This window comes from Heterocephalus glaber, unplaced genomic scaffold (genome assembly GCF_053883595.1).
Source record: "Heterocephalus glaber isolate CG9 unplaced genomic scaffold, H.glaber_assembly_v1.0 deba00000470, whole genome shotgun sequence".
Classification (NCBI taxonomy): Eukaryota; Metazoa; Chordata; class Mammalia; order Rodentia; family Bathyergidae; genus Heterocephalus; species Heterocephalus glaber.
This window is the reverse complement of record NW_028258145.1, coordinates 13,337,146-13,481,324: the sequence shown is the minus strand read 5'-3', so window position 1 is coordinate 13,481,324 and position 144,179 is coordinate 13,337,146. Positions and strand designations below refer to the sequence as shown.

General features: G+C 42.7%; 1 long non-coding RNA gene across 3 annotated transcripts; it reads right to left on the bottom strand.

The window, feature by feature from the left end:
- Positions 1-34,287: 34,287 nt before the first annotated feature.
- Positions 34,288-140,565, bottom strand: LOC110349079 (uncharacterized). 3 transcript variants are annotated; one of them, XR_015448507.1, is made up of 3 exons: positions 139,847-140,565; positions 37,047-37,109; positions 34,288-36,293 (listed from the first exon to the last, which is right to left on the bottom strand). It is a non-coding gene; the product is annotated as an uncharacterized LOC110349079 (long non-coding RNA). The 3 variants fall into 3 exon arrangements; XR_015448508.1 differs by lacking the exon at positions 139,847-140,565 and adding an exon at positions 58,549-61,058; XR_015448509.1 differs by lacking the exon at positions 139,847-140,565 and adding an exon at positions 52,813-54,122.
- Between the last annotated feature and the right edge of the window lie 3,614 nt (positions 140,566-144,179).

The window sequence follows — 144,179 nt, the reverse complement described above, 5'->3', positions numbered from 1 at the left end:
AGCATTGTAAGAATTTGAAGAGGGCAATATTCAGTTAGGCTCATGAGTGTAGGTCGGTGGACAGCGACAGCTGCACACATGAGCAGCACTGGGCCTTGCCTCCTTCCCTGTACTGATACCAATTTCCTGGAGACAGACAACAGGACTTTCCCTATGGATCAATGAATGTCAGACGAAGGCACCAAAAACACACAATGGAAAAAGAAAAATATTTTCAATAAATAGTGTTGGGAAAAATGGACATATGCGAGCAAAATGATCAATAAACACTTGCCCCATATTATCTATAAAAATTAACTCAAAGTTTATTAAAGACTCACATGTAAGATCTGAAAATATACCATCTAAAAGAAAATGCTCCTTGACATTTGTCTTGGCAGAGCTTTTACAATATAACACAATATTCCAGGCAACAAAAATAAAACTAAGCAAGTGGGACAAAAAGTTTTCTGCAAAACAAAGGAAATACTTGACTAAATGAAAAGCAAAAAGAAAATCTACAGAATGGGAGAAAATACTTGCAAATCAAAAATCCAATAGATAGTTAATGTCCAAGACATATAATCCACACAACTGAATTGCAAAAACAAAAAGTAAAAATGGAACAAAACAGACAACACAACTTCAAAATGGGCTAGAATAGAACATTTTTCCAAAGGAGGAACACAAAAGATGAACGGATATTTAAAAAGGTACTCAGTGGTGCTAATCATCTTGGAAACATAAACAAAAACTGAAATGAGTATCACCTTGTGCTTATTTGAATGATTATTTTCCATAAAATAAGAGATACCAACTGTTGTTGAGGATGTAGAGACTGAGGATATGGGACACTGTTTGTGGAAATGTAAATTGCTACAACCATTATGGAAAGCAGTTATGGAGGATTCTCAAAAATTTAAGAATAGAGCCACCATACAATCCACAATCACACCTCTGGGAGTATTTCCAAAGGTAATGAAATCAGAATCTTGAAGAGACGTCTGCACTGTCATGGTCAGTAAGCATTATTCACAGTAGCCAAGATGTGGAAGCAGAATATACAGTTGAATATTATTCAGCCATAAAATAAAATGGAAATCATACCATTCATGACAACATGGATGAACTTACTGGATATCATCCTAAGTGAAATGAGTCAGGCACAAATAGTGAAGTACTGTGTGATCTCACTTATGTGTAGATTCTAAAAAGTCATACAGAAGAGAAACCTGGGGAACTCCCACCCCAAACAGAAATATGAACTAGGGAAGAAATTCATTTCACTCTTCTCTTTTCCTCTTCCTTCTGAAGTGGGTACATTTTATGGTTCTGTTGCCTGTGGATATCACAATCTATACTTTCAGCCTTTGGATGTGGATTTGCACCAGTGAACCTCTCAGAGCTTTCAGAATTTTGCTATGGAAGAGTGTGGTGTACTGGTCTCCTTCATTCTGAGGTTTCCAGTTCCTTGGACAGAATGGATATGAACTTTCCTGGCTCTCCAGCTTGCAGACAGCCATTGTGGAACATTTCAACTTCTGTGACCATGTGAACCAATCTAACAAATCCCTTTTTATTATCGAGATAAATGATAGACGATAAACAGATAATTCTACTATTCCTATCTTTCTGGGGAACCCTAATCAATAAACTGACAAAAATTTATTTCTAGATATATAAAACTACCCAATAAAGTAGAAAATTATATATAATTTGTGTGTTATTTTATCAGATCACAAGTCGTCCCCTCCAAATAATATCCAAATGGCTAACGAAAAAGCATCTGAAAAGTTAATCAAAATACTCATCAAAGAACTGTGAATTTTAACCACAATACCACTTCTAGGTCGACACACATAGTTATAATTTTTTAAAGTCAAACAATACCAAGTATTAGAAAGACTTTAGAACAACAGACATCTTTGTGCATGGCTGGTAGAGTGTAAATTTGTTTTCAATTTTAGCAAACTGTTTTCCAAAAGCTATACCAAGCAACTTTTTAACTCAGCACTTCCAGTCCAAAGAATATAGTCAAGAATGCAGAAGTCTATAAAAAACATTTGCAAAAAACCCTAAAACTTAGTTAATAACAACCTCAAACCTAAAACGACTCATAAATTCAAAGATGAATACATTAATTGGCATGGTCATGTAATAGAGAACTATTCTAAAATAAAAAGAACAATTATTACTGAGTCAAACACATAGATAAACAACTTCAAAAAGCATGTTGATCAAAAGAAGCAAGAAACCAAAAATATACTAGGATTCTATTGATATGGAGTTCAAGAAAATGTGGTTCTCATTGGTAGAAAATGGAACCATGGAAACCTCAGGTGAAGGTGAGTGAGACAGGACATCACTGGGATGGAATATAAGGTGAGATGCTAGAGAGGAGCTTTATCTTGTGCTGAGTAGTGGTAAAAGGCAAAGTGTATACAAGGTTACCAACTATACACCTTAATATTAAATTTATTCACAATAAGTATACTTTATTGTATTTAGTCATATCTAATTTTATGAATGAGTTAATTAATGGATAGAAGTTGTGGGTTCAGAGGATCAGAATGTGTTTCCATCTTCTGACCTGAAAGCACTGTACTTTCAGCAAGCAATGCTACAAGAACTTTGATTTCTTATTTGTAGAGGATTCATGTGGGAGTGAGTGGACCAGATGAGTATGGACTTAGTGCAATGTTCAACACATAGCAAGCCTTCGAGACTGCAGCAATTGGCACAAGGTAGTTTTGCTCTTTGTTATTAGTGCTAGAGTTGTAGTACTAGAAGTATCTCCTATATTTCCTTGGAGATGGTTCCTATTCTGCATCAGTTCTCTGTCTTTAAAGAATATTTTTCAGAATTTGTCTTAGAAAGGATTCAAAGACCATGTGGCAGAGAAATCCTTTGCAGGCCTGAAATAGAGATCTCATTTTTTGAATTTATTGAAGGTTCAGGAAGGTTATGTTGTCAAGAAAACATATTTTAAAAGATTGAAGTCCTTTGTAGCCTTTACCATTGAGCTCTGCAGCACACACATACACACACACACACACACATACGCACACACACACACACACACACACACCATCATAGATGCTGCAGTTGTGAATATGCCATGGGAGAGATGGCAGCTGCTGAAACCACAGACCCTCCCTACACAGCCAGCCTGGGAGGACAGATTATGCACGGGGCTGTAACACTGTGAGAGGGACTGAGTAGTCCTGCTGGCAGAAATAAGTTCCAGCATCATCACCCTCTACACTGCTGATTTTGAAAATGAATTCTGTCCCAGACTGTATGCCAGTGAAGCGGTCAGAGACACCGGAATATTGGTTATCAGCATCATAGATGAGAATCCTAGGAGCCTGGCCTGGCTTCTGCTGATACCAGGTTACATAATCACTGACACTCTCACTGGCCCTACAGGTGATGGAGATGCTCTCTCCTGGAGTCACAGACAGGAAGGCTGGAGACTGAGTCAGCACAGTGTTCCCACTGGTGACTGAGAAGGAAGAAAAACACACAGTCACTGTTATCAAGTAGGCCCCACTCTATTTTCCTCTAGCAGATCTTGTCTCTTCTGATCCCTTAACCTAAGAGCACCTGGCTCACTGGGAAAGGACCATGAGCCAGAGATTCCAAGAGACCCTGAGAGGATCTCACCCCTAGGAAAAGGGAAGTTCCATCATCTCAGGTGTATTCCCCACAGCCTGCCTCCCTCACCTGGGCACCAGAGCAGTAGAAGACAGAAAAGCAGAGTCAGGACACCCATGCTCAGTCTAAGCCCTGCTGAGGCTCTTTGTGCCCAGATGCACTGAGAAGCTTTTCATGAAGACTCTGAGAAGCAGAAATGGCCTCTAAAGAAAACATGCAAATCAGTGAGCCATTGGGCAGGTCTGCCCGGGGCTGGGGACCCTGTAGGGTTCAGTTCCTTCTGTGTCCACATTCAGTCCCAGAGCAGTGTCTTCTTGGTGTTTGTAAGATAAAACCATCTACATTTCCTGATCTTCATTTGTGCTCAGGGTCTAGGCCTGTGCAGATAGAATAAGACATTCTTCTTCTAAGAATGAGGAAACAAAGAATTGGGGTGATTTCCTACCTGGCCCCCAAAGACTTAATCTTTATTATGAGTATGTCATTGTCCTTCTAGAATTTCATAAAACATGATCTTCTGGAGATGAAATCATGGTTCTGTGTTGAAATGTTGCTGACATTAGATACTCTGAGCCATGATGGGTCACAGAGAAGAAAATGTCTTTGAGCAAATCTATGTCACACCACTTGGAATGCTGTGCAGTAGAGAAGGACCACAGTTTATTAGAGCACATTTGCATGGCCAGAGTAACTTTATTTTGGAGATTAATGCATTTGTTTATTAAGTTTTTTATTTTTCATAGTAAACTTATTCTTACCAATGTCCTCTCATTACCTCAACCTTGTCAGGTAGGAGGATAACTATGTCTCCCTTCTTTGCCTGGTAGAGTTCCAGCATGATCATTAATAACCTTCTCTTTTTATTTTCACAAATGACCCAATTTTCCTGGAAACTTTATGATCACCCTATATTCTGGTATTTTTCTTCCTAGTACACTGAGGTATTTAAATAAAAAATAAAAAAATTTTAACATATAAAAATGTAGGAAACTACAAATATTTAAAATCATCTGTCAATGAAGTGGATCTTGTCTCCTTCTGTAACCCATCTAATAATATTTTCAGTTACATTACAATGATAATATTTTCAGTTACATTACAATCACTGAGGCCTTTGGGTGTCATCTTTCTTACTGTGAACACACACAGCCCTGCCACTACCCTTCCTAAAAAACAGTCTGCAAAGGTGCTCCCTATGCAGGGAACAAATTCATGGTAGGTCACCTTCTACTCCACTCCAACTACCACACATTTTAATGTCTTACTTGTGCCCTGTTAGTAAAACCTGTTGATTTTTTGTTTTTCAATTTCTTTGTTGTTTGATGGGGCAGGGATGAGTTTTCCCCTTATTCCTTAGGTAAAAATCTATAGTACTTTATATGTATCCTCTCTCTAATGGCAATCTCAAAGGATGCCCTATAGCTACCATACAATTTCTCAGTAGGTGGCTGCCACTCTTCAAGCCATCCTGCCACAGCTGCTAAGGGGAATTTCCATCACATCACACAATTGGTACCTTAAAACAGACCTGTGAGCTGAAAAAGACCAGCTCTCTGAAATGCTGTCTGATATAGTTTATCTTGATTTTTCACTTGATTGGACTGAGAAATCCCTAGACAATTAGTACAGCTTAATTCTGAGTGTGTCTGTAAAAGAGTTTACAGAGATGATTTGGCACATGGGCCAGCAAAACGGGAGGAGATGCACATTGAATGTGGGTGACACTGTCTAATAGACCTGGTGCCTGCTGCTTGGATCAAAAGATAAAAATATTAAAATTACAGAGGCAATTCTTTGTTAAATGGTACCAAATATAAAAGGTAGGAAATTATTGACATCAAAAGGATAGAATATGGGGAGCAAAAGATTTAAAAAACTGTTCAGTTTTTGCATGTGATCAAAATTAAGTAGTTATCACTTTAACATAGCCTGTTTTATAACTATGGATGTTTTATATAAGTTCCAAGAGAGATATAAAGCAAAAACCTGTTGTAGATATACAAAAGATAAAGAGATGGAATCAAGCCATACCATCACCAAAAATCATCAAATCACAGAGGAATATAGCAGAAAAGAGTAAAGAAAGGGATAAGCAATTGAAAAAACAAGACAATTAACACAATGACAATAGCCAAGTCTTTATCTATTAATAGTTATCTTTAATATAAATGGATTAAAATCTCTAATCAAAGCACATGGAATAGAGTAGCCTGAATGGGTTAAAAAAAACAAGAACAAACCATGTCCTGCCTACAAAGACTTACCTCAGATATGAGGGCACACATAGACTGCAAATGAAGAATGGAAAAAGATATTCCATGCAAATGGGAACCAAAAGAAGGCATGCATTGCTACAAGTATAATAGGAAAAATAAACTTTAAGACAAAAACTGAAAAAAGACATCACAAAGGTCATTGAAAAATGATGAAGGGATCAGTTCAATAAGAAGACAGAAGAATTATACATATATATGTACCCAATATTGGCACACTACATATATAAAGCAAAGACTGTATGAAGAGTTCTGAAGGGAAATATAGAAACAAAAACACAATAATAGTAGCAGATCATCCAGACAGAAAATCTATAAGGAGATATTGGACTTAAACTATGCCTTAGATCAAATGGACTGAACATACATATGCAGAACTTTCCTTTCAATAGCAGCAGAATAAATTCCTTCCCAAGAACACATAGACTAATGTAAGAAAGGTCATATGTTAGGCTACAAAAACAAATACTGAAATGTTAAGGAGACTGAAATCATACTTAGTATCTTCTCAAACCACAATGGTATGAAACTATAACTCTGCAACAGAAGAAACTTTAGGAAATTCACAATATATGGAAATTTCAAAATGTGCTCCTGAACTAACAAAGTGTCATACAAAACATTCAAAAGAAAATTATCAGCTGTTCCACCACTCCCAGCCCAGATGTAGGGGCTTCCCGGCCACCATTCCACCACTTGCAGATCAGAGGAAGTGAGCCACATGGGCACCAACAGCACACCTCCCACCCCATCAAAATGAGAAGACATGTAAACAAGTCTCAAAACCAGACTTCCTGATCATCTACAGCAACCCCAAAGGGAAATGAGATGGAAAACTCTGATACTTAACCACTTGGACTCCCTGAACTGGCAACAAAAGAAAATCTGGAAAAAATGAAATCAGAAATAATTTCTCTGATAACAGCAGAGATTGTGCCCATAGTACAAGACATGATTAATAAATCTAGAGAAGACACAGATAAAAAATAGAGGAGCTGAGGAACACAATGGAATCCCAACATAGGAAACAAATGGTATCCATAAAACAGATACAAATAGTTTTCCAGGAGCTTAAAAACTCCAATGAAAGTCTATACAGCAGATGAGCCAATGTGAGGACAGAATTTGAGATATAGAAAATAAGATTGCAATTAGTGATGAGGAAAAGAAAAATTGCTTCAAAATTGTAAGGGACCACAATAAATCAATCCAGCAGCTGCTAGATGATGCAAAGAAGAATAACATAACTCTGGAGTCAACGAAGAAACAGGAGAGAGTGCAGATGACATTAAAAAACCTGTTCAAAGAAGTGATGGCAGAAAACTTCCCAAGCAGGGGAGAAGAACTTGACATACAGATACCTGAGGTATATAGGACTCCAAATAGCCTTGATCAAAAGCAATCTACACATAGGCATATAATTGTTAAGATTCCAGAAACCCAACAGAAGAACAAAGTTCTATAAGCAGTTAGAGAAAAGAAACAAATCACATACAAAGGAAAGCCCACCAAAATCACAGCAGACTTCTCAACACAAACCATCAAGGCAAGAAGAGCTTGGAGTGATGTGTTCCAAGCCCTAAAGGAAAACAGCCTCCAACCCAGATTGATGTACCCTGCAAAACTATCTTTCAAAATTGATGGAGAAATAAGATACTTTCATGACAAAGAGCACCTTAGAAACTTCATGAATACCAAACCACCACTCCACAAAATTTTAGATGATATCCTAGGAACAGAAAATGAGGATCACAACCCCAGGAAGCACAGCAAAATAAATCCATTGAGCACAACAAGAAATTAAATGTAAAGGGGGAGAGGGGAGAATCCAACAAAAAGAAAGTCATGAACTTCATCTCCCTAATGAGTGTAAAATTCAATCTTGTTATTGTACTGATTAGTACTTTTCTGATTCTAGTGTTGCACACCTTTCCTTGTGCTGTACAGTCTACTTATTATCTTCTTGTGTCTACTTTTTATTTGGGTTGTCTATTAATGAGCTGTAAGAGTTCTTTATATATTCCGGTCATAGGTTATATGCATTATAAATATGATCTGTTTAAGGACTACTTTTCATTTTCTTTTTTTTATTTCATTAAATTATTTTATTGGTACATTTTAGGTATACAACACAATTACATTTCACATTGGAAATTGTACCTTTACATAATGCATTTTGGTTCTTATTTTTTCCCCATTCTTAGACTTCCCTTCACCCCCTCCACCCTTCCCTATTTACAAAGACTTTATTTCCATTTTTTCCATTTCTCAGCATTTTTCCTTTCCCTTCTTTCCTTTCCCCTGCCCCTCCCATTACCCCTACCCCTTTGGATCTATTCTTCCTATTTTGCATTATCAATTATTCATTCTAATCATTGGTACATTTTAGGTATAAAATATAATGACATTCATCATTGGAAATTTGCATCTTTACATAATCTCTCTTGGTTCTTATTTTTCACCCTTGCCCACCAACCCCTCAATTCCTCCCTATTTACAAAGATTTTGTTCCTATTTTTCCATTTTCTCATATTAATCCCATTCCCTTCTATCCTTTCCCCTACCCCTCCCACCTCCTTCCCCTTTGCCACTTTCCTTCCTATTTCACATTACCTAGTATGCATTTTAGTCCTTATTTACAGTTTCAGTTTCTCACGCCAGACAAACTATTCAGTATTTATACATGTGTGTCCTATTTATTTCACTTAAGAGTATTGCCTCAATGTGCATCCACTTAGCTATATATGTCTCTAATTTCTCATTTTTTATGGCTGAGTAGTACTCCATTTTATTTTAAAAAACCACATTTTCTTTATCCAGAATCCAATTGATGGGCATTTGGGCTGTTTCCAAGTTTTAGCTATTACAAACTGTGATGCTATGAACATGGGCACACATATATCACTGTGGTATGATTCTTTTAATTCTTTGGGGAAGATCCCCAGCAGTGGAATAGCGGGTTCAAATGGGACTTCCAGTCCTAGCTCTTTGAGGTATCACCATACTGATTTCCACAGTGCTTGCACCAGTCTACACTCCCACCAGCAGTGGAGCAGGGTTCCTCTTTCCCCACAGCCCCACCAGCATTGGTTATTGGTTGATTTCATGATAGCAGCCATTCTTTCTGGAGTGAAGTGGAATCTCAGCATTGTTTTCATTTGCATCTCTCGAATGACCAGTGATGTTGAACATTTTTTCATGTATTTATTTGCTATTTCTACTTTTTTGTCTGAGAAATGTCTGTTCATTTCAGATGCCCATTTTTGGATTGGGTCTTTAAATTTGGGAGGTCTGATCTTTTTAAGTTCTTTATAGATTTGAGACAGTAGACTTTTGTCTGAGGAAAAGCAGGTGAAGATATTTTCCCACATTGTGGGTTGTCTCTTCACACTGATGGTGGTTTCTCTTGCTGTGCAGAAGCTTTTTAATAAGAGATCCCACTTGTTGATTGTTGTGCTAGTTCACAGGCAACTGAGGTTTTGTTCATAAAATCTTTTCCTACACTGATGTCTTCAAGAGTTCTACCTAACCTCTGTTCCAACTGGTTCAGAGTTTCTATTTTAATATTTAGATCTTTAATCCATTTTGATTTTAGTTTAGTGCATGGTGAGAGATATAGGTCTAGTTTTAATCTTTGGCAAGTTGAAGCCCAATTTTTCCAGCACCATTTATTATAGAGGCTATCTTTCCTCCAATGAGGGTGTTTGGCTCCTTTATCGGAGATGAGATGGCTGAATGTGTCTGGCATTGTTTCTGCATCTTCTAATTTGTTCCACTGGTCCTCAGGTCTGTTTCTTTGCCAGTACCATACTGTTTTTATCATGGTAGCTTTGTAGTACAGTTGCAGGTTGGGGATTGTGATACCCCCGGCCATGTCTTTGTTACCTAGAATTGCTTTTGTTGTTCTGGGTCTCTTCTTGTTCCAAATGAATTTTTGGATTGTTTTCTCAAGGTCTATGAAGTATGCTTCTGGGATCTCAATTGGAATTGCATTGAATCTATATAGCAGTTTTGGAAGTATGGCCATTTTCACTGTATTAATCCTTCCTACCCAGGAGCAGGGGATATCTGTCCATTTTCTGATATCATCTTCAATCTCTCTTTTCAGAGTGCTATGGTTTTCAGAGAAGAGGTCTTTGATTTCTTTTGTTAGGTTAATTCCTAGGTATTTCAGTTTTTTTGGATGCTATCGTGAAAGGAATTATTTGCCCTATTGCTCTCTCAGTGAGTTTGTCATTGGTGTAGAGGAAAGCTATTGATTTTTGTGTGTTGACCTTGTAACCAGCTACTTGACTGAATTTGGTTATTAAGTCTAGAAGACTTTGGGTGGAGTTCTGTGGGTCTTCTATATAGAGAATCATGTCAACTGCAAATAATGTCAATTTGACTTCTTCATTACCTATCTTTACTCCTTTTGTTTCTTTCTCTTGTCTAATTGCTGTGGCTAATGTTTCCAGAACTATATTGAACAAGAGCAGTGATAGTGAACATCCTTGTTTTGTTCCTGATTTTAATGTGAAGGATTTCAGGTTTTGACCATTTAGTATGATACTGGCTGTTGGTTTTTCATAGATGGCTTTTATCAGTTTGAGCTAGAGACAGTGTATTCCAATTATTTGTAGGGTTTTATCATAAATGCATGTTGGATTTTGTCAAATGCTTTTTCTGCATCTATGGAGATAATCATATGGATTTGTCCTTGGCTCTATTGATATAGTGTATTACATTGATTAATTTGCATATGTTGACCCATCACTGCATCCCTGGGATGAATCCCACTTGATCAGGGTCTATGATCTTCTTGATGATCTTCTGCATTCTATTTGCCAGTGTCTTACTAAGGATTTTTGCATCTATGTTCATTAGTGAGATTGGCCTATAGTTCTCTTTTTCAGTTGGGTCTTTCTCTGCTTTAAGGATCAAAGTGATGCTTGCTTCCAGGAATGAATTTGGGGAGTATTGCATCCCTTTCAATTTCATTGAAGTGTTTAAACAGTAGTGGCAACAGTTCCTCTCTAAATGTCTTGTAGAATTCAGCAGTGAAGCCATCAGGGCCTGGGCTTTTCTTAGTTGATAAATTTTTAATTATGTTTTCAATTTCATTGGTTGATATTGAATTTTTAGGTCTTCTTTGTTCAACTTTGGTAATTCATATGTATCTAGGAATCTGTCCATTTCTTCTGTGTTTTCCATCTAATTGGTATATAGGTTCTCGAAGTAGGTATTGGTGATCCTCAGGATTTCTGCTGGGTCTGTTGTAATTTCATCCATTTCATTCCTAATTGCATGGATTTGGGCCTTTTCTTTCCTTTTTCTGAAAAGGTTCGCTAAGCATTTGTCAATTTTGTTGATTCTTTTGAAGAACCAACTCTTCGCTTCATTGATTTTTTGTTTATCATTCTCTTAGTCTCCATTGCATTGATTTCTCCTCTGATCTTTATAATTTCCTCCCTTGTGTGAGCTCTGGGGTTATCCTGCTCTTCTTTTACTAGAAGCTTGAGGTTCAGCATCAGGTTGTTTAATTGGGCTCGTTCTGTTTTCCTAATATGCATATTCACTGCTATGTATTTCCCTCATAAGACTGCTTTCATTGTGTCCCATAGATTCCGATACGTTGTATTGTCATTGTCATTTAATTGAAGGAACTGTCTGATTTCTTCTTTAATTTCCTCTGTGATCCATTGTTTATTCAGAAGTGTGTTGTTCAATTTCCACATGTTCATGAAATTTTTTGAGTTTCTTTTGCTATGGATCTCCAATTTCATCGCACTATGGTCTGATAATATACAGGGGATAACTTCAATTCCTTTGCACTTACTTAAACATGTTCTATGTGAGAGTATGTGGTCTATTTTGGAGAATGACCCATGTGCAGCTGAGAAGAATATGTATTCTGATTTTGTGGGGTGGAAGACTCTGTAAACATCTGTTAAGTTCATTTGTTCAAGAGTTTGACTGAGTTCTAGTATTTCATTACTTATTTTTTGTCTAGTTGATCCATCTATTTGTGACAGTGGTGTTGAAGTCCCCCACTACAATTGTATTAGTGCATATATGACTTTTCATGTCTGTATTTGTTTTATATAGCTGGGTGCACTAGTGTTTGGTGCATAGATATTTATGATTGTTATCTCTTCCTCTTGGATTGTTCCCTTTACGTGGATGTAGTGTCCTTCTTCATCTCTCTTAATCAGTGTTGGTTTGAAATCTACTTGATCTGCAAAGAGGATAGCTACTCCTGCTTTTTTTCGGGTTCCTGTCACATGGAGTATTGTTTTCCACCCTTTCACTTTCAGTCTATGAGTTTCCTTTTGAATTAACTGTGTTTCTTGTATGCAGCATATTGTTGGATTTTGCTTCTTGACCCATTCTGCCAGTCTATTTCTTTTGATTGGTGAATTGAGACCATTAACGTTGATGGTTATTACTGAAACGTATTGACTTGTCATTGTCATGACTTTTTCTTTTTTGGGGGTTCTCCTTTACATTTAATTTCTTGTCATGCCAGATGGGTTCATTCTGCTGTGCTTCCTGGGGTTGTGATCCTCATCATCTGTTCCTAGGATAATGTGTAAAATTTTTTAGAGTGCTGGTTTGGTATTCACAAAGTTCCTAAGGTGCTCTTTGTCATGAAAGTATCTTATTTCTCCATCAATTTTGAAAGATAGTTTTGCAGGGTCCATCAATCTGGGTTGGTGGCTGTTTTCCTTTAGGGCTTGAAATACATCACTCCAAGCACTTCTTGCCTTGAGGGTTTGCATTGAGAAGTCTGCTGTGATTCTGATGGGCCTTCCTTTGCATGTGATTTGTTTCTTTTCTCTAACTGCTTGTAGAACTTTGTTCTTTTGTTGAGTTTCTTGAATCTGAACAATTATATGCCTATGTGTAGATTTTTTTTGATCAAGGCTATTTGGAGTCCTATATGCCTCACTTATCTATATGTCAAGTTCTTTCCCCCTGCTTGGGAAGTTTTCTGCCATTACTTCTGTGAAGTTTTTTTATGTCATCTGCACTCTCTCCTGTTTCTTCATTGACTCCAATTAGTCTTATGTTATTCTTCTTTGCATCATCTAGCAGCTGCTGGATTGATTTCTCATGTTCCCTTATCATTTTGAAGCAATTTTTCTTTTCCTTGTCATTAATTGCAATCTTATCTTCTATATCTGATATTCTGTCCTCACATTGGCTAATTCTGCTGTGTAGACTATCAATGGAGTTTTTCATCTCCTGGAAATCTATTTGCATCTGTTTTATGGATTCCATTTTTTTCCTATGTTGGGATTCCATCATGTTCCTCAGCTCCTCTCTAGATTTATTAATCATGTATTAATACAATATATGTATTAATCATGTATTGCACTAGGAGCACAGTTTCTCCTGTTATTTGAGAAATTATTTCTGATTTCATTTTTTCCAGATCCCCTTTTGTTGCCAGTTCAGTGGGTCCAGGTGGTTGAGTATCAGAGTGTTCCACCTCTTTTCCTTTTGGGGTTGCTGTGGGTGATCTGGAAGTCTGGTTTTGAGATTTATTTACATGTTTTCTCATTTCAACTGGGGGGCAGAGGGGTGCTGTTGGCACCCACATGGATCACCTCCTCTGAGCTAGGAGAGGTGGGACAGGTGATGGGAGCAGCAGTAGGGATGGTGGCCTGGAAGCCCCTTCCTCTGGGTGGGCCCTACTTTTCATTTTCTTAGCGATGTCATTTAAAGTTCTAAATTTTGATGGAATCTCATTTATCAATTTCTTTCTTTTATACGTCATGTTTTTTATATCCTAGGAAATTCTTGCTTACCTTAAATTCATAAACATTTTCCCTTATAATTTCTTCTTAAAGTTTTATAGTTTTAGTCTTTCATATTTAGGTTCACATATCCTTTCAAGTTATTTTTGTGTATGGAAATAAAGGGTTGAGGTTACCTTTTTATATATGGATACCAGGTGTTCTAGTGCCATTTGCTGAAAACACTATTTTTTCCTCTGCTCTTGAATTGAGTTTATGTTCTATAAAATGTTAATATTAAATAATCTTTCAAAACTCAGTGGACCATATATGTGTGGTTCTATTTCTAGATTCTCTGTTTTATTCCAACAATCTATATGTATTTCCTTATACCAACACTGCCTTGATTACTGTAGCTTTAGAGGAAGTCTTAAAATTAGGTATTAAATGTCTTCCAACACTGTTTTTCTTTTCTTTTTACTTTTCTAGGTCCTTTGTACTCCTACATAACTTTTAAATTTCAATATCCAATTCTTCATTTATAGCAAATATACATAGACCTGAATTTTTATATATACCTTGTGTTTTCTAATCCTGCTAAATTCAAATACAAGTTCTAGGGGCTCCTAGAGATTTCTTAGTATTTTCTGTGTAGATGATCATTTCATCTACATATAAAGATTTTACTTCTACCTTGACAATCCTATCCTAATTGTGTCATTTTATTGCCAGACTATTTTGGTTTGGGCTACATTTCAAAGTTTAATGGACAGGTGAAGAGTAGGCATATCTGTCTTGTTCCCAAGCATTGTATTTTCTCCATTCATATAAGGCATTTTTGCAGAAAGTATGGAGTACATGTCTTTGATCTGTTGAGAAGTTTCTGTTCTACTTCTAGTCTCTTGATAGCTTTTACCATGAACAGCTGTAGAATTTAGTCCAATACTTTTTCTCCAACTAGTGATAGGATCATATGGCTTTTTCTTTCTGCTTTAGATGTTTGATATAATTTATCAGTTAAAACGTATATGAGCCTGTTGTTGTCATATAGGTAAGTTTTCAAGCTAGGAATATACTTTCTTTAATAGGTATTATTCAAATTTTATATTTCCTCCAGAGTCAGTTTCATTAATTTGTCTTCCAAGGTATTTCTTAGAAATTGTCCTATTTATTTTTAAAAAGATTTTTGTAATATATTTCTATATCCTTTTAAATTCTTTAAAATCTGTGGTAATGTCTTCTAGATCCTAATTTTAAAAATGTATCACTGATATTGTGTAATAGGAAGAAAAGGTTTATAGGAGTAAGAGAAGTGGAAGGGGTAGGGGAAAGGAATGAAGGGAAAAGAAAAAATATGAGAAAAGGAAAAAATGGAAACAAAGTCTTTGCAAATAGGGAAGGGTGGAGGGGGTGAAGGGAGGGCTGGGAAGGGGGAAAAAATTAGAAGCAAGATACTCATGTGAAGGTACAAGATCCCAATGATGAACGTAACTGTATTTTATACCTAAAATGTACCAATAAACTTAATGGAAAAAAATTATCTCATTTTGAGACAAATTAAATTGGAAACACAAAATATCAAAACTTGTGAGAAGGGGCCAAAAATGTTCTGAGGACTTTATAGAAACATATGTTTATATTTAAAAAAACATAGATTTCACATAAATAATATTACACCTAAAGAGACTAGAAAAACAGAAGAAAATGAAACAGTATGCAGTGGACAATGGGCATGGTCATGCCTATGGAATGGGATATTTTATCTCTGTTAGTGTTTAGAATTGCTAGTGAAATTTATTCAGAATTGCTAGTGCTAGTTTGTTCTTAAACAACAAAAAATCAGTTTCACCAATTTTTAAGTGTATACAAGAAATTTACACTTAGATGCCTGAGTCTGAGGGGAAATGTTCCCAACACCCCTCCAACTAGCCTGTCAGTAAGAGGAGAACCAAGGAATCCCAGCTGATAGCCAACCCCAGCTGTCAGAGGGCAGATGACACAGGTGACCCAACTGCCTGCAGCTGCAAGAGGCAGCTCAGGCAAAGCAGCAGAGAAGCTACTCAGACAATTCACAAAAATCTTGAGAAACAATAAATCATTGTTTTAATCTTCTAAGGTTTGAGGTGATGCATTACGCTGCAATAGATAATGGAAGTGTCAATAAATGAATCAATTTAAAGCACCTGTCTAAACCACAACATGGCTCTAATCCCCATCCACCTTTTCCTCTGTCTAGATCTGGTTTACATGGGAGGCAACAACTTTTCCACCTGCCCCTGCTCCACCAGATCACAAAACACAAGCTCTGAGAACATGGATACCTAAGATATGGGCCATTAACACCTTTCATGTTGCACCTCCACCAAGGAAAGGTCTACAGCCCAGAAAGGATATTTTTGTTTGGGGAGCTGTCACTGTGTGAGGCTGGCTGTAATGCTGCTCACAGTAAAACATGACAATGTTTTCATCTTCCACCCTTAGGTTATGAGGTGGAAGCCATAGCCAGAGCTACTTCCCCAGAACCAAGAAGGGGCTCCCAAAGAAGCTCTTTGGTGCAGAAGCCCCACAGATGAGCAGCCTGGGAGACTCCTTGGGTTTCTGTTTGTACTAGGACATGGAGACTCCTACCGCCATGCTGCTTCTACAAGTGATGGAAGCAAAGTCCCCTTGAGATGCTGCCAGGATCTCTGAAGGCTGAGTCAGGGTAACCTGTCCTCTGCAGCCTGCAAGGTCACCACATCTAGGCAGCACAGTGTATTGCTTCACTGAAACTATTAGAAGAGAAACAGCACCCATGGTCCTTGTGAGGGCAGAGAACAGCTGTTTGCACCTCATCATTTGCCTTGGACTCTGTCCCTCAAATTCCTAATAAGGGTTAAGAAAAACAGCTCTCCATATTACACTGCCATTTCCAAAGTATGTTTAAAGCACCTTATCTCTGTATCAAGGGCTAAACTTCCAGCTTGAGATTTTCAGAGAAAATGTGCTTATCCTGAATAGCCATCACCAGGAGGCAGAGAAGCTGGACCAGGAATCTCACCCTGAAGAGTCCACTGAATGCTCTGCTTCTGGACACAAGGACAAGGAGAGTGAAGCTGGGCAGCTGGTTATCTGTCAGGACTGCCTGGCATCTGGGCACATCTTCAGGGAGTTAAATAAGCACTGTTTTGGAGACTGTCTGCCTGTCTTATGGCGCCAACCAGGGCTCTTCTCTAAGGGTCCTGAGGGCTGGCAGGCTCACTTCACTGCAGCTCCAGAAGGTGGTAAAGGTGATGGCGATGCCCAGATCCCACAGAGCCTGGGTTGAGAGAGACAATGATGCTGCCCCATCACAGGCTCCTCTTAAGAAGAGAGAAATGGGGTCTCCCTGTAGCCAGCCAGGTGTCAGCAGAGAGGTAACTGTGCATTCTGCTCACAGAGATGAAGAGTGGCTCTACTTCTTCTGCTAGAAGCCAAGTTAGTTATTGGTCAGGCGATAGATATCACAGGAGAAACCAAATAACCCGTGAGTCTAAGGAGCCTTCTGGGCCCCTCAGGTGTTTTCATCACTAGATTCAGCTAGGATACAACTCCATGGATCCTAAAACTTTCCCTGAAGAGAACAATGCAAGAAGCAGGTGGGAAAGCAATCCAGCAATCCAGCAATCCCCAGCAATATCAGGCCAATCAAGAGACAGATAGGCAAACAGTTTTCTTGGCTCTAAATCATAGAGACAATTGGGGATTTTTATTCCTAAATTAGAGTTTTCTTTCTTTTACTGAGTCAAGTCAGTACTAAAAAATTGATTCTCATACAATATTTTGCAAAACATTTCAAACTGCCTCATGAACTTAACTAAGAAAAATACAACCAAAATTAAACTCATCTCTATACTTTAATAAATTCATCGCTACAATCAGCCCACAGTGAGAGGAAAGGAGAGGCGGAAATGGATCCTCTTGAGCCAGTGCCACCCATATGCTCCAAGAAGGTGGAAGGTCAAGGGTCCCTGAAAACAATCTGATTCAGAGACAAACAGCTCCAGACTCTCTGTGGAGGCAGCTTCTCCCCAGATGAACAAAGGCCTTCTGTATCCTTCCTTGTGCATAATTGGGGACAGAGCAGGTCTTTAGAAAAACCCAAGCAACTTCTCCCTGTGTGAGCCTCTCTGGGAAGCTGAATACATTTAAAAAAGCAAAGTGATTTATGATGGTGAAGGGAGATAAAGAGAAGAAAGGAAGAGAGACAGAAAGATTATGGTATGTGTGTACACTGGGAGAGTTGATACTTTAATGTTTAGTAAACCAAGTATGGCCACCATAATACCAGGTCCTATTCTGTGGAGGGTGAGAATTACCTTTATGCGGGATTGCAGATGTAAATTAAGGATACTTAGAAGGGGAGGTTCTAAATGTGATCTCAAGTGATCTGAATGTGATCCTTATGATGGGGGAAGGAAAAGCCATGTGAACACAGAAAAGAGGCTAGTGTGATTCGGCCACTGCCAAGGAGAGAGCAGCCACCAGAACCTGGGAAAGACAAGGAGCAGAGTCTCCCATAAAACTTCTGCACCCCATCCTCCCTGCCAGCACCCTGATCTTCAGGTCACTGAAGCTTATTCCAAACTTCTCTACCCCCAAACTGCTGCAGAATAAATTTCTGTTATTTTTGGTAATTTTTCACAACAGCATAGAAAGCTAGCACAAATGGGGCTCAAGAGAAGTCCAGAATAAAGGTGCAATGGGCATTTGCAGTCTCCTTGTTTGTGCTTGCTTTGGCAGCACATATACTTGTTCATCTTCCTAATACTACAAATAAATGGGTTGATGGAGTGCTTCATAGTGGAAAAAATGTACAGACAACCCCACAATGTGTGATCGTGAGCAACCTGACACACAGTAACCAATACTATGGCACCAGCTTTTTTGCAAAAAGAAAGAACTCTATTGGACGTTTATTGACAAGAGGCCTCAAATTTGGGTCCCTAATCAGCCGGGCCAGTGAAGAAGGATTTGAAAGGATTTGGAGAGTTGGCCGGTCTGCTAATGTCTTGGGTCTTGACTGCATCCAGTTGTATCTTTCAAGGTTTTCACTCTTTTCTGTCCTCTGTTGTAAGTTCATGGTCAGCACCCTCACTCTTGACTGTGTTCTATGTAGTTCCGTCCTCAGCCTTCTGCAGATTTGAGGTTTTTAGCTCTCTCCAACTTGAGTCTTTCTTGGGTCAGAATTCAAGACAACTCCCAGGACACATTCTGTAAAACATCATACATGACAGTTAGGAATAAAATTATTTTTTAAATGCCAAGAAGTACAGAAGGAGTTAGATCCATTCCAATCTGGGTGGTTTTGCAGTAGGAGGCTAGGACATGGCTAGAGCAGCTGGGCACGACCTACCAGCTGAGGAGACTCATCAACCACAGGTGCAGAACAGCAGCACCCAAGCCTGACAGGATCAAGCTGAGCCCTGCACCAGTACCAATCTTCTGATCTGAGAACCTGCCAAACCTGGCACCTGATATCAATCTTCCAGAATAAGATCAAGTGGGACCACCTGGATCCACTATAAAAGAAGACAGCAGCAACTGACTTCAGGGCCACTGTCCTTTTGTCCTTGCAGAGGTCCATTCTGCTTTCAGGATATATCTTTGATTTTCCCTCAAAGCACCCTTATCTCCTTGAGCACTTCTTTGGAGCTTCTTTCCTTTTTCTCTTCACTTTTCTTATTTCTTCCATAAAATAACAGTAATCTTTCATATTCACCAATTGCCCTGACCAATTCACTGAACTGGACAATAAGAACCTGGAAAACACTGTTGGTCCCCGCTCCATCACATAATAGTTTAGAGCAGGAGGGAGGGTGGATATGAGGGTTCCATAGAGTCAAAGGAGTGAGAAGCACAGGGATCAGTTAGTGGACATGACATGGGGCCAGCCATGTTTGTGGCTGCTCATTGCCAAACTCAGAAGACTCTGTCCTCTCCTGGAGTCTTGGAGATAGGGATCTCATTTTTTTAACATTTCACTCTTGGAAATGGCTCTCAGGTCCATAAGAGCTGTTCTGAATTAAAAGAGATACATATTTACAACTCCTAGCCCATTTTAGTAAATGCTTAGTAAGAAGAAGTTCTGGCCTATTCAGCAAGAGCTCAGTTGCATATAGTGAGGAACCATTCATTGTACAATAATTATTGGCGATTTTTAGTTTATAATGACATCTGGCTAGTCATTCTTTACACAGCCTCTTCATTCTAAGATATTCAAAGCTGCGTAAAGCAGAGCACAGGGGACTCTTCTCTTTCACAGAGGAGAGAAGCTTTCATAGCATAGGTAGTCTGGCCAAGATCACATGTCAGTGAGTGCTTGGGCTGGTATTTGAGCCCAGGTCTGTCTGATATCAACTGTTTCTTCCAAGTAGACATATTCACTCTAGAGACAAGCACAGAAGAAAAGAAATCAGAAGGATGGTGTGAAAATCTCAGACCCCTGCTGCCTCTCCTCTATACCATGATGGCCCTAAAGTTAAACTGAGTCCTTTTGAATCCAAACTCCGCATTTTCTAATCCAAATGACTGTAATTTGGGTTTCTTGCATTCTCCTGGCTTTTTCTTCCTCTCTTCTATCTATTCTTGTGTCTCTAACTTACTCCATCCTCTCAGATTGTGCCTCTCAAACTAACTGCCCTCCTATTGTGAATCCCATGCTCCTCTCCCATGCTGTGAGCTCTGAGCCCTGGGATCTCAGACATCCACCACATGATGAACTGAAAGTGCTTCACCAGGAGATTCTCCCTAAGAGGAATCCTGTTCTTTTTCCAGTAACTGTCTTTTGTCAGAACTGGCCAAATGATCACAGTGTGGAAAGGGTTAGAGCAACCATCCACTCAGGGAGGGAAAAGACATTCTCTCCCCTTGTATGGATTTCCTGTAACTATTCTAACAAAGCACACACCTCACTGGCTGAAGCCACATTACCAAATTACTTTACAATTCTGGGAGTGAGAAGTTTGACATTGGGCTAACATCGAGGCTTCCTTAAGAAAGCTGCAGGGGAGAACTGGTTTCCTTGCCTTTTCCAGCTTTCACACACCACCATCTGCCTTCCTGGGCCCATCACTCTTCCCTTGCACCACCCCAACCTCCTCTTCCATTGTCGTGTCACATCTCTAAATCTGACCGATGTGCTTCCCTATCCTAAGGACCCCTGTGATTAGATGGGGCCACCCAGAGAATCCAAGATCATCTTCCAACTCAAGATCCTCAACTTAACCACGTCTGCTGAGTTTCTTTTGCCATATAAGGTAACATGGGCTGTAGAGAATAGCATATGGATATCTTTTGGGAGAGTGGTGTTGATCAACTTTCAACCCCTCTTGTCACCCCTACCTGCCCTCCCCTAAAGAAGAATCCAAAATCACATGTCTGAGAGAAAGAGAGGACATGGAAAAGTAAACAGATTCATGAAGCAAGAGCTGGGTAGAATCTGAGGCTCGGGGGCCTCTGGCCTGCAGGCTTCAGGGACCGGAGAACTCTTCTTCTACCACTGCCCCTAATCTGGATTCCACAGGGCATAGCTATCTGTGTGGAGGTTCCTTGACTTTGTGACCCAGAAAAAAGAAAACACTGCTTAAACTTAATCCAAGAGAGACTGGTAAAGGAAATTAAGAGAAACAGTCATGAGGTGAATGCAGAAGGCTGGTTGTAGTAGGTTGAAGACTGAGAGGACAGCAAGGAAGGGGTGACTACAAGTGTAGGCAACTCTTTGAAAGCAAAATGTGAAGGGAGAAAAGTGTGGTGGCCAGAATGAACTGCAAGCCAAAGAAAGGAGGGCTGATATCTGATGGGTGAAATCAATGGGTAGGCATTGAAGATGCTGCAGGAAAGGAAATTAAATGTTTCTTAAATTTTCTGAATTTTCCTACCTTAAATTTTCTCTAAATAAAGAATTGCAAAAATTCAGATAAGAATTACCCTCCAAGAATGAATATTTGTTTACTGTCTTATGTTGGGTCCCCCAGTAACAAGGATTCCCATGCAGGCAGCATGTTTATGAGCTGCAGGGAACCCTGGGAGGGAAGAGGGTATATGAAATGGGTAGAAAAGATGGATAGTAAAAGGCATTTCCACAGATGAACTAAAAATGAGAATGACCGGAGTTCAAGCTTCTCTGGAAACACAGAAAAAATGCCTCTGCTTACCCCAGCTGAAGCCAGAGAACTGGGTTATGTGTTCACCTCCTCCTGCCATCATCCACTGAGGCTGACATGGGAGGCACCCAGGCCAGGCTCTGTGATCTTCCAAGTTTGCAGGCAAAGCTGCCATCCACAGCTCTAGAGAGCCTGGCACAGTACAGCCATGGCCATTGGAATTCAACAGAAATACAGTGAGGTAGAAATGCCCAGAGCAAAAACAGACTGCTAATGTCTACTTTAAAAAGAGGAGTTCCTACATATGGTGTATATCTTTGAAAGAGGATCTAGGTCAGTCAGCTGCAGACTGGCACCAAGAAATTCAGTCTCTGTGATGCACAGCAGAAGTTTTGTGCACAGGTGACACCACTGTGGACTGGCCACCCATAGTCATGCATGCAGTAATACTCCCCAGAGTCCCCAGGCTCCACGGGGCTGATGCTGAAGACATAGCTGGTTCCACTTCCACTGCTGCTGTACCTGGCTGGGACACCCGAGGCCAAAGTGGTGATGTGTGATATAAGGGGTTCAAGTCTTTGGCCAAGTTTTATCCGGATCCAAGACATCTCTCTGTTTACATCAGCACTGGCTTGACAGGAGATAGAGACTGTCTCCCCCGGAGATGCAGACAAGGAGGCTGGTGTCTGAGTCAGGATGATATCCCCACTCACTGCTAAAGGAGAAAAAATAAAAGTGGCATTTACAGTGTATGGCATTGTCACGCATCAAGCAGCAGGTGTCTAGTATACAGGGTTTGCTGAACTGGCCTCTACCCTGGGGCTCCCTCCTCACCTGCTCTCCAGAAAGCCAGGCTCCAAAGAAGCCAAACCTGAGCCACTGGGAACATGCTAGCAGAGAGTGTTCAAAGCCTGGGTAGTGCACAAGGCATCAGATCTTTATAGGGATGGCCTGGGGGTTGTGTGAGGAGGAGACATGCAAAACAGAGGCACCAAGGGAAGGGCTGACTAGTCCTATGAGTCCTCGTCCAGTGTGGTCCATTCAACCTCCACCAAGGAACCAGACAGCTATTGCTTTGGAGACTATGTGGAGCCATCCTCAAAGGTGAGTACTAATTTGTATGGCAGACAAGGGTGGCTGCTGATGACATAGGACTTCCTGAGAATCCAGTGCAGGTTCCCATGACTCTGATACTCAGGATCCTAAGACAGCAGCCCTGTGTGAACCAAGGGTGAATTTTCCCCTGAATTCAGAGTAAGAGGGAGACAGAACCCACTGACAGTGCCATTCAGAGATCAATGCACGTGTTGAAATATCACTATATCACATAAACATATGCAATTAAAACATGTTAACAAAACCTAATTTAAAAGAATAAATTTTCAGTCTTTTTTTACCTTTCTGGAGCTCACCAAAGCTGGCACAGGATCAGTCTGAGAGAGATCAGAGAATCCAATGAGCACCCTGTATCCTGATGGTCCTGCCAGGAAGGAGACTGGGGAATCCAGGAGATGCGGATGTGTCTGCTGCCACTCACACCTACCATTTTCCTGTCGCAGAAGACTATCTCTCCTCACTTCTACCCTACCCATCATCCCTTCCCTGCAGCATCTTCAATGCCTACCCATTCATTTCACCTATCAAATATCAGTCTTCCTTCCTTTGGCTTGAGATTCCTTTTGGCCACCACACTGTTCTCTTTCTCTCCCTTCCATTTTGCTTTCAAAGAGTTGCCTACACTTGCAGCCACCCCTTCCTTGTGTCCTTTACTCTTCAACCCACTACAACCAGCCTTCTGCCTTCACCACCTAATAGAAATGGTAAATCATCAGAGCCAAATCAACCTGACAAAGCAGTCACCAGCTCCAGCATCTTAACCTTCTCTTAAGGACCAGACATTGTTGTTTACTTCCTTCCTAAAACGCTCCCCTTTTACTTGTGTGAGTCTGTTCTCTCTCAGTTCTTCTACCTACTCAATTGCTCTTTCTTTCTTATACTATCTAGGCTTTTTGTCTGTCCTGTAAATGTTGGAGAAGTCCCAGGAATCTCACTTCAGTACTCTTCTCAGTTCTACTTCGTTCCAAGTAGCTGACTTATATGAAAGAGTCACTGGCTGGCGATCACGGTTCTGAGCTAGACAAGAGTCTACTATGAGGAGCTCTGTATGGGAACCTGAGTCTGTGATCCTTGGATAATAATCTCAACCCAGCCATTCCAAAGGGAACTGTGGCCTGGGAAAGTCTCCCATTGTGATTCATTAACATCCAATGGATATACAGATGCTTCTTGACTTCCATCTCAATAAATTCATTGTGCTTTGAAAATATCATAAGTGGAAAAAGGCATAGAATCTTGTACATCTAACCTACTGAACATCATAACTTAGCCTAACCTGTCTTAAATATGCTCAGAACACCTACATCAGCCTACAGTTGAGAAAAGTCATCTAACACAAACCTGTTTTACAATGAAGTGTTGAGTATCCCAGGTACATGCACTGATGGGGTTTATAGATGTGACAGGATGAAAGCACAAAACACAATGTCCAAAAAATGCAGGCAACTCTGTGGTTATTTTTCCCCTCTTGATCATTTGGTTCACTGGTAGCTACTGTTCCCCAGAAAAGGAGAGAGACTCACACCGAACAGTGCCTGCCCAGGAAAAGACCAAAAGCCAAAATCCAAAGTTCAGTTTCTACTAATGCATACTGCTTTCACACCAGGATACAGTCAAAAATCATAATCTGACCCACTGAAGCTGGGGACTCTGTAATCTTCAAGAACAAGGTCATAGGGTGAACTGCTGCTTCAGTTTGATGGCATCTAAGAAGAAGTACACTCAGAGCCGAGGCCAGAGGTCCAAGGAGCAAATGCAACCCTCCTCCTGAGGGTCCTGCCTCTCAGAGCCTCTCTGGTGGAGACAGGATGGCAGGAAAGGCCCGCGGAGCAACCTCCATGACACTCAGGGTCACTGTCCACAGGAGAAAGTGGAGGACTCTGGCAACAGTCGCAGCCAGATTGTAAGGGTGACAGACCCAGGAAAACATCAAGAAGAGAAACAGTCTGGGACATGTTGAGGAGCAAGTGTAGGAAGGAAAACTGTAGTTTGCTCCCATGATGCTGGGAGGTTAGAGAGGAAGGACTCCTATTTACACACACACACACACACACACACACACACACACACACACACACACACACACACTGGGTCCAAGGACAGCGGGAAGGGAAAGCAGAGACATAGTTAGAATAGTTGCATCTTCCAGGGTGGAGCTGAGCCAGCAGGAAACATTAATCAGGTCTGCAGGAAATCAGAAACCTATTCTAAGCTCAGTTTGTAACGTCTTTGGCAAGTCACTTCCCTATTCTGACTTTAGTTTTTTTCTTTGAAAATGAGGAAATTGAACTACTTGCTCTCTGAGTCTCCTCCCACTTTCTCATCTCCTGAAACTGTAAATTAAGCAACATCCGCTGATGGGAAACGCTGCATGTACCCATTTTAGCCAAAAGGGGGAGATAGGTGATCGCTACATGGCTGAGATTTTAATTTAGTTCTTTATTTTAGATTGGTCGCTAGAGGGCACTCCAGTCCTGCATTTGCGCCAGACTAAGGCAGGCCAAAGGAATGCTTGGATTTCTAGATCTTCACCACTTGTGATTATTAGAGAACGTCAAAGGTAAGCCCCTCTTTCCAATTTAACAGTAACTCATTAAAAACTTTAAGAGTAAAATATGCATATCGTACTTCCTATAGAACATATACTGAATAAGAAAGAGTGCTTAAAAAATCTCTAATTTTTGTATTGGCTAATTATGACTAACATTTTTGTTAGTATTACTTATATGATTGATAGTCATTATTATGTCTACATATTTTGTTCATCTAGGCTTATTCAGACTACAGAAAAATTAGATAGAACCAACAACCCAAAACAGGGAATAGTAGGAGGAAAGGATTTGGTTCTTTTAAATGATAAGTCACTAAAAATAAATAACTTAATTACATTAAAGGTGGTTGTATAGTGCTCAGTGAAAAAAGATAAATTTGAGCCCGCTGCAGACAGGCAGGTCTGTGCACGCCCTACCGAGGTCCTGAGTCGCGCGGAAGACGCTGAATCCCCCCGCTGCAGACAGGTAGCCACCTGGTTCCACACTACAAAGACGGAGAGGACACCAGACCACCAGATCAAGGTACTGAGTCCCGCTGCTCCAGGCCCAGAGGTATGGGCTTCTGAGCCGCCGTCCCACTGCTCCTGGTCCAGAGGAAGGGACTTCCCGGTCATCATCCCTCCCGCTGCTCCCAGCCCACAGGAAAGGCTTTTGGGTCACCATCCCTACCGCTGCTCCCGGCCCCTGTCCCACCTCTCCCAGCTCAGAGGAGGTAATCTGTGCAGGCGCTAACAGCCCGCCGCCCCAGTCGAAATGAGAAAACACGTAAATAAGTCTCAAAACCAGACTTCCAGATCACCTACAGCAACCCCAAAGGGAAATGAGATGGAACACTCTGATACCCAACCACCTACACCCACTGAACTGGCAACAAAAGGGGATCTGGAAAAAATGAAATCAGAAATAATTTCTCATATAACAGGAGAAAATGTGCCCCTAGTGCAAGACATGATTAATAAATCTAGAGAGGAGTTCAGGAACATGATGGAATCCCAACATAAGAAACAAATGGAACCCATAAAACAGATGCAAATAGATTTCCAGGAGATGAAAAACTCCACTGATAGTCTACACAGCAGAATGAGCCAATGTGAGGACAGAATTTCAGATATAGAAGACAAGATTGCAATTAGTGACCAGGAAAAGAAAAATTGCTTCAAAATTATAAGGGAACATGAGAAATCAATCCAGCAGCTGCTAGATGATGCAAAGAAGAATAACATAACACTGATTGGGCTCAATGAAGAAACAGGAAAGAGTGGAGATGAAATAAAAAATCTCTTCACAGAAATAATGGCAGAAAACTTCCCAAGCAGGGGAAAAGAGCTTGACATACAGATAAGTGAGGCATATAGGACTCCAAATAGCCTTGATCAAAAAAATCTACACATAGGCATATAATTGTTAAGATTCCAGAAACACAACAGAAGAATAAAGTTCTCCAAGCAGTCAGAGAAAAGAAACAAATCACATATAAAGGAAAGCCCATCAGAATCACAGCAGACTTCTCAACACAAACCATCAAGGCAAGAAGAGCTTGGAGTGACATACTCCAAGCCCTAAAAGAGAACAGCCTCCAACCCAGATTGATGTACCCTGAAAAACTATCTTTCAAAATTGATGGAGAAATAAGATACTTTCATGACAAAGAGCACCTTAGGAACTTTGTGAATACCAAACCAGCACTCTAAAAAATTTTACACATTATCCTAGGAACAGATGATGAGGATCACAACCCCAGGAAGTGAAGCAGAATGAACCCATCTGGCATGACAAGAAATTAAATGTAAAGGAGAACCCCCAAAAAAGAAAAAGTCATGACAATGACAAGTCAATACGTTTCAGTAATAACCATCAACGTTAATGGTCTCAATTCACCAATCAAAAGAAATAGACTGGCAGAATGGGTCAAGAAGCAAAATCCAACAATATGCTGCATACAAGAAACACAGTTAATTCAAAAGGAAACTCATAGACTGAAAGTGAAAGGGTGGAAAACAATACTCCATGTGACAGGAACCCGAAAAAAAGCAGGAGTAGCTATCCTCTTTGCAGATCAAGTAGATTTCAAACCAACACTGATTAAGAGAGATGAAGAAGGACACTACATCCACGTAAAGGGAACAATCCAAGAGGAAGAGATAACAATCATAAATATCTATGCACCAAACACTAGTGCCCAACTATATAAAACAAATACAGACATGAAAAGTCATATATGCACTAATACAATTGTAGTGGGGGACCTCAACACCCCACTGTCACAAATAGATAGATAAACTAGACAAAAAATAAACAATGAAATACTAGAACTCAATCGAACTCTTGAACAAATGAACTTAACAGATGTTTAAAGAGTCTTCCACCCCACAAAATCAGAATACATATTCTTCTTAGCTGCACATGGGTCATTCTCCAAAATAGACCACATACTCTCACATAGAACATGTTTAAGTAAGTGCAAAGGAATTGAAGTTATCCCCTGTATATTATCAGACCATAGTGTGATGAAATTGGAGATCCATAGCAAAAGAAACTCAAAAAATTTCATAAACACGTGGAAATTCAACAACACACTTCTGAATAACCAATGGGTCACAGAGGAAATTAAAGAAGAAATCAGACAGTTCCTTCAATTAAATGACAATGACAATACAACGTATCGGAATCTATGGGACACAATGAAAGCAGTCTTATGAGGGAAATACATAGCAGTGAATATGCATATTAGGAAAACAGAACGAGCCCAATTAAACAACCTGATGATGAACCTCAAGCTTCTAGAAAAAGAAGAACAGGACAACCCCAAAGCTTATACACGATAGGAAATTATAAAGATCAGAGGAGAAATCAATGCAATGGAGACTAAGAGAACGATTCAAAAAATCAATGAAGCCAAGAGTTGGTTCATCAAAAGAATCAACAAAATTGACTAACCCTTAGCCAACCTTATCAGAAAAAGGAAAGAAAAGGCCCAAATCCATGCAATTAGGAATGAAAAGGGTGAAATTACAACGGACCCAGCAGAAATCCAGAGGATCATCAATACCTACTTCCAGAACCTATACTCCAATAAGATGGACAACACAGAAGAAATGGACAGATTCCTAGATACATATGAATTACCAAAGTTGAACGAAGAAGACCTAAAAACTCTGAACAACCCAATATCAACCAATGAAATTGAAAATGTAATTAAAAACTTATCAACTAAGAAAAGCCCAGGCCCTGATGGCTTCACTGCTGAATTCTACAAGACATTTAGAGAGGAACTACTGCCACTACTGTTTAAACTCTTCAATGAAATTGAAAGGGAAGCAATACTCCCAAATTCATTCCTGGAAGCAAGCATCGCCTTGATTCCCAAAGCAGAGAAAGACCCAACTGAAAAAGATAACTATAGGCCAATCTCACTAATGAACATAGATGCAAAAATCCTTAATAAGATACTGGCAAACAGAATGCAGAAGATCATCAAGAAGATCATACACCATGACCAAGTGGGATTCATCCCAGGGATGCAGGGATGGTTCAATATACAAAAATCAATCAATGTAATGTACTATATCAATAGAGCCAAGGACAAAAACCATATGATTATCTCCATAGATGCAGAAAAAGCATTTGACAAAATCCAACATGCATTTATGATAAAACCGTACAAAATATTGGAATAGATGGTCTCTACTTCAAACTGATAGAAGCCATCTATGAAAAACCAACAGCCAATATCATACTAAATGGTCAAAAACTGAAATCCTTCACACTAAAATCAGGAACAAGACAAGGATGTCCACTATCACCACTCTTGTTCAATATAGTTCTGGAAACATTAGCCATGGCAATTAGACAAGAGAAAGAAATAAAAGTAATAAAGATAGGTAATGAAGAAGTCAAATTGTCATTATTTGCTCATGACATGATACTCTATATAGAAGACCCCAAGAACTCCACCAAAAGTCTTCTAGACTTAATAACCAAATTCAGTCAAGTAGCTGGTTACAAGGTTAACACACAAAAATCAATAGCTTTCCTCTACACCAATGACAGACTCACTGAGAGAGAAATAGGGCAAATAATTACTTTCACAATAGCATCCAAAAAATTGAAATACCTAGGAATCATCCTAATAAAAGAAATCAAAGACCTCTTCTCTAAAAAGTATGGCACTCTGAAAACTATGGCACTCTGAAAAGAGAGATTGAAGATGGTATCAGAAAATGGACAGACATCCCCCTGCTCTTGGGTAGGAAGGATTAATATAGTGAAAATGGCCATACTTTCAAAACTGCTATATAGATTTAATGCAATTCCAATTGAGATCCCAGAAGCATACTTCATGGACCTTGAGAAAACAATCCAAAAATTCATTTGGAACAAGAGACCCAGAACAGCAAAAGCAATTCTAGGTAACAGAGACATAGCAGGGGGTATCACAATCCCCAACCTGCAACTCTACTACAAAGCTACTGTGATAAAAACAGCATGGTACTGGCAAAGAAACAGACTTGAGGACCAGTGGAACAGATTAGAAGATGCAGAAACAATGCCAGACACACTCAGCCATCTCGTCTTCGATAAAGGAGCCAAACACCCTCACTGGAGGGTGTTAATAAATGGTGCTGGAAAAATTGGGCTTCAACTTGCCAAAGATTAAACCTAGACCTATATCTCTCACCATGCACTAAACTAAAATCAAAATGGATTAAAGATGTAAATATTAAAATAGAAACTCTGAACCAGTTGGAACAGAGGTTAGGTAGAACCCTTGAAGACATCAGTGTAGGAAAAGATTTTATGAACAAAACCTCAGTTGCCCGTGAACTAGCACAAACAATCAACAAGTGGGATCTCTTCTTATTAAAAGGCTTCTGCACAGCAAGAGAAACCACCAGCAGTGTGAAGGGACAACCCACAATGTGGGAAAAAATCTTCACCTGCTCTTCCTCAGACAAAGGTCTACTATCTCAAATCTATAAAGAACTTAAAAGAATCAGACCTCCCAAATTTAAAGACCCAATCGAAAAATGAGCATCTGAAATGAACAGACATTTCTCACACAAAGAAGTAGAAATAGCAAATAAATACATGAAAAAATGTTCAACATCACTGGTCATTCGAGAGATGCAAATGAAAACAATGCTGAGATTCCACTTCACTCCAGAAAGAATGGCTGCTATCATGAAATCAACCAATAACAAATGCTGGCGGGGCTGTGGGGAAAGAGGAACCCTGCTCCACTCCTGGTGGGAGTGTAGACTGTTGCAAGCACTGTGGAAATCAGTATGGAGATAGCTAAAAGAACTAGGACTGGAAGTCCCATTTGACCCCACTATTCCACTGCTGGGGATCTTTCCCAAAGAATTAAAGGAATCATACCACAGTGATGTATGTGTACCCATGTTCATAGCAGCATAGTTTGTAATAGCTAAAACTTGGAAACAGCCCAAATGCCCATCAACTGGAGACTAGATAAAGAAAATGTGGTTTTTTAATAAAATGGAGTACCACTCAGCCATAAAAAATGAGAAAGTAGAGACATTTAAAGCTAAGTGGATGCACATTGAGGCAATACTCTTAAGTGAAATAAATAGGACACACATGAATAAATTCTGAATAGTTTCTCTGGTGTGAGAAACTGAAAGTGTAAATAAGGACTAAAATGTGTAATAGGTAATGTGAAATAGGAAGAAAAGGGGCAAAGGGGAAGGAAGTGGGAAGGCTAGAGGAAAGGATAGAAGGGAATGGGATTAATATGAGAATATGGAAAAATAGGAACAAAATCTTTGTAAATAGGGAGGAATGGAGGGGTTGAAGGGAGGGCTTGGCAAGGGTGAAAAATAAGAACTAAGAGAGACTATGTAAAGGTGCAAATTTCCAATGATGAATCTCGTTATATTTTATACCTAAAATGTACCAATGATTAGAATGAATAATCGAAAATGTAAAATAGGAAGAAAAGGTCCAAAGGGGTAGGGGTAGTGGGAGGGTCAGGGGAAAGGAAAGAAGGGAAAGAAAAATGATGAGAAATGGAAAAAATGGAAATAAAGTCTTTGTAAATAGGGAAGGGTGGAGGGTGTGAAGGGAGGGCTAGGAATGGGGAAAAAATAAGAACCAAGATGCATTATGTAAAGGTACAATTCCCAATGAGAAATGTAACTGTGTTGTATACCTACAATGTACCAATAAAAGAATTTAATTTTAAAAATTTTTAAATTTTTATATTTTAAGCTTGACTATATACATTAAAAAGGCAAGAAATGAAACAAAAATTAGTTTATTTTTATTCATAGGATTATCGATTGTTACTTTTCTCTTTTAAATTTTCCTCAAGAACTGATGTTACTTTTGTGTTTTTAAATTTTTTATTGACATGCATGAATTATACATAGTCATGGGTTTTGGTGTGTTATTTCTATATGTGCATGCAGTGTGTACAGGTCAAATCCAATCACCCTTTATCCTAATTTTACACACACACACACATATCCTTCCCAATCCTACTTTTGAATTTAAGAAATCAATAAGAAGAGAGAATCATGCTATGAATTTTCTAGTTAACTTTACTGACCAATCATCTCTGAATTTATGGCGTCAGCAATGAAAGCACACAGGGTTCCATTTGTTTCTCAAAACTTCAGTGAGAAAGACCTTCTCCCTCACACCACCTCTTATGTGTTGGCTGCTTCTGGTTTTGACAGTATGTCTGGTGCAAAGCCAAAGTCTGCTCTCCTGAGTCCACCCATCCGCCCAGTCCTGCCTCTGACACAGAGTCCCTGAGAGACTTCTACAAGTTTTGTCATCTCTGTCCTGCTGAGTTCTCTTCTTAGCAGGTGTATTGCCTATATTTCCAGCACTCGGGAGGGTGAAGCAGGAAGGTCACAAGTTCAAAGTCAACTTGGGCTACATAGTAAAATCCTGTCTCAAAAAAAAAAAGAGCACTCTTCTCCAGGCTGAACAGCCACCATGGAGTCATTCATTCAGCTGATATTTGGGGGCCACATCTTCCACTGTGTCCTGAGCTTTAGCAATGAGCAGAGCTCATAGTCTATTAACAGAACAAACACATAGGCAAGGCATTTGTGTATCCAGTGTTATGTGCTCTGACAAGAGCCACCAGGGCCTGAGAAGTCACTCAACAGGATTGGAGAGGGAACTCTGAAGAATCAGCTACTAAACTGAGGGCTGAGAAGAGCCAGAGGGAACAGGCGGGTTCCAGGGAAGAAAGCAGGGAGAAAATGCACTTCACATCCTCCCATTGAGAAGTCTTGTCAGGGCCACCCCACCCTGTGCCCGTGAGGACAAAGACTGTTTCATTCAAAATGTTTCCTTCCTCACTCTGTCTACCCTAAAGACCTAGCCCAGGGCGTGGGACACAGTACACCATGGCAGAGTTGTGTTGGGTAAGAAAGTAAATGAAACCCACACAATCTGATGAGTGCTGAGTAGAGAAGAAACACTGTTCAGCCTCATATAAATGTGAGTCTTCACTTTTCTTTCAGCCTTAGCCAAGAAGCCAAGACTCGGTGATTCTTCCATCTTCAAGGTGCCATGAAAGCTACAACCATCCTCATGTATTTGGACATCCTCTTCACCACCCATTACATCATCATTGGCATCATTGGCCCATGATGCAATTCTCCAGCTACCTTTCTTTTCTTCGGTTTTACTTAATTCATTGATTTGCATAGGGAATGGAACATGTGATGTAAAATCCACAGGTCTTCCCAGACCCCCAGCCTCTTTCTCTGACATTAGATGCTCAATTTGATGAGTATTACGAATATCTACTGTGGGGTGAATGTGTCCCTTCCCAAGTTCACCAAGGTGTTGGTGACGTGGTGGTACTAAGAGGTGTGGCCTTTAGGAAATGATTAGGCCAGGAGGACTCTGCCTTCAAAATGGGATTAGGAGCCCTCATATATGGCCCTGGCAGATACAGCTGAGCCCCTTTTTCCCTTCCACCTTCTGCTGCATGAGGACACAGCATTCTTCCCTGCTGGAAGATGTACAAATCATCATCTTAGAAAAAGAGAACAGACCCTCCAGACACCAAGCCTGCCTGTGCCTTACCCTTGGACTTCTCAGCCTCCAGAACTGTAAGAAATCAATTCTGCTCTTTACAAAGTGCACAGTTAATGGTATTGTGTTATAGCTGCATAGATGAACAGGACAGTATCCTCCGGAGATGCTCTAACCAGTGCAAAAGTGTCCAGCACACTTTCTTCTACACCTAGGAGCAGAGTGGGCATGGGCGTCACCCAAGAATCATAACAGTCAGGAGGAAAGAGACAGACTTTGAGTTGTGAGCACACGGGGCAGTTCTCGCACCAGAGAGCTCTGTGCACAGGGGAATGGACACAGCCTGTAACAGGCAGTGAGGTGCATCTCGGCGTGACCCTCACAACTGTGGGAGAGACACGTTTGCCATCTTGATGGGCACTGCAGGTTCTGCTTCTATGCATAGCACAGGTGGTCTGTTCAGCTTCTCAGGTGTTTTTCACAAACTAGGAGCAAGAGGGTAAGGAAAAACGACACAGGGTATCTCTCATAAATTATTCCTAGTATGACTGCAGGTGCTAAGTGGCACAGTGACTGCAGAGAACGTACCACAAGTGACCTGGGAGAGACGAATGGAAACATCCTATATTTAATTTCAAAAATTAAAATGCATATTAATATAAATAAGGAAAAACCCATAAAATATTTTATCTTACAATGAACTTGATACATAACCATGGTATGGTGTGGTTGTAGGCTAAATTCATAAACATTTAATAAGAAACATTAGCTAATCCCTTTAACTCTGAGTGATGCATTCCAAACCACAAGTTTTTATATACACTGTGTTTTCAGGAGGGTAAATATTTGTTTTCCTTGTCAAGTAAATGTCAATATTATTAGCTGCATATGTTTAATCAAAAGAAGACTAAGCTAAAAGAGAAAAATGACATTGGGCTTCAGCTTGCTGGAAGGTCACTTGAGAGGATACATGACTTATTTGACATTGTCCCAAATAATGGAACTAGTTTAAAGGATGAAATTTACTAGGCACTATGGCTTGAATGTCTTCCCCAAAATCCATGTGTTGGCAACTTAATCCCTAATCAGCAGTCTTAGGAGGTGGGGCTTTGGGGGACAGGTCTAGGCCATGTGGACTCTGTCTTTATAAATGAATTAATGCTACTACCTTTCTTCAGGCTTTTTAGGATTTGTGGGAGTGGGTTCACTCCCTCAGTTCTGCCACGTGAAAAGCAATGTTCTTCTCTTCCAGAGGGCTCAGTGTTCATGGCGCCATCTTGGAAAAAGAGTCTGATCTACATCAGACCCCAAACCTACCATCTCCCTGATCTGAGACTTCCAGCCCCCAGAACTGTGAGACATAAATTTCAATTCATAAATTATTCAGTCTATAGTATTTGTGTTATAACAATACTAAACAGACAAAGATCCTGGTGACCAAATTTTTATTCCACACACTGATAAAATTCCTTATAAGTAGAACCATCCAGTCACTAAAGAGAGGCCCCATAAGCATGGGACCATGAGCAGGCAGCTTGAGGAACAGACTATGATGTGGGATATACAGTCCTACTGAGAGAAGATAATAATTACATAACCAGATGTCAGGAAGATATTTGCATTATGAGTTTCTCATTATGTTTCTCCTTTTCCCTTCCTTTATTAAATCAAGAATCTGACTGTTTTGATACCTGGAGAAGGCATGCACTAAGACAAAACTCACTTTTGTTTTCAAAAGCACAAACTGTAAGAAAGGAGAACTTGCAGGACTTCAGAAAAGGTAAAGAAAAAAAAAAGGTGTCCCAATAGAGAGACAAGCTTATTTATTGGGTTAGCTGGGGAGAGAGGAGACACCTTCAGTAATAAAAGAAGCAACATTGCAGAACTTCTCTCCCCCAGTACTAACAAAATTAGTAGCAAATGAAAATTTAAAACCAATACAAAATGACTGACAGCAATCAAACAAGGAAAGGGCTGTAACCCCATACACGAGAGCCAAAAACAAAAACAAAAGAAAACAAAAAACTGGTGGCCCAAGGTGAAAAAATAAAATTCAGGGTAAAAAAAGAGAGAGGGGCAACAGTGCTCAGTAAATAATTCACTTCCAGACCCACCATCAACACTACCTCCAAATCCTGAGTGTTCTCCCTGATATAGTGAAATGCATATCACAGCAAACTAGCAAGGAGGTCTCTTCACACGCTCTTCTCCTGGCTGACATCTGTGGAAATGGGTGCTGGTGAGGAACAGGAGGAACAAGGCAGTGTGGACGTTGGGATGGGCTTTCTCTGCCACAGTCATGGCTACACATGGAATCAAGAAGGTGAGCCAAAGCCAGGGAGGCCTTGTGGTACTCACACCTACAGGAGTGAGGTGCACGCAAGACTTCCCCTGAGCTGGCCTTGCTGTCTGTAGACTACCCATCCCACTAAGCAACCAGCAAAAAAGGATGATGTCAATGTGCTCCAGTCAAAGCCCACCAGGGAGGCATCTACAGTTGAGCAAGGTGGGTGTATTACTAGTGAGCAAGGGAGACCAGACACTACAGCTAACCAAGAGAATGACAGAAAGGATTTAAAAGATTCAAGGTTGAGTTAGGTGATGATTTCAAAAGGTTTAAGGAAATGAGATTTATTCTGGATTGGATGTTATGATAAGTCTAGGATTGAGTATCTTAAATAAATCTTATCTAGAAGGACATAACACTATACTAAAGTTGTAATGGATTGAAGCTGTGATTGGTGATGAAGAGGAAAGCTGTCATTGGTCAAGAAGCAGAGGTCAGGGCCGGGGATTTAGCTCAGTGGTTCCGGCACCTGGCTCACAAGTCCAAGATCCTGAGTTCAATCCCTGGAACCAAAAAAAGAAGAAGCAGAGGTCACTCATTAGCCAGATGGGGAGACACATGGTCCCCCTAGGGATCTGAGCAACGTTCTTCCTTTTTTGTGCTCAGGCATGACCGGGGAGTGGTCTTCTGTCCTGACAGAAATGGCCACAAAGTGCCCTTGTCCAATGTCGATGTTCTGTGAAACTGTTTGTGTCCAACAGGAGGACATTGTGGTCCAACTATGGGTGGCAGTAAGCTCCTGTCCACATCACGGCCCAGTGGACAGAGCCAGGCCAGCTCTGGCTGTCAGCTCTTCTGTTTCTCAGGGGAATACAAACAATGCTCAGTCCAACATACCGCAGAAGGAGAACAAACAGTTCTCAGGTGTGCTGGGAAACAGTCAAGATATCACCCATCTAATGATGCAAAATCCAGAAGCAATTTTAAAAGACTGATAAATCTAACTGCACTAGAGAAAAAAAGGAACAAAACCAAAAAGCTCTTTGCATGTTGGCAAAAATGACTACAATCACTGTCAAAAGACAGATGAGATGGTGGGAAAATATATTTGCAGCTTATATTACAGAAAAGGCTACTATCTCTAGGATACAAATAGCTCACAAATTTAGGAGCAAATAAATGAACCCACATTGAAAGTAAATTGTTTTAATGCACAAGGAGTTCATTGAAATGATTTTAAACATAAGAAAATTGCTCAGTGTAGCTCAAATTAAGACCAGTGCAGATTAAAACTATACCTAGATGCCACTCCTTACCTTTTACTGTTCGGCAATATAGTGTTCGTGAGTCCACTGGGAGACAAGACATCATGTAGATTCCTAGAAGTAATATACAAGGTGAAAGCCTTGTGTGGGGGAAATTTGCCAGTGTCTGAAAATGTGCACATTTATTTTTTTATTCTTAGTTTCTGTTCTTCTGCCCCATCTCTCTCTCCCTCTCTCCCTCCTTCTCTCTCTCTCTCTCTCTCTCTCTCTCTCTCTCTCTGTCTCTCCCTTCCTACCACCCTCTCTACAGTAAGCTCATAGATTTCACATAGTCAATTTGTTTTAATCAGTTGTTTTTATTATTCTTTTTGGTGTTCATGTTGTCCTATTGTTGGCCAATAAGTGCCTCTGTGTCCTCTTGGCTCAGGCCATCATTCTTTGACAGCTTTCTAGCTTCTTGGTATGAAAAAGTATTCCAGGATCACCATGTTTCCTGCTCAGACCTGGAATCAGCAATTATTTCATTGATTTCTTAGCCTTAAAAATACTTTGATTTCTTTTTTTGGAGACCAGAATGAAGCAGACCATGTGCTGGTTCTGAACACGTTTGCTGTTACTAATGGATTATTACTGCTTCTGAGCTTTACAACAGAGAGAAGAACAAGGAAGCAACTCATTGGATATCAATGAGAGCAATCAGTACACTAATGGGTTGCTATGAAAATTGATGGTTTAAAGAGGAAAAAAAGCATTGATTCCAACTTTTCTGTGTAGACTGTGAGAACAAAATAGTTCTAGATGTTGAGGAGAACAAAACAAGAATGGGCAAATAAGAAAAAACTCACTACTTTTAAAGTCTAACAAAGTATTTTTCAGACAACAATATTAAGTATGTAATCATTATCTATCACCACCAGACTGTAGTTGCTAATTTTAGAATCAATCAAATTGCAAAACAGACATTGGGAATCTCTTTAGTAATGAAACACAGCACGATTTCCATAAAGCACCCTTCCCATAGAAGCTAAGCTTGAATTTATCAAGTCTGTACAGATAATAAGCTGACTTCCTTTACAAAAAAACATATAAAATGGAGAAAGAAGCTAATGACATTACAGAGAAACAAACAGATAAATCTCAGTAGTAAAACAACCAACCTGGTTAGGACAATTGACCTGATGTCTGTACAGAGTCAGTAGTGTAGGGGCTAAGAGGCTTAGAGGCTCAGTAGTTGTGATGGCCAAATTTACGTCTTTAAGCTCACAAACCAGCTATAACAATATTTTTTATACAGCTGATAGAGTTTGATTATGATCAAGTTAATAAATGCTACCAAGGAATTAATGTTAATTTTGTTAAGCAAGGTCGCATTATGACTTGTGCGGTCTCTAGAAATTTTTGCCTTTGCAGGACCCTTTCTCTATAAAAACAGTACTAAAAATGTATATTTTATGACCACATTGACATAATAATTAATATAATCTAGTGTGAATTTAATAGTATATATTCAATATTATTTATTTTTCTGACTTTAAAAGTGGTAGAAATTTGAAATACAGTGAACCCTTGAATTACAACCAGCCTGATATACGAACAACTTGGGTTATAACTGGAATTTTAGTTTTAACTGATGAACAAAGTGGTGAGTTATGACCCAAATGCGGGCCACTTGTGCTTCCAGATGGTCTTAGATACAAATTTAGCCCTTAAAGAGTTCAGGAAGGAACATTACAACATCCTTTCCTGTGTGGCGTTCATTGAGAAATCCAGGGCCGATGTCTTTCTAAGGACACTGAGATCTGCCTGTATACAGAAAAGAGACTTTGAAGGCTGAGTAGAGGAGCCTGGGCCTTCAACTGACTGGCTTGAGTTATAACCAGCCCTTGTGAATGAACTGAGTTCATAAGTAAAGGATCCACTGTACTTTCTCCAGGCTCCTAATTCTATTATGGGGCCTAGGGACTATGTCTACACATGTGTGAATCAGCCCTGATGATACAGTCACAAAAAACTGAAGGAAATCCTTCATAATTGTTCTACACTCCAGAGTAAATTTAAAAGAATTTAGTGCACAAAGATGAGAGTTCAAAGATAAGAACATAAAACAGAATAAGACTGATGGCCAATCTAAGGGACCATTGAGAACCCACATAACTTATATAAGTTATATAAGAAAGAAAATAAGCATCACTAGAAATATTTTTCTAACAGAATAAACATGGTAACAATCACAATGAACTTATAAAACAAAGGCTAAGATGAAAGAAATTAGTCTAAATATCTACAGTTCTATTTACTGATCCACAATAAAGTGGAGGACCTACAGGATCTGAGCCACTTTCCTCTGGGTGAACTCTGGATGGTCTGTTTCTCGCATACCATCAGACCAACAGGCAGTAGCACCCTGATAGTACTTGCTCTAATTAGCATAAGCCAATGGTGATAACTGGTATATCTGGGTCAATGAAGGAACAGACTCCAGCTGGGAATCTCAAAGGAGACCTTGCTATTTGGGCATTCTGCTGATAGTATGGTGGCTGAAAAAGCAGTACCAAGTGCATATTCTTGCACAATAGCATTTGCATAAAGATGAAAATCAGGTACTATTTATACTGTACACATATTTTCCAATAGAATTAAACCTCATCCAAGCTTCTCTACTCATTCACATTACTTAACTTCTCTAAAAGGTAAACAAGTAAAATTCTTATCCAAGGGGTAAAATTAGCAATCTTTATGAAAACATCTGTAAACATGTGACAAAAGAAGCAAGCCAGTCATAGTGTAGTAAAAGGTATCAAATATACCCTCCTATTCTAATAAATTACAAAACTGAATGACCCACATAAAACAAATATTTTTCAGGCAATGGTTAACAGATAAGTAGTGCTTTGATTCATGAAAGAAAGAAGAAAAACATTCAATGTAAATCCTAAATCCACCCCAGCTTCCTGAGTAGGATAATTTTCCAAATGCAAGTCACAGAAGTAAAGCCCAGAGAACAGCACTACAACTGGGTAGAGGAAGTAGAGATCAGAGGTGAGAGCAGTTAAAGTGGCTGGAGTTTGAGAATCAGAATAACAGAAAGAAGGAAGAAAAGGAGCCCTGGAAATCTGTATCAGGTTACCTTTGGCCAAATACTAAAAGCTACACAGAGAATAACCACTGGGGTTAAGGGAGGAGGTATTGTGAACTGAATAGCGACACCAGAGAAGACAAGTATTGTGAGACTTTGGTGTTCTGACCATCTAGAATGAAAATATGTTAAGAATAGGTTTTCTCTAATAATACACTAAGGAAAATTCCAGGCTCACCCTAAGGAAGTTTAAGCCAAGTCTTAATCTCATCAAGCCTGTGAGTGTCCACCAGTAAATTAGTAAAGTTCATTTCTCTTTAAAAGGAAACAATAACAATCCAGGCTCCCAAACAGAGTGCTACAGTTTGTATGAGTGTCCCCTAAAAGCCATGTATTAAAGGTTTAGTCGCCAAGGTAGTGCTATTGAGAGGTGGTTGAACCTTTGGGAGGTGGAGCTAAAGTGGAAGCTCTTAGGTTATTGGAGGCATGTCCTTGAAGGGGATGAAAGGACCTCAGTCTTTTCCTCTTCCTTGCTCTGTTTCCTGGCCTGTGAGGTAAGCAGTGTGCTCTGCCACACTTTTCTGCCATAATGTGTTCCCTTACCAGAAGCCCAATGTAGTCATTCAACCTTGGACTAGAACCTCCATAACTGTGAGCCAAAATAAACCCTTTTCTATATAAGCTAATTACCTCCACTACTTCACTGTATGGGGCACATAGTGTTTACAGTGTCCAGCATACAACATAAAATTACTAGACATGTGAGGAACCAGGTGGATGTGGCCCATAACCAAGAAAAAAGATGATCAATAGAAACAGATCCAAAGATGATGTTAGAAATAAAAAGCAAGAGTTTTAAAACAGCATAATCAATGTGATTGAGGCTTTGAAAGGAAAAGAAATTGTAATGATTAAATGTCTGAATAAATCTCTACAGAGATACGGTAACTCTAAAAAAGAATCAAGTAGAATTGTGGTTTTTTTGTACCAGGGATCAATCTAACTCAGGACCTTGAGCTTTTGAGGTAAGCAGTGACACCACTGAGTTAAATCCCTGGTCCTCAAATGGAAATTTTATAGCTGAAAAACACAGTACCCAAAATGTAAATTTATTGACTATTAGTTTATTTTTGACTGTTTACTTGTCCGATTATTTGTCAAAATCCACTAACCAAAAAGTAGCTGAAGTCAAAACAGTGAGACAAAAATGAAGGCCTAAATGAACCTTACCTGTTTCCCTCCTCCCTCCAAGAAACCTTCACTGAAGACAAATGGTCTAGCAATGCTCTGGATTTTTTTTTTCAGCTTCAGCATAAGGGGCTGAGACCTCAGGAACCCAGGAGGGACCACAGATGGAAAGTAACACTGTGAAAGTGGAGTCACCACTGAGCCACCCTCCCTCAGAGAATGGAACCTGGGCTGGCAGCTATGGGACAGGAAGGGAAGGTAATCAACAGCACCGTCTGTGGCAAGTGGGAGAGGATGGCAATAAAGGCACCATGGTTTCCTGGACCCCAGGGCCCTGGCCTTACGTGACTGCCAAGTCTGGACAGCATAAGTCTTCCTTATAACCAAAGGGCTGGACTTTCTGAAAGTCTGGATTCTCAAGTGGTTTAATTTAATTTGCACAGTAATTAATAGCAGTTACAGCTACATGCATGGGTATATAGCATTGAGAAAAATGTGTTTTTCTATGATATAATTACCTTTTTAAATGATGATAATTACCTTTTTAAAACAAGTTAATATCTTCATAATATTCTTTCTCTTTTGTTGGTTGGTCAAGCCAGACTATATAAGTCGTATTTTAAATAAAGAATCACATCTTGCTTCCCATTCTTGGGCTAATATTTCTGTATGTTTCAATTTTTCTGATTTTTTTTACAGTTGCAATTACTTTTTGCAAGGGCTGACTGATTTGTTGATTTCCTAGCTCTTTTTAATTACTTGGTTAGGTGTTCCATGTAAGATTTTATTTTTCTTTTTGGATTAATGCTATGTATGTTAAACTTGTAACTGTTTTTCTTGCATCCTCTCTGGTTACTGGTTTTATCTCTGGTCAGTCTTTCATCTCTAGATAGCTGAGTTCCTTATTCTAATTATTTGTGATGAAGTTATAGAATATCCACGTGCTTCATCTGTATGTTCATTTTTTGCACTAACATTTTATATTGCATTATGACCACATCAAAAACAAACAAGCAAATCAACAAAAGCTGTCATCCCAGCTTCTGCCTGCAGAAATTCTCACTAGAGATTCTCAGTAGGAGGTAGGACAGACTGTTTCTCAGTGCACCAGAATGAGATACCTTTTCAGTATAACACGGGAAAGGGTCATATGTCAAAGAGATACCTGTACTCCCATATTTAGGGCAGCACCATTCATAATAGCCAAGATATGGAATTGACCTAGGCAACCACTGACAGATGAACAGACAAAGGAATCTTTTGTGATAAAGAGAAAAAAGATCCTGTCATTTCATCCAGCATATGGATAAAACTGAAGAACATTATGTTAAGTATGTTAGGTACAGAAAGACAAATCCTACATGCTCTCACTTACATGTAGAAACAAAAAGGCCACTATCCAAGAAGGAAAGATGAGAATAGTGATTATAAGACCCTAGGGAGGATTGGGGGGTGCAAGTAGGTACAGGAGTGGAACATGCAGCCATAGGTGGAATAACTTGTAACTCACTATAGCACTATAGCACAAGTAGAATGACTATGGTTGACAACCACTAATCAAATATTTCCAAATAGCTAGTAAAGAGTTTAAATGTCCCCAACATAAAAAAATGATAAATGTCTGAGGTTATAGATATGCTAATTACCCTGAGTCATTACATATTATGTACATGTATTGAAAGGTCATACTGTACCCTATAAATTGTATATAACTGCTATGTGTCAGTTAAGAATAAAAATGTACTTTTTAAAAATAGAAAAGGAAAGTATTTTAACAAAGCCCTCAAAAGAAAAATGCACCTATGTTCCTGAACTTTATTGACAGTGACTTATAAAGATTAAACCCCTCAGGGCATCAGAGAAGGTCTAATCCTCAGTGCACATCAGAATTACCTGTGAGCTTTAGGAAGGTCAGCACCTGGGGTCTATTATGGAAGAAATCTCGGGCGGGGGGGCGGTGATGCCAGCTTTCCAGGTGATTCTACTCAGCTGCAAGGCTTGGGCATCAACAGGCTAGGCAAAGCAAAGGTCAACTTAGGACCAAAACTTGCTAGTGAAATCCTTTCCAACACCTGAGACCATGGGGCAGGTAGGGTTGGCACCAACAGAAAATAAAGGAGGAATCTCTGAAAGAATAGGCACGACAGCCACAGAGAACCTTGTAGAAGAATAGGAAGAATGGTTAAGGACAACCACAGAGAACCTTCTGGAAGAATAGGAAGAGTGGGGAGGGTGTGAGGCCAAATGTTAATGTCCACTGGTCAGGTTGCTATGGCTCTGCTTTATTACACTTCTTATTAAAGAAGGAACACAGAACAATTTGTCACACATACATGCGACAAACTGGCAATGACAATAGATTTATGAACCTGATTATTTTGAAAGAGGTACTGGTTATTTTCCAAAAACAAAAATTTTTTTCTCATTCTGCCCATTTTTCTTTGCTTTAGGAGTTCTTACAACTTGGAGGTTATTTCTCCTTGACAAACTTTCAAGGCTGTCAATATGATTGCTAATTGCACTACTCTCTGAATTATCCAAATTAAGTTATCTGCTTTCTACTTGTCTGTTTTCCCTAATTCCCCAAATCTGTTTGCTGTTACCTTCATTCAGCTGTTAATGACTCCTAATTTGTGTTTGAGGTTCTAACTGTATCATATCCAAAAAGCTTTAGAACAAAAAGCTTTAGGACTCTTTAAAGTTTTTAGGTGGAACAGGCACAAATGCCCTGAGCTCACTGTGTGATCTTGGTCAAATTCCCTTCTCTATGGGCCTCTATCCTTCCTCAGGCAGCAGGTTGGGTGTAAAAGGTGACACTAGGCCAGTGCAGGGCAGGGAGAAGGATCCTAAGTCTCCTGTTATGTATGGCTTCTTCCATTTAATTCTGTTTTTCTGCAGTGTTGGGGATGGAACCCAGGGCCTCACACAAGTTAGGCAGGTGCTCCTCCACTGAGCTGCTCTCCACTCACTTTCTTCAGTTTTAAACCAGACACTTTTGTATGCAGAAAATCTGCAGTAACAACTTCTCTTCATTTCCTGTTTCTTTGCTTGCTTATTTTCCTCCCTTTCTCTTTTCTCTTTTTCACTTTCTTTCCACTCAGCTTTCTTTCTCTTTTTGTCTTTTTCTGCCTTCTGTATTGAGTTTGAAACACTGAGGTAAGGAATCTGGCTGCTTGTTTGAGCCACTGTCTGGTCCAGTGAAAATCTCTTAATGTTCTCTCTCTCTCTCTCTCTCTCTCTCTCTCTCTCTCTCTCTCTCTCGATCTCCGACAACATTTCTGGATTCACAAACATTATCAGGAGAAAAATCTAGGAATTTTCTTTCTTCTTTCCCCTGGGCCAAAGCATTTCAGAGAGATTCCAGCAATAAGGAAAAAATAAGAACCAAGAGAGATTATGTAAAGGTGCAAATTTCCAATGATGAATGTCATTATATGGTATACCTAAAATGTATCAACAAAAATTAATTTTAAAAAAATACAAGGACTCCATCAGTAATGACAGCTTACGCCCCTACTGTGAAACAAGCCTATCTCAGTGTTCTGCATTAATCCAGGTCCTGCCCCAGGCCATATGCACAATGCTGCCACCTCCAAAAGCTATTTCCTGCTCATGACCTTGAGAACACTCTTTAAATCTAAATGATTGTAATTGCTGGTATTAAACTAAGCCTTGCTACCTCTTCTCATTAGCTCTGCATAACACCTCACCATTACCAAATCCAGTCCCAGGGTGCTCAGTCTGTTTCCATCATACCCTGCTGCTCTAGTCCTAGTAGCAAAGATTTATAGTATTTCAGGGCCAAAGAAAAGGCATTCCAATATTCAATTTACGTCAAGAGATATAAGTTGTGTTGTACACATGAAGATTATGAGGAAACAAGCCATAGACTGGGAGGAAATGTTTGCAAAAAAAGAAAAAAAATCTATAATGAAGGACTGTTACCTAAAATACACAAAGAATTTCTTTAATTAGTAAGAAAACAATTTGACTATAAAAACCAGCCAAAGATCTGAATAGATATCTCACTAAAGATAGTAAATAAGCATATTAAAAGATTCTTCACATCATATATCACCAGAGAATTCCAAATGAAAACAACAATGAGAAATTAATATATACTTATTAAAATGACTTAAACCCAGGAATATAAAATAATGACAAGGATAGAGAGCAACAAGAACTCTCATTCCTCAATAGACAGGAGGCAAACTGGTATAGACAAATTAGTAGGTGGTTTGGCAGTTTCATACACAACCAAATACACTCTTGCTGTACAATCCAGCAGTTGTGCTCCTTGGTGCTTTCATAAAGGGGTTTAAAAAGTATGTCAACACAAAACCTTTCACATGATATTTGTAGCAGTTTTATTCATAATTGTCAAAATTTGAAAGTAATCAAGATGTCATTCAGTAGGTGAATGAATAAATAAATCATGTCATATCCAGGAAATAGAATACAACTTAGCATTAAAAATCTGTTATCAATCCATGAAAAGAGATGGAGGAAGCTTAAGTGTATATTATCAAATGAAAGAAGCTAATCTTAAAAGACTATATACTGTATGGTCCCAGCTAAAAGACAGGACTATGGAGACAATCAAAAAGGATCAGCAGTTGCCGGAGGGAGGAGGAACTAGGATGAATGGTGGAACACAGAGGATGATTAGGGTAGTGAAGGTACTCTTATGACACTGCAATGGTGATGTCTGTCACTATATATGTGCCCAAACTCACAAAATGGACAACACCAAGAATGAACTCCAATGCAAACAACGGAATTTAAGTGACAATGATGGACAATGTCAATGTAGGTTCATCACTGTGTCACACGTACCACTCTGGTGGGTTGTGTTGATAGTTGAGGAGGTTGTGGGGCAGAGATAGGAAGTACATGAGAATCTGCTGCTTAATTTTGCTGTGAATGTAAAACTACTCTTTTAAAATGAAGTATTTTTTTTCTTAAATTCTTTCATTGGTACATTTTAGGTATACAACACATTTACATTTCTCATTGGGAACTTGTACCTTACAAGATGCATGTTGGTTCTTATTTTTTCCCCATTCTTAGCCCACCTTTCCCTATTTATAAAGACTTTATTTCCATTTTTTCCATTTCTCATCATTTTTCCTTTCCCTTCTTTCCTTTCCCCTGCCCCTCCCACTACCCCTTTGGACCTTTTCTTCTTATATTACATTATCGATTATTCATTCTAATCATTGGTACATTTTAGGTACACAATATAATGACATTCATCATTGGAAATTTGCACCTTTACATAGTCTCTCTTGGTTCTTATTTTTCACCCTTGCCCAGCCCTCCCTTCAACCCCTCCATTCCTCCCTATTTACAAAGATTTTGTTCCTATTTTTCCATTTTCTCATATTAATTCCATTCCCTTCTTTCCTTTCCCCTACCCCTCCCACTTCCTTCCCCTTTGGCCCCTTTCTTCCTATTTCACATTACCTATTATACGTTTTAGTCCTTATTTACACTTTCAGTTTCTCACACCAGAGAAACTATTCGGTATTTACACATGTGTGTCCTATTTATTTCACTTAAGAGTATTGCCTCAATGTGCATCCACTTAGCTATAAATGTCTCTAATTTCTCATTTTTTATGGCTGAGTAGTACTCCTAAAATGAAGTATATTTAAGCTGGGCATAGTGGCACACACCGTGATCCCAGCAGTCAGGAGGTTGAAGCAGGAGGATCACCATGAGTTTGAGGCCAGCCTGAGCTGCCTAGTGAGTCCAAGGCCAGGGTGAACAACATAGTGAGACCCTGTCTCAAAAAACAAAACAATAAAAAAATGAAGTATATTTAAAAGGGGTAAAAAGTACCTACAGGTCACCCTAACCATGGGGTGGGGGTAGGGGGCTAACCATTCTTCTGTCCACTCCTTGCCACCATAGATGAGTATATCTTTCCCCCAGGGAATCATTCTGTTTAGGGAATAGAGATTACATGGGGAAGGCAAGCAAGAAAGTCATTCTCCAGTATTCCTCTGTCACTGGAGAACAGTCAGGTCTTCTGGTGCTTGGACAAGTATCATTCACCATCCCTCAACCAACATGAGGTTATAGCCTCAGTGCTCCTCAAAATGTTCAAACTCAGCCAACAGCTATACACACTGATCAACCTGACAAGGAACGTTACAAACTTCATATTCTTCCTCCATATTATAGAGCCACCACAGGAATGTTGGTTGGTTTGGGATACACCAGTACCCTTTGGCCATCAGGTGCTATAAAAGCACCTGATGATTTTCCTTTATTGAACTGCTCTTGGCTCTCAGCCAGCACTGACTCCACCCACTGCTCCCATTGGTCTAGTACAACTCAGGCTTGACCAATGAGAGCCTTGTATTCCCTCACCACAGTGATTGGTTCCAGGAACCAAACAGCTGAAACTACAGCCTTAAATTCTTCTGTCATTTGAGCCTCTAAATTGCCTCTTTCCTTAAGCAGCTTTGGGTTAGGCTTGGTGTCACCTGCAATCGTAAGAGGACTGAAGATTCATCCATGTGGTACTTTGACGGCAAGCTTCTGGGAAAAGAATAGGTAGGTAATTAACAAGGTAGAGTGGAGACAAGTCAGGTCCACAAGTGGCCACCATGGTGAGCCCCAGAGCCACCTGTCTGCCTCTGCAGAACTTTGCCCTGACTCCCTTCCAATCTGGGCCTTTTCTGGACCTCTTTTTCCTCTATTACAATAAAAAAAACAATCATGTCAGCATGTGTATCACTTTCACATCCAGCCTGGACTCAAGCCTGAGTCTTTCTCATCGTCCTCTGGGCTCTGCAATCTGCTTTCTCCTTTGCCCTTCACAGACCATGAGGGCGATGGTCAGCCCACTGGCACCCCAGTCTACTGCCCTAGAACCCCACAGGCCTCTAGAGCCCTCACCCTCACAGCCAGGTTCTCACTGGCCACCCTGGGCTGAGGCCAAGGTACCTGCTGCATGGGAGTTCTCAGCTCTAGCAGTGGACTAGAACCATGCACAACTATTGGACATCTGCGCCTACCTGCAGCTCTTCTGATTTAGTTGCTCATGAATAGGGCCCAGGCATTGGCATTCTGTAAAATCCTAAAGTGCAGCTGTCCAGGGTGAGTCACTGTTTATGGTTTCAGGAGGTTCGACCAGTATGGCTGTTTATATCCGCTTCTTGAGCTTAATAGAAAGTCCAGGCAGAAATGCAAAGAGCCTCAGGGGGAATTTCAGACAAACTCAGCCTTTTTCTTAAAACCTTTCAGTGGTTTTCACCGTGCATGGGATGTTCTAGAAAGCTCTGGGTGATGTGACCCCTGCCTGTCTCTCAACCATCATCTGCAGCTTCCTCCCACTGCAGCCTCTGACACTTGCAGTCTCTATTCTACTCCTCTCCTCTCTAAGAAGACAAAAAACACCCGGTGCCTGGGAGCACAACTGGTACTGAACCCTTACATTTCCCCCTAGTGGAAAAAGATACTAAGTTTCACCTCAAGAGGGCAGCATACGCACAGTCAATGGAGAGCTCTGGGCCTCTCATTTAGAACAGGTGGAGAAATTACTAGCGGTAGTTTGGCTTGTAAGTGTAAAGTCCTTTGGTTTATTTTATAGACTTGTCCTATGTGTTTTGGGAAAAAGAAATGAATGCTTGAAACATGCAAAAGTCGAGTGCTAAATTTGGTGGTTTGCATGGAGGGCTGGGAGTGTAGCTTGGGGCCTCAGTTAGCTGTTTAACCTGAGGACCTGGTTTGGGTGCCCACTACCTGGCCCCACACAGACATAACTTTCACTGATTTAGCACTATCAGCTCTGTACAAGTTTTTCCAATAAATGAATCTATGGGGGAAATGATAATAATAATAATGCTCTGTGGTTGGAAGGGTTATAGGACATAATGAATTCAAACAGGCTTAGCAATTCATAAAATGCTGTGGTATAGCATGTACCTGTTAAAGGCTAATTGTGTGACTGACAGCAAGAGAGCTGAGGTCAGAATGAAGGATCACTTTCCACTGGAGACCCCTGGAAGGCTTCTCAGAGGTGGAAGATGGGAAGGGGACACAAGTGTCAAAGCATCCTTCTCTATCACCACATCTAGTAGACACACCGAGGCAGCAGGTGCCTACCTTGCCTTTCACCTTGCCTTGTGGGGACATGTGTACTTATCTGAGAACACAGCCATGCTTGAAAGGCCGGAAACACATCGCTCTTGGCAAGGTCCGCTCCACACCACAAGTGTTGTTTCGAAGCCAATTGGACCCTATCCTGTTTCTGCTGGGGCCCCTCCCACCCCGACCTCTCATGTGTTAGTATCTACGGAAAAAAGGCTTTTGATCCATTTAGAGTCATATTACTGACACTATAATTATTATAGTTATGACTATGACCGTCATTAGGAGGAAAATAATCCAAATGTAGAAAAGCAGAGGAAGGTGGGAATTCTACGGCTCTGTGCAAAGTTAATAGGCCAATATACAGAAGGACCAGCACCCCTCCTGCCAGGTTGTCTCTGCATGGGGGGGGCTGGGTGTGTGGGCAGTCGGTGGGCCGACGAGGCCATTGTCAGAGGAATCCTTTCCCATCTCCCACTGCCCATGACTTGTCCGTTCCCCTCTCCTGATGTTGCTAGTGTCCCACGCTTCCTCTCCATCCCCTCTCCCAGTGCCCTGAGCCAGGCTGTCCTCACCTGGCACCTGGATTATTACAACACCCCATTACCACTCTGGGCTCACCCGATCCCTCCAGGGAACCCTGCAAGGATCGTCCCCAAATAGGTGGCCTCATGCCACTTCCCCACTCAAAACCAGCAGGGGCTTCTGGTTGCCCAGAGAACATGTTGAAGTCTTCCTCATGGCTCAAAAGCCCGCAAAGACCAGTGCTATGGTCTGAATGTCTGTGCTGCCTTCACACACACAAACACACACTAACACGTTGAAATCTGATTCCCCGAGTTGATGGTATTAGAAGATAGTGTCCTCAGGAGGTGATTTAGGTCCTAGAGGTGGAGCCTCTGTGATTGGAATTAGTGACCTTAGAAAAAAGGCCCCAGAAAGACCCAATCCTTCCACTGTGTGGGGACACAGAAAGAAGGTGCTGAACCAGAAAGCAGGTCCTCACCAGACATTCTGGAGGCTTTCTCGTCTACCTCCACAACTGTGAGAAACACATTGGTTGCCTATAACCTTTCACTCTAAAATATTTTAAGATAGTAGCCCAAACAGACTAAGTCATCTGGCTACCTCTTCTTCCAATACAGCCCCCAGACAGACAGACAGACTCCGGCACCTGCACCACACCACACATTAGGTCCATAGTCAGGTTATTCTCATAACCTGATCATCTAGTGGGACCTCACCACCCTACCATCTGACTTTCAAAGTTTTCCCAAGCCAGGCTCATGCCTTCTCCTCCAAATATTTCCCTGTGTTAGAATTATTTTCTCCTTCACCTCTCCTGAGTATTCGCATCCAGGATCTCCTCTCTCAGCTTTGGGCTACTCAGTTGACACTGCTAGTTCCCTGAGTCTACAACCCCTGGAAGTCAAGATCTGTACTTGATCACTGTTCCCTCCAATGTGCAGCATCAGAAAACGGTTGGGGCTGAATGACTGTCCTTTGATTTGTTCTTGCAATGGCCCTGCAAGGTGAGAACATCCCTGAAGTGGCCACATGAACAAGGCCAAGCACTGAGGAGACAGAAGCATGTACAGAGTCTAAATCCATACAAAAAACCCAAGAGTGGGCCCACCCAGGATGACATGCTGTATGCTGAAAACATGCCTAGTGCCATTCCATGAGTCATGTAGGGTAACATAGTAAGATTCCAGATCTTGTAACTGGATCCTGGTTTTATCATTTCCACCTGTGCAATCCTGGGAAGATTTCTTCACTTCTCAATTGTAAAATGAAGGTAATAAACTTCCTCATAGGATAGCAAAGGGTAAATTAGATACTATGGAATATTAACATTGAATCGAGTACATACTGATACAGAGATAGAGCTCTGTGTGATGAAATTGGCACTAAGCATTGAAAAACAAGATTTCGATTTCTTTTTAGTGCCTGGGAATAGTCGTGCAGTCCAAAGTAACATCCTAGGAATGGGGAGGAGAAGAAGAGGTTGGAAAAACATCCCCTGGTCATTTTAGCACATTCCCAAGATACCAGGCCACCCATCAGCATTTCCTAAGCAACAAGTCACTGTCCTTTCCTCCCCCATGCCCTGGGAAAGTGTACAAATTGAGCTCATTCCACAGGCCACTCTCTCCTTTTCTCAGGCCCAGTCGTGACCCTCACTTGCTATTTGATACTCAAAGAGCCAGGTATTGGCCATGTTGGATGTGGCCTGTGAACATCTTTAGGCACCCAGGAAGTGAAAGCAGCTTGCCTGAGGGAGTAAAAATCATGTGTGGAAGATGTCACTGTACTTCTTTGTACCCAGAGAAGTGTTACCTAAAGGGGAATCTAGTCTTCCTTGTACAATGCTGAAGACAGTGAAAACAAAAATAGAAGCAAAGGCAACTGAGAAGGATAGACCAAGTAGTAGTAAGGCAATCTGAAGAGTTCATATCTGGAATCAGCCTGCTGGGTCCAAATGTCTGCCTCATTATTGGCCACCTGGGAAAGTTATTTGAGAATTCTCCAATTCATTTCTTTACCTACAAGTCACAAGTATCACTAACATCTATATCACAGAAGAATTTTGAGGACTCAATAGGATACTTCAGGTAAAATACTTAGCACACTGTACAGGATAAATGCCCACTTGGTGAAGAGGATTAGCAGTGATGATGGTGGTGGTGGTTCTGATGCAGACTAGATGAGTATTTTTATCCCCATTTCATGGTTGAATAAAATCAGGTTCAAGAAGTTAAGTGTCTTTTTCAAGGTCACATAGTCACAGGGCACATTAAACTCAAGTTCCATTTTGTCGCTACCAAAAATGCAATGAGCAATCCAGAAGCCCAAAGGAGAAGAAAGAGCTGGTACCACAATGGACATTCTTTTGAGGAATCAACACACAAGGACTATCCAAACTAAAACCATGTTGTTCCTAACTTAATTTCAAATCATTACATGGCACTTGATAAAGAATATACTGAGACAGTCTCGCCTCTACTTCTCTGAGGTTGCCAACCTTGGCAGTATTTTATCATTCTTCCCCAGTCCCAATATCTGTCTACATCTGGGGTCATTTAATTCACAGGGAGTCTTATTACAAGTGGAATGTAAAAAGAGTCTCTTAGAAGGAAACTAAGTCAGCGAGTTACAGCAGCAAATGCAGAGAGGCCCCAATTTTGTCGTAAGGCTATTTCAAGAGGCCCTGGGCTGCAGGAAAGCCCATTTGTCTAGCACCCCTCCTATGGCCTGTTATGTCACTGCAAGTGAAACCTGCTCAACAGCAGCATTTAAGACCAACTTACTCAAGGACCAAAGTTCAGAACTGCAGCTAGTGTTTGGACTAAAAGGATGAAAGACCCCAAGAGTAACAAATAACCCAGGGCATTATGATCTGTGGCACTCCTCACTCTGGTTATTGTTGTGATATTGCTAGGATCTCACCTTTGGCTTGTCTTGCTGAGACACACACACATCCTGCCCCCACATCTGTGTGATGGTATGGCATGTGCTTTATAGATACCTGGTGAATGAATAAATAGACGTCACTATTGTTTGCATGGGGCACACTGACCCCCACTCCCATGCCCAGTAGCCATCCTCCTGGCATCTGTGAGAGTTAACCTCAGCAGGTACCCATACACACCAGGGCCCTTGAGGGCATCTCAATAACAAGCAGCAGCCAGAGGGGTCCTGAGTCCATATGCTGTGAGTTTCCCCTGATGCCCCACTGAGAGGTGCAGGATATACTGCCTAGTGTGTTCTGAGACAAGGGCCAGCCCTCTACTTCCTTCATCCCTTTCCCCTGCATCAGCTTCAGGGGGTACTAGATATTTGGGCTCCCTGTGGCCTCCTGCCTTATATTGTTCTGCCTGCCACCTCTCTAACCTCTCTGAGCACCAAGAACCTAAGGAGACATTTTTTTAAACAGTACTAGCTTTTAAGTGCACAGATCTTGACTCTAGGACCAACTCAGCTCCTTGCTGTCCATGGGTCCTGGCAAGTCTCAAAACACTTAGTTTTTGCTCCTCAGCTTCCACATCTGTCCTCCAGGCTGTGATGAGGTGGACTAAGTGAAATGGAAATGTGAAAAGACTGAGATGGTTCCTGGCACGTTACAGGTTTTGGAAAAATTGTTAGGAGGGACAGATGGGAAAGTACTTGCCAAACTAGCATCACAGACCTGGGTTCAATACCCAAGGCAAGTACAGTCACTGATTCTGATCAGCTTTGGTCCTTAAGGCGATGTCTGTCTAGCATCGTCACACCAGGGGCTGACCCCCGACCACCTCCTCCCCAGCTCCCTGATGACCACCTACTTGCTTCCTGCCCTCACCAGACTCCCTGACCTCTCTGAGCCTCCCATTACCCAGGGAACCAGGCTTGGGCCTTGTCTGGCTGGATCTTAGGGTCAGGCCCCCCAAACATCCCCACTGGCCTACGGCAGCCCCTGTATCTTCCAGTTCCATCCAGTTTATGGCAAAGCCCTGTGTCAGCCAAAGTCTGACTCATTTCACATCCATTTGGACACTCCCTCCCCAGTTGTCCAAAAGCTTGCCCAGCCTTCTGGAGCCTGATTCCATGCTCGCCTTCCTCTTCAGCAGGTGACTGGGCATCCTTGTCCTGATAACCCAGGCCCTGGGCATGAACCCCCACATAGCACATCTGTGTGGGGGGCTATGGAGAGAGTGTAGGAGAAATGAGAAGGGTGAAGGCACATGATGTCACATGAGGGGAAGTGTGCCCTACAGTGATCCTAGTGACTCACTGGCCATGACCCTTGAGGGCAGAGGCGAGGCCTGGCCCTGAGTTTGGCACATTGCAGCTACTCAGTAAATATCCAATTACGCAGGCCCAGGGTTGACACATAATAAATATTTTTTATTGTTTCAAAACTATCCCACAAATGTTAGTATCCAGGATCAAGTTGCCCACACCTCTGCCTTTGTTTTGTTTTGTTTTTCGGCTGCATGTTTAAACAGGAATCAGAGAGAAGCAAGCCTGTCCAACTCCGACACCCCCAGGTAACAGTTTGGGAATGAGCCACAGCACCCTGGTGAGGCTGCTGGTCTACTTGGTGCAAGGGAGACTCTGGGCTCACCCCTTTGCACGAATTTGTCCCGGAGAGGGAAGATCAGGGGCACAGGCAGGGTTCAGGTGGAAGGGTGTGTTCTCATTTTCAGCCACCACGTGTCCTCAGAGGATTGTGACTCCAAAAACCGCAGGTCGGCCAGGACATGTAGGTCACCAACCAGCAAGCAAGAGCCCCAGCTGCTGTGGGGGACACTGGCCATGGGCTGGACTCATCTCCTGCAGACTCACACATGGAGTGGACAGCAGAGACGGAGTCCAGAAGTCAGCAGAGGGAGCATGGAGACAGAAGGCACTCAGGACAGGAGCCTGGGAACTGACTTGGCCTCTGTGGCTGCACCTCAGTTTGAAATTTGGACGTTGGCCTGGATCATTGGTTCTCAAACTCAGGTGTGGATCAGAATCACCTGCATGGTCTGTTGGAGCATGGATGGCTGGACCCAGCCCCAAAGCCTCTCCATCAGCCAGACAGGGGTGGGGCCTGAGACTTTCTAACAAGTTCCAGGACGCCAACCCAGGGGCCACACTTTGAGAACCTCTGGCCTAACTGATGACTTGAGCTTCTTCTGGTTCTGAGATTTTAGAATTTCATTTCCAAGAAGCAGCACAATGAAGGGAGAAGCAACTTTATAAAATAGAGGGGAAATTTCAGAAGCAGCAAGAGAAGTTTCCAAACCCTTCACCTTGGGTTGGCAACAAGCAGATACCTAATCACTACCCAGCCTGGCAGAAATGGGGCCAGGGACTTAATGGAACTGCTCTCTCCTCCCTTCTGCTCTCAGGGTTTCTTTTCATTTGATTTTCATAGATTCTACATCTGAGACCACATTTTATGACAGCAGCTGCTTGAGTCTGTAATGAAATACTTTATGTGAAAGCACGTTAAAAATATGAACTACAAGGCAGGGGGTTTATTTTTTAACGTATGTTTCTGTTTTGTGCTTTACCTCCTTCAAAAAAAGCAAATGATGATTGCAATAAAAGACGGAGATGTAGTTGATAGGAGACAGTTGAGCAGGAGGGAATTGAACTGATTTGAATTAAATAAGAGTTTCATTATCTCTCATAGTAACCAAATACTGAAAGAGTGTGGAGGAGAAGCCGTGGGGGCTCCTACAATGAACAAGACACCATCTCCCCTAGAACTGGGAAGGGGACAGTGATAGAAATGAGCACATGGATGTGTGGGTGCTGTGGGACCTGGTTTCAGAGGTCCTGGGGGCCACATGGGGGCATATTCTTTCACACCTATGACCTTGAACTCTAGCTGGCCAAAATGCCTTGAGGCCCATGGTCCGAACATTGAGTGGCCAGGTCCCAGAATGAGAATTCAGGCACTCTGGCCTCTGGCCAATGTCTTCCCTCCCATCTCAACATCTTTCTAGGCCTTGAGATTTCTTGCCTTTGGGTACAGCAGAGCACTCAGACTTGGACACAACCCCTTCCTTCTTAGGCAGGTTTTCTGTCTATGAGGGTTCAGCTGCTCCTTCCAGACATCTGCCCTCACTTCTGCCCCCCTCCTCACAAAAACTTAGATATCTACAGAGAACGAAGGGCTGATTACTCAGTTTGACCACGAGCAATGCCACCTTAGAACCTAGGACACTCAGGCTCCTTTCCCTGGGCCATGTGCCTTCAAAGGCTCTGCTCTGGCTTCTGGTTGCCTCTTTGTCCACGATTCTTCCCACGAGGTGAGGAGTTTAGGGAACAAGGGGACAAGCCCACCCAGAACCTCACTCCATCAAGTATGCTCCTATATACACGCCTATACCTTGGGGTGCCCAAGGGTGGCTGTTGGGGCAAGCATCTGTGAAAGGGGAAGAGATATCCATACATCTGTGCACAAAACCTCTCAGAGTTAAGATCTGGGGCTGAGGGCTCGGGGTAGGCCTCAAGCCTCAATTTATACTCTTGCCACAGGTCCTGTTAATACTCAGACTTGCCTATAAAACTGAGTTAAGTGCCAGCTTCACAAAAGAACTGCCTTCTATTTGTATAGGGAAGAGAGGCAGAGCAAGCCAGAGTCCTGGCTGTCTCCAGACCCTGCCTCCATGTCTGGCTCAGGAGCCAGGGGGTGGAGACATAGTCTGCACAGTCAGAGCCCCCACATGCTGGGGGATTGTCCAGCGTCACATGAGAGTCCTTCTCAGAGGGTTCAGCCACATTCTTCTCCAGAGTTGTTTCAAGCCAAGATCCCAGTTACTCCTGAGAACATCTGTAAGTGGATGGACAGCCAAGGTGGCGCCAGGCTGCCCCAGCCTCAACAACCCTGTAACCTTCTCCCAACCTCTCCCCAGGGGCAGGTTGGGCCAAAGCCCCAGGTTGAGACCACCAGACAGTGTGTGGGGTAACACCTGAGGCACCAAAGACTGGTTTTCAGGGGGCATTACTGACATTTAGACAACCTGGGGAGCCCTTTATGGTGGTGCACATCTGTAATCCCAGCACTCTGGGAAGCTGACACAGGAGGATCACATGTTTGAGCCCCACCCAGGCAATTTAAGGACTTAGCAAGACCCTGTCTCAAAATAAGAGAGAAAAAAAGGCCCTGGGTTCAATCCCTAGTATTACCTCTCCTACTCCAAAATGGGGTCAACCTCAAAAACTCAGCCACATAAGTACCAGATAGAAGAAACTCTAATTAACCAGAGTACAAGACCTCAGAATGTCAGCACATCACAAGCTTATCTGACCCCTGGCTGCTAAAACCAAAGCAGAAAACTCATGTAATCTTAGATTGCATTTACAGAAGTCTAGGATTCAAAATAAGGGAGGCAAAAATGGTCAGACCACGTTTGGTATGCTGCACTTTGTTCTAAGTAGCACATTTTTAAAACCATAATTATAAACCAGAATATTCTCTAATGCTAGTATAGCAAGGACCTTGGAAAGTAGACTTTGGAGAATTTTAAAGAAATGGCTGTAGAGCCAACAGTGGTGGTATGCACCTGTAATCCCAGCACTTGGGAGGCAGGAAGATTGCCATGAGTTTGAGATCAGTCTCCACTACATAGTGACTCAAGGCCAGCCTGAAGTAGCCTGAAGTACATAGTAAGACCCTTTCTCAAAAACAAAACAAAACATACAAACATACAAATGGCTGCTTAACCTGGGGGTGGGGTGAGACCTGGGACATTTGAGAGCCACCTTCTAATACTTGATGGGTTATATGTGAGACTACTTGCTTATCTCAACCTGAGTGTTACAAAGGGGTACAGAGAAACATAACCCATCCATAGACACTCCAGAGAAAACATGGCCATAGATATGGGGGCCCACAAAAATCCTCACACCCTTGGGCCAGAGGTTCTATTTTTAGGAACTTATCTCAAAGAAGTAATTAGAATGTGGCAAAGATTTTCCTACAATGATGTTTCTGCAGTGTTCTTTCTAATACTGAAGCATTCGAAATGACCTAAGTATCCAGTACAAAGCATAAGATCACATGTTGTGATACATCCATGTCACAGAAAATTTGGCAACCATTAAAAATGTCTTTAAAGATGATTTTATGATAAGAGAAGTGTTCACAATCTCAGTAAAAAGAATAAACTACATACAAAATCTATAGCCAATGTGATTCAAATTTTGAAAAATGCATGCTTGCCTGTATATGAATAAAGAGGAAGAAATATATTAAATACTAATGGTATGCTTAGCACTACAAATTATGATTATCAGTGATTCCTTCCATAGCAATTTTTGTATGCTTCTAAAATTTTCTGCAATGCACATGTATCATCTTTATCATCATAAAAACATATTAGTGATATTTAAAGAGTGGTTATACAGTATATGGATTAGGTGGTCAATTCTGAGATTTAGCTGCTGAGTAACAGCATCCAGTGAGGTGTCATCACCCCAGTATGAGGTCCAGATTTGCACAGAGTGGGAGGTTGAACATGAGAAGGCTTCCAGGTCTGAGCATTGACAGGATGAAAAGGAAAATAACATCTACTGTACACCTACTGTGGATTAGTCTCTGTGCTCCAAATTTGAGATTTAGAGTCAAATAACTTCTACAATGAACTAAACCTGGTAAGAGTTGGAGTGAGGTCAGAATCCAGCACTTTTGAATCTTAAACTCACTTTGAAGTAGCCTTTTCTCACTGCAGCAGTTGGACTTGTTTCTGTTTCCAGCAGCCTGCAAAGCCTCTTGGGGTCAGGACAGATGTAGGAGATCTTCAATCTCTCTAGAAGAATTATCTCCTGATGGATTCAAATGGCTTTCAGGTGACAACCTCTCTGGGCAAGGAGCTGCTCAGGGAATAGAACACAGCTGACTTTTGAGAGTCCACTGTCCATTTTTACCAAGCTTCCTCAGGGTCAGCTGTTACATGGATCAAACTCCAGCTGGTGGATTCCTTTTTAAGTCTGTAGAACACAGTCCCTTCTATCTCTGAAGCAAGAAGGTACATCCAGCAGCAAATCTCCCTCCCCAGTTTAAAATTCCCTGAGCTCTCCCCTCTCACCTTTTCTATCTGCCCACCTGCAGCCATTTATAAGGTGTCAAAGAACAGACAGCACAGCTCCCTTTCACAGATGAGACTACTGAGTCTGCCCAGGACACGGAGAGCCAGGAGGCGAGCCAGGAGGCGAACCAGGGGTACCATCGAGAGCTGCAGACACCAAACATGGAATAATACTGTGTTGGATTTCTTGAGAGTTGTTTGAGTGAGTTCTTATTTTCATGAAGGATCTTCACTGGATGCCAACAACAACAAAAGAGCCACAGACGTAATAATTCTTAGAATTTCTGAAGTATATAAACATTCTTAAACTCCTCTCCCCACCACCACTAACTACATACACAAAGACAAACATCACACACACAAATCTCCCCCCATAAGGGCTCTGAACACCAGAGAATAGCTCTGATTTGAGCTATTCTTGGCTTTGGCCAGTATAGTAGAGGAGGCAGGTGTAGTTTTCAGCAGAATCTTGCTCAAATATAGGAGATGAATATTCCCACAGGATGGGCCCCACCAGGTCGCACCTCCTTGCCTGAGAGAGGTAGACGTACAACCTACATTTGCAGATTCCAGGATATCAAAGGACTCAGCTCTCACTATCAAAGTTACTCACACAGGCTATCGAGATAGAAAGTTTTCTCCTCTCTCAAAATGAGAGATCGAGGTGAGAAGGCTTGAGGGAGTGCGATTTTTTCTTGTCTTCTAATTTCCGAGGCATTTTAAATATCCCTTAGTTTTCTTAAAGTAAGCTATATTTCCAAATCCCCCCTACACGAAATATTTTGTAAGAGAAGGAAGTCTTTGACAGTCAATATATATTTAAAAGTCAGAATGCCCAGCATGGGAACACTTCATTGCCATTCCCCATAACCGACTTCTGAGGAACTAAATGTACCCCCTTACAACTTCAACAACCCAGTATAGGTCTGCAGCTGTGTGACCTTAGCAAGCGGATTTGATGTCTCTGGATGTCACTGTCCTCTATAAAATGAGGGTACAATCACCAAGATGCCTCCCACTTTTACATAATATGATTCAACATGACCCTGACTGGAAAACTACAGCTTGCTGGTCACATATGCCACTCTCTGCAAGTTTTTCTTATAAATAGTTTTATTGGAACACAACCATCCATATGTTCACACTGAAGCAGCAAAGTTGAGTGGAGGCAAGAGCTGGCCCACAGAGTCAAAAGCATTTACTGCCTGAGCTTTTACAGAAAAAGTTTGCTGATTCTTAGTTTTGACCATTAGAAACTGAAAGAGATTGAATTAGACAATAAGAAACCAGACATTCTGTAGGAAGCACACAGTGAAGCATTCATATGCTGAGAATCTATTTATATTTTCAGCCTGTGTCACCTCTTTGGGATCACACAGCAGGCAGCAAACTTATGGAACGTGTTAAGTAGAACTTTCTTGTCATTGTCCTGAAACGGCTGCTTCTAAGCTTCAGTAGGTGCCCCCTTGGTAGTCACATGGTCTCTCCCTCCTCTGGTGCCTCCCCAAGCCCTAGACTTCTATCAAGTCCTGCTCACCCAGCCTCTTCCAGACTTTACTGCTGTTTATTTTTAAGTCTGTCCTCAAACAGAAGTCTCTCCCTCCCCTCAAGTGTTTTAAATTGCTCTTCTCTGGACCATGTCCAGGTTCATTATGTCTTCACAAGTGCCTATGACCAGAACTGCACATTTTCAGGAGCAGATAGAGTGTGATTTCAAGCAAAGAGAGCAATTCTGGTGATGAGGCTCAGGGATGGAGCCCAGGCTTTATGATCAGACATGAGTTGGAAGCCTGACTTTCTCACCTTCTGGTTATATGACCTTTGTTGGTGACTGCCACAGCCAAGGTGGTTGTGCCCAGTGGATGGGGGGGGTTGGTGAGACTCGGTGTTCAACTAGCACCTGCGCACACACACACACATACCACCCCAGATGAAAAGTTTGCTGCTGTTGATGCTCTGTGTGAGACTCCTGCCCATAGAGATGCCAATTGTGAGTTCACTGTGTATGTATGTGTGTGTGTGCATCTGTGTACAGACATATACACAGCTAAATAAAGGCAGGAGTCCACAAATGTCTATATCTATATGCACATACATACATATAGTCATATAAATATGCAGTTGTATGGTATGTGTATATATAAGCATGCCTTTTACATATACATACATACATATATACATTTATTTTATATATTTATGTAACATTTTAAAAACTAATAAAATATATCTTCCCAAATGAGCATTAAGCTCCTGGAAGAGACTGAAACCTACCATCTTTCTGCATATCCAGTAGCCAACATGGTGTGTGCCACATCAGTATGCCCGAGTGAAGGGACACTAAAGGCCACCTTGTAGACCAGGGGATATAATCAAAAGCTATAGCAAGGAGCTATAATTGTTCAACAAATACTTGTGTGTTCACATTTTATTTAATGGCGCACAGAACCCTTGCTTAAAAAATTATTTAGTAAACACCTAGTGAACACCTAATGTGAACCAGACCTCTCAGAAGGGTGTGTCCTCTGCATTCCTTAGTATCAATTTACAGCTCTTCAGCCACTTGACAGAGCAGCTGGAAGGGCAGGGGTTGAAGAGAAAGGTAACCTCAAGTGTCCCTAGTCATTGTCACCTGGAGATAATGCACCTCTGGGATGTTAGGGGAAGCCCTGTGAATGTGAGTTTCCATTCACAAGCCCCTAATGAATACTATACCATTTAGGAAATACAAAATATCCCAACCCTTTCTGGGTCCTCCCTGGATGCTGAGCACCTATGAGGACATTTTTGTGTGTGTGATTTTTTTTTCCCTAAACAGGTTACCTGAGACAGGTTCTCAAGGTAGCTTCCTTGCCCCTTGGCTCTTAAGCAAGTGACACTGTGGCTTGGGGGCCATCACAACAGAACATGTGAGGCTCCTTCCCTAATCTAAGAGTTGACAATCTCACATGTAGACAGTCCAAAGAGCAGCATTTGAGGGCCAAGGGGAGCCCCACATCTCCCTGCCTCAACTGGGATTTGCCCTGGGGAATTCCTGGTGTTTTTGAAAAGCAAAAAAGTTGCCAAAGGCCTTTGCTTGTGGCTCCCATTACCCCTGAGCAGACCCCTATCTCTAATCAGGGATCATGCATTAATGACAGAGACAAGTCCTCCAGAAGATTAAAGGCCTTGTATAATTAAAAAGATAAGAGCCGGCCAGGGAGAAGGAAATTGGGATTCAATTAACAGGAGGCTTCTCCCCCAGCTACTCACTCCTCTCCCCTCTCTGCTATCAAGTGTTCCACTCAGAAGTGCTCTCTCCACTCACAGAGAGTGAAAGGCTGAAGGGCTCTTATTTATGGCCTGTTTGGAGTTGGGCCTGAGGCCTCCCTTGGCTGGGCGTTTGTTTACTTAGAGCCCAGGGTGGGGGGGACAAGCAACACAAACCCTGCTGGAGGAGGCCACAAGGTGCTTTTGACTCCTTTTCTTTCCTGGCTCAGTTCCTCTGATCTTCATGACAGGGGAAGAAAAATACTCAATAGAAGGTCTATTTCCTTCCTCCCTCAGCCTGAGGCTGACACAGCAGGCTAAGGGTCAGTGCTGAGAAAGCTCTGAGGGGTTATTTGTGTTGGGAAACCATGCCACTTCCCCCTTTCCGTCTTTCTCAGGTTTCTGTGGAGGCAGAGGAAGATAAGGTTGGAGAGGCAGCTGTCCAAATGGCCAATGAGACCGGATGTGTAGGGTGACCAGCCCTGAGGGAACCCCACTTCTGGGGATCTCCCAAAGGGTTGTAAAGCTGGGGCCACAGGCCACATGGGGCTGTGGGCTAAGCTGGCATCAGCAGGATAGGGGCAGCATGGTGGACTCCAGCAAACATTAGGTCTGTTGGGTTGGCTCCAAGCAGCCTTTCCTGTCAACCATATTACTTTACAACTTGCTAGTAAAGGCGGGCTTCCCTTTACAAATAGAATGTGGAAGGCTCTTTCGATGGAAAGGCTGTGTCCTAAGACTCTGCTCTTTCTACAAGATGTTGAAGTTGACTCTGCTGCAGTTTTCCCAGCCTCTCCTTACAGGCTCACAGAAGGTGTCAGAATCTACCCTGCTAGACAGCAGCTCCCAATCCCTTTGTGGGCACTAGAAGATGCTGAAGAAGTTGCAAGACTAAGGAGGACAGCCTTGAGGAAACCAACCCAGGATATCTGGAACCAGAGGGCAAAACACAATACAACAGCTGGAAGCAGCAGAGAAATGCACAGATAAAAAAATAGTCTAGGTACTAGATCTTGCTCTATGCTCACCTAATCATCTGGAAGCTGTATTCAAGGCTGCACAGGAACTTCACTTAATATACCATAGACATTTCAAGCTCATAAGGGTTTAAACCAAACTCTGTATTTTAACCACTCAATATCTTTTCTTTCTATGTCCCCTACTCCAGCAAATAAATGCCTCAATTATGACTTGCTAAGCATTCATTTTTCAATCCACACAATGAAGGGAACAATGCCAACTCTTTCTACCTCAGGTGACAAAATCAAATGTGAGCCCAGACACAGATGCATGTTGGGAAATATCAAATGCGAAACAGATCGCAAAGGCCGGAGGCCACAAGTGCTGCCCCCAACCCTCCTCACCCCCCCAGCAGTGACCTCCCAATTGACTGGAAGTGGAGGCTCTGTCCCATATGACATGAGCACTGATGGCTGTGTAAACCACAGTGGGCTGCACCTGCAAGAGGACGGCCAGCCTGTGCAGCTTGCACAGAGACCTCCCTCTGTGCACTGCACAGCCACTTCTGCAGGACCCTGTCACAGTCTAAGCCAAATTGTTGCCATAGATCAAGAGATTGACAATGATAGCAGGAATTTTCAGCTAGATGGAAGACTGGAGCAGGTTTGAGAGGGAGCTATTTGGAGCAAACAGTGATGTAGTTACAGAGTAAAGACTTCAGAGATAAACAGCTGTATCCCCAATTTCCTGGAGGAGTTCTTTAAAAATAAAGGGTATAGGGCCAGAGATTTAGCTCAGTGGTTCCGCTGCCTGTCTTGCAAGTGCAAGGACCCGAGTTTGATCCCTGGTACCAAAAAAAAAGAAGGGTGTGGCTGTCAACCTTCACCAAGACTTCCAATGACTCCCACTTCCTGGAATTCACACCCTTGTGTAGTCAATCCCCCCACCCCAGACTGAGTAGGGATGACCTGTGGAACCAATGGATATTGAAGGTATCTCAGTGTATGACTTCTGAGCCTATGTCATAAAGCCCACGGGGACTTCTGCCTTGAATTACTTACTCTATGGAAGGCCAGATGCCATGGCATGATGACACTCAAGCAATTGTATAGAAAGGGTCACACAGTGAGTGCCGTAGCACCTGACAACAACCAGCAAGAAACAAAATCCTCCTGCCAACAGCCACGTGAATGAGCCAACTTGAAAGAAGATTCTCCAGTCTGGTCTAGCTGTCAGATGAGAGCAGCCCCAGCCAATGACTGAGAGCATATGATCAGAACCTTCCAATCATGACCCCATAAAACTGTGAGATCATAAATGCTGTTGTTTCAGTTCACCAAGGTTGGGAGTTATTTGCTGTATAGCAACAGGTGACAGATACAAGGTTATATACTACTAATAGTGGGGAACCAATGGCACATATGTTATATCTTTTTCTTTTAAGACAAAAAAAGTGAATGTATGAGTTGATTTTTTCTAAACTAAAACCCCAGTATTCAAGTTTAATTGCAGTGTTGGCACTTTGTAATAAATAAGTGGGTTTTGAGTTGGAGTTTGGCCACTTGTCTCTAAAAGGTTCACCAGCACTGGATACCATTTCCAGTTATGTGCTGAATTTTCACAATGTAGTCACATTGCTATCTCATTTTATTTATTTGGTTATCTATTGTCTCTGGCTGAAAGTTAAGAAGCTATGGTTTGGAGAGTTCAAAGTGCCTTCTCATGTTCAAATGATGTGAGGTGACAAAGAAACCAAGCATTCTGGCTTCTGCAATATTCTCTTCACACACAATCCAACTGCCAAAATCACCCCCTGTGGTGCTTTTCATCCTTAGCTATTATCTAGGGTTTGCTGTACTCCCTGCTAGATGCTGCAGGACACAGATGGGGCCAGGTGGATTAAGGAATTACCTCATTTTCAGCACCATCTACTAAACTACCCTGCATATACCCAGCTACCACCTGACAAGCCACAATTGAGTGCTGCTGTATGACAAGTGTCAAAGAAGCCATATCTACAGGATGCATTTCCTAGAGGCATAGTTCAATAATGAGCCAAGGGGCAAAAAAAAAAGAGAAAAGAAAAAGTAAGAAAGCTATAACATTTGAGCTTGAAATGTCACAGAGAGCCAAGGAAGTTGTCTGATGGATTGCCCTGTCATCTCCAAGCCAAAAGAAAAAAATTTCAGATCCATCAATTTGTTCCTGCCCTTTTAATCCAAACAATATTTTACAGCATCAGAACACAAAGAAATTATTTTCTTGGATGTTCAACTCTATATGTGTATTGCTGAGCACTTAACCAGGAAGTAGCAAGTAAGAACTGTAGGTTGCTAAAGTTGGCATGATTAATTGATCCAGGTTTTGTGTGTAATATACTATAACATATATGAGAGCCTACATGGTGACACATGTTCTTTCACTCTGATTCATTCATTCATTCATTCATGGGGAAGCTGCTGTTTATATAGCTCTGCCCCGGACAATGAACACAAGGGTTACCTATGTGCATGTATTCAAATTTCCCAGACTGAAGCCTGCACCTGCCCTCTCTGGACCTGCTTCTCCCTCTAGCTGACTTCCTGGTCAGTAGACATGTTCTCCAGCTCTCTTAGTCTCTTCTCAACACACTCTAAGCCTCCACCATCATTCTTTCCCCCTCAGATCAAATTACTGATTCTTGGGTTCAGACTCTGTGAGGAAACAGCTTTATTGCAGAGTAAGCTGAAAGACCCTCTCCCCAGCAAGATGCCCATCAGCGTGAAATGTGCACTGCAGAATTCTCAAGGAGACAAAACACTGATGATAGTTTCAGAGGAAAGATCCCCACATAAGACAGAATTGATGTGGGAATGTACCAGTCCTCAAGTCCTGCCTTTTTCCATCCCCAGGTCTTTATTCACCCTGCATCTGCCTCTTCCAAGCAACCCCTCCTGATCCCCAGAGTCAGTGTGATCTCTTCCTTTCTCATCTTACTTGGTTCCTCTAGGTCAGTTATCTGATTTGTATTTCAATTACCCACGTATACATCTAATCCCTCAGATTAGATTATACTCTCCATTGGACATGACTATGTCCATATTCCTATACAATGTCTAGCTTAGGAAATAATACATCTCTATTAGCATGACTTAAATGGGAAGAGTGGGAATTTCCTGGGTCAGTTGTGGAATGAATATAGTCATAGAGATGAGAAATCATGAAGCATGAGCAGGGGACAGTAAAGGGGCCAGCTTGGCTGATATAAGCCAAGATAAGAGAAGGAAGTGAAGTGAAAATGGGGTTACATAGTTCCTTCAAAAGTTAAATATTTTCCACATCAGACAACAATTTCACTTCTAGTTACCTACCTATAATAAATGAAAATATGGAGCTGTGAGTGGTGGCACAAGCCTACAATCCTAGCACTTGGGAGGCTCAGACAGGAGGATTGCTGTGAGTTCAAGGCCAGCCTGAACCACATAGCAAGACACTGTCTAAAAAATATTTTTTAATGTTTTAAATTAAAAATAAATAAATGAAAACATGTTCATACATAGTTATATAGGTGAATATTCATGGAAGCCTTATTTATAATAGCTTCAAAATGCAAACAACACAATGTCCACATCAATACAAAGGAATACTGTTCAACAACAAAAAAGAATGAACTACTTTCACATGCGAATTCATGAATGAATCTCAAAGACATTGTGCTAAAGCAAAAGAAGCCAGTTGTAAATGACTGTATAGTCTGATTCTATTTGTATGAAATTCTAGAAAATGAAAAACTATAGAGACAAATCAGATTAGTGGTTGCATGAAACCACAGGTTGGTAAGGGATAGGTTGAAGGTCAGGAATATCTTAGGAAGAAAAGAGAACTTTGTTAAGTAATATAAATGTACTCACCTCGATTGTGGTAACTGTTGCACAGCTACATACATATATTCTAAAATTCACCAACAGTATATTTAAGGTGGATAAATGCTGTTGTATGGAATAATACCTCAAGAAAATGTAAGAAGAAAATTGACCCAAATATGGAGGACTTTGGGGTGCCACTTAGGGTGTTTGGGCTTTCTATTATTGTCTGTGAAATTACTAGAGGATGTTTGCAAAAAGGGGGAGATAGTATCGGAGAGAAGAAACTGGGTATAGGTGTTTTCTTTAAGGAGTTATGTAATGAAGGTGTGGTTATGGCATGGGTGGGGGTGGTAAAAAAGGAAAGAGAAATCATCCTATGGATGCAAGAGATTCAGTGAAGAAAGAATCACAGATTCTGATGCTGGTGACTAAACTCACAGCCTAGTTTAGTAATCTTGGTGAGAAACGTAGGTACTGGTTAAAGTCAAAACAAGGCATGAGGGCTGGGGATTTAGTTCAGTGGTTTCACCACCTGCTGCAAAAGTGCAAGGACCCGAGTTCGATTCCAGTGTACAAAAAAAACAAAACAAAACCAGGCCCTGAGTTGGGGTCAGCTTGAGGCAAAAGTGATTGGAACCAAGGACTCAAATTCTACCATGGGAGGATAGTTAGAAATTTGATTAATACTCTATGTCAAGATGATTCTACAAGCCATGCTAAATCTTAGGACAAAAGACAAAGAAGATTCTGGCATTAGTGATGAAAGGGGGCATTAGTGATGAGAGGGGGCATAAGGCCCAGTGAGAGAATGAAGGCTTTTGGGCACTGATTTCCAAGGGCCTGGCCTCAGAAAGCCTCTGTGTTTGCAGTGTACTGTATATAAGAGGGAGCCACAGAACTGGGGGAATGACTTAGGCCTGAGTGTCAGGGAGGACTAAGCCACCATTATGGCCCCAGGAACCCAGAAGGGGAACTGGTCAGGCACTGTGAAGTTGAAGAGTGAACACAAAAAAGTACCTCTGATTTCATCTAGTCCTATGACCTCACAATGACAGAAATTTCTGCCATCTCCCCAAAACAATGTGGCTTGAATAGCCCTCTAGAAACTGGAAGACCACTGTTCTGTAAAAAGGTGCTTCTATTGCTGAACAGCTTTAAACGATAATGGTGATTACAATAATGGCGATGATGATGATGATAATGGTGATGATGGAGGAGGAGGAGGGACAGCTAATATGTATTGAGCAGTCTTTTTGTGCTGGGAATTCTGCAAGGCACTCTAAATACATTAATTATCTCATTTAATCTTCAAAAGAACATTATGAGATGGGCACTATCATTATCCACCCTCATTTTACACATGATGAAACCAAGGCACAGAAAAATGAAATAGCTTGCTTAGGATCATGCAGCTAAAAAGTTGCAGAGCCAGGTTTGAACCCATGTTATCTAGCTGGACATCCTTCACTAGACTAGAAGTTGTTATTTACTAGTGATTCCATATCTCCTTACTTGTAATTTCTACCAAATTTTCCTTTAGGGGACATGTAGTTGGAAATGTTTTTACATCATTTCAAGTGTTTTGACACAGCAAAGATTATATTTCTTCTGAATTTTCTCCCCTGTAGGTTAAATATATCTATTCTCTGAAGTGTTCCATAACATACTTTTAGTTCCCTCTTAGTCACCCTTTACTGAATATCCTTGGGTTTGTAATAATTCTCATTGAAAGCAAAACCTATAAGTAAACACAATACTTCAGGTATGGTTCAAGTAGCATGAGTAAAATGAGATGATGTTTCTAGTCTGAGCTGGAGCAGACAGCAGAGGACTGAGCCTGGGAAAAGGCCCACAAATAAGGGAATGAGAGTGATACTGGGTCAGAAAAGGGACAGGAGACAATGCAATTATTAGAGTCAGAGAGACTATAGGAAGGGTACACCACAGTAACGGTGTGAGTATTGTGAAAACTGAGAGAAGGAGTTTAAGAAGCAAGAGGGAGTGGTTTGCAGAGTTGGGTTTTGCATAGGGGTTAAGGAAGATATGAATTGGGAAGGTGGAAATATCTCTGGCTTGGGAAGAGCAGCTGAGAAGTGCAGGAGTTATGGAAAGAGTAGGCAGTGAGCCAGCTGGGGTGATCACTTGCTGCCCTCTCCGGTTACAAAAGGAAAGGGAGGAGGATAGTGGCTGGGGGAGATGAAGCAGGCATCAGGGTTAAGTAAAATGTTGATCCACTGTGGGGGTGGAGGTGTCAATAGAGAGGAAAGAATGAAGTTGCTGCCACCAGGGGAAAATGGAGAGAACAGGTGAGATGCAACATAGAGAAAGCACTTTAGGGCTAAAGACAAATATCTGAGTGTCTGATGGTGCAGAGAAGGGGTCTGATGATAAAACTCACTTTCTGCTTTATGGTTTGAAAGGAATTTTTTATATTCATTATCTCATTGGATCACTTACTAAAAGGAAGGTATTACTATTTCTAGCTTACATATGAGATAATCTCACAGAGTGTATGAAAAGGTAAATGACTTTCCCAAGGCTATAAATGGCTATAAAGATTTTCTGACTTCTAGTTCCTTTTTCCCAAATGTATGGCAGAAGCTAATTTTGCTATTTACTGGAGAGTTCAATAAAGTGTGAACTGAGGCTATGTCCCAAAAGAGAACCAAGAGGAGTGGATTATTGAGAGGGGTTAGGAGCTAAGGAGAGCTGGAAAGATAAAGCCTATAGTTGTGAAAAAGAGGTGAATTGAAAGTTTGTCTGGCAGCATTGAGCACATCAAGGAAAATAGCCTAAGATTGCATTGACCCAAAAGAGCCCAGTGTTAACCTTCTTCTGCACTCTGAGAAGCACCAATCCATCTATCAATTCCACTAAATGTAGTGTCATTATGTGTCAAAGAAACAGTAGATGACTCAAAGCAGGGGTTTTATTGTGGCCAGAGCCAGGAAAGAAGGTACAAAATACACATAAATTGGGGCAGTGGCTATGCAAGACAGATGCAATCAAAGAGTGAAATGGCTGGATAGAAACCCATAGAAAATGGAAGAAACTCCATGGGTAGGTGTTCTGAGAAGGTCTCCAGGGAAGGTTATGGTCAGAATTTCACATGTATATAAACACAGTGGTAAAAGTCACTGCAGAGACTCAGAAATCTTAGTGTTAATGATCGTGTTTGGATAATGTCAAACCCCATCACTAGAAAGGCAGGAAAACTCTTCCAGAGTAACAGAAGAGGAAGGTTTTCTAAAGTCTGACATGAGGAAGAGGAATGGCTGAGTTTAGAACCTTGAAATTACCCATAGGAGAGTAAGTCAGAAGGCTACCGGAACATAGTTTCAGAAGCCTAGGCCAGCACTCTGGCAATAAAGATAGAAAGAGATGTGAAAGGGAAGAATGGATATGATCTTTAAGATATAAGACTTTAAGAATGAGGGAGCCAGGGATTTAGCTCAGTGGGTCCGGCGCCTGCCTCGAAAGCACAAGGTTCCGAGTTCGATCCCCGGTACCAAAAAGAATGAGGGAAAGGAGAGATGTCAAAGATAACTCCTGATTACCAGTGAAACACATTCAAGTAGAGTCATGTTTGTGTAGAAAAAAAAGAGATTTTGAGTTCCCCAACTTGAGTCTTAGTCCCAATACCATTTAGTCTCTTGCTCTGCAAACTTGAGTCTGTCTCAGTCTCCTGGAGCTGACCTCTGATTTCAGATAACCTCATAGAGTGAAGAGAATAAAATGGATCAATCTATTAAAGTGGGCCAAACACTGACAGATAAAGAAAAATTGGAAGCATCACAGTTTATGAGGCCAGGTGAGTTTAGGAGAGCACAGGAAGCTCTGCTAAAGTATTTGGAGAAGAAAACAAGTTCTCAATAGTCAGGGCTAAGTAACGAGAACTCAGAGGTTATCTACAAGGAGATGTATATCACTCCTTGAGTGTGAGTTACAAGGGACAAAAGCATGAGGCCTATGTCTTAAGACGCAGGGAGAGCATGGTAAACCAGAGGACTGTCTTCTAGGCTGGTACAAAGAAGCATTTCAATTAAAAAATGGGACAATAATGAGAGATGCTGAAGAGGCTGAAGGTACTGACACTTCAAGATGGTAAGAAAGTCCTTGGCATCCTGGGGCCAGTGCCTGTTATTTGGACATAAAGAGCAGTGTGTGTGTGTGTGTGTGTGTGTGTGTGTGTGTGTGTGTGTTAGTTTGGGGCAGGTAGGAGGGCCTAGAAACAGAATCCTTTTAAGAAACTGCCAAATTCTCTTTGCTCCCAATATTGCATCTCTCACTACATTCCCAAGACAGGACCAAATGCTCAGGCCACATCTTTGAGGTCATTATACCCAGCCTGGATTTTCTGGTGCCATATTGACATGTAAGCAAGTTTCTTACTAGTCTTTCCATTGTCTTAAGACTGGCATGCCACCAGAGCGCCATGGTGCTAACTGGAAATTTCCAGCAAATACATGAGAGGAAACCCAATCAAAAGCATTTCCATTGGTGTACAAACAATATTTAAAGACCTGCTTACATTTCAGGGAGCTCAGAATTTGGCAGTGGCCTGGGAAATTGCCCAACCCCAGCTCTACTAGAAATCTTGGCTCGGTTACTGACAGTGTTTTCTGAACCTCAACCTGAACTGAGCAATCTGATCTACAAAAATACATAAGAGAATGACGAGATAACATATTTGAAACTATCCCAGCACATCCAAGTAGAGTCGTGTTTGTGTAGTAAAAAGAGATTTTGAGTTACCCAACCTGAGTCTTAGTCCCAATACCATTTAGTCTCTTACTCTGCAAACATGAGTATGTCTCAGTCTCCTGGAGCTGACCTCTGATTTCAGATGACTTCATAGAATGAAGAGAATAAAATGGATCAATCTATTAAAGCAGACCAAATTACATAGAAACACATTATCAACTATAAAACACTGTGTTTGTATTGCTTTGCCAATACATGAAGAGACCTTTTCTTTCAATTGGACTTCACAGCCTGGAGTTGAAGTTGTGATGATGACTTTCCTTGCATAATTTCTTCTTCATCTGCCATTCCCAACTCTGTAGTGCATAGCAAGTTTCCCTTTACTAATTATCCTCAATCATTTTTAGCAGTGAACATCACAGCCCCATCAGTCCTATCCCCTCTAAAATGAGTTTGAAACTAAGGAAATACAGGAAGAGTTTTGTGAGCTGAAATAAGTTATTCACTTGGGGTCTATGTCTCATTTTCTTGTGGGGTAATTTCAAGACCAAGACTGCTTTAGACTAGAGCTATTAGAAAACTTTCATGTGGTTTTGGGTTGAGAATGTCACAAAAAGCATCTTTATACTAATTCTAATGCTGGGCACTTTCACATCCTTGGAAATACAAAATTTAACGTAATCCTCCATGTAGCCTTTGGGGTTGAAGTCACTGAACAGAAGAAGAGATTAGGGGCTCAGAAATATTGAAAAAAATGTGGACAAAGTTACATAAAGTAGCTGGGATCTTAATCTTTTCCTTTAAGTGCAGTATTCTTTCCAATGGTAAAATGACCCTATAAAGAAAAACCACTATGATCCAAAAGAATTATATTGGCTTCTATACAATATTTTGACTCAAGAGCTTCCCTGCGTCTGCTGGTCTGCTGGCCCATTAACAGAGATAAGACAGATGAGTTATCCAGTGGAATGGATTAGAGAATCCAGACCCACATGTGTAGGGTCACCACTTAATAAAAACACAAGGAACACTGCAGATCAATGAGGAAAGAATAGACTATTCAACAAATCTTGCTGGAACAACTGTTTAACCATAAAGAAAAACTAAATTGGAATTCTATTTCACAGCATGCACAAAATCAATTCTAGATGCCTTACTAACTTAAATGTAAAGGATGAAATGTAAAACTTTAGAAGAAAATATGGGGGAACATCTTTATGATCTTGAGATAGGAAATATATTTATTTTAAAATATAATGAATAAAATAAAACTCATAAAGAAAGTTATGTCAAAGTTAACTTTGACTATGTTGAAATTAAGAATATGAATTCATCAAAAAATAGTATAAAGGGGGCCAGGGATTTAGCTCAGGGGTTCCAGTGCCTGCCTTGCAAGTGCAAGGTCCCGAGCTTGATCCTCAGTACTGAAACAAAAATACTATAAAGAAAATGAAAAGACAATCCACACAAATTAGGAAAAAATATTTGCAACCCATATAATCACCACATATTTTCAAAACAGAATTTCTGCAAATAAACAAGAAAAAGATAAACAATTTAACAAGAGTCAAAAAAAAGTCATTTTAGTTATCTCATGGAAGAGGAAACATGAGTTACCAATAAACATTCAAAAGTCCACTTAACTTCATTGGTAATCTCGAAAATTTAAATTAAAATTATAAAGAAAAACACTCCAGAATTTAAAATTCTGATAATACCAAGTGTTGGTGAAGTGGAATAGGCCACCATTGTTGGTGGGACTATAAGTTGATACAACCACATTTAAAAAGAAAAATTCACCATTACCTAGTTTATTTGAAGTCATGTATTGCCTGTGATTCCCAAGTTACAATCCTAGGAAAATCACACACACACACACACACACACACACACACACACACACACACACAAAGTCACTTGACCTACCCAGTAAGAGACATTGAAAAAAAAATCTCAAAATCATTGCTGAAACAGAAATATACTGGAAACAAATAAGCAGACTAAATGTTCATTAACAGGAAAATGAATATCTATGTCATATTCCTTCATTGGAATAGCACAACCATGAAAAGAAAGTACAGATGCAATTCTCACCACACAGGAACCTCACAAACATACTACTGAACAAAACAAGAATATACTAAGCTGCCCAAGAATACAAATACCTATTGTATGATGTCATTTAAATACAGTGCAAAAATATAAAATAATAAAATGCTGTTTGAAATATATAGCTCTAAGGCCAATCTATAAAGGCAAGTAAAGAAATAATAAGTCCAGAATTCAATATAGTGACCAGTCCTGCCAGGAGAAAGGAACCTAGAGCCTAGAATGTTGTACAGGTGATGTTTGATCTCTCAAGTTGTGTGATGTTTGTATTGTTGTTTATTCAATCAGTCCTTGCACCTTATATATACTATATAGGCTATTTTTCAAATGTGAATTTGGTAGAGAAATCAGACAGGGAAAAATTAATACTTATAATTCACTACAAACAGCTATCTAGCACTCTCAACACATCCCAATCTAGTAGCATGAACACACTAAGCCCCTCTTACTGGGCTCTATAGCCAGTGCCTGGCACATTATCTAGGACATTATAGATGCATAAAAAATAATTCGCTGAGGGAATGGATGGTGGAGAAATGGTTGAAGGGATGGGTGAGTGCATGGGTGAATGAATTGAGTGGCTGGCTCAAAGCCTAAATAATATTCAAGTGTTTAATAAAAGCCCTCAGCAACTGAGAGAACGAAGCAGAGGCTAAGATGTGAGGTTTGTGAGCAGGATACCCCTTCTCTTGTCTCCTGATTGCACTCAATCAGATAAAATTAGGGTCATGTAATTTAGCATAAATCTAATTAAGTCCTTTCTTAAATGGGAAGAAGAGGATGTGTATGTTAATCCTGCATGACACTTCCCCACCCACTCCCAGTCTGCCTGCAGAATGGCCCTGTCTTTCTGAACTCCTCTTGCCCTGTCCTGATCCCTTTTCTCCAACCAGTGCCAAGTCAATTCCTTGAATGCACTTTGACTGTAGAGACTGTTTACTGGTTTGTGAGTTTAATGTCCTTTCAGGATCTTCTAGGCTGTTAATTTGATGAAGGGAAATGTATCTTATTCATCGGTTAATCCTGCACCTATTACAGCACTTGGCAGATCACATGTGCCGGACAACACGTAGCTCTTTTGAAACTAACAGACGCTGAGATACAGACCATGAAAGTACTGAATCTAAAGTCAATGACTCAAAACATAGAATTAATAGATTAGCAGAATGGGGATTTCAAATCAGAAGAAAGGGCAAAAATACAAAGTAGGCTCTGGGCTGATTACGGGTAAGATGTAAAATCTCAATTTATATCAAGCCCTGAAGTCTTGCTGAGTCCTCTGCTAAGACAGGCCCTAATGCACTTAAGATACCTAGCAGGCCACACACATCCTAGGCAGAAAGTGGTTCCATAAAGTTTGAGCTGTGATGTCTTTGGAAGATGAAATAAAAGTTGGCTGTGTAAAAGTATAGCATTCCAAAGGAAAATTCATTTTTTGGTATTTAGCCATAGGAAACACTCACATGAGTGTATTCTGGAAGGTACAAGGTGGCAAGGACAGGAGGAGGTGCAGAAACACAGGCAAGTGAGTGAGGAGGGTGGAGAGGTCACCAACAGATGCAAACACTGGAATTAATGATGGCTAGGATCTCTGAGGCCACATTGATCCTGCACTACTTTCTGGTCTGGTTCCTAAACCCAGTTGAACTTCTCCTAGCAGGAACTGCTGGAAACTAAAAATTATCCAAATTTTTTAGTTTTGTTTATGCAGTACTCACTTCCTTGTATCCAAATACAAGTGCATAACTTGGAGAAGAAATCAAGTTATAACTCATAGTTGATTCAGATGACTTACTTTCTTCCTCCTTTTAGGATTATCCCCAAATCTTAGCTAGTTGGGCCTGTTTAGTGATAACTATTGGCTAGCTCCCAAATATTGTACCTAACATTACAACAAAGGAGTTACAACTTGTTGACTCCTCATTATATGCAAGCCCAACTGAATCAGCAAACACACACTATCCTTATAATAGTTACAATAGTATCTGCAGATACTATTTAATTAGAGTATGTTAACAATACATAATATTTACATTCATTTTGGAGGAATTGTTGAATCTATAAAATACATTGTGATATTTTTTGATAAATTTTGTAAGGAACAAGGAAAAAGGACTTTACCAGAACCCCTGCAGTGGATCCTGGTCTCCTCCGAGCCACAACAGCACAAAGCAAATTAAAGATTAAAGACAGGAAATGAGACTTAGAGAAGAAGCTGGGTTCTGGGCCTGATCAATGCTGCTCTGAGCAGCAAAGGCAAAGGCACCTCAAGCTTGCCACTATTTACTGGGTTCATAGGAAATAACAGATGACTCAGAGGGTGGTGATAATCCTAAATTGACAAAGGTCTTATAATCAGAGGAGGTATCAGATGTCTCAGTAATCCTTTGACTATGAGGATTTTATGCTGATGAGGATCTTATGTTGATTAGGACAGTAAGATGAGTAAAGACATTCTTACAACAGTAGGTGGGATGAGTTAAACTAAGGAATTTGTCCCTCCCCAGGTAAAACTTTCTACTCAGTTCTCAAAGAACCAGAATGTCTTCAGCTGTATAATCTTGACCTTGTGTGTCACAGCATCACAGACCCTCAGCTGTGACTGGAGGCAAAAAATGGAGATATGTTTTGATATGTCATAGCCAGCCTGCAGGTAAGAAGACTAGGACTAATTATAAATTAATTGTAAAATAATTTTCCCCAAAATTATGTAGAATGGCTCCCAACAAAATTTACCCTTTCTTATTCTCCCCCACCTCCCCTTGGTCCCCTTTCCATTTCCAAAATTCTTCCTTCTTGTTTTCTACCATCTCTTATTTATTTATTTATTTATTCATTCATTCATTCATTCATTCATTCATATTGTAGGTTTCATTAAGAGAATACTTGTGATATTTAACTCTTTGAATCTAACTTATTTTACTTAGCAGTATATTCCCATCTTCCATAGGAGGAAACCAAGATTTTGAGGGATCAAATAGCACATACTAAATAACATCCATGAGATTATTCTCCAGGAATATCTGATTTAGTCTCCTCCTAGTTAATATTTATATACTCCATCTCTAAGGAACAATGGGCTCTCCATAAGTATAGTCAGTTATTTCTACCTACTATGAAGGCAAACAAAACCAACCACCATAAACCACAGGGAACTTGTGGGCAGACATCAGTGCAGAGCTGGACATCATACAACTCAAAACGTGTGCTGATGGAATTTTGTTGGAAGTCACATAAGGCATCAAGGCTGTGGGATTATTAACCAATGGAGACTTCAACTTCTGGAGACTTTCTTCTTTACTTTTCCTCTTCTTTTCCTTCTCTTGATCTTTCCTTCCTTTTTTCTTTTTGCAATATAAAACATCTTTATTTGTTTAAAAGTAGTTAACTGTATCTATGTTTGCAGTAAATTTTCATTGACAAATTTGCAAGATTTCAAGCCCAAAGATTAGAACAACTCTGAAAAGAGAGACTAAACCAGACCAAATGCAAGCAGTCAGTGGAAAGAAATTCTAAACAGTCAAGTGGAAATAATTTTCATTCTCAATTCAATATTTATACATAGATTTTACATTATTATATAAGTACTTCTATTTTTAATTCATCCTTCTAAACCTTTGGGCACATACCTCTTATGTGAGCTTTGAGCTCTTCCACTTGTGGCCTTGCTCTTTCTTCTTTAGTTCCTTCCTCCCTTCCTCCAGCCTTTCCTCTCTCCCTCCCTTCCTACCTTTCTTCCCTTCCTTTCTCCTCCCTCCTGATCATTGACAATTATCTCCCTGTGTCAAGCATTGTGCCAGGAGCTGAGATACAGAGATAAAAATGACATGGGGCCATACTCAGGCACTTGGCATCTAGATCTTACGAGAACACATCAGAGCACACTGCAGGAAAGGCTACTCCCACCCCAAGGAAAAGAATGGCCCCATTCCCTTCCTCTTTTGTTCTCCAAAGGGGAGGGACTTGGGTGCATCTGTCTGGCAGGTGAGGCCAATGAGCCAGCCTATATTGCTCAGAGGAAAGGCAGCACAGTTATAAGAAGAGCCACAGAACTAAGGAAGGAAGCAGAGCAAAGGGCCAGAGATGGGCAGACAGAGGTGAGGAGAAGGAAGGGGCTGCTGGCCTGAGAAAGAACCCGATGATCAGTGAAATTCCTTCTGATTAGTGACACACAGATTACCACTTTCAGCCCCACCATCCCCCAAGGAAGACTTTGACTTCTCTCCTCTTCATCCTTAATCTTGTAAATAAGATTGGAAAGTGTAAATCGTACCAACACCAGAAAGGACGACAGAGCTGGAGCCTGCCTGTCGAGTGGCGGTAGAAGATTCATTCAGATATTTATTTATTATTATTATTTCGAGAAGAGAAAAAAAGCCAGAAATATTTCCAAAATGTCAACACTATTAAGGAAATCTGAACACCTTAATCCATTTAAATGTCAGCTAGAACCAAGCATGGGTTTGGAAGTAAGGAGGGGTAGAGGGAATTAATGCCAGATTCTACATAATCTATCAAAGTTTCTTTCTTTTCTTAATATATTAAATATTAAATGCTTCTTTGCATCTGAGTGAGAGAGGAAAGAGAGAGAGAGACCAGGGTGGAACTCATAAATGCCTAGATAATTGGTTTTGAGGGTTTTTTTTTCTTCTTTCTTTCTTCTTGGCGGATTCTCAATTTCCCTATAAAAGAGAAAATTCATTTCCAGCCGCTAATGTAATGTCAGCGTGCTGTTTACTAAGCATGGATGATGTATAGGGGGACACTACTTTCAGAGGACTACTTAATGATGCATAGAATTAAATCCTGAGCTCCTCAGCTGAGCCTCCTCCCTCCCTCCTGGTTCCCAGGCTCCCAGTGCATCCTGGGAGGAGCAGGGGTGGCAGAACCTGCCTCTGTTGTTGCTAGAGTTCTGGGGTCCCTACAGAGGAAGCCTGGAAATAGCCCCTTAACCTCAGCAGACACATTAGTCCTTGGTGTTACCTGGAATGAACTTCTGAGCTGTAAAAAGCTGATGCACAAGCAGACAGATGAGCACTCTGGCCTCAAGGAAATAGGAGTAGGGAGTTTTCGGATGGGCTCAGGACACTGGGGTGCTGGAGTGGGTGGGATGGGGGCGGGGCAAGTTGGACAGACCAAGCAGGAAAAGGGCAGGCCAGGAAGAGGCAGAGGTGGAGCTTCTCCAGACTTACCCTCTGACCCCTGGAGACCACAGCACTCATATGTCAAGGATAATAGATGTGGGCCTTCAGCTTCCTGTCCAGGGACCTGTGAGCCTGCCGTGCCAGACCAGCACCCTCATCCTCCTGCAAGGGCCAGGCAGGTGAACTGTCTGCTCACTCTGCCCTCACAGCAGGATAGGCAGCCTGAGTCACCCAGCCTCTCCCAGGAGCTGCACCCTTCTGAGATATTGTCCCAGCTTCCCCTCTGGGAAGGTGACCCACCCATGCCACCAAGAAGGACATGAGCTCTGGTTGTCTGGCTCTGCCACTGGGGAATAGGGAGCTGAGGTAGAAAAGAAGACAATGAGGGAAGGGTGCTGAGGGGGAGGGATAACTGCAGGCTTCCTGGTGAGGGGTGTGGGGAGAGGTTTCCTGACACACGGGCTTCCTAAACACCCTCCAGTGTTGCAATGGTTTCCACCAATCTACTGAACGGACCTCTCCATTGGTACATCCAGGGACCTTGTTTTCTTTGTCCTACTAAGCATTGCATGCCATAGACCAAAATCTTTCTGGAAGCCCCTACTGCTTGGGCATCCTGCATGCTGCTGCCCCATGACAGTTTGGTGCCCACCTCCCCCACAAGTGTCTGGTTTCCAGTTTGCACACTGTAGACCTTTCCTGAGAGCCTTCCTTGATAGTTGGTGCCTTCTCTGTGTATTTTCATGTCCTCTACAAGGCTCCCTGCCTTTCACCACTCCACAGTCCATGTGAGGATCATCCATATCTGGAGCACCACAGTGCAGGTGCCCTGTGATTTAGACAGATTCAGCCTCATACCCTACAGTCAACTGCCTTTCCCCACCCCCTTATTTCTGCCCATGCAATTATCATTTTCCCAAGCTCTCAGATCAGAAAATTTAGAACCATCATTGTCTTTCTCCTTTATCAAAGTGCTGAATTAACTTCTGGCTTCATTCTTCCCTACTCATCCCTGACCCTGTGTCCTGCTGATCCAGATCTTACTACTAGACTCTTGCCAGCAACTGTCCAACTTCCATTGCCTCATGTCTAACCCCCACAAACCATCCTGAACTCTGAAACCTGCTTCATTTTCACAAGAGACCACTTCTAACAGGTTGTTTCACTGAAAATGGTCCTCACCTACTGAACTGTGTCCAGACTCCACAACCCTGAGCAGATCCCACTTCAAAGGAGAACCAAGGCCTAAGGCAGTATCTTCAAATAGCAGCCAATATTAGAAGGAAACCCCAGGTCACGGCCTCCTTAAACAAGAACAGTTGGAGAAATTGAGAGTTTCCAACCTGGAATGAAAAAGGAAGCTAAATATTTGCACAGCTCGATTTGAAAATTGGAAGAGTTGTTCAGCAGCAGAAGGGGAGAAATGATGATTAGCATGATGAGATACTTCCAGAACCAACAGACACAAGAAAGCATAAGCTAGATCCTAAACTTCCAAGAGGGCAAGACATCTTATAAAAAAAATGACCTGCTCCCATCTCTGTCTGTGTTCCAACAAAGATTAATGATCTTATAGAAGATATTAATGATATTACAGAAGACACTCTCATGTAGGATTGGTGAGGCAGGGTGAGCTCTCCTAGAAGAGCTTTAAAATTCCTTCCCACCTAGGGTCCTGTGATGCTGCACCTGACTTCAAGGCACTCCTTCCTCTGCCCTCACCTCTGTATCCATCTTCTTTCTCAGCACCCCAGTGGGTGTCTAGGCAGGCCAGATTCCACACATGCTCAGTTCAAGGCTTTACTCATGTGGCTTCCCTCCCAACCCCAACTTTCTGTAAGTGTGAATGACTCTGACCTCCTATATTACATGAATTATGATGGCTGTGTTGCAGTATTGCTGTAACTAACACAGACCCTGGTGTACACTGGCCATTAATAACAACATAATCAGTTGGTTGATTAAGCACTATACATACACATTGTCAAAGCCTAACTTCAGTATCGTTGTTAGCCTTGCCGGCAAAGAAATGTTGCCCAAAGAATGATTTTGGACACAGATCTGCATCATAAACAAAATGTGTACTCCTAATCATGGCATTCATAGCCCATCCAATCCCAATCCTAGGTTACCTTTCCAAATGCCCCTGTGGACATCACTCTATACTCTGGCCAAAGTAGACTCTATGCCATGTGGTGTTCCCACTGTTGCCCTGCCAGGAATGCCCTTCCCATCTTTGTTCACCTGGAAAATTCCTATTCACTCTTCAAAGGCAACTCAGAAATCGCCCTCTCAGTGGAGCTTTTCCTGATGACCTCTAAGGCAGCTCCTTCGCTCCCTCCTCTACGCTCCCATGACACTTGGGGCAGATCTCCATTATATCGCTCACCATATTTTATTATAGTTAATTGTGTACACATCTGCCTTCCTCACTGTGTGATGTGCTTGCCCTTCAAGGGCAAGGACAATGTCTTATGCATCCCTCATCCCTCTGGTACTCAGCAGAGTGTGAGGCATAGAGTAAGTAATTAATGGAGAAGGAAAGAAAGAGAGAGAAAAGAGAAAGAAGGAAAGGGAGAAATGGAAGGAAAAGGAAAGAAAGAAAAGAAATCCCATGGGCAATGGGGGGTGTTATTGTTCTGAGACGATCCCATGAAGCACACATTACTGCCTGGCCCACAGATAATGAGAGACCAAGAAGAAGGCCTTGCATGAATCTTCATGGGTCTAAAATAAAGGGATCTCTGCCTCTCTCTAGAATATCCACTCTGGTCTAAGCAGATTCACACATGGTAAGCAGCTTCCCTGCACTATACTCCATACTAAAGCAAGTCTCTCTCCTGTATGTCTGGCATCCCTATTGCATAAAACAAAAAAGAGTAACCTTTTCCAGAAATACTGGAGGTCTTTGATGATGAAAGGACTTGGGGCAGGGAATTGGGAGCATGACTTGCCCTGGAAATGTGGTTTCTTCAGCCTGCAAAGTAGGAAAGTGATCCTAGAGTTCATGATACCATCAAGACAAGTTCAATAAAATTGTGTTCAGTTCCAGTTCTCAGCAGACTTCAGGAAAGTTCTGGCCTGGGCTCCCTGCCTCATAAATACTGGTAATTGGAATAACAGGATGTCCTAACTGGGCCAGAGAAAGAGCCTCAGGTACAATCTGGTAGACAGATCTGGGAAATGCCACTGTCTCAAAAATCTGTTTGAATCCTCTACTGTGACAGAGCTGAGATCCCTCTCAGAAAGATCTTGAACTAAGTCTACCAGAGTTTGCACATAAACAGAGGTGCCTGGTTCACTATTTGGTGGATCCTCATAGAAGTCCATTTTCAGAGAAGAATGACAGGGAACTTGTAGAATAATTCACCATAAAGGAGAAAGTCTTTCGAGATGAACAACACTCAGCAGAAGAACAGAGGCTTAGAGGTCACAGTTATTCTAGGCACAGGATTTGAATTAATTAAATTAATTAAAGGCTTGTCCCACCCAACTCAGCTATCCTGAAGATACAAGGAGAGAAATTGGTCCATGTATTTGTAAATGGGAAGAGGTTTTTTACTAAATGCTGACTCTCTGGGGTACAAGCAAGCCTGCTTTGAGAGCCCTTCCAATGGGACACAGAGGTTACAATGAGCTTATTTCTAGAGTTATTAGTCAAGACAGCAAGCAGTGGTTTCAGAGGGCAGAGCTCCTGATGACAGCATGAAGAGTAAAGTCTCTTACTCAACAGTGGAAGTGACAGCCCAAAATAATAGAAGCCAGCACCAAATGGTGGTCTAGACTAAAGATCTTCCAACATCTACTTCCTGGGTAGTCCAAGAATGTCTGGAGAGAACATAGTAAGAAACTGATGAGCAGGGAGAAGCTCAAAGATACCAAAGTTTGAAGTCATGATTCAAGTGCCATCATCTGAACCCAAAGATTGGGGAGACTCAAGATACTAAGAATACGCTGTTTATAGAGGTTGTTGCTTTACTTTGTTATATTTGTTTAAATATAGAGTAATCACTCAGGCCAGAAGAAGAGAAAATAAAAGTGGCAGATGTTTATACCTTGGACCGTGTCATAGCTCCCTATACAGGTGCTCTTTCGGCTTAGTCTATGTGTGCATTATGTGCCCCATGAAGATTAGAGGTGCTACCTGGGAACCCTGGCATTGGTCTTGAGAGTCAGGGGGCCTGGGATTGTGCCAGGGATGGATGGTGGGAGTAGAAGCACAGCTCAAGGCTTGCCTTAAGGATATGAGAACAAATTCTCCCTCCCTTATAGGTTCCTTTGGATCAAAAAGGGGGGAGGCATTTCAAAATACCCCTATGATTATAGATACTGAGTATGCTTAGGCACAGCCTACATTTCTTTGTCTTGTGCTCTTTTCTGGATCTCTTGATTTTCCCCATTAAATCTTATCACTGGGTTTTACTCCCTAACAGATGGCCCTATATCTGATAGCTTGATTTCTCTCTCTTCTCAACTCTGTAATCCAGCTCATCTCTACGGCCAGGCCCACTGCCTTTAGAAAAAAAGTAAACTAGTCCCAGGAGAAAGTGAAGGCCACACACAATTTGCCCATCCAGTTGTCCATGTTTCCACTGCTCATCCCTCTCCCCTAACTGGTCAAGTCACCAGTGCCTCCAAACCTGGCCTGTGAGGCTCAGGCCTCTCTCTTACCTCAGCCTCATCCTTTCTCAGGATCTGATGTTCTAGGTCCTATAAATTCAGAGCTAATATGATAAACACCTTTGGGTGTGAGTGTTAATGGCTATTATGAATAAGTGAGTTGCATTACCTAGGGCTCTGCTCAAGTTATTATGGCAGGAGATTTCTGCTCAAAATCTTCATGTTAGGATGCTTCCAAGACACTCACATTTCAATTCTGTGGACAGTGTTGTGATCAAACTTCTGGGAGCTCTGGGACCAGGCAATTCCCCCATCGCATACTTCCTTCCTGTCAGTCTCAGGTCAGGTCAGTGGTCCATCTCACTGCTTCAGGGCAGTCTCCACATTGCTACTTGTCCCAGCCCAAAGGGACAGTGCATCAGATCTGTGGGGTCTTACTGATCTGGTTACATTGAACAGCTCATTCATGCTTACCTTTCTTTAAGTCCGTGCGTGTACCAACTCCTCACAATGAGTGTAATCACATATACTACAAATGTGTTAGTACATTTTTTAAAAACTGAAAAAAATATGATAGTCCTATGATTTTGTTTCCAAAGTTAAAGACTACAAAAAAAAATTTCAAAATTCTATCTTGTGGTGGTGACAACATAAGGGAAATTTCATCCCCAAATATGACTAATTTTTGAATTATTCCCCACTGTTATTGTCTAAGTTGGGAGGGGAAACAAGCCCTGCTCAAAGGGAGTGGACAGGAAGGATGGCAGGGAGGTGCACTGAGAAAAGTGAGGAGTTGAATAAACCTGGCCAGACAGGGAAATGAGATCCAGCAGGGAAATAGGACTCCGATCCCTCTTTAGGCCATCAAGACTCATGCACTGTGCCTTACAACAAAGGTATTTCCCAGACTTGTAAATAACAGAAGGACTCCAGGGAGTTGGCCCCCAGGAAGAGAGGGAGTCTGAACTCTGAGACTCTTCAGTCCAAAGTCTGCTGAGAAATCCCTCTCCAGGGTTGGGATTTGGGGAAATGTGCCTCATTTTCCCCATTTATAAACCTTAATACCCAAGGCAAAAGTTCCTGACTCTTTGCTGTGAGAGACACTGCAATATTTTTTATATGTATTCACTTATTTGTCCTTCACCACAACCCCATAAAGCAGGATCATTCATTGATCCCATTATACAGAAGAAGAAACTAAGGCTGGGAGAGATTGGATAACCAAAGACCATAGAGTTATCTGCAGTGCAAATCCAAATCTGGCTATTTTTCTGGGCTACTTATCCACAGGCTTCTATAGTAGCCCTTGTATCTCATCCCTTTGCAGTGCAGAAATCCTCCTGGACTTTCTCAACTCCTCCTCTCATTCTCCTGGTCAGCAAACGAGGAGCAGAAAGAGGGAGAGCAAATTCCCTTGGGTACTAAGTTGGCCCATGGGTCAAATGGAAAGTTAGCCACTGGTAACAACCCAGGCATGTGGACAACTTCTCCTGGTTCATACGTTTTTCATCTGTGCTCTGCATTGGCTTTCACAGTAGCCTTAATCTATAAACAGAGCAATGTTACCTCATCTATAAAATGAGGGTAAAATCAGTGCCTTGCAGGGTTGGTATGAAGATGAAATAGGAGATCCATAGGAAAATGCCAAGTACATGAGTTACTCTTCCCTCAAACATGAGTCTTCTTCCCAGTTCCTGGACAGTGATTTCAATAGATGGGTTAAATGGAACTTCTATTTTTAGATTTTTAGATTTTTGAGGAATTGCCGCACTGATTTCCATTCTTAGTTCATTGAAAAGAAAGTTTTGTGCTATTGTCTGTTGGTTTCTTCTTTGTAAGGGAGTCTTTTTTGTCTGTCTTATACTCTGAGTAGCTACTTTTAAGATTATGATACACAATGCATTAACTATTATTATTCTCTTATTATTTTCTTGTGACATTTTTATTTTTTAATAAAATAAAAAATAAGGATGCAGGACTGTATGTGGTCTTAGAACTATAATCCCACCAAGTGAGGTTCCTCTCTGAGAGCATGAAATGGCATTTGTACCTCCCCGAATATCCTTTCTTCTCTCCCCACCTCAAACGCCCCACACTGTAAGCCCTAAATAGATTGATAGCATGGTGTTGTGCTTTAAGACCAGAATCTGAGAGAAGATCCCAGATTTGGAATGGGAAAGGGATGTCTTGTGATGTTAGGGTGCAGTGGTCTTTAGGGAAGGGAGGGGTCAGGTCACTGAGGGACATGCGGGTGAGAGTACAAAGGTTGGGAACACATATGCAGCATACATACATACATACACACACACAAGTCAGCTGGGTGGCACAGTAAACCACCCCTCTAGCAGCAATAGTCTTAGCAATTGAGACCCTGCTCACTGTAGAGAAAAACAAGTTGTTTCTCTTCCTCTTTAGGGGCTCTTCTGAGAGGGAGCAATCTATGGTTAAACTGCATATAGTAATGTACAATATGTACAAACATTTCTCAGGATGTAGCTCAGTGGTGAAATGTTACTGAGGGTATAGTTCATGGTAGAATGCTTGCCTGGTATATACAAGTCCCTGGGTTCCATTCCCAGCACTGCAAAACAAAAACAAAAGACAAAAAATGTTCTGGTTGCAATGTGGCAAAGGATGCTAAGGATCAGCCCCTTTGACCTGCTCTTCATTCTCCGCAGCTGCCCCTGAGGCATCTCCACAGTCCCTTAGGGCTCCCTGGAGCACACTGCAAAAGACACAGCCTTAAACCAGAGAATGAAGAAATGCAGAGTTTCGGGCTGGGAGGCAGTGGGACTGTGGTTGACTCTCACTCAGATCACATAAGGCAGGCAAGTGCATGCAGCTCTGGGGGAAGGTGGCCTGAGTCCCTATTAACTTGCTGAAGTCCCTACACCAGTGTCAGGGCTGTCACCTCCACATGCCTTGCTTTGTGAGAGGCTCATAGGCCCTTGCTCTATTTGGACTTTCTGTTACATGCATGTCAACTCAGACCCTAACTGATCCATCACCCTCTCCATTTCTCTCCTGTCCTTGTGCCTCCAGGGCTGGCCTCCCCCTCAATGCTCTCTCCTTCCCCTGGCCCCATCTGTGTCTTGTCACTCTTGTCATCCACATGGATCACTCAATGCACCATCTCTGTGTGATTCCTCACAGTGTTCCCAGGTGTCAGAGGCATGCTTGGCACACAGTAGGCACTCAGTGAATATTTCTGAGGTAGACAAAGAAAGGGTCTCACCAGCCCAGCATTGTTTCCATTATCCAATGGCTGCTCAGTCTGTCTGGGTCCCTGACCCTTGCCCCCACCCATCCCATATTTCTTATTGTCAATGGAAGATCTCTATTTGAATGACCTTCCAACCTCTGCAATGAAACTCATCCAAAACAGAGCTTGTTATCTTTTCTTCCAAACCAGAGCCCCTTCCCAAACTTCTCCGTTATTACTGGCAGCCCAATTAGCCTTGGGACCACACAGTCATCGCTCTTCATTTTTCTCTTTTCTTGGCATTTACTCCCTCTATGAATCCTGTCTGTTCTTTCTCAGCAAAGTCTCCCAGCCTGAGTGCTGTCTGACCCAGGCTTCTGCTCTCTATGCTGGGACCCCTGGGCATCTTCCTTCATCCTTTGCATGGACATTGGTGCAGCTATTGTTAGCCCCCTTGTAAGATGGGCTCAACAGTGGATGTGGGCTGCGTGCACTATCACAAGGAGCACTCCCTGAGTATGAGATAAGAGATGATGGGAAGAATGTATGATCCTGCATCTGCTTCTCCTTGAGGAGAGGGCTCCTCTGCCGTATCTTTCCACACACGGTTAAAGTAGTCATCCCAAGGACTGACTACAGCCCCTTCTGAACTCAAGTACCTTCAGCTCCTAAAACAATCTGGAAACTTTCCCTGCTGCCCTACCTCCACAGCATTACTCTTTCCCCTGATCTGGGCAGTATCCACATGACTGGACTCATCATGACATCATGACAGTAGGTTAGAGCTTGCTCATGAGCTCAGCATTCTGCCTGCAGGAGCTAGTAGTCCTGGCCTCTCATGAGCACTGACCTTTTCCTGCTTCTGTGCTCCCAGCTTCCTCCTTTACCCTCTGTAGAAGGCACTTCAAGTGTCCTGCCGCCTTCAACATTTATCCTAGAGTGTCACCTTCCTAGTGAATAAATGATAAAAAGAAAAGAATGAAATATCTGTTCACATAGGCACAGCAGGCCATTATCCTCACCAGTAGATTAAACTAATTTAATCCTACCCAAAAGTGCTTCTCGTGTAAAGTGTTGGAAGGGACTTTGCACACCTTTCCATGGTTGCTGGTACAATTGTATGTCCCAGAGTAGACTTTGGGCTCCCTGCACCCTCAGAGTCTCTTTGTGCTGATTGACTTATGCAAAACAAAGATGGTCCCTGGAAAACAATTTGGGACTTGAACACACACAGACAGATCTGTCTGGTGACATTGACAGAGTCTTCATGGAGGTCAACTTGCAGAGAGGAACTTCAGGATGCTACCAGTGACCCACCATTATGGATGAGTCTAGACAGGACCAGAGCAGTGGATGGAATTTCTCTGTGTAGGATAAGGACACTGTTTTAGCTCAATCAGCCCAACCAGCCTAGTGACCCAGAGGCCTCACTGTACAGCAGAGGCCATAAGCTTGAAATAGCTGTAACATCATATAATTAGTAACTCTACTTTCAAACCCTGTGAAGAAGTCACAAAGAAAAAGAGGAGCCTTTCCCTGAACCATTGCCCAAAGTATGTGGAGATGACTACCCTGAAAGAGGCTGCCCAACCAGAATGATAGCAGGGACAAAGCTGAGAAGGAGGTGGACAGCAGATGAGGAGAGGAAAGAGATTCATGAGTGCATCATGACACCCCCAGGCATCTCCGGGGACGGGCAGGAGAAGCCAAGGGGTGGGGACAGATTGGAGGGGAGGGATGATGATAGCTACAAGCTCCAGATGTGACCTCTCCTGTCCCAAGAGCCAAGCACACAGAATCCTGTGGCCTCATTTTATTCACAGGCAGTGAGGTGGAGGAGCATTCAGATTACATAAGGAATCCTCCAGTTCAAAGTACACAAAGCAAGTGTAAAGAATGACGGAGAGAGAAAAGGAAAACAAGGCCATTATCCTCCAAAGCACTAAGCACAGACAGTACTGGGGCAGAGGTGCTATTTGGTCAAGACTGGATGTGAGGAGGAGAGAGGGGCAGATAGCCAGACACTGGTGTCCTCTCAGCCCATCCTGAGCCAGCACTTTCCCCAGAGCAGCAGCGAGTTAGAGTAGGTTTAAAAGAGCAGAAGCCCCGGAGAACAATGACCCTTTTCATGGAGAGGTTAATGGACTTTTCCAAAAGAAAATAATTAAAAGTAGCATTTGTAGAAGACCCATACACACATCAGCCCACATATTTCCTGCAATATACCCGTAAAATAGGGTTATCTCCACTTTAAAAGCAAGAAACACTAGGGCTCAACAATATTAAATAATATGCCCAAGATATCTTGAATCCCCTGCACACTAGGCCCTGCTAAATTGGGAGGCAGGAAGAGTGTTAGAGGGTTAGTATGGATGTCAAACTGGTGAAGCTCAGAGATCAGCCATCCAGTAAGTATAATGCAAAAACAGCTTGTGAGATACTAATGACTATCACCAAATACAATCGTACAGGTCCTTGAGGACAGGAGAATGTTGTAAAATAGTGTGGAAATGTAAGTTTTGGAAAATCTAAGTATCTGTAGACATGTTTTGGGAGTATCAGAGTTCCTTAAAATGATAGGTGTGCAGACTCCACACTTAGACTACTGAACAAAATTTCTGGAGGTTTTCATAGTCAACAAACCACCCAAATGATTCTGCTGTATGTGAAAGTTTAAGAATGAGCAATTTAGTGATGAGTTTATTTTAATTTCAGTTATCCAGACAAATAATTAACTAGTTTGTAACTACAATCACTGATTGCCATCATATTTCTTTCTGACAATAGCAGATCTTCATGAGCACTAATGCTCTGCCGTATATGTGTATTCTGATTGAATCATCCTAAGAATTTTGTTGTCTACTTTATAGGAGGACCTCAAGTTCAGGGAGATGGAGGAACTCAGTGAAAGCCACCCCATTAATATGTAGTGGAGATGGGCTCTGATTCTGACCTGCCTGTCTCCAAGCTGTGCTCCCTCCACTGTAGCTATAACATGCCTCTACATTTCCAGAGGTTGGACCCAGGGATAGGCTTGGAGTTGAGAAAGAGTCCCTTCTGTCCCCAGAAACAGTAAGAATGATTCTCAGCACAAGTGCGAATGCCTCTCACCAGCAGCAAATACAGACTTAGAGAAGAAGCTAGTGAGGAAAGATGAAAAGTGTGTACAGCCTCCAGCCATTCTAGAGAAACAGGGAGTGCATCCACAGAAGCATTAGGAGGAACTAGAGAGGGAGACCTGGATTAAGGAGATAAGAGCCATGGGGAGAGGGAGGCCAGCTTGAGGAGTTCACACAGCTCAGATCTGGAATCTGGAAAGTGGGAGATGAGGCACTGTCGGGGGAGGTGCTGTGGAAGGGAAGTTGGGTGGTAGAGGAAGGAAAGAAATTTCCAGGTAAAAAGATTTAAGGATAGAGCTGCTATAATGAAGAAGCACAGGTATTGTGAGAATAAAAGGGAGAAGGAAAGGAGGGAAGGAGAAAGAAAAAAAGCCACAAAGAGAAAAAGAGAAAGAGAAAAGAAGAGAATAAACACAGAGAAAGAAGTGGAAGTGCAGAATGGCCTTGTCATTTCGAAGCCAAACCAACTCCAGCCAGAAGACTTACAACTAGTAACCTTCTAGAAACCAATTTTGTCATCCAATAGTTCCCAAAAATTTGATCTCGAGACCATTTTATAGTCTAAAAAATTTATTTAGAAAAATGCTGTCCAAGAACATTTATGTGGGTTATAACTATTAATAATTGTCATATATAAAAACAGAAACACTTAAAATATATAAAATCATTAATAATAATAATAAATCCATTCATGTTAACAAAAATAACATTTTCACAGAAAATGACTATATTTTCAAAAATGGGTGTCGCTATTATTTCTATTTGCATGGTCTTGTGTAGGAGAAGATAGCTAGATTCTGATATCTGCTTCTGCATTCAGTGTTGTGATGTATTGTTTTGGTTGAAGTATATTGAACAAAATCAGCCTCAAACAGATATGTAACTAGAAAAGGGAGTATGTGAATCACTTTATTAGATAATCATGGGCATACTTCTCTTAAAACACCTCAAACCTAACAGACGGTTATTTGTGCAAGTCTAGTGGCAATATGAAATCTGGAACCACGCCAATAAAGTTTTTGTGTTCTCTTTAAAATGCATAATTTGTAAATTATGCATTGTTTACTTGGAAAATGCAGGTTCGTTGGGTTATGCAGATCTTTCAGAACACAGTAGAAACCCCCACTGCACACCCAGGTGAATGAAAAAGCAAAGGGTAAAGACTCTGAAACTGTCAGCCCCCTGAAAAGGCGTGGGGAAGCCCAGAGGTCCCATACAACACTTTGAGAACTACTGCTGTGGTGTCATGAAAAGGCTCCTGAGCTGGCAGTCAGACAGACTGGGAACTTGCTCAGACTAACTTTTCATTAGTCCAGGCATAATGGGCCCTGAACTTCTCTGATCCCCCTCAGCCAACTGGATGATTCACTGTCTCTTAAGGGTTCTCCATGGACTCCCCTGATCATCCCTTCTTTGCACTGAAATAAATTCTTTTCTGTCCAGTTTGTCAACTGCCACCTGTCAATTGTACCCCTCCTTGAGGCCCAGCCTTTAGCCACCTTGCCATGATATATTCTGTCAACCACTTGTGACCCTTTCAGTAATATAGTCTCAGTTTTCCTCAGTCAAATCCATGCCTCCTCCTCCTGAGGCCCTCTTCTGCCTTGCTGAGGACTTCTCTGGGATATTGCTCTGCCTCTCACCTTGGCTGCCACCCAACACGTGCACCCCCACCTTCCCTGCTTACACAGATCAAGAGTCCCTGGACAGCAGAGACTGGCAACTCTGTGTCTCCTTCAGCCACTCTGCCCGACACAGGGTAGGCTCCCTGTGGAAGTGCGATTAATTGGTTAGCATGTTTCAGGAAGATCTATCTGCAACGCCGAATGGATATTTATGGGAGGAGAGGCTGGGAAGAGGTGACTGGGAGGTGAAGGGAGAGGAATGACAGTAAATGGAAATAATGAGGAGACTAAGGGGAGGAGACTCAGAGGAGAGGTCGGAGTACACACCTATGGGCCAGAGTGAGATAAGTAGACAGGGTATGATGGGGCTTGCTAAGAAGATAAGAAGGGCATTTGAGGATGGACTGGAGGGTTGAGGTGCTTGGATAGTGGCATTCTGCTGAATTAATTAACTAAGGATGTTGACGAGGGGCATCATGAGATGCTGGTGGGCAGAAAGGCTGAGTCCTGGCAGCACCGAAATGGCTGCTTGCATGAGTGAGGAGCATCATAGAATCTGATCCTGATGACCCCCACCTTCCATTCTGTCCTCTCACAATGCCAAGGATGTTGTTGGCTCTTCCGGTGGGGCTTTCCCAGAATCCCCATCCCAGGCACGCAGAAATCCGTGCCAGTTCCCACATATCTGGTAAGAAATGAGCCTGTGTGAGGCCCAAGTGGGAAAGAGCAAGACTCAAAGCTTCTGTTTTTTTCTCTTCAAATATTTGCACAGAGGGTGTGTGGCCTGAGCTGGGGGAACGCGGTGCTTATTGCTCACACTACATTAAAATTTAGATTGGCTTGTGCAATATCCCTGGCATAACCACTCTGTGCTGATATTTTTATAACTCTTAATATCAAACAAATTGCCTCTTCACTGAGACAGTTTAATGTGATGGGGGCTGTGCCCGCCAGCTTCCTCACACCGGCCCCATAAAGATCACCGTTCTGTTACTAGGGACAGAGGAGCCGTGAATTTCCTATCAAAAATATGACTGGATTATTCAGAGTAAATCTTGGACCATATTAAAGGGATCATGGTGTTTTAATCCCCCCCCCCACTGCCATCACATCTTTTTTCACTAATAAAATGAAGTCAGGGGTTGGCAGGCTAGATCAGCCATGAATCATCTTTTTTGGCTTAGGTCCCTATTTTTTCATAATCCTGCCTCCTTGCCAGTCATCAATAGATGTCTTTGGTCCCACCCCAACCCCAATAGATCCCACCTCTCTCCTTCATAATCTGGGTAAGGGAAAATATTTAGATGAATTTTCCTAGAAAATCCCTACCATAAAGAATGCCACACAATGCATGCTGTGGCATCTACAACAGTATCCTACAATCAAACTTGCTACTTCGTCTATAAATGTATATGTTGCATAAGAAAAAAGAAAATCCCTACCATAACTGTCAAATTCAGGGTCAGAAATGTTCTCTCTTGTTTAGATAGATTTAGCTTCAAAGGTTGCTAGACAGTAAAGACAGCTATAGTTGAATACTATACTCTTCTTTCCAAACTTGTCTCATTAAACATCCCTTTATTTGCCAAACTATGAATTCCCACATGATGAGAAAAATAAACATGGCTTAAAAATTGGTTGTCTGTTTCATTTAGTAATCAAAGACCTGGAAAAAATGCCAATCAGAGCAATGGTTTGAGACAGTAAGTATTCCCAAAGCAAGTTGGTATAAGTTAACTCAAAGTAGAGAAAGATGACATTTTAGTAGCCCAAGACAACTTATTGAATTAGTCCCTTCCACATGTTGAAAATAGTCAATTTACTTCTCTCCCTCCCCACCCCACTACTGTCTCAGAGAGCTATTCAGAGAGCCAGGGCACTGAAGTTTAGAACCAGTGATCTTAAGCATCCTTAGAGACTCCAAGACCAGTTTGATTGGGTCAAGTCAGTAGAAATCTCAGTACAACATTTGCACATTTTCTTTTGCTTTCAACAAACATACTGATGACAGCACACAAAAAACACGTGACCAAAGTATTTTGTATCGCTTTCCCAGGCTTTCTGAGACCCTACATGCTCCCAACTGACCTCATCCAGACATCTTCTTTTGCAAGGAGGAAGATGACCCTCCACATCACGTGTGTCACCTGTGTGAAGTCACACAATTTCAATTTTTTTCTCCAGGCTCTTTACACCTCAAATCCCCTTTTTTCTCATAATACTAATAATAGAGTTCTCATAATAGAGTGTTAATATGATATCACTACTTTCAAGTTTTACATTTTAAGACACTTTGAAATTAGTATCATCCCATAACACATATAACATCAATCAGAGGTTAATTCTACCCATTAATGTAATTTACCATACATTTTATTTATAAATGTCTTACAAAGATTCAAACTGGATAATCTTTATCTTCAAATACCATATTACCTTTAGTTCTTAAAACAGCTGAAGCTTTAGCCACCTCCTTTACTTCCAAGACATGCTCAGCTTGCCTTTCCTTGAAGATCTGGGAGGTCTACGAAAACCTACAAACCTCTAGAAGGGATGATCCAGGACAGGAATTCATACCAGGCCCAGTGGACTCTCAACCTCTGTGTTAAAATAAGTTGCACCATATCCTTATGAAGCTAAAGAGATGCAGAACGCACTGCTTTTATCACTGATTATGATAAAAAATAAGATGATCGACTTGGTGAATGCTAAAGTTAGCACATCTTTATAAGAGCAAAAGTTTAGAATGAAAATACAGGCCTTGTTAAAAATAGTCACACACAGAAATACATGGAATGAAGCACCATATTCACTTAAAATTGTTTTAGAACAAATATTTATAAGGCATTCATAACACAGCATGAAGTGGCAAAATCAAGTCAAAGATGTTTGTTATACAGTCTGTTTTAATAAATGTTTTGAAATTTAGGACAGATAGCAAACTATAGGTAGAATAGCAAGTCATTTTTTTTTCTTATTTCCTTTTTTGTCATGTTTTAGTTTGGGGCCTGGGGCTGGAAGCTGCCCCAACCCACCCCCTCAAGCATGGGGGAGTGGTCCTCCCCACCACAGAGCTGCGCCCCTAGCTATCTTCCATATGCTTATCTCTGCTGGCCTAATGTTTGTCAGAAAGATAAGTGCACGGGTTTTTCAAACTAAGAAAAATAAAGTTGTCTGAAAAAACTGGTTCTGGATGCACATCCCAACAGAGCCTTGGCCTTACAAGACACCCTCCTATTCCTGCACGCCTTTGCTTCACAGTGATACTTAAGGCCAACTGACTTAGCCCTAAGGCACTCATGGAAACCAAACAGACCCGCCTCCTGCCCCGAGAACCCAAGAATTCTGTCCCCAGACAGCAAGGCAGTTAAAAGTCTGTTTTTGATATGAGGCCTGAGGGTTTGCTGGGGCTGCCAGAGACCAGCGCAGGAACCCTATGGTGGTCCCCTGGGCTCAGGATGTGGCTGAAGTAGCCTGGGCCCAAGAGGGGCCTGAGGCTGCCCGCATGTTCACGCTGGAGCGCCCCAAGCCTGTCCCTCAGCCGCTGTCCTCCTCCCCTCCTCCGCCCCTCCCATCCCCTCGGTCCCTGGCCCAGGCCACCTCCAGAGACCTGCTGCTTCACCCAATCTGTTGCTTGCGCCTTACTAGAGGTCTCTGCCCCTGTCAGCGCCATGTCCTGGGGAAGGAAGAACCGCGCCCGGGCTGGAAGTTCTTCCCGGGGGAGGGAGTTCACTGGAGTCGGTGGCAGATGGGGGAGGCCCCAGTGGGGCACACGTGGGTGCCTTTCTGGGAGGAAACCATGTACTATCCGCTCTCGATCGCTGCCATCCAGTGTTTTCTTCCCCCAGTGAGTCTCTTAATTTTGCTCATTTATCTTAAAGAGCTCCGTAAGCGCCGTGGGCTCGGGTGGGGGCGCCGCACGGGGGCCCCCGACACCCGACCCCCACGCCTGCCTCCCAGAGGAGCCATCCAGCGAGGACCAAATCTCATTTTCCTACAAATAGTTTGTCAGAAGCAGCAGGGCAAGTAATAAATCACGGAGAGCGAGAGCGTAGAGGAAAGGGGGAGAGGCGGCCGGGAGGCAGCGCGGGGGGGGGGGGGGGGGGGCGCGGGATGGAGCTGGAGGCGCAGATGGAGCGCGCGCTCAGGGAGGGCGCACGCGGGAAAGGAGGGAGAGACAAAGAGAAGGCGCTGCTGGGTTGAGGAGAAAGGGAGAACGCAGGGAAGAGGGCGGGAGGGAAAGGAAGACTGACTGGAAAGAGGAAAGGAAAACACTGGAATGAACAGCCAAGAGTGAAACAGGAGGCGATAGAGATGTAAGAAAATGAATCCAAAGGGGGTGTTAAAAGGAGGAAAGAGAGGCGTCTGGTAGAGAAGTGAATCCCCAAAAAGGGTGCTGGGCTTCTCCCCATGCCCTGCCTTCCCCAACTTCCTAAGCTCTGAGCTATTCCAGAGTGCTGTCTGCCTCTCCTCCCAGACTGGAGGGATGCTGGAGGAAGGTTGGGATGGGGTCAGCTTGGTCCCCTATAGCATTAGCCATCCTAGATTAAAAGTCACTACAGTCCTTGAACCTGTGCACGTGCTGTGTGCTGGGGACATGCAGGGAGAACCAGCACTCCAACTGCTATGATGAAGCTGTGTGGCCTTGGCCAAGACACTTTACTCCTCTGAGCCTCAGTTTCTTCAGTTAGCAAATGAGATCATTAATTTTGATTTTTGATTTTTGGAGGGTGGAAAGGAATGACCATATGGGAAAACAGCTAGCACACAGTGCAGAGGATTGATTAGCAAAAGCAGTCCTGTTGAGTTTGTGCTGCTAGTGAACTTGGCCTGGGATCCTGGACAGGAGTACTGGGCCTTTGGAATCCACCTTTCCTGCGACCCCTTCAGCCTGTGATCCTGAGCCAGGCACTGATACAGCAGCTGTCACCACAAGCACACTTCAGTGCTTTCTGCCCTGCCTTTGGCCTCCCTCCGGACGCTTTGAACACTAGTGAGATCATCACCGTCAAGCTCTCTGGGCTTCTAGTGCAAGGGCAGCCTGATAAGGAGGGCCCCAGGGTGCCAGCCCTGACTTCATCCCTAGTTCCACCCCTGCAGACCTTCTGGCTCCTGCTAACTCAAGAACTATGGCTCAGAACAGGCTTGAGTATCAGATTCAACTCCTCCTCCCTAGCTGCTGGCAGGGAGCTGGGCACTGCAGGGGAGAGTGTGGACATCTTTTCAGGTGAGAGGAAAGAAATGATGCTGGGGTGGGAGTGTTATGTCAGGACCACTGTCAGATGCAGGAGGGCAGGGGTCTTGTCTGCTGTGTGGCTCACAGAACTATCCCTAGCACTCAACACAGCACTAGCACTTGGGGAGTCCATGAAGTAAATGAAATGCCTTTGATATCAGGAATATGTATTCACTGGTTCACACCTATGACTATAAAGAAGCAGTTGTTACAGGAAGGGCAACGAGACACAAAATCCCTGCAGCTGGAAGTGGCAAGGCTGTGATTTGAATCCAGAGCATTCTGTCTCCTTCGAAGACACTCTGCCAATCAGCAGGACTCTTTGGACAGCCCTTGACTTGAGATACCAGGAAGGTTAGGGATGGCAAAGGTTCCTTCTCCTGCTTCCTCAGATCTGAAGAGAGGACCCCACAGGGTACTCTACTCCACGTGGTTCATTCGTTCCTGGGCTGCTTGCCATTGGCACTGTCCTCTGGCTCTGGGCATCTGATTTTGCTGCTCTCCCTGCTCAGGACTTTGAGGACAAGGTCACATTCCTGGGAACCTCTCCCACCTCAGCTCTTAGGACCCCAACCATCTGTGCTCTGTCTAGTCCCACTCCCTCTGACCCTCCAGCAAGTTGGCACCCTTTGGGGACCTCATGTACAATGCTGACAAGGAGCAGAACACCAGAAAAAGAGAACCAGTTTCTGCTCTCCTGCCATGTTCCACTGAGATGGCCCTGAGCAATTCTTTTTACCTCTCCAGGCCTCAGGTTCCTCAACTGGAAAATGGGGATTTGCAAAAAATCCATGCCAAGCTCCCAAGGCTCTCATGTGAATCAATTAAGGCAAAAGCTGTGAAAGCACTTCACAATTGAGAGGGCTTCTTACTCTCACCTCCTTCTGATGACAGACACTGCTCCCCTGCTGGGCCTCCTGCTCACCCTGCAGGAATTGCACACAGTCAGTGAATGATTCCAGGGTCTGAACCCTGAGGACTGCAGTATGCCCCCTTCCCCTCATGAAGCACCATGGCACAAAACCATTTAAAACCCCCAAAGAGTGAATCAACTTGGGGAGGCAAAATAAAGCAGTGGCTAAGAGCTCTGGTGAGAGTGAAAACTCAAGCTTGCAAATTCCAGCTCTATTGCCTTATTCACAGACAATCATTTTGCCTCTCTAAGCCTCAGCTTCCCCATCCATAAGATGGGATACAGACTCAATAGTAATGCCACTTTATATGGCATACAATGTATCTATAGCACTAGGCAAAAATTAAACACTCAATAAGTAGCTAGAAGTGCTATTTCCCCTTATTTTTGTCTTGACTCCTGACAAACTAGATACCTGACTGTAGAGTCTCTCCCTTTTTCACTCTCCTCACTGTCAGTACTTTAGTTCATATCTCCCTCCTCTCTTCTTTCAGCAACATCAATGGCTTCTCCTACCTCCAAGCCACTAGGCCCACTCCAGTCTAGCCTCATGGCCATCTTGGACTCCTTGGGAGAAGGCAGGGAACACAGGTGAAGTGGGGGGACCTGCCCAAAGTCACAGGCTGCCTCACAGGTGGAGCTGATCTTAGGCTCATGCTTTGAATGATCACCACCTGACAGGACTTTAAATCCCCACAGGTCGAGCCTGACTGCCTGTCATGTAGCACCCTCCTCCTCCTCCAGGTCCTTCACCAGGCTGCCCTCAGCCTCTGCTGTATCCCAGCCCATATACCTGACCCCTTTCTGTGATCCCCACTCTCAGCTATCTTCCCTGCCTTTGCCTGTTTTCCTAGGTTTCATTCATAGATGTTTCCTGCCCTTGCTGGGCTTCAGACTGTGACTGCCTATGATACCAGAGAATCTAGGGCGTGGACTTTACCCTCAAGGAGCTCCAGTCCAAGCTCCATATGGCCAACAAACCTCCCACCCTGACCTTCTGGCTCAAACTGTGGCTTCCTGTCAGTTTCTGAAGTCCGAATTCCTTCACAAAACTCTCCCAGATTGGCTCTAGATTGAAAGACTGTTTCCCAAATCCTCCCCAAAGGTGCTGTTCCTTACTGGAAACTATACACCAAAGTACTTTTGTCTCTTTTTTAAAACTAAGCTTCTCTCTATGTTGATGGCTGACATTTTAAGGTCCATTTTCAACGTGCATATAATCTTACCTGGCTCCTGATGATAGTGGTCCACGTCACTGTCTGCATTACATTTTAAACCCTGGGGAGTGGGACCTTGGTCCTCTGTGAGTCTCTGAGTAATGGTCCCAAAATGCAGCCCATTAGCAAGAGGGACAACCAGACCTGCCTCCTGGAAGAGAGAGAAGGCTCTCCATAACCATGCAGATGCTACCAGGGGGAGGAGATGAATAGCTGTAGACATCAGAAAAGGGAAGGACCATTTTTGGATGTGGAGAATCCAGGGTCATACCCATCCTTCCAGCCCAAGGCCCATGCCCCACTTGACAGATTCTTAGATGTTCCAGCTTTGTTTAAATGCCTTCTTCTACTGAAACATCTCGCTTTGTGCAGCTCTGCCTGTAACACATGGTAGATTCACTGTAGGGGTTTCAGATAGTTACATCTGTGCACAATTTTGCTTCCTCTCTATACTGCTTGACTGCAGATTTTTCCTGAAAAAAGGGCAGATTCTACCAAATTTTGTATTCTCTCCCTCCACAACACCCTCCCCCAATTTAATGCCTGGTACTTAGTGGCTGCTTAATAAATAAATATTTGAAGGAAGGAAAGGGAAACGAGAAAGGAAGAAATGAGAGATGATGGAAAAGGGAGGAAGAGAGGAAGGAAGAGGCAGTAGAGAAAGGAGGGACTGTGAAAATGCTCTCGGGTGGGAGCAGCTCTCTGTAAACAATGCAAGGAGGCTTGTTCTCCATAATCTGCCCATGTGTGTCACCTCTCCCTCCCAGGAACTGCAAGAGAGCAGATTCAGTTTCCCCTTGCTGCCTGGGGAGAGAGCCCCTGACTCCTCAATGCCCTGTGTGAAAGCCAGCACTGTATGGAAAGCACTGGGTGTATGCTTCTGATGTGAAGTAGCAGCTGCAAACTCATTTGGAGAATTAAGATGGCTCAGATCAGCAACTGGAGCAAGACCCAGTAAATTTAAGAAATCTATCAGCACTGCTACTCACTTTCAGAACAAGAGGTTGCTAGGCAGAGTGGGGGTGCCAGCAGCTGGGGACCTCTGGCCAGTTGCAATTGGAGTGTCCAGGTGAGGACACAGCCACCAGATTGCAGATACATGCTGATGGGCTGAAGGGCCTGGGCTTAGAACCTTGCACACAGAGGGTACTCAGAATGCCATCTGCTGAAGTGTGAGTGGCTCTCACACTTTGCTTTTCTCACGCCTCTTACACGGCTTTGCTTTTCTCTAAGTGGGGGACCTCAGATTCCCATGCCGATTTCTCTGTGGCAGAGTAAGGATTTGCCACAGAATGTAGAGGTGAGCCAGGCCCAAGCAGGACAGCAAACTGGGCTGGAAGCCTCAGATTTTATTGCCAGAGCTGCCAAGAGCTGTGCCCTGGCCTTGGGCCATGTTTTTCTGCTTTTGTCTTCATCTGTAAAACCTATTTTCCCAATCAAGGTGGTTCCACATCTCAGCTTGTCTTTGTAAACTTTTCTTGAGCTAAAAACTGCCAGTAGGATTTAAAGAAATTTTTGTTTTTCCAGAAAAAAACATAGTCTGAAGCTCTCATTATTTCAATGCAAAATGAAGTCTCTGTATACCTTTGGTCATTCTTCAAATGCAAACCAAATGGGAGTCTAGAGTCTACTCTGCTCTAAAATTCATTTTGCCCTCTATGTCAAGGAGCTGGTTGCTCTTCGCAGCATTCAAAAAAGCTCCATCCATTCATTCACTCAGCAAATCTTTTATTGAGCACATGCTATATAAGTAAGGCTAGAGGAAAAACAAAGATGAGCAACATAGCCTGTTTTGGTTTAGATTTAAAATGTCCCCTAAAATTCTCATGTGTGTGGACAGTGATTGGATCATGGGGACACTATATTCATCAGTGGATTCATTCATTGATAAGTTCAGTAGCTCAATGTGCTGATAGAAGGTGGGGCCTGGTTGGAGGTGGTCACTGTGGGTGTGACCTGGAAGGGTGCATCTCCCTCCCTGGCTCTTCTCTTCACTCTGCTTCCTGGCTGCCATGGGTTGGTGCCTTTTCCTCCACCCTTTCCCCGTGACATCCTGTTTCTACCATGGAGCCAGACAATTAGGGACTGAAACGGAACAAAAAGAAATCTCCCCTTCTTTAAGTAGTGCATGTCAGATACTGTGTCTCATTGAAAGAAATGTGACTAAAGACAGGGACTAAATCTTTAAGACATTTCTGTCCAGGAGAGAGAATTTAAACAAATAAGTAAATTATTATACACACAGTATCACATATCTCATACAACATAATGCCACAGAATGTCAAGGTTGATCAAAATCTTAGAGATTTACCTCAGTGGTTCTGATGCCTGCCTTGCAAGTGCAAGGTCCCGAGTTTGATCCTGGTACCAAATAAATAAATAAATAAATAAATAAATAAGGAAAATCTTAGAGATCATCTGGCCTTTAAAATATTGTTTCTTAAAAAACCCATCCAGGGTCATCTTTCTCCTCAGCACTTGAAAGGCCTAAATTTTGTGGTTATGAGAAAGAGATCAGAGCTTCTTTACTGAGTTATTTGGAAGAAACACCTGCCCTTCTGGGTGTTTCCATGTCTGTCACTCTCTTGCTGGCTATTTTAATCCAGAGGTTTACCTCTCTGGACCTCAGTATCCTTCTCTGTTAAGTGAGAGGGTGGGACTACATGGCTTCTGAGACCCTTTGAGCTCTAACATTTTATGATCTATGATTAAGATTGAGATGACATTGCTTAGCCTGCTGTCCAGAAAGTGACCCGCCAACTTTCATAAAAACAATCATCATTAACTTATGTTAATTGGTCAATAAAACCATCACAATTTTATAGCATGAAACTTGGGACTTGCCGAGATTAACACTACAGATGAGTCATGTGGAAGTTCAGCTTTAGAAATAAAAATAGCTGACTGGTAGCCTAATGATTCAAAGTGACACACTCTAACTTATTTTGGTTGAAATAACAGCTCATGGAGAAACTGAGCATATATAAAACAATCTCATGGCTGGAAGGACACAGGTCAGTCAGGTTGGTTGGTAGGGGGAAGGGACTGGGCTTTCTGGGGCCAGAGTTGGTACAAGAGGAATGCAGAGCTTACCTGATACCAACAGTGTGTTCCTGCCCCTAAATAGGCCATGACCACCACTACTACAGTGGGACACTGGCAGCCTGTGGTCAGTGAAGCAGGTTGGAACCTCCCATCTTTCCTCAAACTTAATCTATTTATCATCTGTCCCACTTCTCAAAATTAGTATCATTCCTTCCTATTTCCCCCACCCCCTTTGACTTGACAGAATTCTGGTCTTTTAACCTCACTCTCAAGATTTTCCTTTTTTTTTTTTTTTGGTACTGGGGATTGAGCTCAGGACCTTGTGCTTGTGAGGCAGGCAGCAGCACCACTGAGCTAAGTACCCGGCCCAAGATTTTCCTTTTTTATGCTGCCCTGTGAAAAATAAAATAAGAGTTAGTAAATGTTATCACCTACTATGTGCCAGGTAGCTTATGTACTTTATCCTTGCAACAAGAGAATTGGTGATGTCTGTACTTTTCTCACCTGTTTATAGTTAAGGAAGCTGAGGCTCAGAGACTTTAAATGACTTGCCAAGGTGGTACACTGGTGATTGGTGAAATGAAGATTCAACCTAGGTCTGCTTGCTTCTGAAGTTTATATTCCAATGTCTAGATCCATATCCCACTCAGTATCTGGGCCACATCTACCCTGGAGTCCCTCAAGAAAGAATAAAATAAGTGACCCTGTAAATTTTCAGTGGCTTTGTGCGAGAGACAAAATGTCACAAAAAGAAAATGGAGTGAAAGCTGTGAGATGCATTTGAGCAGGAAGCAAAATGCCTGGACAAAAACCATGAGGGGACAGACAGATTATGTATTTGGGGGTCATGGAGGTACAAGGAGCCAGACATTGTGCAGGTAAGAGCAGGGAGAATGAGAAATGAAATGGAGGTCATTTAAGTTTGCAGTGAAAAGTGGCTTTTGGCACAGGGCACAGGGAGGTAAAGTACATTATAGATGCTGACTGTGACTGGACAAGAGGCTACTTTGAAGGTCACTACCCAGCTTCCATCATCCTGAATCATCTATGCCAAAGAATATGGATATTTGACCTAGTATAGAAAGCCAAAGTCAATTCTAGGTATTTGTAATATTAGTTATAGATCCTATGGTAAGTACCAGGTTTTAAAAAATGTGTACATATAAACCTACAATCTAATACTTGCCACCCTCCCCCATGTAGACAGCAAAGGCACTGTTACAGTGTTCAAAAGCCAGCCCTCAAATGTGAGTTGTTAAGTGACAACAAGCCAGGCTTTAAGAAAACTGGTGATGCAAAAGTGTAAATGCATCAAACGTGGTTCTGAAGAAAGGCTTCTTTGGGTTACTAGAAGATTTTAGGTTTCCCACATTCAACTGAGAGATGAGGTTGCTAGTACGTGTCTCTGTGTAAAGCAGTAATGATCTGCAAGGGTATGCCCTAGGAAGCACTGCACACAGTCATCGTGCTGAGGTCATCATGATTACGGCTGGAGATGATATTCTCACCTTAGAAGAGCAGCAGTTATTCTTGCTGTTGAGATATCCCTAGGGGGAAATTGTCCAGAAGCATGTTAGGAAACAAGGATGCAAGTGGTTATTGTGGACATACTTAATTAACATCCCTATTAGTAGAAAACATAGCGTGGTGTTATATATGTAGTCTAGATGGTTAATTAGCAATACATAATATTGTTAATGTTTTAATCAGGATTAATAAGGTGGTCTTTCTCAGATGCCCTCATTGAACAGAGCACCTAACATGAAAAACGTCAACCAGGGCCACAGGCTTTCCAAACTGTAAGACTCACTCCAGCTCTGGCTCCTTTTGTGACATTGCTCAAATAACATAAGCTTCAGGTGCCTCATCTGTAACTCCTGCATGGGGCCCACCCATCAAGCCCTACTCCCCCAACACTCTTCTTCCTTCTTGAAGAGCCCCACCCTTACCTGGCTCCTCCTATTGTGTGGCCTCTGCATCTGCTGCCCACTCTGCCCTGCTCACTCTGTCTCATGTCTTAGCTTCTGTTGCCCTTCAGATCTCAATTCAAGCATCATTTCCTTGGACAAACCTTGCTGCAGAAAGGGCCAAGCCAAATCTTTCCATTACTGATCATATTGATCACTGATGCAGATTTACATGCATTTGTGTGATTATTTAATTCTTATTTATCTCTTGCATGGGGCTACAAGTTCCTGAAAAGAGACACTATGTCTATTTATTCTCACTCTGGTACCCCAAGAACTACACCATAGTGGGAGCTCAATTCATGTGTGATGGGTGAATGAATAAAATTCATCAATCAGCTGATATAAAATGGGATGACACCTACCTCATAATAATAATAAAAGAATAGCTTACTCCTATCACCATTATGCCCTCTCTTAATACATGACCCTTACCTTCAGCAACATATAATCTCAAATTATAAACACTGGCCTTACAAGTATCCCATTCCTTCTGCCAGCTGCTTACTACCCACCACTCTCTACCCAGCCAGCATACTGAGTGAACAGTACCTTGCCCCTCAGACACAGATAGCAGTCAGCCTCACGCTTTTCCCTGCTTCCTTCCTTTCCCCAAGTGAACCTCCTGCCCTCCTTCCCTCTTTGTCTCTCTCTTCTAGGATCTAGTGCAGCTGAAGACCCTGATCTGTTTTGTTTATCATATCAGCTATTTTTAATATCTTGAAAGAAATTTGTTTCACTCTTTCCCTCTCACTTTGTCTTTCTTTTCTCATCGTTCTTCTCTCCCTCTCTCCTCCTTTCTCTCTCTAGTCATTCTATTTGTGAAACAAAAATTGACCTTAATCATGATGGATAAATGCAAGGGCAGTGCTCAAGTGATCTGTCTGAATCAACGAGAAGGGAGATGGAATTAGATGTCATAAAGAAACAGTGTCACCAGCCTTGGAAGTCCTTGAACATGCTCACAGCCTTCTCCAGAGTCCCCCCAAAAGTCTATCTCTTAAACATCCTCTAATCCAGGAAGTCAGCTTTTGGAGTAAATAACTAGTATGTCCAGCTTTTAGATGCATTGTTTAATTACACAGCAGTAGTGTTATATGCGGATGCATTTCATTCTATATGTATGAGGTCTCCACTGCTTTGAGTAGCTGATCTTGGAATTCTAAGGGTGATTTTTATAATATTGTTTCCATGCAAAAGATCTGGACTTCTGAGCTCTTTTTAAACTTTCATCCTGTCCTCTAAGAAGGTGGCAGCAATCTGGTTATCATGGAGAAAGTTTCGTTGGAAGAAAGATCACCTGAATTTTAAGAGTGCTGGTAATGGCCTGGGAGTGTCAGCCCTTTGCTGTAGGACCTATGCAGATGTCTTAGACATTTGACCTAAAAGGAGCTCCCAGCAGTATGGCTCCTGGGATCCTTGACAAACAAGGTTCCAGGTTCATGCAGAGTCTGCAGCTGCAGCCCCAGCAGCAGTCACATCTCCCAGAAGCCATCCCACTGCCTCAAGGCTGCCTCTTGTGCCTGGGTCCTCTCATAGGGGTGGGATTTTCCCTTCTTTCCACCTCTCCTCACCATCCAGCCCTCAAAGGAGCCTGCAAGCACAGGATAATAAAAATCCCAGCAGCAACAACAGCAGCAGTCATCCTCCACTGAGCATCCCAGGCAAGCATGGCCGTGCAACCCACAGGCAAGCAGGACCTTCCCCAGTCTCAGATGAGACTCAAGTACATTACAGAGACTGAGGTCAAAGAGCTGAAGTGTGAACATCTCTGGCAACCCTTTCTTCCAAGCCCCTACACTTCCCAGGGACTGACATGAGTGTGCTTGGGTTCCTTATCCAAAGGGAGAACTTTATGCAGAATCCAGACTAGACAAAACCCATATAGCCAGTGTGAGATGCATACAGAAGAGAAACCAAAGTGAGCCCTAGAGAAAAACGATCAAGGTCTAGGCAGTCGGGTAAGAGGAATGGGGGCAGAGCAATGGGCCTGGAGGTGGAAATTGGGACAAGATGAGCAGTAAAACTGAGGCATCTCCAGGTAAAAGATCAGAGTAGGGTGTGAAGAAGGCTGCCGCTCCCTGATGCCTACCTATGCAATATCACATATTTCAAGCTACTGGGACACCAAAGGGCACAGGCCTCTCAGGCACTGTCAGAATAAAACCACTTGGATGACTTTCAGGGACACAGAACTTCTTGTAGTAGGTGGGGCTCTGAGATGTTATGTAAGTGAACCAAGTCCAATTTTAAATGTTTTGAGGAGATTCATTTGTTAAAAGAAATTTAAGAAGACTAAATGACTAGCCATCCCCAGCTGTCCTGGTCCATAAGATTGTTCTCACAAAGCAGGTCTTCCAGAAGTGGGACAGCTGGGCTGACCCTGGCTGATATTTGATCAGCCCACCCTGGTTTCCAATGAGCAGTGAACCACTGATTATTGCCACTGATGGCAGCGGTGTCCTATTTGTAGTGGTATCTGGGGAAGAAGATCCACAACCATTTTCAAAAACTCATTTCAACTTCTAAACTTCCAGTCTGAGTTTTCTCCTCTGTCCTCAATCCCACACCCCCGCCTCTTTAAAATGAACAGAAGGGCTGAGTACCCTCTATAGTCCCTGTGTGGGCTGGAAAGCCATTTCTACTTCATAATTCTGCTTTTCTTTTTTCCCTAGGATACTCCTAGGTCTTCCTTCTTTTCCCTGAAAAGTGGGACCTTCAGTTTGGAGACCAGGCATGGGCTTAGTACCTATCTGAGACAGACTTCTAGGGTCTCTTCTGGGGTCTCTGTTCTGCCACTTATCAGCTGATTCCTCTTGGTCTTGTAACCTGACAACTGTGAGCCACGGGCTTCTCATCAATAAAGATAAACAGGGTCAGTAGCTGCCATGAAGAGTTCTCAGGATTAAAAATAAACTGTGCACAGGTTTGGTATCATTTATTTGCAATGCTTGGGAATGGAAGCATTTTTTGGATTTTGGATGTTTACGGATTTGGAATATTTGCATATACATAATGAAATCTCTTGAGGATGGGACGCAAATTTAAATACAGAATTCATTCTGTGGGCCACCATACCACCCCCGCAAGCACAGAGGAGGTGAGCCTCTCCCAGCGCACAAGAGGAGGCTTCCGGGCTGCTCTAACACCCCTGCAAGCACAGAGGAGGTGAGCCACTCATGCGGCAGCAGCACAACCCGCCCCCCAAAAAATGAGAAGACACGTAAATAAGTCTCAAAACCAGACTTCCAGATCACCTACAGCAACCCCAAAGGGAAATGAGATGGAACACTCTGATACTCAACCACCTGGACTCTCTGGACTGCCAACAAAAGAGGATCTGGAAAAAATGAAATCAGAAATAATTTCTCAGATAACAGCAGAGATTGTGCTCATAGTGCAAGACATGATTAATAAATCTAGAGACGAGATCAGGAACATGGTGGAATCCCAATATAGGAAACAAATGGAATCCATAAAACAGATGCAAACAGATTGCCAGATTAAAAACTCCACTGAAAGTCTACACAGCAGAATGAGCCAATGTGAGAACAGAATTTCAGATATAGAAGATAAGATTGCAATTAGTGACCAGGAAAAGAAAAACTGCTTCAAAATTGTAAGTGACCACGAGAAATCAATCCAGCAGCTGCTAGACGATGCAAAGAAGAGTAACAGAAGACTGATCAGAGTCAATGAAGAAACAGCAGAGAGTGCAGATGACATAAAAAATCTCTTCACAGAAGTGATGGCAGAAAACTTCCCAAGCAGGGGAAAAGAACTTGACATACAGATAAGTGAGGCATATAGGACTGCAGCTAGCCTTGATCAAAAAACATCTACACATAGGCATATAATTGTTAAGATTCCAGAAACCCAACTGAAGAAAAAAATTCTACAAGCAGTTAGAGAAAAGAAACAAATCACATACAAAGGAAAGCCCATCACAATCAGAGAAGACTTCTCAATGCAAACCCTCAAGGCAAGAAGAGCTTGGAGTGATGTATTTCAAGCCCTAAAAAAAACAGCCTCCAACCCAGATTGATGTACCCTGCAAAACTATCTTTCAAAATTGATGGAGAAATAAGATACTTTCATGACAAAGAGCACCTTAGGAACTTCATGAATACCAAACCAGCACTCCAAAAAATTTTAGACAATATCCTAGGAACAGACAATTAGGATCACAACCCCAGGAAGCCCAGCAGAATGAATCCAACGGACATGACAAGAAATTAAACACAAAGGGAGAGAATCTAACAAACAGAAAAAGTCATGACAATGATAAGTCAATATGTATGAGTTATAACCGTCAATGTTAATGGTCTCAATTAACCAATCAAAAGAAATAGACTGGCAAAATGGGTCAAGAAGCAAAATCCAACAATATGCTGCATACAAGAAACACATTTAATTCAAAAAGAAACTCATAGTCTGAAAGTTAAAGGGTGGAAAACAATACTCCATGCAACAGGAACCCGAGGGAAAAAATAGCAGGAGTAGCTATTCTCTTTGCAGATCAAGTGGATTTCAAATGAAAATCTGAAACACTCTGGTCCCAAGAATTTCAGATAAGGGATAGACAACTTGTATGTACAAGTCTATTGTGAACATATGTTTTCATTCCTTTCAAGTAAAAACTTAAGAATAGGACTGTTGGTTCTTAACAGTAATACAAGAAATTTCTGTATTGTTATCCAACATGGTTTTATCATTTTACAATCACATTAGCAGTATTAGAAAGTTCTAACTGTTTCACACCTAAGCTGACATTTGTTCTTTTAAAACTTTTAACTTCATCTCCCTAATGAGTGTATAATTCAATCTTGTTATTATACTGATTAGTATTTTTCTGATTCTAGTGTTGCGCACCTTTCCTTGTGCTCTACTGGCTATTTATCATCTTCTTGTGTTTACTTTTTAATTGGGTTGTCTATTAATGAGCTATAAGAGTTCTTTATATATTCTGATCATAGGTTGTATGCATTATGAATATGGTCTGTTTAAGGAATACTTTTCATTTTCTTAATGATGTCATTTAAAATTCTAAATTTTGATGGAATCTCATTTATCAATTTTTTTACTTTATACATCATGTTTTTTATATCCTAGGAAATTCTTGCCTACCCTAAATTCATAAACATTTTCCCTTATAATTTCTTCTTAAAGTTTTATAGTTTTAGTCTTTCATATTTAGGTTCACAGATCCTTTCAAGTTATTTTCATGTATGGAAATAAAGGGTTGAGGTTAATTTTTTATATAGGGATACCAGGTGTTCTAGTGCCATTTGCTGAAAACACTATCTTTTCCTCTGCTCTTGAATTGAGTTTATGTTCTATAAAATGTTAATGTTAAATAATCTTTCAAAACTCAGTGGACCATATATGTGTGGTTCTGTTTCTAGATTCTCTGTTTTATTCCAATCATCCACATGTTTTTCCTTACACCAACACTGCCTTGATTACTGTAGCTTTAGAGGAAGTCTTAAAATTAGGTACTAAATGTCTTCCAACAATGTTTTCTTTTCTTCTTCTTTTTACTTTTCTAGTTCCTTTGTACTCCTACATAACTTTTAAATTTCAATACCAAGTTCTTCATTTATAGTACGTATACACAAACCTGAATTTTTATATGTACCTTGTGTTTTCTAATCCTGCTAAATGCAAATACAAGTTCTAGGGGCTCCTAGAGATTTCTTAGTATTTTCTCTGTAGATGGTCTTTTCATCTACATAAAAAGATTTTACTCTACCTTGCCAATCCTATCCTAATTGTGTCATTTTATTGCCAGACTATTTTGGTTTGGGCCTATGTTTCAAAGTTTAATGGACAGAGGAAGAGTAGGCATATATGCCCTTGTTCCCCACCTTAGGGAGAAAGCATTGTATCTTCTCCATTCATATAAGGAGTTTTTGCTGGAAGTATGGAGTACATGTCTTATCTGTTGAGAAGGTTCGGTTCTACTTCTAGTCTCCTGATAGCTTTTACCATGAACAGCTGTAGAATTTAGTCCAATACTTTTTCTGCCACTACTGACAGGATCATATGACTTTTTCCTTTCCTCTGTTAAAATGATGACTTTTGGGGGTGGATCTTCCAATGCTGAACCAACACTGCCATCTCTATAATAAAACCACTTTCCACATACTGCCAGATCTGACTTCTAAGAGTTTGTTTTGTTAAACAAATTTCTATCTATGATCATACTTTTTCTTCTATTATCTTTATCCAGTTTTAGTATTAGCACAATGTTGATTTCCTAAAATGAGGGGAGAAGTGTTCCTTCTTTTTTCTGCTTTAAATGTTTGATATAATTTATCAGTTAAATTGTATATGAGCCTGTTGATGTCATATAGGTGGGTTTTCAAGCTAGGAATATACTTTCTTTAATAGGTGGTATTCAAATTTTATATTTCCTCCAGAGTCAGTTTCATTAATTTGTCTTCCAAGGTACTTCTTAGAAGTTGTCCAATTTATTTTTAAAAAGATTTTTGTAATATACTTTCTATATCCTTTTAAATTCTGTAAAATCTTGGTAATGCCTTCTAGATCTTGATATTGTAATTTAAAAAATGTATCATTGATATTGTGTATGAGGAAGAAACGGTCTAAAGGAGTAGGGGAAGTGGGAGGGGTAGGGAAAAGGAAAGAAGGGAAAAGAAAAAATATGAGAAAAGGAAAAAAATGGAAACAAAGTCTTTGCAAATAGGGAAGGGTGGAGGGGGTGAAAGGAGGGCAGGGGAAGGGGGGAAAAAATAAAAACCAAGATGCTCATGTAATGGTACAAGATCCCAATGATGAATGTAACTGTATTTTATACCTAAAATGTACCAATAAACTTAATGGGGGAAAAAAAACCCCAAAAACACAGAATTCATTTGTATTTCATATTCAGCTTATACACATAGCCTGAAGGCAATTTTATATTGTATTTTTAAATAATTTTTTACACACAACAACGTTCCATGGTATGGAATTTTTGACTAGTAGTGTCCTGAAGTTTTGAGATCTTCAGCACTCTGGATTTCAGATTTTCAGATTTGGGAACCTTGACCCTCCATGGAACCTGGCACAACTCACTGTGACCTCACTTTGACCTCACTGTGTCCTCTCCCATGCTCCTCCCATGCTGCCATAACCTCTTCCATTTGATTTGGTTTAAGTCATGTTAAAAATATCTGTTGTGACCTGCAACACAAAGCAGAAGCAATCTTTGAGAAAGGAAAATATCAGAAATGGTTTCTGCCCTGAAAAGCTGGTAGGTGACTTGGCAGAGATGGCCAGACACACACACACACACACACACACACACACACACACACACACACACACACACACACACCCTTCCATGCCCCTGCTGCAAGATGACCAGGCAGGTTTGTTGGTTGGGAGGAAGCAGATTCCCTGGCAAAGTTCCTCCCCTCAGTCCCAAGCTCCCTGTATAGTCTATGGATTCTGCTCCCTGAGATTTGCCTAGAAGGTTGACAGAGGTTCTTAAACTGAGAACAAGAGGTGGGTGAGGAGAGGAGAGGATGAAGGGCCTAACGTCACTGGACACGCTCTCTGCCCTGGCCCCTGTACTGCAGGCCACTCCAGTCAGTTAACTGAAGTCTTAAGACAATTCTGCAAAGCACTGTAGTTGGACACTGTCTTGCGTCACCCTGGTCCCCCTTCAAGATTAAAGCTCTCATTTCTCAGCTCTCAGAACTCTCTTGATCTGCACTTGACTGAAGAAGGTCAAACTCTACTTCCAAGGAGTGGTTGATGTGTGGCTTTAAAGGCCTGGTGCCCTCACTCAAGTCAGGACCACCTTGCAGAGCCATCGGGGTTCAGAGCACTGTGTAACCTACACTGCTGCACAGCTTTCCCCTCTGCCCATGCCAGCTTTCTTGTCTTCCTACATAGGTCCTAGTCACAAAACCACTCCTTAGTAAACCTCTGCATGTTCATCTCCCTATGGAGACTTGGAAAGGCTCTGAAAGGTTCAGAAACTTTCCCTAAGTCACATAGCTTTTAAGTGACAGGACTGGGCTCAAACCCAAGTTACTATGACAACAAGACTATTATTTTCTGAAACAGAACTAAAAGGACATAAGTACCAGTGTCCAAAAGGCCACCTGCTACTCATGTCACTGTGAGCAAGCTACTTACCCTCTGTACGTGGGCTTCAGTTTCTTCATTTATAAAATGAAAATGATAGTTCTGCCCCAAAATTGTGTCCAGAGTTAACTGGTATGAAATATTCTTAAACTATTTTAAAATGCACAAAATCTTCTACTTCAGCAGGAAGCAGAACCAGAAAAGATGGGAGTAGATGGCATTTACTCAGGAGCCCAAGGCAGTTCTTCCAGCTTCTCGCTAGCTGGCTTCACCTTCTGTGAAGCTTCACAGCGAGACTGTTGATGCTCCCAGAGGAAGCTCACACTAACGTTGATGGTCCACCTGGAGCAGCACAGGACACTTGCATGAGCAGGGAATTGCATATTTGGAGCCTGAATTACAGAACTAATTTTCTCAAAAGTTAGCTCTAATTTCGTACACCTCCTCCCTTTCTGGGAATGATTTCCTCTTTACCGAAATGAAGAAATTGGACTGGATGCTCCTTAAGTGCCCTTTCTATCTCAGGCCTGTAGAATCCTATAGTAGCTGGTGCCCTTGAGATAGAGTGCTTCTCTTCCTTCACCCCACTCCTGTTCATCAACTGGCCTCCTCCACTCTCTACTCTTGCACCCCAAGTAGGAGGATAGGAAGGGCAGGGAAGGAAAGAAGACTGCCAGCAGGGTCCCCCAGAGTCCCTGGCACCCCCGGGCAACAATAAACCACACTGGCAGCCCTTTTTTGAGGAATGTATGAATGCTGCTTATCTAAATGCCAAGCCCTCATGAGACAGATATGGGTGTGCACTAATACAATTGGCTGTCATTGACCATCTCATTCCAGCTGACCATCTGTTTATATTGAGCCTCACTTTACACTCAATTGTCCACCCTATAGAGCATTTTAGGAGCTACACACTGATTTTAAAATAAGTTAAATAAACACAATTAGGAAGGAAAATGTGTTGGAAGAGTGTTAAGGGAATGAATACACACCAAAGCTAAATAGACCACAATTGTTCAGAAAGTCAGTTTACAAAGTTAATGACCTACACATTCTGCCCATGCTAAGCCCTCTCACCTCACCCCCATGTACTTTGGCACCTGAGGCAACAGGAACAGAGGAAGCTGTAAGTATCCGGGAGGGGAGGTTTGCAGCACCCTTATTGCAAAAGACAGATATGCTTCTCAGAAGCAGAGACTTGTTTTGCAGACTTGTGGAATGTTTCCACAGCAAAATCTCATCACCAAAATGCTGTGGTTTATAGAGAGTTGGCTTTCACTAGAAAAAGGTTTTTAATAGCTCTTCTCAGGAAGAGTACTAGTGATGGTGGAGAAAATTGGAAGAGCTTTGATTCCATTCATTCTTCATTCATTCATTCATTCATTTAAAAGTACTTAATAAGTATATGCTGCATGTCATTTATTTGACAATCAACCAAATGTATGTGAATCCCCATGTGATTTCAAACTGCTCTTTTAGAAATTAAGTAGAAAAGTGATGGTGATTAACTTTTGTCATCAGTCTCTATAAAAAATCATTTGTGAATTTGGTACAGACATTGTGACAATGGGATCATCAGACATTTTGTATCATCCATGCTGCTATTGCCTACCAGTAAAAGTGATATTTATAGATGATTCTGTGCAGATGCCAGAGGAAATCTGTCATATACATAAACCCAAAGTATTGCGTTTAATGCTGTAGCCCAGTGATAGTCAAGAGGTCATCTCATGAAGCAACATGATTAAGTGTGGTGCTTTGTTGAGATATATTCTGAAGCCAATGTGGATCAGTGGGAAGCAGTGTCCTGGGGTGCAGGAAAGGAAAAGGTGTTTAACATCCTGGCTTTTCTATTTTGTAAGCTGCATTCCAACATCCTTAGGGCCTTTTGATAAGAAGGGTTTTTCAACTGTTTATTGACTCCTAGAAATGGACTCCTACTAAGATGTAGGCTCTTTTTCCTGGGGAAAGATCTGAGCCACATGGCCACAGCAAGCTACCAAAGAGCTGGGGCCCAGTCTGTGTACAATTTCCCTCTCTGTTCAATGGAGCCAGGCAAGGAAGCAAGCTCCTCTCTGCCAGGCAAGAGCTAGCATCTAGCATGGGAAAGTCAGGCAAAGCAAGCTTGAGGGTATTTAAGGAGATAAAGTTTGGGGTAGACAAGCCCTGTAGACTCCTTGCCCTTGAGACTTGGAAAGCCTACCCATATATCAGGCTGGGAGCTAAGCACTGAAGTCTAGCTCCTTGTGAGTTAACTCCGGGAGTAGCCTCACTCCTCACCTTCTGTCTGCATAATTAACTAGCAGTTGTTCCTGCTTTGTGGAACATGGACCTGGCAGCCTCTGGGAAGTCCTATGGGGACGTTGTCAATCTGATTGGCAGAAAATTGGCAGGAGGAGAAGCTTCTGCAATGCTTACCTGAGAGGACAGAGGACAACTGATTTTTTATTCTCCACCTGAAATTACGCTTATTATCCACCTCTTCTCCCTCTCTCAGAGCCCTCTCAGTGTAAAAACAGTGGCCACTACTGCTGAGTACTGACCCCATGAGATCCCTGAAGTGTCCAGCTCAGCCCTGATATCCACCACTATATGGGACTTTGTATTGAATCCCTGATTCCTTAGAACTTGAGTACTAGTATAAGTTTCTTTCAGTCTAAACTGAAAGAAACTTTAAATATCCTGAGGAAAATTTATTGCCACACAGAAGTGGAATACCCAAGGATGCACACTTGGCCAAGGCAGGGCTGGGGCCCACTTCCAGGGCTGGTCATGCTCAAACTCTGCTCATGTCTATCCAAAACCCTGTAAGACGTGTAATCCATAACAAGCTGGAGCCACATGATCTCCCCAGAGAAGTCATTTAATATATTAACTTCCCTTACAAAGCCTTCAGCACTAATCTCTTATTTAAATTCCAGAACTATTTTGGGGGGAATTTAAAGATTCTTCAGATGTACCCTGACAGTATTCTGTCTCTTCCCTCTTTCTTAAACCTATCTAGTCAGCTGGATTCTTGCCTATATCCTTTAAATTCTGGATATGGCTATTCTGTGAGGCAAATTCTGATCTATTTTGCTCCTCTAGAAAGCAAATGAATAATGTTTTGCAACCAGGGGGCCACAGGGAACTTGCTAGAAGTGCTGCAGCTCTTGAAGAGGAGTATGAAGCCACTGAACCACTGGCTTAGCCCTGTGGACTCTTAAAGAGTGGACAGGATACAAAAAAAAAAGAGTGGACAGGAGAGCTTAGAGGTCTGACATCCATCTGTCTTCATCTAGCCTCAGCTGTCCACACTCAGAAACTAAAATCCCTTCCTCCTGAATGGTTTGATCCATTTCCAGGGGGGAGAAGGGGTGCTAGAACCTTGTCCTTTCCACAGATAAAGTGTCACCTGCCTCTCTCTAGCTAATTACATCTTCCATGTGATTGACTTTCCAATGTGCTAACATGACCCCTAGATCCCCCAGAGCAAATAGCTTCTCTTCTCTAGCCAAGCATCTCCAGGTCCCATTGTTCTGGGGACCTAATCCCCAGACCACTCCAGACACACACCCTGATAATTCTCTTGGAGGTCAAACCTTCTGTGCAGTTCCCAGAGTAGCCCTGGATAGAAGTAGACTGAATGATACCAAATGTCTGGGCTTCCAAATCCCTGGGTCTTGTTTCCAATCCTCCAAGAAATTGGGCCTAGTTTCCATCAGCAGTGTATCCTTCCTCCCCGAGTCTTGACACCTGCCTTGTCTTCTCACAGTCTGCCATATACATGGCTCAGAGTCCTCCTCAAATCCCTCATCTCCTGTGAGGCTTAATCTATGTGCACCTTTTCACTGGGATTAGGAGTGGATTGTTTCTGTTAAACATTATCTATAAAAAGAGTCGAGCAGGGCAATCAGATATCCTGTTACTACATTATCTTTTAGGATAACTCCTAGCTTTCCTTCCTCTTCACAGGTATGATCATGCCTGACCTGGGGCTGTTGCTTAATAAACATTTGCTCATTAAATTGAATGGAGGAATGCAAAGGACTAGGGAAAAGCAGCTATTGATGGAGAAGATGGAAATTGTTGAGAAAAAGGCATTGGAAAACATTCTTCCCCATGAAGGTGATTGGAATCAAGACAGGGCAGGCGGGAAGTAACAGACAACACTTACAAAGAGAAGCAAAAAACTACTATGGTTGTGCATCTTGTTTGGAATTCAGGCCAGGAGAGGGATAAAAAAGATAAAGACTAAAGAGTAAAGGGTTGTGATTATCCTAAGTCAGGAGTTTCAAAAGCAAAGTTTACAAGTCAACTCACCCTGAGCCTCAGTTTCTTCATCTGCAAAAGGAGAGACATGGACCAGAGCCTTAGAGCTTGTTAGGAATGCAGAGCCCCCAGCTTTGCCCTGGAACTGAAAGTGCATTTAACCAAATCCCTAACAATGCTGTGAAAGCTCAAGGGTGAGACAGCCTCTCTGAGTTTCCAAAGCAGAGACCATCAGAACAGGAGCTCAGACTGCTGCACCATGGCATCACTTGCAGAGACTTAAAAATCCCATGCCCTTGAAGGAACTTTCTGGAGTGCTGGATATCCCATCTCTTTACTGGGGTAGTGGTCATATGTGTGGATAAAATTGTCAGCACTCATGAACTGAGCTCTTCCAATAGGTACACTGCAATATATGCAAATTATATCTCAATAAAGTTCAGTTAAAAGAAAACTATACCTACACGTAAGTCATTTACTTCCAGTAAAACCCTAACAAAGAATACTTACTGTATTCAAGACTCTCAAGACTGCCTTAGAATATAATCCTTTTCTACTTGACAGAAGGGCTGTGCTCAGTCATAAATGTGAGTTGACATATTTTCTAAGGATACAAATCAGTGTTTCTTTACCTGCATATTAAAATATTCCTGCTTGTTTCACACAGACACAGCCCCAAAACCACATTCCATAGCTATTAGGTCAAACTGCTTGGCTATTTCTTAAGCCTTTTCAGGTAATCCTGGAGGACAGCAGTGCTGAGGATTACCTGAGTTCCTCTCACAGGTGTTAGCAGTCAGCGTGGCTTCTTTAGGATCCCTGCTGCCCAGTGGTGAATCAAGGACATGTGACACTGTATGTCCCTCTGTGACTTATAGTCTGATTTGGGATACAAGCCACAGACCTGCATAAGAAGGAGGTACACTGTACCCGAGCAGGGCTGCTCTCACAGTTTGAGGTGTCCAAGTCACTCACAAGAGAAGGAAGGACATGGAGGGCTGTTGGAGGTCACAGATACACACTTCCAAGGTAAATTTTAAGAGCCTTCCTCCTGCATCTATCCCACTCGGACTTACATGGATGAATAAGTGGAAACTCAGAGAGGTCAAGTGGTTTCCCCAAGGTCTCTCAGCTAGGACGGTAGGAGGGTGGCCTTGATCCTATCCCTGCAAGCTCCAGAACACAGGCTCCTTCCAGGTGCCATATCAGGCACAGGCAGGGATCTCCTGGGGATCTCCCCTCTCTTACCGGTTTTTCAGAATCAGTGGTTTGGTTTACTATGTGGTACTCTGATTTGCTCAAGCTCCCCAGGATTGAGAAGCAGAAAGATGAGCCAAAGTAACAGTGGTGCATGGAGGGGTGTGGACAGTCCCTCTTTCTCTTCCTCTGAGTGACATCCACCCAGCCTGCAATCACAGGGAATGCACTGATCAGAGGGCACAGGTGCCTGGCGCCTCCTCTGAAAGAGGAACCGCTGTGTGTGGGGGGAATAATTCAACTCCAGGAGGGAGGGTACAGCAAGCCACACTGCCCCTCCTCCTTTGCCAGGGCAACGTAGGATGTCAGACAACACTGTGGCAGCCTCGTTATTGGGCTGCTCGGCCATTGTCTTTGAGACAATGGTTTCCGGCCCTGGCTTTGTATGGGGCTGCCAGCTGAGGTTATTAACCACGGGAGCTGCCTTTGAGGGACATCCAAGGGAGGGGTGAAAGGTCACTCAGAGCAGTGAGGGGAGCTGAGAGGAGAGGAAGTGGGAGGGAGAGGCAACACAAAAGAAAGGGATGAGCCCTTGTCCCCCTCCCCCTCCTCTTGGAGGAACCCCAAACAGAGCTGTGCTCTGAGAGAGGTGTGAGTGGGGGGCAGAGGAAGTTCCTGCTGCTGCAGAGAGGAGTGCAGTGTGGCCAGCCATCCCCATGGCCTCAGAGGTGGGAGGCAGATGGGGCCATGGGCTGGCTGCATGTGACTTTTCAACTGACTCCTAAAGTAGGGGGCTGCTCCCCAAGCCCTTCAATGTTCTATCTACAGGAGGCAAACTGAATGGACCAGAATATACTGGTTCTGGGAAAGAGGGCTACTACCCTTCCCCACCACTGCCCGGGTTAGCCCCAAAGGCCTGGGACAAGGACATCTGCCTGGGCAAGTGGCCATGGACACAGGCCATAGATAAAGCTGCAGAAGTTTTGTTCATCATCCTGTGTCATGTCACTTCTTTTTAATTGGCAGGAAAACCAATCCCCAGATAGAGACATGACCCATCAAGGTCACAAGCCCAGTGGTAGGCAGAACTGGGACTTGGAACATTGTCTACTTCTTGCCCTTGGAAGGCACTGGGCTTCTCCCATCCAGCTGGAACCTCCATCCTTGGCCCAAGCCTCTCAGGTCCCCTGAGTCCCAACACTAGGTATAGCTTCTCAGATAATATCAAGACATGGGTCTCCTGCCACCAGCCCCCTCCAAGATGCCAGACCGAGGGAAGACAGTTCTGCTCTGCCTCTCAAACAAGATAAAAGCAGACAGTGCTGCTCTTAGAGGTGCCGCCACCACACCTATCTCTGCCAGCCCAGCAGAAGATGCCCAAACTAGAATGTACCACCCAGAGCAGGGCTGAAAAGCCAGGAGCTTCAGGTGGCTCCCCCAGCCTATGCACTAGAAAGGGCAGGCAGGGGTGATGACCAGTTGAATTATGAGATAATAAAAGCTTTATAGCTTATCTATAAGTTTGGATATGAACAGGAGTTGTATGAATTATTCCACCCAGAAAAGTATGAATCACTCCACCCAACTTCTGTGTCTAATGTTATACATTTTTATCTCCAGACTTCCACTTCCACCCTGACACCAGCCTTCTCCTGGTGTCCTCCCTCCCCTCCACTCATGGTCCACTAGAACCCCAAGGCCAGGCAAGCTTGGCTGTCTTACTGCGCTCTCCCTCTTACCCACCCCTAGGAAGCCCAGCCCACACCAGCTCAGCTCACCCACCCTTACTCCTCTGCCCAGTGCATTTCCAAACCTCCTCCTGAGCTTGGCTGGTTTCTTGGCCATCTCTCCCCACTGTGATGCTGGGGCTCCCCCTACCTGGTAAAGCAGCCTGGTGGTGGATCTGCCCTTTCTGCAGCCAGCACAGTGGCCCTTCCCTGGTAAACAGCTTGGGAGTGCAGACTCATTCGAACAAACTCATAGTAAGCAGAGCAAATGAAAGCAACAATGTAGTCTCCCTTTCTCTGTCTCTCTTTCTCTGTTTCTGTTTCTCTCTCTCTCTCTCTCTCTCTCTCTCTCTCTCTCTCTCTCTCTCTCTCTCTCTCTCACACACACACACACACACAGATACACACTCACATATAGCTGCACTTCAACCCTACAAACTGTCTGTATTAGCACAGACATTTTGGCCATTTTCCTTGTCTGTCCAAAACCAAAGCCACCATCCCCCTGCCCTCTGCCCTAGATTCCCTTCCAGAAACCTCAAAACATCTCAGCCCCAACCACAAGCAGGCAGCTACCTAAACTGCAGCTGGAAGCATAGGAGACTTTGCTTTACCCTCAGCATGGTCCACCCTCTGACACTGCATAGGTACTGAGGTCTCATAGAATGAGCTGCACATGGGGACAGAGCTCAACTTAGAGACTTGAGTCCAACTACTGCCCCGGGCCCACTTTGGCCCTCTCCTCATTAAACCCAAGAGGCCCAAACTTTCCAGAGTTTGGCAGCAAATTAAAATCCAAACCAACAACAACAAGAAGACGGAATGAAAGGAGTGGAAAGCAAATGAAATGTTAAAAAAAAAATTAAGCAATACATACTTGCATTCTCATTAGTAGGAACATGTGAGATGAAGCACATTATGTTATTAGGCATTCTCTCGATTCAGTAAACACAAGCTGAATAAATTTATAAATATCAGCATTAAGTGAGATTTAACGGGAAGCTGTTTATCTTCTGCCTGTCAGGCAGGAGGCAACGCTCTCCATATATCACTTGCCAGCCCTGCAGCCTGCACCCTCCTGCCCAGGTGAGCCTGGCAGAGCCAATGCAGCAGGTCTGGTGGTGGGAGGGGCAGAACCGCAGAGCAGCCACCAGTGAGGGGCCTGAGTAGTGAGAGCTCAGGAGCCAGCTGCCTGGGCTATATTCCTGTCCCCCTAGCAGCGGCAAGTGTCTGTGTGACTTTTAGGATGCTAGTTAACGTCTCTAAGCTAAAGCACCTTGGTATGGCTTAATGACCCACCAAAACTCTTGTTGAAATCGATCAGCTGTGTGAGGTATGAAGAAATAGGACCAGGTAAAACCTGTAAGAGGTGATGAGGTCATGGGAGCTTACGAACAAATTAGTCTACTCAAAGTGCAATGGATTACTGAATTACCTTGATAGCTGGTCTGTTATAAAAGATAGTTTGGCTCGGTCAATTCTGTGAACCCCTCTTATGATGTGATGTTCTATGCTGCCCTGGTACTCAGGAGAGAGTCCCCACCAGCAAGAAGGACCTCACCGGATGAGGCCCTGCAACCTTGGACTCCCCAGATGTTCGAACAATGAGCTGAATAAACCTTAATTATCTGTAAATTACTCAATCTATGGTATTGAGTCATAGCTTCAGAAGACAAACTAAGACACACCTCAACTGAAGCTGTTTTTAAAAAACAGTGCCAGCTAGGTGCATTGGCACACACTTGTAATCCTAGAATGTTGGGAGGCTGAGGCAAGAGGATCACAAATTCAAGTTCAGCCTGTGCAACTTAGTGACTTGGCAAGAGTCTGTCTAAAATATGTGTGTGTGTGTGTGTGTATATATATATATATATATATATATATATATATATATATATATATATGTATATGTGTGTGTGTGTATATATGTATATTAAAAAGGGTTGGGAATGTAACTCAGTGTGAAAGCCTGTGTTTAGTCAAAGAAAGGAAAGAAGGAAGGAAGGAAGGAAGGAAGGAAGGAAGGAAGGAAGGAAGGAAGGAAGGAAGGAAAAAGAAATCAGTGCTTACCTCCTGAGCCTGCTGAGAGCATTAAATGTTGTTGTTCATTTCCAGCACAGGGCTAGGGGATACGGAGAGGAGCAAGGGGTGCTGGGCTCTGCCATCCTAGATGACAGCAACACAGATGCCAGGGGAAGGAAAAGAACAAGGCGGCCTCAGGAGGATGTGGACTCCTGGAACCTGGGTGTGCATCCTGGTACTTCCAGGACCCCAGTGGGGCTTTTTCTAGGTGACTCCAGCTCCCTATGTCTCCATTTCCTCCCGTTGTATTATTAAAGTCCTTCTGGGGCCAAATTGTCAAATGAGCCCATATATACTGACTATCAAATGTTGGAGCAAGACAAGGCCACCAAGGATTGGGGTCTTGTGACAGGTGAGATCCCGATGTGGAGTACATGGGTCCCTGGTCCCTTTGTGATGCCTGCAACCTGCCTCCTCCTGCCTGAACCCCACCTGTGGGCTGGAGATCTGAGAATGGGCTTGGTGAACCGATAGCCTCTCAGATCACCCAGCATGTCCTAAAGCTGCCAGCTCCCTGTGCCCAGTCTGGACCACAAGCAGTGTCTAGGACCCACTCTCTGCCCCCATACACACTCACACATTCACAAATAAAACAAAAGAGAAGATAAAATAAAATCTGCACTCCAGTCTGGTTTACACACCTGGGCTCCAGGGATCCACACTTTCCCTGTAGCCATCTTGTCCTTCCTCTTTGCATAGTATCTGTGTTGTTCCCATGTAGACTGCAGAGCATGGCAGTTTACCTGCTGTACTTTGGTTTAATTGATTGGCAAACGCTGGAAAATTTGGGCCTCTTGGATGTTAATGAAGAAAGGGCAAAGTAGACTTACAACAGCAGTCAGATCTAAGTCCCCAACCTGTTCCATCAACACAAGACACAGTGACAGGTCCTAAGTAAAGAGCTGTTACATATGTGACTGATACCAATTTTCAGCTATCTAAGAAGGCCTGAACCCTTATAAAGTCCTAGCAAAGTTCCTGAGAACAAAACAAATACTTGGGTCACACAGGAATACAGGAGCTATCCAAAAGCATGTGTTTTCCAATGCATGACAAACACTGAGCACTCTGTCTCTCTCTCTACTCCTACTGAGGCCCAGACCCTAAGGATCCACCCAAAACAGGCTTCCCAAAGGTACTCAGATGCTATGGCTGCCAAGCAGCATTTCCACAGAGGCGTGGATAGAAGCCTCACAACCAAAATGTACAGTGGAACTACACCCCCACCCACACACTGTAGACAGAAGGGCTCACAGAGTAGCAGGAATGGCCTCTGAGCCCGACACCATCCTTTCTACAGAGAAACTAAATAAAAGGAGGCTATAAGAGAATGGTGGGGATGTTTCCTAATGTCTCAGAATACCTGCTCTTCATTCATGAAATGAGCTTGAAGAAGGTCATCTCTGCAGGCCACCCAAGCCCTGAGTCCTACACATCACCCTTGTTGGCATCTGGCCATGCAGAAAACAAAAGTTCTGGGAGCTGAACTGTAGAGAAATAGCTTCAGCTGCTTCTTTACAGATCCTCAAGTGCAAGTATTCTAAGCATACTGGGTCTCCTGACTGAGATAAGCACCCAGGCAAACAAAGTCCACCATTCAGCCAGATTTAAAGGAAACTGGCTATGTGTGGGGCTCTCTAGCAGGAGCTCTGAAATAAATGCAGAATTCATGTGAAAATCACATACTCCAACAGACCACAAAGAAATAGTTTCCAAGTGTGCCCCTGGACCCCATTTGGTCTGAAACCAGGCTTAGAGTTCTCTAATTGTCCAAGTCTGTCCAGGCTGCTATAACAAAAAACCATAGCCTGAATACCTTAAACAATATTTATTTCACTCACTTCTGAAGGGTAGAAGCTCAAGATTAGGGTGTCACTGTGGTTGGGTGCTTGGGGAGGAGTCTGGCTTGAAGATGGCTATCTTCTTGTTGTGTCATCACAGGACAGAGCAAGTCTAGGGTGAGGGGAGTGAGAGGAGGTTAGCTGTCTCCTATTTTTTCTTATAAAGGCACTAATCCCACCATGAGAACTTGACCCTAGTGATCTAATTGCCACCCAAAGGCCCGATATTCAGATACCATCCCACCAGGGGTTAGAGCTTCAACATGTAAATTTGGGGGTACACAAACATGTAGTCCCTAACACTCAGACCTCTATGTCTGCCTACAGCTGTTCTTGCTAGTGTTGTTTTGAGACTCTCAGCCAAAGGAATCAGGTAGAGACCATACATCCTTAGGTCTCAAGCTGGGTCTAAAGATAAGGATTGCAATAATCACAATAAGCCAGATTTCACTGGTTTGCTCCCACCTGCTTTTTAAGGAGTCTGTCCATATTCACATTTCATTGAGTACTTCCAGAAGTCTCAAAATAGTTTCACAAGCACTGACATCAGTAAAAATAAAGAGTGAAAAATAAAGAATGGGAGAAAGACTAGAATGTAGCTCAGCAGTGTAGCATTTGCCTAGCCCTGGGTTCAAAATTTCAGCATAGAGTGGGATGGTGGGGGAGGCACAGAGAGAGACAGAGGCAGAAAGAGAGAAAATATCGGACGATGTTTTGTGTGTGTGTGCGTGTGTGGGTGTGTGTGGCGTGCACGTGTGCAGAGGCTGTATTATGCTTTGGATATATTACCTTTGAGGTTCTTCAGTGGTTTCCAAGTGGCAATGCTTTCCCTGAGCTTGGAGACAGCCTGGCCAGAGAGATATATCTGTTTCCAACTTAGAAGAAAGCACTGAAGCATGAAGGTTGGGAGGAGGCCAGAGGAGACTCTATTGAAAAGGAAAATGTGGTCAAGGCCCCAACATTCAAATGAACCTTCAAGTGGAGATAGGAAGAGAAGGCAAAGTCAGAAAGCAAGGCACGTGTGAGACAATCTAGAAGACAGGAGGAGCATCGGATGTGTAAGGATCTGAACATCAAGTTAGCAGAGGTTAACCTTTTGTTCTCCTCAAGCCTAGAGTGGATTAGAATGGATTAGAACTCTTACATTGCAGGGCAATCCACTTTATTCAATTTATCAATTAAAACATGAATCCCACCCCAAAACACCCTTACAGATACAGAAATGTTTAACCAGATATCGGGACATCCTGTGATCTAGTCACCTCTTGGACATGAGGTGATCACGAAAAAGACAAAAGACAACTATGATGAGTCCTGCAGGGGGGTCATAAGGTAAGTACTGCAAAGATGGAACTGAATTTGGCTTTGATGACATTCAGGAGAACCATGGAGGAGCAAGATGTGGAAAGATAAGATGCCAAGGAGCCGGTTGGCAGTAGGACATTTAGGAAATCTTCTGGGTTGAATTGTGGTCCTCCAAAAGAGAAGTCCTAATCTCAGTACCTGGAAATGTGACCTTATTAAGAGATAGAGTCTTTGCAGATGCAATCAAGTTAACATGAGGCCATTAGAATGGGCCCTTAATTCTATATGACCCATGTCCTTGTAAGAGAAGGAACACAATCATGTGAAGGATAGAGGCAGAGACTACAACTATGCTGACACAAGTAAAGGACTCCTGGAACCTCTAGAAGCTGGAAGAGGGAAAAAGGTCTCCTCTCCTACAGCTTCAGAGCAAACAGGCCAACATCTACTACTCCCAGACTGTGGGAGAATAGATCTCTGATGTCTGAGGCCAAATTTGTGGTGCACTGTTATGGCAGTCCTAGAAAACTAATATGGGTAGTACATTTACCTCTATAAAATTTTTTTTGTGAAGAGACAGACTTACATGCTTTTAGAAAAAGGAATTTTTGCTGTTCATGGAAATACTTGAGTATGTAGATAGACTAAGAGAAAAGAATCTATATAGATAAATTGAAGATTCAAAGCAATAGAATGGCTATTGAAGCATGCAGGAGGCGGGAAGGGATTGAAATCAGAACCCAAGTGATGTAATTGGCATTTTTTAAAAAGGAGACACTTTTTTATCTGACATCAGGTGTCTTGACCTAGATTCTGCAGCAAGCAGAGCCTGAAGCAAAGATTAATGTGCTGGCACTTTATATGGGGGGAAAGGTGCAAGCCCAGAACAGTGAGGTAAGGGATAAATGGAAGCAAGGTAAAGGAAGAGGCAAGGTCCCGTGATGAAATGCATTTTTATGCTAGTGGAAATTTCACAACAAGCTGTGAAGATGTGATTAGAGTTGTATGGAGAAACAGAATATATATATATATATATATATATATATATATATATATATGTATATATATATATATATATAAAATAGAAAGAGAGACAGACAGACAGAAAGAAAGAGAGAATATTGATAGAGACACAGATAGAGGTAGAGATAGATGATACAGATATATATATATATATATAGAGAGAGAGAGAGAGAGCTATCTCCCATAGGTAGAGATGAGATAAGATAGATAGATAGATAGATAGATAGATAGATAGATAGATAGAATGAGATAGAGACAGAAAGAAATAGAAATTTAGCATAAGGAATTTGTTCATGTGATTATAGATGTTGCAAAGTCCCACATTCTGCCATTTGCACACTGGAGTACAATTCAAGTCCAAAGGCCTGAGCACCAGAAACATCAAAGGTGTAAACTGCAGTTCAAGGGCAGAAGACTGATGTCCCAACTCAAGAAGTCAGGCAGCGAAAACAAATTCTCCCTTCCTCTACTTTTTTATTCAAGGTTTCAGTAGACTGTAACTCACACATTTGAAAAGGTTCAATTCAATCCAGAAATACCCTCCCAGACACACCCACATATAATTTTAACCAGGTATCTGGGTACCCTATGGTCTAGTGCAGTTGACACAGAATTGATACACAGCAGATCACGCATGAGACATAACTGCTTGCTATGCTGGGCTTCTCTGTAAGATTTTCAAGGAGAAATCATACTTTGAACTCCCCACCAGAAGGAGGAGGGGACTTTCTCTGATGATCCCTCTGTGGTCTTCTGTTTCCCAACAATCAAGATTTACTGCACAGGAAACAAATACCCCTGAAATTTTGAAACACATCATCCAGTCTTCCTTCACCAAAGCACACTGAACCTCATGATAGTGATCAGTCTGAAAGTGGAGGGATGGTCCAGCAGGGTCTGGGTTCCCGGCAAGAAAGAGAACGAGGGAATCCAGGAAAGCATGTAAGGTTTTTTTCTAGTACACCAGGGAAAAAGAGAAAATGGATGAGTGTACCATATACAGACATTTTTAGTAAAGAGGAGAGAAGCTGAGGAAGTTGACTTTCAATGGTTGTTGATGATAGAGACAGACCTCAAGTAGACTGTAGAGAAGAAAGAACAGATGAGAAAAGTGATGGTGATCCTAAAGTAAGCTATGATTAATCAAACCTGAGCAAAGTAAACCTGCGATAAACATTATACTATGGAATCCAAGGAATTCAGAGCTGAACATTAGAGTTCACTTTCCTCAATACTTTCACTTTAAAGATGAGGCAACAAAGGTTTTAGAGATTAAAGATAAGTCTCTCAGAAACTTACACTGCTTGTTAGCAGACCAGCCTGTTCTCATAATTAGCAGTGTGTGTGTGTGTGTGTGTTTAAGGATTGCTCTAAGCATTATGGTTTAACCCCATCTTCTCAGTTACCCACATCTATATGGAAACACAGATGAGCCCTGAGGCTCTAAACTGGATATTTCTCCACCTGGTGGCACTTGCCTGAATTGCAGGCAGAGACCAGCCCTTGGAAAAGAAACAATGGGGAACACTCTCATTATCTCAGAATCCAGAATTAGTAGTTCTGTAGTTGAAGAGACTACGTAATGCTGAGACCCCCTTCAAGACTCAGACAGCTTCTCAAGTCTTGCCTTAGTCCTTTGGAATTCAGCCTGCTTGTTACCCACTCCTCCCCACTCTGTTTCCCTCTTTGTAGTTTGGAGCTAGGGGGAAGTAGCAAACCAAATTTGTAAAATGTGACCAGTGCTGGTAGTGGCTTCCAGTTCTTTGAAGACTTCCAAAGTAGTGAATTCAATGGACACACCATACACTGGCACACCAATGTGAAAGGCAGGGAAGAAATTATTGGTCACCTCTCTCCTTTCCTTTTACTCTGAAAAGTAGGTCTCACCAACCTCAGCTCCTCAGACCTTGGTCCTCTTCCCATCCTGGCCTCCTGCACCCCCATCAAATTGTACCTTCCATAAAGGTCTGTGCCTTGAAGTTCAAGCTCTCTGCTTTCTGAATGACAGCAAGTTCACTGAATGTCTGTTCAGTGTCTGCTGATACTCTATTTAGCCTTTGGGTTGGTACTGTCACACTATTCTCAACAAAAATAGTTGTGTACTGTCACATCTCTAGAGTCATAGTGCCTGAGTTAGGTGTCATTTCAAGCCCCTCCTTCCTTGCCTCTAGGAATGTGGGGCCAAATCAGGAGAAGGCATCTACTGGACCCAAAGAAGCACCCCTGACGCCTTCCAGCTTCCTTCCAGGAGGATTTCCTTTGGGACTTTGATAACAATCACACTGATGTATGTGGTCATCAAATCCCAGTATTAGTACTAGGGGTAGGTTTAAAGCTCAAAGGAAGCCAGTTTAGGATCAAAGAAGAAAGTGGGGAGAGACAATTATTCAATTTTCTTCACTAGCCATGAAAATATTCTCTAAATAGTGTGTTGAGAAACTACTCCTATGGCCAACAGTAGAATTTCTGATAGAAGGTAAGAAAATTGGAGTCGAGTACAAGTTCTCTATTGCTGTGTAAAAAATTACTAAACTTAGCACCTTAGAACAAGCATTTATTAGCTCAAACATGTATTCTTGTTGGCAAGGATCCAGGAGCTGTATAGGTGGTGAATCTGACCCTGGGTTTCCCATGAGGTTAAGTCAAGCTGTCAACCAGGCCTGCAGACATGTGAAAGCTCACTCTGGGCAGAGGATCCACATCCAAAATGTCTCCTTCATATGAGTATTGATGGTGGCCTTGGAGTCTTGATGGCTGCCTATAGCAGTATTCCATGTCTCACTATGTGGGCCTCCCCATGAAGATGACTGAGTATCCTCAGAACATGGCAGCTGGCTTCCCTGACATGTGACCCAAGAGAGGGCAGGACAGAAGCTTTGTCTTTTATAACATGATCTCAAAATGGATGTTCCATCATGTCTGAATACTGTAGGGCCATGCAGACTGGCTCTATCTCATGTGAGAACTACACAAAGGCATAAATAGAAGGAAGCACGGATCCTTTGCTTTGGGAACCTTAGGGGGCCATCTTGAGGCTGGCTATAAAATATTACATAGTGAATTCAGTGGAACTCATTACTCCAATAAAACTAAGTATACTTAAAACTAATAAAACTAGCTTTATGAATAAAACTAATACATACTGAAGATCAGTAATTCTTAGATTTATGCAGGCATCACAATCACCTGTGTTTTAATGCACACATTGCTACAATCCACTCAAGTTTCTGATTCCACAGGTCTTGGATGTGGGACCAAGAATTTTTATTTCAGAAAAGTTTGTAGATGATCCTCATGCTGGTATTCTTGGGACCACATTTGGTGTGGATAAATTCATCAAAATTTAGAATTTGAAAGCTTCTTTTCTTTCATAAGAGACTGGGCTTCACTATGTTGCCCAGGCGAGCCTTGAACTCCTGGGGTCAAGCACTCCTACTGCCACAGCCTCCTAAGTAGCTGGAATACAGCCCGGCTTGAAGATTTTTCAAAGGTCTACTGAGTCAATAGTTCCCAAATCCAGTTGATGATCAGAATCACCTGGGAGAGATTCTAGAAACTACACTATTCTCCCTTTGCCTCACCCCAACTCAAGATTCTGCTTTGGGCCCCCGATGTAGGGCAGAAGGGAGAAATTTTCTGCAGAGGTACAGAAAAAGAAGCCAATGCACTGATAGGAAAAAAGACAGAAGAGATAGCAGGCTGCCCAATGGCCTTCTAGTTCCTGGTTCTGGCCATTTCTGAGGCTAAACTGATCCTTGACTTTGATTTCCATGACCCATTCCCACATCTCTACAACCTACCCTCTATATTTTTCCCTAATTGGTTGTCTTCTTTGCAGTTGAAGAGTTTCAGTGAGTCTGTTACCCAGAAGACCTTTGGCACTTGTTATGGTTTGGGTCTAGATGTCCCCTCAAAGCCTCATGTGGTCATAGGCTAGATCTAGTATGTGTGAAGCTGGAATTGATTCATGATGCAATTCGAGCCTCAAGGATACTAGGATTAAGGGTGTGAGTGCTCCCCACCCTAAGTAGTCTGAATAAGATAAAAGGGGCAGGGAGATGCTGTTAAGGTCTCTTATTGTCTTTGCTGCCTTGTGCATGCCATGTTGTTTCTCCTCTGCAATACCTGTTTGCCATCCCTGCCTTGGAGCCAGCTGATTAAGGAATGAAACCTCTACAAACTGTAAGCCAAATAAACCCCTTCCCTTCCCTTCCAACTTTTGGTGTTGGGTATTTTGTTTCAGCAATGAGAGAGAAGTAACTAACATAGCACTGTTCGGTCTACTAGGTATTTCCGGTGTGGGGGACAGCTTCCCTCCTATAGGGCAGGTATTCCTCACATGCTAGACACACCCAGACATTTCTTTTAATCTCCTTTCAACTAGCAAGAACCTGTCTGCATTTTATCATCCCAGCACCTTCATGCACCCCCAGCACAACCAACTCCAGCCCAAGCCCAATTGGATATCACCATCCTAATTGATTAAACCTTCTAATCGCTTTTAGGAAATGTTCCTTTTATTCCTTTTCAGGCCAAGAAGGCACTATGAGGAAATTAGGGCTCCAGTTTATACTGACATGTAACATTCTCCTCCATTTCTTCTCTTCCACAAATCCAATCCTAAAATGGAATTCACTATGCAAAATATCATCTTCTCATCTTTCCTCTCCCACTCTTTCCTTCATTTGTTTCTTTTTTGAATGCTCAATTACTACTTACTGCCTGTCAATATTTATTAAGAACCTGCATATGCCAAGAGCTGTGAAAAAGAGGGCCAGGCTCTGGCCTTAGAGAGGTCCATGGTTGTCTTCCCTGCAACCCTGAGAATCCTTCTCCTCACCATGTTTGCTGCTCAGACATTGGTCCTCTTCTCCTTCCCATCCCGGCCTCCCACACCCCCATCAAATTGTACCTGCCTGAAGGGTCTATGCCTTGAGGGTCAAGCTCTCTGCTTTCTGGATCATAGCAAGTTCACTGTATGACTCAGTGTCTGCTAATACTGTTTGGCCTTTGAATTGGTGTTGTCATAATATTCCCAACAAATATAATGGTGTATTGGTATATCTCTAGAGTCACACTGCCTGAATTAGGTGTCATTTCAAACAAGATGCTTCCCTTGGTCTTTCAGGTGTCCTGTTTGGATTATTCTATCATCCTAGGCAAAGCTAGGGGTTTCAAAAGTCTTGCCCAGACTCCAGTTCCCTTCCAGGTGGTCTTTCCCACCTCCACATCCACCTCCAGTTTCTGGCAGCAGAGGGCCTGCATCCAAGTCCTGATCCCAACATTCAGTAGCTAAGTGACTTCGTGTTTGATATGTTGCTCATTGGAGCCTCATTTTGCTCATCTGTAAAACAGATCAATACTAACCGCATCAATTGTGCAGTTGCTCATGAGGATGATGAGGTCATGCAACTAGAAAGAGCTCTGGGGGAGTTGGTTGCTGCCATTACTCATAGCAATCTCCCTACCTGCCACCCCTGTTCTGCAGAGCACCCAGAGCAAAGGAAACGTAAGAGAGGAGAGCTTACCCCACTCCAGGGTGTGGGGCAGAGAAAAAACTCAAAAAAGACTCATCTTGCATATGTTACCAGCTGGGAGGGAAGGACAATGAGAGACTGAAAGCATACTGAAAACTTATCAGAAACAAATCCTGAGCTCACCTGCCCTCTCCTGAAACTGTACATTCTGGACCTAGAATGATGTCAACTGACCATCTGGAATGACTCTAGAGGGCAAAGGAGGCCTTGGGCTCCCAGTTCCAGAGGCTTCACAGAGAGAATTAGGTGGGCTATGGCCTGCTTTCTTCAGGACTGTCAGGAAAGGAGCGGGTGGCAAGTGAGACCTGACATCCACACTCTGGAAGACTACAGAACTAGGAGTAAGCAAGCCAGTGAATAAGGCACCCTATTCCTCTTCCTTATTTTGTTCCATATTCTTTCCTCTTCACCCATTAATAAGGGAAGCCTAGGTCTACATCTGTTCCGCGTCTGAGCTCCAGCCAGCCAGCCATTCAATGGGTATTGGTGTCTACTCTGAGTCGGATTCTCTGCATGGGGATAAAACACAGGAGCTTCCAGTAACCATGTCTCCCAGTCCAAAGAAGTGACACTTGCAGAAAAGGAAGATCTGATCTAAACTTATAGAAGTTTGGAGGGTGGATATCCTGATCCACTCTTGGGGGAGGGATAAACACATAAACAGAGATAAAGGAGTCCTTTCCACACCTCCCTTTCCTTTTTTATAAGAACCAGGCCTTCTGTCTGCTCTTGTCTCTTTGGCCCTGAAGGGTTGGGGCAGTTGGAGGACGTGACTATTGGCCAGGGTGGAAGGAGACTGGAGTGGGTGGCAAGCAGGCTGGGGGAAAGCAGAGAGAAAACAGAGCATCTTCACTGCTGCTTAGGTAGCCAGAGCCAGGTGGTAGAGTTGATTCTGGGGTCAGAAGCCAGCATGTTGATAGCTCTCCCAGGTCTGTGTCTTCCGTCCTATGTCCCCATCTCCCCAAGGTCACACTTCTTCTCCCTTTGAGTGGAAAAAGATGGGCCTGTGAGACCAAGGGGTATAGACTTAAATCCAAGGTCTCCTGTAACCATCAATATGACCTTAGAGAATTTGCCTGAGTTCTCTAAGCATCAGACTTTTTAGTGATTAGAAAGAGGACTAGCTCACTTTCTTAGCATGAGTGAGGCCCTGTGTTCCATGAAAAGACAAAGAATATGTAAGAATCCCTGCATTGTCAGTTTGTGTCTTGCTTTCCTCTGAATTCCAATCTCCTTCCAAGTAAAACCTTCTTCAGTTGTTAACTATCTTCTACTCTGTAATCTGCTCTAGTGTAATCTCTAATACAGAATTTTCATGAATAAGCTTTGGGTTCCTTCCAGGCAGGAGTTACAACCCATCCTCTGAAATGCCCCTAGAACTGAGTGCACAAAGGTGGTCAGAAATCTGCCTCCTTACTCATTCATTCAGATTTGTACTCAGGGCCAGCCCTGGCCTTAAGGACAGCAGTGGACTGTAAATGTGCTTTTCAGTCAGAAGCTGGGAGCCATGTCTATCCACCAGGTGGTGGAGCCTGGCTGCAGCAGAAGAGTGGAAACTAACAGTTTGTCTGGGGATGACAGCCACAGACTCTCAGGGAGCAGCTGGGGAACCAGGGAGTGGTTGCTCAGCCTGGGTGTACTGGGACCAGGCACAAGGAAGCTCAGTTAACCCCCTGGCTCTATGGGATCTGAGGCTGCATAAAAAAAAGGATCCCATGCAAATGACGGCCAGTGTAGCAAAAGGCTAAATAAGTTTAATAAAGGAAGGCACCTGGAGACCCAGCTGTGGGAGGAGGAAACTAGAGCAAGTTAGACACACTTCAGGTCAGGGAGGGAAGAGAGGCTCTGGCCCTGAGAGGCTCTTTCCTGGAGGACTCTTCCTTCCCCCACACCCCCTACCTCCTCTGTACTCCTCCCACCTTCAGCGGAGAGAGTGGGACAGGTGGTGGCCTAACCCAGACTTAGGGATGATTATCCCTGGGCCCCTCAAGGAGAGAACCCTTCTTGACCTTTGGCACAGGACTGGAAGGAGGAGGTGTTTGGCCCCAGGCAACCAGGCAAGGAAAAAGAAAGTGAGGTCTCCCTTGGCTGCTAGCATCAGGGCCTTCCTGCTACCTGGCTGGAAATTCCAAGAAGCTGTGAAGCCCAGAGTAACATGGAGCTAGAGAATCTCGCCATCATCATGTCAAAAACTTTCAGAGCCCTTAACAAGCTCTATGCCATGTGCTCCATCATTTCATTTAATCCTCACCTACAGGACATGTAGATGTCCTGATTATCCCCTTCTTGCAGGTGAGGCACCAGAACTCTCAGTGGGCCAGATCACTGGTAAGACACTATAGTAAGAGGCCCGGCAGAGTCTGCAAGACTATTGACCTCCAAAGTTCAAGGTCCCTTAGGGCCAAGGGCACAAGAATGAAGATGATGGTGGACACACAGCACCTTGGACAGCACCTAGACTTTACCTGGTGCTCACAGTAGGTCCCAAATCTTTGAGACCCTCTACTCCCTCCCCAGATCTCCTTCGCATGGCATAGGTGTGTGTACTCCCTTGGAAGATGACCCTGAAGAGACAAAACATGGGACACAGGACTCATTTCCTGAGCCCCAACAGCCAGGGTCATGGGCAAGGTCATCTCAGGTGCCTGAATCCTAACCTCAAGGAGATCCGTGTGTTTCCATGAAAGCAAGATGGAAAAAATGGAGTGTTGTTCTTGTTGGTTCCTCTTTTTGTGGAAAGATGTGCTGAGGATTGGTAACAAACCTGAACTGAGATCTCTGAACCCATAACAATATTCAGGAACCAGTGAGACCCTGGTTCACCTTAAGCTCCTCAATTCAGGTTCACCGTTTTTTAATACTCACTACATACCAGGCTCTCAAGAATTCTGTGATATACCAAGCAAATAATATTTCTTACTCACCTACCTGGGTGAATCAAGTTGTTATAGCCAAACTGAATGCTACTTTATCATATTATCTCCTATAAGATCACCTACACCTACAGTGGAAAAAAAAACCACCTAAGCAGGGTGGGTCTTCTTTCCAGTCATTGAATGGCCCTATAGAGTGAAAGTTATCAGTGAGTTTTGCCTGAGTGTCAACAGGGTACAGAGCTCTAAGACACTTCACCCTTGGGGAGTCAGTAACAAACACCCTTGTTTTGGAAGACAATACTTTTGTTTTGAAAGCCAACAGCTCACTCCATTTAAGATCATCTACAATTGTATATGATAGGCATTATTGCCTCCCTTTTATAAATCAGGAATCTAAGGCTGGGAGTGGTTACATGGCTTGCCCGAGGCCACTTGGCTTCAAAGTGGAAGAGTAGGATGTATTCCCTCCTAACTCAGTCTACTTTCCAGAAATTCTCTCCACCATGCTCTCTCCAAGTTTGGTAGGTGGCATCTAGAGTTCAGCAGACCCAAATCCCTGTCTAGTTGCCTTCTGAGGACCAGTTGTGGAGGAAGGTTCCTCTCTCAAAATAGACAGTGACTTGATCAAAATCTCTGGACCCAGTCTAAACAGGGGGGAAACTTTTGCATTTCTAAAAGAATTCATTAGTGGACAGCAGTTTTTATCATCCAAAGCAGATATTTGAGGGCAATGGGCAATGTCAAGGTGTCACCAAGAGTCAAACAGGAATGATCCTGTCAATGTCTGTCACCCTCATGGAACCTGAAGCCAGGCTGGGCTTATTTTCTTCCTTCTCCCATCAACTACTCCCTGGATCTCAAAGACCAGAGTGAGTGAATCTCTCCCTCAGGGTCATTAGGACAGCATCCCCTCCCAGTTTGGGGGCCCAGTAAATCAAAGCCCTAAAAGGTACAACAGTACTGGAATGGGGTGTGGCTTGGCATGGGGACCTGTATATTTAGCACAATGATCTGATTGTGCAGGTTGTTCTAACCTAGCAGTGCTCAACCTGTCACATGTTCCCTGGACAGCAGGTGCTATAACCTTTGCTCAGAGATTTAGAGCCCTCAGTGGTGGGACAGTGTCAAAGAGGAGGAGGAAGATTTGATCATCTCCCACTGCCCCTGGGAACACTCCCTGACCTTGCCCATGACTTGTTCTCAATTCTCACCCAGAGTCTACTCCCTCATGAGATCCTCAGGTCCTCAGAAAAAGAGAGGCAAGCAGTATCCCCATGTAAAAATTAAAGACTACTTGGTTTCTGCTTTTACCACTAACTACCAAGAATCAGTAAGAGCCAGGCACAACTGAGACATGAGTCTTGTATTTGTCTTATTAACAGCTATGTACATGGTGTCTAGTGTCATGACATCACAATGAAGTCATTGTGTCACTTGGCTGCTCACATTCATTCCATGAAACACTCAGGCAAGCACATATGTTTACTGAGCATTACCTGTGTGCCAGATCCTGTTCTAGGCACTGAGGACACAAACATAGATAAAACTGACAAGTCCCTCATGACACTTGCTGACTGGGGGAAACAGATGGTAAAGAATGGGCAAAATATATTTTATCAGACAATGGAGAGAGAGCAGAATGACAGGGGTAAAGAGTAGGGGAGAAGTTTGCAATCAAAGAGTAGGCAAAGAGTTCACTGAGCAGATGAGATTCCAGTAAAGACTTAGAGGCGAGGGGACAAGCATCAGGCTAGCCAAGCAGGAGACACTCACAAACAGATCCAGAGAGAGAGAGAGAGAGAGAAAAGGAGCAAGCCTGGTACATTAGAAAGAAGCCAAGAAGCCAGTGTGGCTGCTGGAAAATGAAAGTCCCAGCAGAGAAAGAATGTCGGAAGGAGAAAGGGAAAGGGTGGGATATGGGGAGCATGTGCTGATGGAGTAAGACGTTGGAGCCACTACAAGATGTGTCATTTTCCCTAAGTGAGCTAGTGAGCCACTGAATGTGACTTGGAATATGCTAGAACCTCATGCCAGCTAAATTTTACATTATATGAATGCATATATATATATATATATGTATGTATGTATGTATATATCACATATGTCACACATGACATGACACATTATTATATAGTAGATTTAAAAGCATACACAGTATGTACTGACAAATATATTGAATGTTATCATAGATATATGATGGTGCTTATTCACTACAAAGTGCTTTATCAATCAACAGCATTACTACAACTATGGGTTTCAATGTGCTTTCACACATGCTGGTTCACAAAGAAAAATACAATGGGATTAAAAATGAAGCTGACCCTAAGCACTTTTTGTTGAAAATGAGAAAATACAGTGTGGCAGTATTCAGCTACTTTGCTCAAGATGTAGATCTAGGATATACTCCACCTATTCCTTTTTTATAGAGATGGAGAAATTGAGGCCCAGATAAACTGGCTGACCCTTCCAAAGCCCCAGAGCTTTAATCCTAAGCTTGGAAACCTAAGTCTCTGACCCTCATCAATGGCTTGTTTTTGGTTGCCCTATATCAAAGGCAGAATTCTCATGGATAATTTCCCCCACTTGCATCATCTTCTCCAGATTTTCACTGCTGCTCAGCCACAGGGGTCCTATGAGTGCCCAGATTGGTGAAACTTGAAGTCCAAGATGCTGAGCAACTTCGGGCATGTGGCTTCTCCCCTTGCATCAGCCCCTCTGGGTCCTAGACCAGTATCTTCCTTTCTTGTCCAATCTGTCATCAGACAGAAACTTCCCCTTGGACACTGGAAGGTTTTGAGGTGGGAAGTACCACATCTACCTGTAAAGGAGAGAGCTTGGGATGTGGGAAGACAAGATCCTGCTAGCACTCACACTCCAGAAGCAGCTTGTCACCACCTACCCATGGATAAACTTGAGAGTCAAAAGCTGACTATGAAAATGTTTCCCCAAGTCCATCACTTCCCTCTACCCCTAGTGCTTCCCTCATCCCTAAAGAAAGTGTGGGAGCACAGACTTACCCTACCCCACTCACAATCAGGCCTTCTCCAATCCACCAACTACCCTACAGCCAGAAAGAACTTTCTAAAACCTAAGTCTGTTCCTTTCCTTTCTCCCACTGAAATCCTTTTGTCTTTAATATAAAGTCCAAACTTCTTAACATGTCTTAGAGACTTCTGTGATCTGATGGAAAACACCTTTCCAGACCCATCTCTCAGCTCTCAACACACACACACTGTTATTGCAATTTACCCCCACCACACTGAACTCAGCTCAAGTGTGCCTGACTCCCCACTGAACCAGACACCAGAACCCTCCACTTCCAGCCCTCCCATTCTTGCATTTACCTGGTTTATTCCAATCAGAGTCTGATCTCTGCTTAGAGGCCCTTTCTGAACAGCCAAGACTCTGTGAAGCACTCTCTCTCTGTGCTCCCCAAGCTCCCCAAGCCCACTTCTCTCCACTCCAACCCCATCACAGCACATACCTCCCTGCAAGAACCTGTTCTTTTTGTCCATGAGGGCATGGTTCTTGTTTTGGTCACCACTGCATCCCCAGGTCTTAGCAGAAGGCCTAGAACTTAGCAGATATTCCTTTAACAATTGTACGACCTGAGGGAGGGAGGGAAGGAGGAAGGGAAGGAAGGAGGAAGGAAAAGAGAGAAGAAGACCAGACCGACCACTGTTGAGGTAAATCTGGCATCATGCATGATTGTAATTGCTTCAAATTCATTGTCTGTCACTTTTCCCACTTCTTAATAGTTTACAAATCACTTTCACACCACCCTGCTGACAAGATGTGACTATTATGTGCATTTATTTTTACTATGTATGAGGAGCCTGAGAATCAGGGTGAGTGGGCAACTTTCCTAAGGTCACACAGCTCAGGGCAGGGCTGCATCACAAACCTACTTCTGACTTTTGAGTCCAGGTGCTTTCCATAACTTATAACCCCTTGGACTTTGAAATGGAGAGACCGAGTCCTAAGCATAGGGATCCATCTCTCTCTTAAATCCTGAAGGAGAGAACATAAGACTAAATTCAGCCAACCAGTTTGACGTGTGAAGGTGGCCTTGAGCTTTTAGGGGACTGAGGTACACCCTCTCTTTTCCCCTGGACACTAGTCAGCAGTCAAGGATGCTTCGGGAATTAAGAGTGTTTCCCAGTCGGGAAGCCCACTCTGAGCTTCTGTACACTTTGGCCACTGCCTGAAAGCTGACCATGGCCCTGCAGTCGGAGACCTCTCTAGGGAACTTCCTCCTCTGCCTTCCCTACTTACTTCTGCTCTGCAGGGATAATTCAAGAACAATGAAAAGAGAAAATAGATTAGGCTGTGGGAAGCTCATTCACCCCTTCCTATCCACTTTATCCTCAGGTTGTCCTCAGTCCTCTTCCTCTCCAGCCCCTTCACCTCACTGCCACTTTGGGGACTTCTCTGTGTCTCCTGGTGCCCTGAGCACAGTAACAGTGACACCACACCAAGCTCTAAGAGCAGTATTAACCTGTCATCTTTATTGTGGTGGCCAAAACAACAACCATGCCCTCATGGACAAAAAGAACATCGCTAACATTTCCTGAGTTCTCACTATGCTCCAGGCACTTTGTCTGGCTTAATCATCGCACTAACATATGAAAGAAGGAATATTACCAGTCTCACTCTTCAGACTGAAAAACTGTAGCTCAGAGAAGTTGGGTGATGGCACCAAGACACAGGCAATCTAGGAAATGCAAGGATTGCAGCTTTGGCCACAATTCCCACTGCACAGTTGTTACCCCCTATGTCTCTGCATTATAGAGAGATGAGCATCAGAATCCAACAGGAAAAGACCCAGGACTTTATTCTATCTCCATTGGAGTGGGCCTGTGAGAAGTGATTTTACTTAAAAAAAATGTGGATAGGGTTGAAACCTATAAAGTAATGGAATGTGGATGGAGAGAGTACAAATCACCAGAGCCTCAGCACACTGTGAGATTCAAAGGAGAAGCACTCAGGACCAACAAAAAGCAACATTACCTTACACAATAATAGTATGTCTAAAAATGTAGAGTTTTAAGTGGTTCAGAATTGAAAAGTGGGTGATTCTCTCATTGTCACCATAAATGTGTTCCACGCTTCACAAGTCACCAGAGGGAAGCTGGGAGGAAGAGTCCTCACCCTATGCACACAATCTTTGGTTTCTTTTCATTCTTTCATTCACAAGGCCTCTCTCCAGGCCTTCCATGAGTCTCCTCACCAGGGGCCAAGCTTCCTCTCAGCTTGTCACTGTGGGGCCTGAAACTGACAGAGACTCTTTTCCTAGTTAATTTTATAGCTTATTCCAACAGCTCCCTGGCAGCTATTATGGTTGTCCACACCCTGAGACTCCCCATGGGGTAGGAGAGGTAATGCTGCTTTACATATTAGATGGGTCTGAGTTCAGACTCTCTCATTCCACCACTCGGTAACTGTGTGTCCCAGAACAGCCTCTGTGCCGTGGATACCTGCAAACCCTGGCTTCACTGGGTGCTACAAAAAATAAATGGGGTCATATATATAGCACTCAACAGGTCCTGGCATTTGGAGATACAATAGTAGTGATAGCTGTTGTTATTTGAAGAAAATAGACTGCTTAGCATTTCCTCAACATAGTGGTGTAATCATCCTAGTATGGGGCCCATGGAGCAGCAAGGACACCTACTTGAGCATAGAGAGAAAGTGGGTACCCTGAGCTCCTGCCCCCAGCATAGACCTGCTCTCTGAGCAAAGGGAAGGTAGGGGCTACAATAGGTGTAACTGGCAGTGGACACTCTTGAAGGGAGCCTAGACCCACAGGAGAGCAGACAAAGCATCCAAGATTGCTGTTTAGAATGTGCCAAAAACCCTCCAGGGGCCAGGTAGAGAAGGTTGGAGACAAAAGCAAGAACCTCTGGCATTCCAGAGCCACAGAGAACAGAGCCAGCCCTGAGTCTGATGAAAAGCCCTGGGCCGGGGTTTTTTTCCTTGGCGTTTCCCCAAGAACATCTGTTGGAAAGGCACCCCACCCGGTACCTTGGCCTTGTATGAAGAGAATTCCTGTGAAGAGGATTCCTGACTCCTGCTGCTCTTGCTGGACCAGAGGATCTGGTGGAGTGGAGGACATTCTTGCCTGGTGAGCCGCTCTTCTATAGCCCTAGCCATCCCCTGGGTTCCAGAATCTTCCTCTCTGATAGGTCAGGGATAGAAAATGGGAGGATCCAGACTGAGATGAGCAGAATTTCCAGCACTTAAGGCAAGTCCTGGGTCACAAGTGCTTATTAGTCCACTGAGTCAGCCACCTGCAGCTGGGTAACCCTGGTCCTACTAGCTTTCTAGGACTCATGTTTTCACCTGCGAAACAGATTATAAAAAGGGTCTAACTTGTTATTTGTAACTTTAAAAAAACTATTATAACTAGAGAAAAAAAGACCTATGATATCTCCTCCATGCATTGCCCTGGTCTACTCCTTCAGCCACCTTTCTTTCTGCTTCCTCAGTGAGGATTTTTCCTGCCCCCTCCAGGAAGCAGCACTTTCTCCTACAGCAGCCCAGTGGCCCCTGCCAAGGGGACATGGGGTGGGCAAATAGCCCAAGAGACATGTGGCCAGGTCACATCTCCAACTCTACCCAACTGGACAAATGCCACTGGTGGCTTTTTCCAAACTGCCTTTCCCCCCAGCCAGTGGCCCTCTCCTTTCACCTGCCAGGACCTGTATTTCTATTTCTGTGTTTTGCAATCCTGGGGGATGGGGAACATGGGGCAATTAATGATTGATTCTCAGACACAGCCACCAGGAGGCCCCAGGGCAGGCTGCTGGCCATTTCCTGAGGGTGGGGACACAGTAGACCCAGTAGAGATCCCATGTGGCAGGACTGGGCAAGTCTGAAGGGAGAGGGGGTGTGAAAACTGCAGGTGTCCTGGACACTTCTGCCCTCCAAAATCTGGAGAAGTGGCTGATTGGAAACTGCCAGGTCCTGTTACTTCCCTGCTGCTACTAACTGAGCTCCTCTCTTTGGGTCAAATGATATTTACTGCTCCCCTTAGGCACTGTTGTGCCACCACAGCCCCTGTACCCACAAGCTCCAGCTCCCTGGCTTTTTCCTCTCCAATAGCTTGAACCCAATGGCTCAGGTGGCTTAAAAAAAAAACTTCCCCATGCTTTGAGGAAGGATTAAAGGAACCGACTGCTACAGTAATGTTAGAGGAGTTTTAACTCTGCCCTTCTTGGACACATTGCCCCTGCCTTTGTTGTCTAATAATAATTAACTTTTGTACAGAGCAGTAGTTCTCAAAGGGCTTTCACATTCATAATTCTATTCATCCTCACAACAAAGCAAGGAGATAGGTCTCATTCCCCCACGCCACACCACATCCTACTGAAGAGGAAACTGAGGCTTAGAGAGAGAAATGGTCCCATTTCTCACAGTCAGGGTGAAAACACCCACCCTTTGGCTCAGAGTAGAAAGCTGCTGTTTTCTTCATAAAGGATACACTTTGGTCCCTGGAATGATTCATCACATGGCGGGGGGGGGGGGGGGCAGAACAGAAGGACTGCTGGCGACAGGGGTCTTCCCCAAAGGCTACACAAGGAAACTTCGGAGACTTCAGGTGGAAGGGGAGGAGATGACCCCATAAAGGCTCTGTCACCTGAGTGGGCAGCTGGGAGGATCCTACCTGAGCAATCAAACACTCACCTAATCATCAGCTGGAACTCTGAGCTGCTTCCAAAAGACCCCAAACCATCTCCACCCCAGCTCTAATCAGGGTATCACTAGCTCAACTTGGTTTGCCCAGAACAGTTTAAGTTTTCGCACTGGAAATCTCATATCTAAAGAAGGCCCAGGGTTTCATCTGGGGAAAGCCATATAGTTTATCACCAGTGCAGTAGACCTCAGCTGAATCCTGGAAAGAAAGTCCAGCAGATTAACACAGAATTTAAAAATCACAGAAGATTATGCAAACTCAAAACCTTGCTAGAATTAGGTAGTTGCCTGAGATTACTGGAAGGTTAAACATGAAAGAATATTCATTTCTACAAACAAACACTCAGATCTGTGGCCAAATTTTTCAAATTTTTAAAGACAACCCAGTTATTATATTTTTTTCTCTGGCTTTGTATTTTAATATTGACAACAAGCAAAATTTTCTTGTAAAACATTGAGTTTTTAAAAATCATAACTGGGTGGAAACCGCAAGTTGCCAATTGATAAGTGTGGCAGGAAAGCCTTATAGGCATCATATCAGAGAAGATCCAGTAGTGAAGGAAATGTTGGTTTTTAAAAAGTAAGTTCTCAATGTCCCATTGACCTGAGAGTCATGATGCAATTGTGTTTTGGAATTTCAAATAAAATCGAAGGAAGGCATGAGATTTTTAGATGCTTGAAGAAAAATTTTGATTAAGGACATTTGAAAAATAGATACGTATTTTAAACTCTTTATTTTCCAAAGGAGGAAAATAATGCCAGAAAGACAGAGCTGGGATAGAGGATAATGACTTTTCTTAGGCCTTGATCTTGGGGAATCAGGAAGTACCAAGGAATCTGGACCTGATTTCCAATTGTAATTAGAAAGCATGGCCAGTTGTGTTTATCTCTGCACCAGGGACTCACCACGTTCTTACTGCTGGTTGGTTCTAGAAGGTCTTTTCTGCTGAGAATCATCCTGTCACACTCTGTAGAAGAGGTCCTCTCAAAGTGTGTGTGTGTTTATGTGCTCACACATGCCTTTCTTTGAAGGGTAGTGTTGCACAGCTATGTATTATGTTTTCATATTAAGGTGACTTTAAAAAAAAACAAGTTCACAAATGAGACAGGAATGTTTTAATAGCTTGCTTGTTTTGGCCTTTGAAAACATTTGCCCAAATAACAAAGGGAGGTGGGAGATTCATTGGTCAGTTAAAAAAAAAAATGGCTAGAATGGATGCATGAGTCTCTCTGGTCTTTGGCATCTTTCAGAGCCCTGGCTTAGGTAGAAGCTCTTGGGATTTCAGGCTTGGTTAGGATAAGAGCTTTCAGACTCCAGGTGGAACACTGCCTGCCTCGTGGCGGGAAACTTGGGGCATGATGATGGGCACCTCTGCTGGGGCCTCTGCACTCCACCTGCTCCCCTCACATGGCAGAATAGGGCCAGGGTGGCAAAGTGCCCCATGGAACCCAACATCCACTTCCATGCCCACACCCTTCAATCTTCTCCCTCTGGTCTGACCAGAGCAGTCTGACCAGAGGATCTGGACCTCTAAGAAACATAGATCAATTTTAAATAACAATTTTGGAGAAATATTTTTTATAGCACTGGATATTTTTATTTAGACCCCTTTACAAATGTGGAGCATCCATTTAGGGACATGTTTCTTTCTTTTCACAAAATGACAGATTTCTCCTAAATTGAAAGATGAGAAAGATTGAGTGGGAAGAGGTACTGAATTTTTGTCTTTCATTAAGAAAAGTTGTGTGTGAGTTTTCACACATCCCCCCAAATATTGCTGTTTCCTCTGTCCCTTCCCTCCTTCTATCTCCCTGCAGCGCCTTAGCCTCCTCCACACCCCACAGCAGTCCCTCAAGGCAACCTAGCCCTTTCTGGGCTTGCAGGACTGTCCTCTCAGCTCTGCTCCTGAAGGTCCGGGGATCCAGCCTAAGCCTGGGACGTATCCAGTCCCTGCCCCACTAGCTGGGGGTGCTGCTGTTCCTCATACTCACACACAATCTTCCCTGTATCCTGATTTCCTGTGAGCTATGAAGAAGGAACAACTTTCACCACCACTATGGGCCTGTCCTTCCTACCGAGGGCACCCCCGCTTCTTATCCACACCAAGAACCCCACACTTCACAGGCTGTTGATTCCTATGGACATGAGCAAAGGTCACCCCAATCTTGTTCCTTTCAAAGGCCTTTCCAAAGTGAGGTAAAATCTAGGCCTTCACTGCTCTTCCTCCTAAGTTCTTCCTCCAAGTTCAAAATCCTCAAAGAGTAATAAAGAACACTAGTGGCTGTACATGCATTTGGAGGACAGAGGAGTCCTGGGGACCAGGCATGTTACCATTTCCTTAACCTAACAGACTGGGTGTGAATCCTGTCTATGTGGCCCAGAGGGAATGGCTCCAGGATGCTCAGGTGTCTGCCCTGGAAGAGATGCGCACCAGCCTGGGGTGGTGGGACCAGGGTGCCTGCAGCCCTGTGAGAAGGCTTCTAAGGAAGAACCATGGGAACCAAATCAAAACTCCCCTCCTTAAAAGAGAGGAGTACTTCCAGGTGAGCAGAGCAGGGAGCAGAGGAGGGCTGCAGGATATCACAGTGGAGACCAAATTTTTACTCTGGTGGTCAGCGACCCCAAGAGGCCCCAGACAACCTCATCCTTAGCCCCTGAGGC